This window comes from Natrix helvetica (assembly GCF_964273705.1).
Source record: "Natrix helvetica genome assembly, chromosome: Z".
Taxonomy (NCBI): Eukaryota; Metazoa; Chordata; class Lepidosauria; order Squamata; family Natricidae; genus Natrix; species Natrix helvetica.
Window position 1 is genome coordinate 48,797,623 of NC_138554.1, and position 144,179 is coordinate 48,941,801.

A 144,179-nucleotide genomic window follows, 5' to 3' on the forward strand; every position below is an offset into this window, starting at 1 on the left:
AATTCTAACACAGAACATAGAATAACAGGGTTGGAAGGGACTTTGAAGGTCTTCTAGACCAACCCCCTGCCCGAGCAAATGTTATCCATTCCAGACAAATGGTTGCCAACCTTGTCTCAAAAACAAGGGGTGAAGCACCCACAACTTATGGAGGCAAGCCAGACCATTTTTCCCACCAGGAATTTTTTCCTTAATTCTGGCTCTCTCTTTAATAACCTTCTACCTGTTAAATCTTGCCCTACACTCAGGTGCTTTGAAGAATAGTTGATCCCCTCTGTGACAGTCTCTCAGATACTGGAAGACTGCTATGTCACCTCTAGTCCTTGTCTTCATTAAATGTGCCTAGTTCCCACAACTGTTCATTGTAGAGTTCAGCCTCCAGACCCTTATCGTCTTTGTTGCTCTTCTCTGCATTATTTCTAGCATCTCAGCATCTTTTTTGCAATATGGTGACCAGCTGAGGAATTCCAAATGGTGTCTAAGACAGCTTGATGCAGCCAACTTACCTTGGGACAACTTGCTGTAGGGTAATTCAACCTGGCACAACTCAAGAGATAACTCTGCCCTAGACACATTCCCTTCTTAATATTATTAGGGCAACCGTCCACCTCTTCCTCCTTTCATAGTTTTATTAAAATCATTAGCACCTGACCTTGGTCACTAGGAGAACCCATGCCACTTGGGAAATTGGGGAAAACTGCCTAGGCAGAAACTGGGAGAACTGGAATTGGCTACACTGAAGTTGTCAGCCGTGGTTGCACTGGTGTCTGTGTAACTAAACCAGACCTGGGCCCTTTCGCTCTGGTTTACAAAGCTCCAAAAAGGAGGTGAAAGTTCCTGCCAGCACACACTTCTTTGCCTCACTGTCTAGCACTCCCCCTCTGCGAAAGACAGCTTAAGCGGAAGTCGTTCTGGGCTGGATGCTTCCAATGAGAAGAGCCTTGTGGCAATGACTGTCTGGAGCAAGTTGCCCTGTCACTGTCCCTGCTTGCCCCCCTCCCCACCCAGGAGCTGTCACGGTTCAGCACAGCATGCTAAAGAAGAAGTACTTCTACCCAAGCCTGGGAGTGATTGGAAGCTCAGCTATTGGATTCATCTGGGCTATCGCATCGTCATAGAAGGAGTCAAGAAAATGTGGTGAAATTTTATCTTTCAACTCTGGTGACCCAATATTAAAGCCGAGGGAAGAACTTGAATCAGAAGGTTATGTTTGCCATTGGTTTACCTATCAACAATTGAAAGAAAGATTTATATTGGATAAAAAAATGTTACGGATTTGACTTTGTTAAAAATGAATTTGAAATTTCATCCTGTGGCAATGATGAACGTATTATTGCTAAGATCTATAAAATGTTATTGAAATTGAATTTGGAAAATGAACATGTAAAACATTGTATGATTCAATGGGCAAAGTACTTTGGATATAATGTGATGCTTGAACAATGGGAAAATATGTGGACGAAGGGTTTAAAATTCACATTAAATTATAATCTAAAAGAATTTTTTTAAATAAAATGATGTATCATTGGTATTTAAACCCAGATAAGTTATCTAAGATGTATAAAGATATATCAAATGAATGTTGGAAGTGTAAAAGCAAAGAGTGCTTTTATTATCTATGGTGGACATGTGATAAAGCATATTTTAATACAGAAAAAATTGAAAATGGGGATAAAAATGAAACCATAACTTTTTCCTTTTGGGCTTAATGGAAAAAGAACTAGAGAAAAAAATTGGAAAATTTGGAATATAATACGTTGACAGCAGCAAGACTACAGTATTGTATGCACAAAAATGGAAGAATACTTCAATTCCTATTATGGACAAATGGTTGCAGAAGTTGATGAAGCTGGCTGAAATGGCAAAACTGACCACTTTGATTAAAGAAAAGAACATAGCTACTTTTGTTTCCACATGGAGACCACTTCTGAACTTCGTGCTTGATGTGGAAAAGAATGAAACTCTGACTTTCGGTTTTACCGATTAAACTGATAGATTTTTATAGAAATGACTTATTATGAAAAAGCAAAACGCTGTGATTTGGTTTTAATGCCTTATTTTATTGTAAGAGTGTGGCGGAAGTCAATTCTTTTTCTTTATCTTTCTTCACTTATCTTTCCCATCCCCCTCCCGCCTTTTCTATTTACTTTGTATTTTATAATACTTTATAATTCAATAAAAATGTTAATGACAAAAAGAAGGAATCAAGAATGATTCCCATAACCATTTAGACAATGACTTTAGTTTGCCAGGTTAAATGCAGATAAAAGTTCCCAAGTTTATGTATGTGTATGTGTGTATTGGAGACCCGTTTTTCAAGCCTCAGCCTTAAGATCATTGGTGCTCTATTCTTTACAATACCTCTTTAATACTCACTAAGTTGGTGTTTCCTTGAGCATTATTCAGGAGGACAGCACAGAGTACATCTCTAGACTCTTCTGGATATCTGCCAGCAACATTTTCCTCAATTACTGATAAGATTTCCCCTGCGCTCTCTTTCTACACCTACCAGAATCAAGTTCCTGCCCACCTTGGGAAAGTGGAGGCTGGGGAAACCAAGGTCAGCTCAAATTCAAGTTCAGGGCTGGCCCAGATGAATGGAGCAGTGGAAGGGAGGGACTATGGGACCTTTATTTCTCCCCTCCCCTTCTGGGGTTCCGAAGGGAGGAAAATGCAGCTTCCATAGTGAGAATTGGAAACTAATCAAGGGGAAAACTAATCTAGAAATTTCTTGAGCAGGGGTTGGACTAGAAGACCTCCAAGGTCCCTTCCAACTCTTATATTCTTAGCCAATGAAGAATTCTGTTCTATTCTGCTCTACTCTTCTAGTGGCATCCATCATTCAGTATTCCATAATCTATTGACACTTAGATTTTAATGTATGACATATTCACAAAAATAATAAAATAAATTTAAAAAAATAAAACTGGGATGGATAATTATTGCTATCCTTAGAAGTTAAAATATATTAAATGTGATATTTCAAGCAGACTATTTACTTAATATCATTTAGTATCATTTCAATCTCATAATCAATCTCTCAGCATAGCTGAATGAGAAAACTACTCAGCAATTTGTGTCACTATGTACAGCACCATGAACATGAACAAAAAGTTGCCTCAAGACAAAAGGAAGATGCTAATGATCAAGCATATTAGAGATAAGGATTACATCTCCAAAGAGTTTCATGTCCCTGTGACTATAACTGCTAACAAATAAGAAGTTTAAGAGCCATGGGATTGTAGTTATCCTAAATGTGGTCTCAAAAGGAAAATTGATACCAACTTGAACAAAAAGAGAGTTGAAGGTGGAGAAAGAAAGAACAAAACTTGGGCTGAACTTCAAGATCAAGATGCAACAATATCAATTTACACCATATATTGTTATCCCGCTGAAAAGGATCCAGGAAGAAATACAAAAAAACCAGGAATTTGCTAAAACGAATGACAAACTGGGAGAATGACAAACTGGGAGAATGACAAACTGGGAGAATGTGCTTTGGACAGATGAAACAAAATTAAGAGGTTTTTAGTGAGCCACAGTTCTATATTCACAGAAGAACAACAGTGTTTTTACCATCCCTATTGTGAAACCAGGAGCGATTCTATAATTTTATGAAGTTGCTTTGCTGTCTCTGGCAGCAGTGCCTTGAATATGTTCAGGGCATAATGAAATTATAAGATTATCAAGGTATTCTGGGAGTAAAACATAATGCCCAGTGTTAGAAAGCTCTGTCTCAATTGCAGGTCACAGGTCCTTCACCAAGATAATGAATCAAAACATACATCCAAGAGGATCCAAGAATGGCAGAAAATCCAACTGCTCTGAAGTGGTCTGCTAAGAGTCCTGCTCAGAATCTAATAATACAACTATGGAAAGAACTAAAACTTGCTGTTGGAAGAACCCATCAAACCTAAAACACCTTTGCCCGACAAGAGTAGGACAAATTGCCAGTTGAGAAGTATAGAAGTCTTTTTCAGAGCTACAGAAAGTGGTTGATTGGCTCAAAAGGGCATGCTACAAAATATTAGGTTAGGGTTGCCAATTATTTTGTTCATGCCATTTTAATTTGTTTTGTTACAAGAGTCATACAACAGAGGTCTACTCTATGAATTATGAAATAGTCAATGATGGATTCCAATTAGTTTCAATTTGTTTTATAGCAAATTGCAATTCTTTTGGGAACAGTGCAGGGTGCCAATACTTAGGCCCCATCTGTAGTTACTCGAAATGTACAAATAGAACTAAGGATGGCATTGATGGACAACAGCAAAACACATTAAATTATTTTATTATTATTTTATATTATTTACGATTTTGAGTTTCATGCTTAATACTAAGGTCTTCACTGTATTCTTATATATTATTCATATTAAGGGATAGAAAAAAAAAGAAAAATGAACTGCTTTGAAAAGCAGTTGTTTTCTATCTTTGTTTATGCTGTTGCAAATTTGCAATATTTAGAACCCTTATTGTAAATATTTCTATTTACCTTGCTGTGTGATGCATTGATTACATAGAAATAATTTTTGCTTGAATTTTTAGTTTTGAACAAAACTTCTGTTGTGGATATATACTATTAGTTTTACGATTGTTGCATATTTTTCAAATTAAGATTCTAATCAGATCTTGTTCACTTTTGATACCAGTGTTGGGCAATGTTTATTTTTCTAGCTGTGAGCATGTATCTCAGTAAATTATAATATTTCTTATACATATATTCTGGAATTATACTTAGCTAAAATATGATTTCAAGTTTAATTTCTAAAATTCTCTGGATGGTACTCTCTACATATAAGGTATGTGTATACACACTGCAAAAGGGCTTTTGTGCATGTGTTGCTAAATGTCCAAAATGTGACCATTATGGGGGGTATGTGTGCAGCCATTGGACTCTGGAACTGAATTGTAGGTAGCTGTGAGAAGTTGCTAAGCAATGGGTCATTGAGGACTACTTATATCTACCACATGGTAAAATGTTCCTTCACAGCATTTGCACTATTTGCTATTGAATGATTTATGTATCTTGGAAATTAAGTTGCATACCATTCATAAAATATTACATATAATAAGTTCATGTAGTTTTCCCCATTGTTGTGTAGTTTATCATTTTTTATTTATTGTCATATCGGAATAGGAATTTATATATGCTCTAACGATGCCACTGATTTTGTATAAGCATTTCAAATGCTGTCATTTTTAATCAAGAATTTAATCTATTCATAGTTTGAATAAACCCTATCTGAACATGTAATTGTATTTTCCTTACTATATTATCTTTGATGGAAAGTGTGAGAGAGCTTCAGAGGCTAACAATGGGCTCATTACTTCCTTTCTGAAATTTTCATCCTTTTATCACTTTGTCCTTTTCTGTGAAGCTATACAATAAATATCTATGGAATCCATTGGCTAGATCAACCCTTCCCATAATGTTGTTCCATTATTTGTGATTTTTTTCCTCTGTTAATCATGAGGTAACTGTCTATGATAAAAATTTAAATTTGGAAGATCAAGATCTGTGTTTTGAACCTCGCATTTTAAAAAAATTAATTTGGTCTTTTCCCACTCCAGATAAATGGATTGACAATTTTTTGCTATCCTTGTAATATTTTCTTTGATATTGGAATTGGTACCATAAATAGTCATTTATTTGGTGTAATGTATTTTGAATGAATGAACAAATGAATTTTGATAATTGCAGATGATCCTAACCAAGACTGCTATAAATGTCTCCACCTTTCAAGCTATCTTTTGATTTCTTGCCAGAATTATATTGATATATTTCTTGATTATTATCTGCCACATGCTTATGATGTATTTCACTAAACGGGTAATCTGCCAGTCAGAATCCTCCTGCAAGAGATTAATTTGTCATTGAGTAAAATATATTGTAATAATTTTACAAGCCATGGTAGTCCAGTGGGTAGAATGCAGTACTGCAGGATAACTCACTGCTCACTCTAGTTTGATTCTGAACAGCTCAAGGTTGCCTCAGCCTTTCATCCTTTTGAGGCTGATAAAATGAGGACCCAGATTGTTGGGAGCAAAAAGCTGACTCTATAAACTGCTCAGAGATGGCTGTAAAGAACTATGAAGCATTATGTAAGTCTAAGTGCTATTGCTATTGAACCAATTACTCAAGGTAACAAAAATTAGAGAAAGGCAAGAAAAATTATCTAATTTCTATATTTATTTTTATTTTAAAAACCATGTTTTCTTTCACTAATTGGTGCTCAGACTGTAACACTTACGATTTCTTATCAAATAGGATGATATTTTTAGGCATTCCAATATCAATCAGGGAAAAAAATAGTTTGAATTCCTATATTGCCAGTGACTCCACAGTTAGATCTGAGTAAACATGAGTTCCATTTAAGAAGCATTTTATTTTCCTCAAACTTTTTATTTAAAAGTCCTAAACAAAATTTGACAAAGATCTGTCACTGAAATTACTTTGCCAGCTGGGGTAAAACTCCAGTAAAGACAACACTGGATTAGTCTGGCCCATTATAGGGAACATTTATGACTGAAAACCACAGTGATCTTTAGTTCAGAAGCAAGGACAAACCCTTTAATCTGGGGTCCTGGGTCTTCTTCCTGCAGCAGCTAGAGGATATATATATATATATTGTACCGCCCCCAACATGCAGAATATGGAAAGAAGGCAAGTTCTGGTTTTCAGACAATAAAGTTTTGCATTGGAAAACAAAATAAACAAAAAAGGTTGCAAACAAATATGCCATCCCTACAGAGCATCAAGGAAAACCATCATCATCATCCTCTGCCATTTCCTTGGCAAATTCTAGATCCTGCTGCTCACGCTCCCGGCGCTCCTGGAAAATAAAGGTCACGGTACGATTTAGTGTCATTTATTTGCTACACATCAAAACTGAATTTCAGTGCAAATTCTATCTATAAGCTTTTAACAAGGTCCATTAAAAGATGGTATTATTTCACCCCTTGTAAATTTACTCATATGGCTGACGTACTGCAGAGAGAGAAAACTGCACGAGAACTGCATTTCAAATATTTCTGAGATATTTGATCTGAATTGGTTGATACACACACACACACACACACACACTCCATCTCTCTCTCTCTCTCTCTCTCTCTCTCTCTCTTCTAGATAACTGTTTCTCAATTTTTGCCAACTGAGTCTTCAACTCCCCAAAATTGCCAGCCAGCCATGCAGGCTGGGAAATTCTGGGAGTTGGTCCACACACCTTAAAATGATCAAGGATGAGAAACATTGCTCTAGATGATATCAAAATTAAACATTAATTTAAAAAAACGTTTGAAATCTCACAACTCAAGTTTAAGATATTACAACAAACCATTCTGTATTTAAATTTCACACAATTTCAGCAATTTAATATTCGGTAATCTAATGTCGTTACACAAGATCAATAAGACCTAGTTCATTAAGACTGCCAGTCCTAATCTTATGCAAAACAATGCTCCGACTAAGGAGCTTTCTGTGTGATTAACAGGAAACCTACCTCTGCAGACTCCAAATCCTTGTTATAAGATTTGGGGGGGAATCTCATAGCCTAGAAATGGGAGAAAATGAAAAAGAGCAAACACCGATAAGTTAAAGGTAAATTTCAAAAAGAAAGCTCACAAGAAGATTCCACATATTTGTCTTCAATAGCAGAGGGAAAGGCACAAAAGAACAATTCAAAGGGGAAATGTTCTAGCTCTTCCACTTGAAACCAAATCCTACATGCACTATATTGCCAAAAGTATTTGCTCACCCATCCACATAATCAGAATCAGTTGTGAGCGAATACTTTTGGCAATATAGTGTATATTTTCTTATTTTGTCTTTAGTGACAGGAACTGAATTGTCTGCCATAATGTTTTCCCAGAATTGGAGAGTTCCCTGCCTTCTCCACTTGTGAAAATAATCCCTTAATATTACATAGGCCTTTAGAGATCTTAAACTACTTAAATATTGATGTTTGAGAAACTATTGATGATATTAACTGGAGAATCAAAGCTCCCTTCTTTTCAACTTTGTTCAGACATTATTACACAGTCAGAAGGCCCCTTGTGGAATTCTGATGCACATTTCATCTTTTATCTCATACAGCTTGCAGGAAGTTCCTCGATACTCTAAACTGCTTTTGCAGCAAAATGACCAAATTCTAGGCTTTGAAGTGTTTTTTAAATATCTTTGAGGTGTGAGGGCAATCGGCTTCTGAGAGACCGCCATCCCTGGTGCTCCAAAACCCCACCCACAAAGTATGTGAGAAAAATGTTTGCTTCTCCTTTAAGTGATGTCATCATTGGACGACTAGGAGGCTGAAGTGGTTCCTTAAACATTGACCATCCTTGCCTTACCTTAACAGACATATTGTGAATGTCCAGGCAGAAGGAAATACGTTGGTGGAAGGCAAGCTGAGGCTCCCGGGTGGAATAAATATCAGTCATCTCCTTTGACTGAACATATCCTTTCTCATGGTTGATGCTAGCTTCAATCACACCATCCCGAATAGCCTGGGAATCAAGGCACAACAATGGTTAGGTGGCCCTCCAATGGCAACTTAGAAGAGCAAGGCAAAGAAGTATCAGAGAAAGCTTTTCACAGCTTGTTTGGGAAAATAAGATTTATGTGATCTGCTAATGGAAAGGAAGGAATATTATTCAATTCTATGATATTAATGCCAAAAACATGTGATGCCAGGTATTAAAAACTAAAGCAATCAGCAGTGGATTTTGAACACTGTTTTGGAATTTTCCAAATAACCAAAGTCAATTTCTCTTATCACAAAGTTTGGCACCTAATGGATTTCAAGTGCAACCCAATTGCTTAGGATGTCTGGAAGATTGTAAATTATACAGTCCCTTACCTTGGCAACAATGAATTCAGCATCCTCTGGGCTATCTAATTGCAACTTCTGAGCTATATCAGCTAAGGAGATGCGTGAATATGAAAGGCTGATCATGCGAACACCTGCATTAAGAGGTAAAAGAAAACAGATGTTTCTCTCTATCTATCTCTGTTTCTCAGCACAAAGGTAAAAAAAGAAGAGCAAAGACAAGTAATTTTGATTTTTCTTTCTATTCATATAGGGGGCATTTATAAAAGCAGGAATTAGTTCATTTTTTTTCTCTTCAGAAAGAGAAAAATGAGAACATGTCATTAGGAGATGGTTTTTCTAGATAGCATTTTAAAGTCTATGTTACCACAGAAGGAAAATGACAAGGAATTAATGGTCTCCTACCTGTTTTAATCACATTGTGTCTTAGTCGGATGATGAGGGTGTATGTTCCATCTGTTTGGAACTTATCACTAAACTGATCGAGAACCTGGTTGAACTTAGCTAGATTTCCTGTTCGAACAGCTGTCAAAAGAATACAAAAGAGGATTAAGTTGAAGAGCTGTATGAAATATGTAAAGGATTTAGGCACCTGGATGTGTGTACACTTGTTCTTGAGGTTCCTTTAAAGTTTGCGATTTAGTACTTGACCTTTTATCTCAAGTTCACACACTGCATATAAGCAATGTAATGAAGAGTTATAACTATGAGAAACTTTGAGGGAATCATGAGATACTTTTGATTGTAGCAGACATAATCATGACATTGTTTTAAAAATCGCAGTTTCTTTGGCATACCTGGGCAATTTTTAGTCACTATCAGAGTAAAGCAAAGTATATATGCAACCAACACCTCATATACTTCATCTTTTTTCATATAATGTGTGTAGAATCGTTTACAGCAGCTGGAACAACACTTTCTCTATTTTGGACGCTACTCCAGTCTGCTGGTTTCCCATTGCCAGTAACAATGAAAAACAAGTAATCTTAAACTCCAGAAATCAGTACTATCAATACATTAGTCTAGGCAAATGTACTTCTTAAAACAATTGTGACTACATGAGGACTAGCATGAATTTCCGTGGTTCCCGAGGCATCTGAGCAAGTTTACCTGTACTTGCTGAGAATTCCTCCACAAGGGACTCAAGAGTTTTATATTTTTCTGCTTACACTCCAGTTTTTTAAAATGTACTCAACTAAAAGCCAAGAGCCACATCTTTTCCAAGAATTGTTAGGTATGACCCTCAATAATATTTACCCTGTGTCAAAAGAAAGTAGGGCATGAGAGATCTTTTCAGAGATGGCTGCCGGAACTGCAGTCTGTCTGGAATCTCCCCTAGTAGCAATTCCACCACAATCAACAACTTATGAACCTAAACCAGGGATACAATAATATATCAGTTGTTCAGTTAGTAGCCACAGAATGCATGCATCCCCAGGCCACAGCACCTCTGGAGGAATAAGCTCTCACTGTCTGTTTGAAGCCAACAGCTGTGTGCTGGGGTGCTTTCCGCAGCGCATTTGTCATAGTTCTCCGAGCTTCAGAGTATTCCAATTGGATGGCTTTGATACGGCCTGGAAAGGGAAAAAAAAAAAAGAGTGCTAAGAAAGATCAGGGCAAATGTTCACAATAAAGCTATTCTGAAATGTTAGATTTCCCCCCGCTTCCCTTTGTGATGTGAATTTGTGCTCTATTACTAAACTAGAAATAGAAATCAAGAATATTTCCTCAAGGAAAAATATTTAATCGAATGGGGGCTTTTCTGTAATAACCTAGGGAACATTTTAACACAGTAAATCCTGCTATTATCTATTCCCAGTATAGCTTCAGGCAAATGAGCAGCCACTGTGGTTATTACACATGTCAATAGCTGTACCTCTGAATTTTTGCACAAGATCAGGGTGAAATCATGCTGTCTCAAAGCGTCCCATTGGCTTGCAAACACTTTTCTGCACTGAGACTGGAAGCCATTGGGAGCTGTGATCATCTGCTTTTGCAGAGAATGGGTGCCTGAAGTCGTGTGAGATGATGGTGCCCAGAAGTTTCCAATTTTCCCACGAAAAGTATTTGCAAGCAGACAGGAGGTTTGAAGCAATATAATTTTGCTGCCCCAAAGCTTTCTGTCAGCATGCAAATGCTTTTCCATGCCAAGACTGAAAGTCTTTGGGGGAGATTCACCGAGGTTGCCTACCACTTCTGCAGTGGTGGACAGCCTCTGTGAATTAGAGAAGCCAAGCAGGGTGTGCTCGTCCTACTCTCCCTCTGCTCTCATCACTCTGCTTTGGAGCACTGGGAGCAGTCAATGAAACCATGGCAGAGAGGCTAGAGAGGAGACAGCTTGTTAGATCTTCGCAAGTTGAGTCTCCACAGGCCCCGTGTCTGTGGAGATCTGGTGTGGTAGAATGGGTGGGAGGAAGCAATTGTGGAGAGCATGAGTTATCTCAGTGGGTCGGTAGAGGTCAAGTGTGATCTTAAGCAGGTGACCTGTTCCATCAGTAGGCCCCGATGGCCTTCTCCGCCCTGAGATATCTCATGCGCACTTAATGACCTACGCATTCAATTACTGAATGAATGGGCAAAAACAGGGAATTTTCATGTTCATTTTATATGATTCACTCCAAAGAATCCTTGGGTTACGAATGCAATTGGCAGGTTCCATTACTTCGTAACTCGAGGATTACCTACAATTGCTTTTAATGTTTTAGTGACTGAGACCATGGTAGGTAGGTTGATATTTTATTTTAGGATGTATACTATAATTTATCTGTATTTTACATCACAAAATGGCAAGGAATCATGCCACCAGTTTTCTAGCCACTGTGTTCTGAATGTTTCATTTAAAAAAAGGCTTTAATGGCATCACATAATCCAGGGCTCAAGACCACCTTAACCTGACAACATGTCAAAGGCTTTCTCATGTTTTTGTTTAATACTCATCTGTTCAATCCAACAAATGAGCTGTATTTTCCATGAACAGACAAGCATCTCTGTGTAGTTCTACATAGCATAAATATTTACATTAGAATTTTTAGTTTTTCTCTGTTGCTTATTTTTATTATTACATTCAAGGTAAATTACCTCCTTGGAAAAGTGTTTCTTATAATTGAATGTCTTTAATAAAAATAAATTAATTTATAAGATATCATTATAGTAATTAGTCGAGAAACTACTGAGCAAATATACATATAGGCTTCACAAAACTTAAAAGAATTTGGAAAGTAAACACTCCAAAATAATTGCTCCCTTCCCAGTTATGGTACTCTTAAGCCCAATATTGCTTAAAAGAAATCCAAAAGTAATGTAGGCATCTGACAGTAACAGAAAAGTATGGCACTTATAATCTATTAAACATCATAAGAATTATAGCTTTTTAAATGTTTCTAATTTTTACCGTTAAAAAATAAGAGCGAGCATATATAGACGATTAAGGAGGGTATTCTATTCTTCAAGGGGAAGAGTATAGAAAATCTTAGTTTATATAATTTATTTTGCTTTTACTAATGATAAATTAATACATGTTAAGTCATTCTGTTTTGCTTTCTTGATCAAAAACAATAAATAAGCACATCCTTAATAACTATAATCAAGCAGAATATGGTATTTTTATATCAAAAAGGATCTGCTGTTTCCTCTTACCAGTATAGTAGAGATACCTGGCCCATTCATTATTGTTTGCCTGCTCAGGGAATACTGATTTGGAGACCAGCTTTTCTGCCTGATCATAAAGGTCATAATGAAGGTAGTTCCTGAGCAGCAAATTTAGCAGAGTAGCCTGCCCATCTGCATCATGCCGGAGTGTTGCTGTCCTTAAACGAGCATGAAGGAAACTTTAAAAGGAAAAGAAATGGAGAGAGATTATGTCACCAAGAAAGTGTAAAGGAGTGGTGGTGGGGAGATGATGGTAACATCCAGATGCTTCCAATTTTACCTCCTGACCACATCCAACTTATTCAGGAACTCATAGATACGAGCATGGTAATAATAACACTTGGCCACCACTAGATCAAGGGCACGGCGATTTTGAGGACTTATTTTTTGCATCAAATCATCTGAAACTTTCTGGGCCTGAAGAAAGAAAATAATGTGAAAAGCATGCAAGGCTCCAAAGAAAGTTTTATATAATATCATTAAGTATGGATCAACTCTATCAGATATGCAAAAGATTATTTTTTAAATCTTTCATAAGTCATTTTAGTAAAAATAAATAAATAATAATATATTCATTTGGACCTATGCACATATGCAAGCAAAATTCATTCACATTAGCTTTGGGGGAAAACAGTTTGCATGTTGAATGAAGAAGTGTGGTAAAACCCAACAAATAAGAAGAGGGGATGGGACTAGTATCAAAGACAATTCTGCAAAATTATTACTAGTTATTTGATTACAATCTGATCCAATTTTATGGGTTAAAATCTTCAAAAGATGCAATATCCTTGTAATGGATACATTTGCCTCTTGCAAATACATTCACTCTCTCCTATATATACCGCTAGCTGGGTATGTGTGGAAAGTATTAGATAACTCCTAATTTTCCTGTTTTAATTCCCTGCTCTTTCTTCCACCCTCTAAGTCTAATCTCTGGCAAGTCTTTGCTTTCAATTAGGTAACAACACATATGGAATGTCAGTCCAGTACCTCTTGGTAGCGTTTGCTATTCATCAAATAGATAACCAGGAGTAATTGAAGATATGTTTCTACTTCCGGCAAAAGAGGAGTGGAAGCTGCCTTCCCTGTACGGGGTCGGAACTGTAGGTCCACTTCTGTGTCCATAGGCTTTGGAGTGATAAGAAAAAAGAAAAAGCAAGAGAAGGAAGGGGGAAAAGAAAGAAAGAAAAATAGACATTTCACTTTCTTTCTCATAAAAGCCAATTTACCTATGGCTTAAGATCATCTTTCCAACTTCCATAATTCAACATTTAAATTATTCTTAAATGTTTCAGTGTGGTGGAATGTAATCTGGAGTAGCAGAAAGGAGGGGCTGCTCTTTTCCAAATGATAAAGAGACCGAGGAGTTTGAAATATCTGATGGGCACGATGAGAACAAAATGGGACCCTCCCTTGCATTTCAGAAAGTATTAGTTATTACAGGTAGTTTTTAAAATTCTGACAAGATTTTGTTTGTTGGTGAACAACAGTGAAGGAACTATTCAGAAGTAACTTCACATGTTGTTCTTGGTTCTTTGAGTCTGACAATCAGAGATAATACACTCCAATCCTCCTAAAATTCATTGGGAATACCCAGCCTATCTCCCACCTCAATTTCCTCTGAACTTGCCTCCTCCAGGAAGCTGATGAGGAAGTCCCGCACAGTACTGTTAGATGTAAAAAAGCCACTGATGGCTTTTTGGAGCACATTGGGGTTGAGGCGACGGGAAGTGGAGGGCAAAGCTCTGAGGGCACGCAGGACATAACGGGGTTCCTTCCCTAATACAGCTTTCTCAAGTTGTTTCACATGTTCTTTGATGTCTGCAATGGATAATAAACAAAGTAAGTTCAATAAAGATGACTTAACATTATAGCAGGAAATGCCCAGCACTGATTGCAGCAGGTTACTATTCATACAACAAAAATTTACATAACAATATTCTACTGTTTTATCATGTATTTTTGGGATTCTAAGCAATAATTCTGATGCCATTTTAAACTAATAGCAAACTTACTCAAATTCCTATCAAAACTGTTTATAATATGGAAAAATGTTTGCAGTGACTATGAATTACCGGTAAGTCATGATGGATACTGGTTTCTGGATTATAATACAGATTTCAGTATCTCCTAAACCAGTGTTTCTCAATCTCATTCTGGCAGTCCACACTTTTAAGATGTGTGGACTGCCAGAACTTCCCAACCAGCATGCTCTAAGGCTTTACACTGGCACTTCAGTATTGCTACAGGTTAATTTGAAGACTTTACCTCCATTGCTAGATGAAAAATAATAAAATACAAATGGGCAAAAGTCAACATTATTTTGAAGTGTGGGAGCTCCATGAGTTACCTGTGGATGATGAAAACTGAATGCTGGCACTATTGCTGATTAATTTGATATGGAACAATTTTTCAGGAATTGGACCTTAGCTGCATAATGTTTTTCCAGAAAAAATTACCTAATACCCATATTCTACTATTTTGGTATCAAAATAAAATATTTTCCATTTTTACAAAATTTTAATCATTACTATTTTAAAAAAATACAATTGCTTATGCTTTTTGCATTTTTATCACTTGTGGCTTATTTTGATTTTATTCTATATATATTTTTTAGATTCCACTTTGTGAACAATCTACTAAACTTTACTGTTCCAATAAGACAGTCATCTCCATTAAAATGTAATATGTTACTAAGCTGGTCAGTAACAAAGACTCCACCATCTACCACACCCTTTAAATAAAAATCTACTGAAAATATATCCAAGCTGGGCTCTGCCAGATTATTTTAGACCAGTATTTTTCAACAACCTTAGTACAGAATAAATTACACTGTAACACTAAGCAATTCAAACCTGTTTGTTTGCCAACACAAAACTTATGAGAAGTCAGAATTTTGAGCAAGACATCTTATAATTAGATTGCATTTTTATGTACTTTCTCTGTGAAGTTCATAACGTTTCAGCAGGTTTACACAAATATAAAAGCCACGCAAGAAAACAAATGCAGATTTTTATAGGCCAGATCTGGTAGCCTCAGAAAAACCCAATATCACTAGCTTTCAACTCGAGGAACTAAGTCAAGGTCTAAAAGCAGTAATGCATCCCGTTTCACCCCAAGCAATTATAGTGTATTAAGCAAGACATGAAGAATTATGGCTTATATTATCAGTACCTCACATCCTCCCTAAATTAGGCTCTTCTCCAAACGCTTCTGTAGCTTTAAAACTAAAGTAATTTACTTTTTTTGCCCCCACCCCCAGGAAACAATCCCACTCTATTAACTCCACTTTTCAAACCTCAATTCCACCCCCAAAACCCGATCAACTGCAGCCCCTGCAACTTTGGGCAGCACCCCCACCCCGGCCTACCCGCGATGGGAATAGGGACGGGGAGAGGGATATTCCAGGCGCCGCCCCTTTCCACTTCTCTGGCCTTTGCCGTTCCACCTCAGTCGCGTGCGATGCTACTCTGCCTCCTCCCCCCCCCCCAACCGTCTTCCCCACCTTCGAGCGTGACGGCATCGAGCTCGCGCTGCGATTTCTCCGCCGAAGCAGATTCGGTCGGAGGCGCCTCCTCCGGCATCTCCACATCAGCTGCGGGAGGGGGCGGTTGTGGGGGCTCGGCGGGGGGCAGCTTGGCCTTTTCGGATCCGGCGCGGCGTCTCGACCCGCCTTCCTGCTTCATGGCTCCGACTTCGACGCACCGGCGGCGACCGTGACAGAGCAACAATCGCGGGGCGCGGCGCAGGGCACGTCGGGAAAGCAGAAACAAGTTCGAGCAGCCGATTGCCGAGGGGCGGGCCGACGAAAGAACGCGGATGGATTTGCCTTCCCAGCATCCTCTGGGAAGGAGATCCGTTGTTTCAAAAAAGGAAGGGAGATTGATGTTTCCGCTCATTTCCGCTCTCTTGGCGAAGCGGGTGGGTGTTTGCCCTAAGGCATGAAGTGAGGGAGGGCGGGCAGGGGCGATAGCGCTTTTATTTGTTTTATTTTAATTTTTTTTATTTCTTCAAGGATGTATTAAATAACATATAAATATAAACATGATTTTGAATATATGAAATGGATACGAATAAAAAGGAACATTAGGGCAGGGATGGTTGGTACACTTATGCACGCCCCTTAGAGACCTCTTAGGAATAGGGTGAGGTCAACAGTAGACAGTCTAATGTTAAAGTTTTGGGGGTTTGGGGAAGAAACCACAGAGCCAATAGTGCATTCCAGGCATTGACCACTCTGTTGCTGGAGTCGTATTTTCTGCAATCGAGTTTGGATGGTTTACCTTAAGTTTGTATCTATTGTGTGCTCCTGTATTGTGGTTGAAGCTGAAGTAGTCATTGACAGGTAGGACGTTGTATCAGACAATTTTATGTACTATGCTTAAATCAGACCATAGGTGGTGTAGTTCTAAATTGTCTAAGCCCAAAATTTAAATAAGTAGATCAGTAGATCTATTTTGTTCTTGTGAGATCTCATTAGCAGTGCCTCTCAATCTTGGCAACTTGAAGATTTTTTTATTTTATTCTTATGCCTTATAAGAAGCTCGGCATTTCTACTATTCCTTCCTCTTTCCTCCACAACGACAGCCTTGTGAGGGGAGAAAGATACTGGGGGGGGGGGGTGTGTGGCATAAAGTCACCCAAGCTTGAGGTGCAGTCTCCTGGTTTCTAGCCCAGTGCCTTAGCCTTCTAGAGTCTAGACCTAAGACCTACAGACTTCAACTTGGAGTTGAAATCCACACAACTTAAAAGTTGCCAGAGTCGAGAAACACATTCCCTTATGGAAAATTCTTAAAAGCCCCCAATGCAATCTTGCCATTGCTCAGCCCCTGACATCTCCACTTTCTAATGGGATATAAAACAGAATTGCTGGTAGGGGATTGAAATCCATCATACCTAACAGTTTTAGGCTTATTGCAATCTTTTAAGTGCTTTTGAGGATACTATCATTTTTGTGTCAAAATAAGATGCATTTTATCCGGATTGCAGGGAGGAGCATTTTAAGCTAAGTGATTGAAGCTTTATTCATTGATTCATGAAGAAATGACTACAGTGATTAAAATCTTTCTTGTATAGTTCTTCAGAATAACAGAGTTAGAAGGGATCTTGGAGGTCTTCTAGTCCAACCCCTTGCTCAGGAAACCCCCAGCTCAAGAAACCCTACACCATTTCAGACAAATGGTTATCCAATCTCTTCTTAAAAATTTACAGTGTTGGAGCATTCACAATTTCTGGAGGCAAGTTCTCTACTGATTAATTGTTCTGTCAGGAAATTTCTCCTTAGTTCTAGGTTACTTCTGTCAATTAGTTTCCATCCATTGTTTTGTATCCTGCCTTCAGGTGCTTTGGAGAATAGCTTGACTCTTCTTTGTGGCAGCCCCTGACATATCCAAACATTGCTATCATGTCACCCGTTGTCCTTATTTTCATTAAATGATTATGCTATTCTTCATTTAATCTTGTTTGAGTTTTAGTAATTCTATGGACCGAGTTTCTACACATCTGCTGATCTTGCACTACTTTTTTGAATTGTTATGACTACACTAGCTGGTTTTAAATATATAATTCTAGAATTCTTAAAATAAATTTAGTAAATTAAGGAATTTATAGATTCACTTGTTCCCAAAAAGCAAAGAATTTTATGCCAAAGATTTGTTGTAATGTTTGAGATATAGCCCATTAACAACTTCTTCAATCCTGCATACTGTATTTTTTTTCTTTGTGACCTGTAGTCTCTGCAAAACCAATTTGTCAATATTTTAAAACATTTTTATTGGAAATAAAATAACTCAGAAAAATATCCACGGATTATACTTAAAATTAATCAGATTGATACTTGACCAAAACTATAACTATTATTTATACTAAAAAGTTAATAAAAATGATAATACCATAAATTTTGGGGGTGTGCATATTCCTTAATTCTTATGTATTAGTTTTCCCCTCATCTTGTTGCTATGAAACTGGGTGAAACAATGCAACAGTTTTTGAACCAAGATGTCTCAAATGGGAAAGTGTCAAAAATCTGGGATTTATGATTCTTGGGGGTATGAAAGTTGTAGCTGTTTCAGTGGTACTGGCTGCTGCTGAAGTTGCACAATGTTCATTTCAGCGTTTTCCAGCTAGCCTACAATCCATTGATCTCTATCCCACCCTACAATCGTCACTCACCTACCTGCTGGAAGAGGAAAGAAGGAAGGTACCCCCATGCAGGGTTCCTGGTCTGTGCCATTCACCCAGTTGTTCTCCTGACCTGTGTTGTTACTCCCTCACTTTCTGACCTGAATAACCTGCTGATTGTGCCTTCTTCTTAGGGTTCAGAGAAAGTGACTGCCCTAAAGTCACCAGCTCATTTCATGCCTAAATTGAGACTAAAATTCAGTCTCCTGATTTCTAGCTTGGTCTCTTAACCTCTACATCAAACTGGAACTGAACACATATGCTTGCAGATTATAATTTACATTTTCTAGGCACTGATAATTAATAATTGTAAATAGTATTCTGTAAGCATTTAAACTTTTTTAGAATTTGATATTGGAAATAAAAAATATTAAAATGGAAGAAAAAAATTGAAAATCATTCAAATAGCTTCCTCACTTTCATTCCTCTCCCCCCTTCTTCTCTAGATGTATTCTGAACTTATTTAAATTTTATTATTTAATTTAAAACTGAAATGTTTTATGATGTTAATGGATGTTCTGCTGCTGAAAGCATATCAGATACTAATTGCTGTAAACTTTTGGGGGAGGGGGCAGGAGGAAAATGAATCCAACTTTGATAGCATGAGGAGGGAAGCACTCTTGTGCACATCTTGCTATGTCCCTCACTCAGCCTGTTCTGGAGCTGATCAGCTTGGAAAGGACTGCTTGCTAGCTATCTTAGGGGAAAGGTCTTCCATCAACTGGATGCTGCAGTGAACCTGAAACTGAGCTTGTGCAGGACTCTTTGTGAATTGTGAGCCTGTAGTTTTATGGAGCTTAAATTTATTATTACTATTTTGAGTAACGTATTTTTTTTGTGAAGACTTTTCAATGGGTGAGGTGATGAATAGTAAGCATCTGCATACATATGCGGACATACACCTGAAAAGGAACATAGATTTGGACATTGTTTTCTTTTGTCTGCAAATTAGTGCTGATTGTTAAGCTAATTCTGTAGGAATTTGATAAGATTTATGATTTTATATTTAACTTCTGGCAGGAAGCTGCATGCATAATTCAATTTTATATGCAGATTGTAATATATAAGCTTATTCTTGCATCATAATAAGCCAAAATACAATTCAAGCAATTGAGTTTATTCAGTAATCCTTGGTTAAATAAATTACCCTAAGCTTCATTCAACTTGTGGACCAAACAAGAAACTCAAATCACAGTATAGGTAGTACATGACTGGTCCGTTGTTGCACTGAAAGATTATATAGGAAAGCTGTTTTATTATTATTTTCTTCTTTTTCAAATCCAGACAATGCAGTGTGTTAGGGATGTAACCCTAGGCTTGGCTTGGCAATGCATATAAGCTATGATTGTAACAAATATATCTGTTACTTTAAATGCTAGAGAGATGTAATTGGTTTGTTACCTCAAGCAGCCATAAGAGGGAGCCAGAATGACTGTTAGCTCTCTGTTTTTTAAACGCTGATCTGTGTATTGTGAGGTATTGTGGTTTGCTACTGTTAGCTGTTTTGTGTGCTAGACTGACTATTTGATAACTGAATGACTGAACCGTGTATGACTTGGATTGTTAACTGGACTCTGAATACCTCTATATTTCCACATAGTAAACTACTATATTTTATACTATTCAGTGTCCCTGTATGCTGGTTTGTGCGTGTTCGTTCATACCACTCTTATTACGCTTCTCTGCACACTCCAACTTGTGACTGGCCAGTCTCCCTTTATGTTAGAAGTGCTGTGTCGAGGGAGCAGTAGGATGGTACTACAGAATCTCTGTAGGTTCTGTCTCCTGCTCCCTTTATTTCAGAGCCTGTCTGAAATAATTTGATAGCTTTAAAATGAAATTTTGTTTCTCTTTTACAGTATATTAAATATAACAGGACTATGAAACAAAAGGGGAAAGAAACAGTGAAAGCAGGGTTGAAACTGGAAGGTCTTCAATTTCCTGCTCCAAGCTCTCTGGTTATGCAGCCCCCCATGGAATTGCTTTTTTATAAAAATATAGCTACTTGATAGCTATGCTTCCATGACCTATTGACAAATGTTAGAGTGAAAAATGTTTTTCTTGTGACTATTTAAAGCCACAAAAATTTAACATTATTTTTTTAAAAAAGTAATTTTAGTTAGTGGCTGTGATATTGATCTGGGTCTGAAGGAATATTTAAATATGGGGAGAAATGATTTCTGTAGCCATACTATAGGAGTTTTACAGTTTATTTTATTTTTATTATAGTTCTTTTATATTTGCCAGTAACAGTTGTGCAAGTCCTCTCTTCCAAACATAAGTTGAGGAGAAGGTTCTTGGAAGATAGATTGTGATAGAAGTAACATAAAACAAATTACACCAATGTATAAGAACTAGATTTAAAATGCAATTCTTTATCCATTTCTGAAATGTCTTATATTCTAAAATGAAAAGATGGGACAATATGTTTATGGTTTAGATTTAATAATATATTTAAGGACATTTAATTTTAAATTAGTTTTTCTTTTTAACCTTATATTTAGTGATCATTTTACTCACTGTAATTGTTTCTGACTGGCCCTAATCTAAATTTGAACAATCCACTAAACCAAACTGCAAATCAGTGACGTGTGGTGAGGTTTATGGCTGGTGAGGCACTGACACAGTACTGGGTTTCAATTTTTTTTAGACTTGTGGACTTCAACTCCTAGAATTTCACAGCCAGGCATGCTCAGTTCCGATTTAAAGCGACAGCATTTGTTTTTCTCCTTTGCAAAAGAAGTTTCCTTCTTTCTTTTTCTTCCCCTTCCCCTCCTTTCTCCCTCCCTCCCCCCTCTCTCAAACACACACACACACACACACGTTGGATTAGACCATCTCTCCTACCCCCTTCCCTCTCTCTCACTTACTCTCTCTCAAACACACACACACACAAAGTTGGATTGGAGGTAGAGCACCAGCGAGGAGACCACAGGAGGAGGCAGGAAGCCAGTCAAAGAGCTATACTGGAGCACACACTTTCCCCCAGCCCCGGAAGGATCCAGCCCAGCTTCACTGATTACAGGTTTGAAAAGGCAACGTGGCTCTGCCTGCAATCAAACTACACTTGGGGAGGGAGAGCACAAGCCAGGGTCCTTCCCTCCAGCCTTTGCCCAAAGCCCTGCACCAGGAGGATGAAGTTGGAATTCCTCCCCCTCCCTCTGACCCACACATACCTTTTCCAGCTGTTTCAGAGAGGATTTCAACTCTGCTCTTGCCTCGGGTTCTCTGAAGAAGCCCTGCCCAAATGAGCACCCTCTACTATGAGGCAGGAGAACTGCGTGCCTCATCTACATCGGGAATTTTTAGGCTTTTAACCCTTGCTTAGCTCTGCTTGAGTGATCATAAAACTAAAGTCAGACTAGAGGAGGCATGCAGTTCTCCTGCCTCATACTAGAGGGCACTTTTTTAGAGGCTTTTTTAAACAATTAAGCAGAGTCATCCACGGTGAGGCAGCAACTAGCTCAGCCTGACCTCAGCTCTTGCCTTTTTCCTTTTACATTTTTTTTCTTTTCATGATGACAGTGATGAGGCTGTGCCTCCCCTGACTGCACGTCACTGGTTTTAATATAGTTAGAATTGATTTTGATTGTCTGCCAGTTCTTATTGAGTCAGGGGAAGCCTAATTCTTGAGAGTGCAGTTGGTTGGTTAAAAGAGGGGTGCGTGATACAGGTGGCACCTGGATTTTTTTGCTCAACAATAACTTGCATTATTTTCAAAACTATCTATCATTTTTGGATCCAGTTAAATCCTGAGCACCTTCAAATTGCCTTGTGTGTGTCTTTAAGAACTACTCTTGCTCTTTGTATTTTGATAGTTAAGTGTGTGGAAGATTTTGAAGCAGGTCCCATATCTACCATTTCCATTCATGCCCTACACATCAAGAGTTGCTAGAAAAGACAAAAAGCTGTTAATTTGATTTTTTTTTGTTTTGTATTCCAAAATTCTATCTGCTGTTGACAAAGTTTTCAATCAGCATTTAATCTTTAATTTCCTCTTTCTGCTATGTCATTTTCTACTAAATTTCACATCTAAAATTATCTAGCCAGTTTTAGAATTAGTTTGATAATCCTGATATACTGTATCTGGTTTGATTTTTCTGGTTTATGTAATAGTACATAATAACTTTCTCAAGCACTTCCCCCATAAAAAAATAAGAAAAAAATCAATAGTATCATAACTTTGAATTGCACTAGGCTCAGGAGCACATGGAAACTAGAAAACTCTTCCATAGAGTTAACCCAAGTAAACTCAAATGGGCAAGTTGGGTCATGTTTTCTCAACAGTCCTTCTCCTGACAGGATACAGTGCCCACTTGGATTCCTTCTCCCCCACCTTTTCACTTCTGCCTTAGCTCCAAAATAATTCTGGCCACATGATTAATCATGTAAGAATCATATACAGTATATAAATAGTCCCTCCCTCCCTCTCTTTCTCTCTCTCGTTTACGATCGGTAGACAGATCTTTTACATTTAGAATACAACAGAATAACAGAGTTGGAAGGGACCTTGTCACTGCTACAAATGATTTAGAGTTTTGCATGAATGCAGTTATGGAAAATTGAATGCAAGAACTAAATACCTAGTAAATAATACAAATTGATATTCTCAGGCAAGCTTCCTTTCAAATAAGGCTGTTAGATTACAACTTTCATTTTGAATATATTAGACTGCTGCATTTGTGCATTATTCTTTTCTATCTGCAAACATACTCTGATTTAGAAGAATAGCTTAAAAACTTTTCTTAGATAGAAGATCAATTCCAAATAGAGCCACATATAGTGCAGGGAGGGCTGAAGAAGCATCAGGGTGTACAGATCCAGTAACAGTGCATTCACTTCGTTGAATGGATATTCCACTTATTTCTTCAACTAATGCTCCAGTTATATTCCATTCCTCTTCAGGTAACTCCTGGACTTCTACAACAAAATTCTGTTTTTCATTCCAGAAATATTCATCTAGGATTCCTCCAACCTTTGGAAACAAGAAACAAATAAAATAGAATTTGCAGTACTTGATCAGTAACATATACATGTTGAAAATCAACTGAGGCCAAAATAAAATATAGCGTGTATATGGCATTATATTCGTGGTAAGTTTCAAATTTGCAATGCTATAACCTTGTAATTGCCCCAGTCTTATTGGAAGCAATGCAATTCTGCTTTGAGGATCCTGAAAATATTCTAAGCATGAAACACCAGTATGGTAACAGTAAAAAGATCTATTTCAATCTCAAAATGTTTGGATTTGAAACAGTTTGCATACCAATAAATTAAATCAGTTGTAGCCAAAGTATATACAGGTAGTCTATTTACAACCCTTGGTTTAGCAATCCTTTAAGGTTACAACAGTACTTAGGATTGGTCCTTATACTTACAACATTGCAGCATTGCTCCACATATGATCATAGATCAGGTGCTTGGCACCTGGCATGTATTTAACAATGTTTGCAGTGTCTGGAGTCATGTGATCATTTGCCATTTCCCCTACTGGCTTCCAAGAAGCTAAGTCAATGGGGGAAGCTGGATTCACTTAACTTCTGCAGTGATTTACTGAACATCCATGGCAAAAGTGATGATAAAATTGGTCATAAAATTGAATCACAAAATTGATCATTAAAAGTGGTCATAATATTGAGTGTGACTCACATGGTAACTGCCCTACATACTAACAGAAATTCTGGTACCAATTGCAGCCATAAACTGAGGACAACCTGTTCTGTATGCCTCAATGTTTTATTAGCATAGAAATACAATAGGAACCCAAAGTTCCTTTAGCATTGCTGTTTGTCTACAATAAATAAGCAGAAGACATAGCCTTGTACATATAGCCTCTTAGGTCAGTTAGAGCAGGGATGTCAAACTGGTGGCTCATGGGTTGAATGCATCATGCCCACACTATGCTCACCCAGGTACCGCAAAGACAAATTACATCATGATACATCACATGATGTCATGTGATGCAATTGAGTTTGATACCCGTGAGTTAGAGGAAACTCATGTGTAATATCTTAATGCCTCAGAGAAGAATGAATATTAACTAAAGCAAATTATTTTTGCTTTAGAAGTTCTCTTACCAGGTTCAGTTGCTGGGATACAATCTTTTTTTCCATAGATTCTACCAATAGCATTATCTGGACCTCTGTCAGTTCTGGATTTTATAGAAAACAAATTGAGAAAATAGATCTGTTCTAGGAAATGTTACATCAAAAATAACTGCCCAAAATTTCAGTAGCAGTACCATATTTTTTGCACTGTAAGATGCACCGGACCATAAGCACATTAGGTTAGAGGAGGAAAATAAGAAAAAAAAATCTGCCTCCCAGCATCCTCGCTATTCATCTGGCTAGTGTACTTGCAGCAAACAACAAGGTCAGCATGTTATTGCAGCCCCAGCACGTGGCTTGTCAGGGCTCTGCTCTGTTGCGCCCACTAGCGGTCAACTGAGCTGAGCTGCTACTGCCACCGGGGAACACTGGAGCCTTCACTGCTGAGCTGCTGATTGATGGGTGGATCGGCTGCCTGGAATATCAGCTGTTCTAGATGGTGGGAATTGCTGTTCGCTGCCGCTGATCACTGCTGCCATTTGCTGCCAATCACTGCCATCGCTATTCGGCGGCAGTGAATGGTGCCAGCGATCAGTTGTGACAATCCGTGCTGCCTAGAACAGCTAAGGATTCCAGGAGGCCGATCCAAACTACCAGTCAGCTGCTCAGCAGTAAAGACTCCAGCATTCCCCCACAGCGAACAGCGGCAGCAGTGACTGGTGGCTGTAGTTGCTGTTGCAACAGCCCCCCTTCCTTCCACTGCAATATTCGCTCTATGATGCACAGACATTTCCATCCACTTTTTTGGGGGGGGGGGGGGAATACAGTGCGAAAAATACAGTAATTGTTTATTCTCAATTGGAAGAGATAATTTAGATTAATTTGAAATTAATAACCCTTACATTCTCTACAACAAATTCTAAACTAAAATGCGTAACCAGCATAAATAAATGAAACTTGATTAACTATACTAAATCACACAGCAGTTATGATTCTTTGCAATTTACCTTTCAGTGGTCAGTTACATCAGTTTCATTTTAAGACAGACTCCTATGTTTCTATCTTACTATTGTGTGTGAATTCAGCTATTGTGAATTCACAAAGTGAAAAACCATTTAATAAATTTTGATCAACTTATCAGCGAAGTTTATTGGCTCTTAACCATGGTTTATTTAAATCATGACTTATTAAATAAGCCATAGCTGTGTTCATACAGTATGTAAAGCCATTATGAATTAGCACTATTGGTAGACTCCACCCATGTCTAAAGTTGCATTCCCTGATATCCTCTGAATTTTTTGTTGTTCAATTTAATCCTAGATATAACATTTACAATAACATTTATAATAAATATTACCCATTACCTATGGAAATGTATAGTCAGTCTTTGTTTAACACTTGCCTCATTTAGCAACCATTCTCAATTACAATGGTGATAAAAAAGTAACTTTTTGACTAATCCTCACATTTACAATATGTCTATAAAGCAAAGGGAAGCTGAAGTAAGATTATAAGCATGGTAGAGATTCTCACTGACAACTGCTTCACTTAATTAGTGAATTGAAATTGCAATTAGGATCACTAAACAATGATCCCCTTGTTGCTTCAATAGACTTCAGCAGATTTTGGCATAACTATGCATTTCCAGATGAAGATATTAAATCTGCTTGGAACATAACACCCTATTATGTGTAGGATTTATTTAAAACAAGGTCAATGATATTGGAAATCTCCCACCCCCACCCCCCACTCTTGCATGGTGGCTCTAGCTCTGATTGGGTCATGGTGCAATTGTTTTAAAGATCTTTCTTCTGTTTTGGTTGAAAATAATACTAGTAGCTTCTCAGCCTCAGTGCAAAGTTGACTAATGTATTGGCCAGGGAATTATAGCTAAATAAGTAATTGATTATCTCATTTCTGATCAATTAATAAGTCTTATTTGTAGTCACTTAAACAACAGATAGGTATTTGTACAAAAACACCTTAATTTTTTTTTGTTTAATTATATTTTATATTTCTTAACTTCTTAACATCTTCTTCAGAAAGGGTAAGGAGAAATTTTATAAAGATGTATTTGTCCTCCAATTTTAAGCTCTTAGGCTAAAGTTAGAGAACTATTAATGTCCATTGTAATTTGAAAGAGACTATTTTTACCATCAAGAGCCTGAAGAAAATAGAGGGTAGCCTCAGCAAATTCAGTAACAATTGTTCCTTTGACATCTTGCAAGTTGTCCATTAGATTCTTAAACTCTGGTTTAACCATATTTAGCCATCTGGATTGTTCAGGGTCCTCAAGAACCTGCTCCAGCTAGAAGTTCGAGTTGGAGAAATAGACAGGAAAATAATATTTTACAGATAGATTTGGTGGTACACATGTATATGGATGGGTTAGTGTAATGTGAGAATTGAATCTGAATACTACTGTCCACTAGGAATTTAAACGAATCTTTAAAGTATAAAACAAAGCTTAAGAATCATAGGGAAAAATGCTTTTTTACATTTGTGACAGAGGAAACATAAGCCATTATTTTCAAAATCTTTTCTAGTGTTAGGCCAAAAGGATATTGTGATTTTTGGTAATTGACAACTGGCAGCAGTTACAATAGTGTAACTTCCTCCTTCCTGCCTGCCAGATGCTCTTGAGCTTCCTCCAAATGCTCTTTTGAGAGAAACAGTAATGTGTATAGCTGATATCTGAGAGTTGAAAAACCTGGCAGTTGTTTAGGTCTCAGAACCCAATAATCCAAAAAATGAAGGTAACCAGACTAGGAAAGTCATGCATACTAATGCTACTTATTATAAAGTTATAGTAACAGAAATAATACTATAATCCATGACTTTGATTTTCTAGTCTACCTTGAAGAATTGACATTAATCTTGCAAGTATCAGTGTGCTTCCCCTCCTTTTATCTTCATGAGACCTCATAACTCTTGTCTGAAATGCTTACTCAGGTTACAGTTGTGCGCTAGACTCAGATATCTTTGATCTAATGGTTGTCCTAGTTGTGGCTCTTCTTCCTGTTCCTCACAATTATTTTTTCTGCCCACCATAGGGCCTTTGGAAAAATTCATCTTGTGAGCCAAATCTGGACTGGGAGGCCTTGGTAACTTATGCCTTAAAGGTAAAGGTTTCCCCCCACATGCATGCTAGCCGTTTTCTGACTGTAGGGGCAGTACTCATCTCCATTTCTAAGCTGAAGAGCCAGTGCTTTCCGAAGACATCTCCATGGTCATGTGGCCGGCATGACTCAAAGCCGAAGCACTGTTACCTTCCCACCAAACTGATCTCTATTTTTCTACTTGCATTTTTACTTATGTCTTAATCACCTCCAAATTGCATTACTGCATTGCATTCCACATAGGGGTGCCCTTGAAGGCCATCTAGAAATAGAACTGGTTCAGAATGCAATGCCACACACAGTTCTGGGTATGATTCACCGAACTTACACCACTACTGCATGAGCTTCAGTAACACTTAATTATTCCTGGGAACAATTCAAGGTGCTAGTTGTTACTTTTAAAGGCCAACTTGGCTCAGGACCAGATTACACCAAGGACTTTTTCACCAGGTGTTATTTGTCCATCCCAGAAGGAGATCCAAGTCCCCTTCCCTAAATACTGACATCTCATGGGACCTTGAAAGCATGTCTTCTCTAGTCACTATACTCTTTGGAAGTTCAGCTATTGACTTCTTCAGTGAGAAATCTTTGAAGAGGTCAGCAATTATATAACAATATACTCTTGTATAGATCATATACAGCTGCTACAGTTATGTAGAACTATGAGAAGCAAAGGAAATGAACCACAGTATTAACAACAGAAAATTCTTTACCTGGAGCTCCAGTTCTCTCAAAAGGTCACTTTTCTTCATTAGAACCACAAAACTAGTTAGAAATTTTCCACGCAGGTTTGAAGACATTAAAGAAAATGGCAAATATTCTTCCTCAACTTCCTTTCTAAGGTTTTTCCTATTGTCTTTCCAAACAGAGACAGAAGTATTAAAATCAATGTTTGCTGTTCTTATCCTGCCCAGAAGAAAAAATGTGGGTAAAATAGGAGGGAAAGGGAGAATTGATATATTCATTGTCTTAAATTGTATATGAAAAAGGCAAGATAAAAAAATCTAAAAAATAAAAATTTGGTTATTATTTTAACTGTGCACTGTAATAAATATTGCCAGCATATAATATCATTGCAGGGCCCTTTAAGTTCTATATTTTTTACAATTTGGTCTCTGAATGAGTGTTGTTATTGTTGTTGTTGTTATATCTTTTATTCATTAAACATGAAACTCAGTCAACTGAACATTTAAAAATGGGCAACAAATACCATTGATGTGCTAATGGTTGATATGGCATCCTAGGTATCAGCCAAGTATCTTCTTAAAATACATGATGTTCTGAGCTGCGGAGTTTTTTAAGTTCCACTGGTGTTACTTCAGGAATTTCTTGATGTGTTGTTGTTGTTGTTGTTGTTGTTGTTGTAATATACTTTATTCATTATTCATTCAACTGAACATTCAAAAATGCATCATAAATACCATTGACTGGTACTAATGGTTGATACGAGTTGCTGCCAGCATCCTAGAGAAGTGGGTTCCTACCGGTCCGGTCTGGTACACCAGAAGAGGTAGTAAAAATCTGGCATACCGCTTTCCGAACCAGTAGCAATGGCGGCCTGGCCACACCCCCATACCGGTTCCCTGGTCACTGCTCGCTCACCCCACCCCACCCAATCTCTGTTCTGCAGCTTGCCTGTCTGAAGTGCTGCATCCCTGATCTGTCTGCCAGGTAAACTTACGAGTCGCAGCTTAGCTAGCTGCCTCTTTCCCTGTGGCTCCGCCATGCTTCCTTGCCTTCCACATGGCATTGGCAGTCCCCCATGCCCACTTACCTTCTGAGGTTGGTGTCCAGTCCAGCCTGGCCAGTGGGTGGTCGGCCGGCCCTTGGTGGAAACACAGAAGCTGTTCTGGGGCTGAGAGGGGCTGCGGCGGCAATGGTGCAGGAAGGCAAGCAGACATCCTGGATCCCCTATGCAAGAACTCACCCCATTTCACTCTACCTGCTGCAGTTTGATCCAAAGGGGAGGAAGAAAAGGCAAGTGGTAAGGGAAGCGAATGCTGGCCAGCATCCCTGCCTCCTTTGTTCGACAGCCATGGCAGCGGGGAAACCAAGGCTTCTTTGCCAGCCTCCCAGCTTATCTGTCCCATCTAACCCCCCTTACACATGCACAAACACACACCGTGCTTGCCATGGCGTGAGGAAAGGAGGAGAAATCATGGGGAGAGGCTGAGCTTCTAGAGATGGCCTCCCTCTTTCCCTGATTTTTCTTCCTTTCCTCGTGCCGTGGCAGGTGGTGTGTGTATGTGTGTGTGTGTGTGTGTGTAAGGGTGGCTGGATGGGACTGGGAAGAAGCCTAGGTTTCCCTACTGCCCTGGCTCTCGGAGGAAAGACACAGGGATGCTAGCTGGCACTTGCTTCCCTTACCACTTGCCACCACCACCCTTGCGGGACTGAGCATTACTGTCCCCTCCCTGCCGGCTGCAGCCCAGGTCCCGCCTGCCCTGTGATATCTGGCGTGTTGTGTTCCAAATGACGATCCGTCTATATTCGAAAGTCCCACAAAATTTTTACTTTGTCATTTTCAGTAACTTTTTCAACTTTGTGCTCCCATGACTTTTTGGATACAGGTAAGTCATATTGTTTACATAATGACCAGTGGATTAATTTGGTAACTTGGTTGTGTCTAGCTTTGTAATCAATTTGTGCAATTTTGCTGCATTCACATCCCCCCCCCTCTCTCACACCCCTTCCAGTTATATTCGTAGATATATTCTATGAACTAAAACCGATGCCCAACAAATCCTATGATCACGGCCATCCATGTCCTACAAACCCACTCACAGAGTCCCCAATTCAGCCTCTTCCCGCTCTGGGTGTTAACTGTCCTGTTACCTCCTGGCTGCAGTTCCCAGCTTTTTAAGCAGAGCAGCAGAGAGGGCTAATTTCAAATGGCTTTTTTTCTTTTTGCCGAAGTCTGATTTCTCTGCCGCTCGGCAGGTGAGTGTTGGGCATGCCATGGAAGGCACGCACGTCACACACACACACATCCCGCTTGCCGCAGCATGAGGTCCGTGTGTAAGGGGGGCTGGATCAGCTGGGAGGCTGGCAAAGAAGCCTCTGTTTCCCTGCTGCAGCAGCTTTCATAGGAAGGAGGCAGGGATGCTGGCCGGTGCTCACTCCCCTCACTGCTTTCCCGGCCAGCCACCCAGCTAAGCAGGGCAGGCAGGGCTGCAGCCGGTGGGCAACAGTGGTGGCAGTGACGTGCAGTAAGGGAAGCAAGCGCCAGCCGGCATCCCTGCCTCCTTCCTTCGCGAGTGCAGACAGAGAGAAATTAGGGGGAAAGAGGGAGGAGAAGGCCGTCCCTAGCAGAAGCTTGGCTTTCTCCTCCCTCTCTCTTCCCCTGATTTTTCCTGGCCGCACTCGCAGAGGAAGGAGAGTGGGATACTGGCTGGCGCTCACCCGCTCGTCACTTTCCTGGCCAGCCACCCAGCTAAACAGGGTAGGCGGAGCTGCAGCCAGCAGGCCACAGGGGTGGCGGTGGCAAGTGGTAAGGGAAGCGAGCACCGGCCAGCATCCTTGCCTTCTTCCTCTGCGAGAGAGTGATTTAAAAAATCATGGGGAGAGAGGGAGGAGAAGGCCGTCCCTAGCAGAAGCTCGGCTTTCTCCTCCCTCTCCCCCTGATTTCTGCCCATGGTAAGCAAGGCAGCTGTCCAAGAGAATGAAGCGCGGGCTCTTCTTCCAACAGCCGAAGCCTCCGCTCCTCTTCCTTCCTCGGCTATTTCTTTCTTTCGACGGTACGGGGGCGTGGCCAGGCCGCCATACCTACCGATCCTGTCTGGTACACCAGATTTTCACTACATCTTCTGGCATACCATACCGGGAAGAACCCACCTCTGATTCACATATTAAATGTGAAACAGTTTCAACTTTGTTGTTGCAAAGTCGGCAGTTTGGATTATCAATGGATTTTTGTATCTTTGCATTCATGGCATTAGTTTGTAGTTCTTGAACAGCCAGTATTAATTCAGTTTCTTTCTTGATGGTTCCTGTTAGATATTAGCATATATCGTAGTAAGTCTCCCCTCTGGTCCGCTGCTACAGCGGGAAACAGGTATCGTTCTGATTGGTCGAGGGGCGTACCCGATCCCTATAAAAGGGGAACCCTCCGACCACAGAGCAAGCTGGATCATTACTACTACTAATAAAGAGCTGTTAAGTCACTACGTGTCCGCAGTCTGTCTCTCGTTGCCCAGATCTAACATTGGCGACGAGGATGGGATCGAGGGGCAGATAGGACGAAGAACGCTACCTCCAGAATCTCCGGATTTGATCCAGCCCAGGAATTCGGCAGAAATTCCGGCAGCCATCTCAGATCACCGCAGCGCGGCAAATTCAAACAGAGAAGATGGCGATGCATGCTCCCCCCGCTCCTTTCGACCCAGCAAACGACGAATGGGAAGCCTTCATGATTCGTTTCGAGTGTTTCCTCGAAGCGAACGAATACACGGGGATCACCGACGCGAGGAAGAAAAACATCTTCCTCGGCTACTGTGGAAAGGAAGTCTTCAATACGGCCAGAGACCTCACCGCGCCTACTCCAATACAGGCAGTATCGTGGACGGCGTTGCAACAGGCCCTGCAAACACATTACGCGCCAAAACCTTCCCGCCATGTCTGCCGCAAGGAATTCAACACGAGGAACCAGAAGGCGGGAGAATCCATCAATCAATATGTTGCAGCCCTACGAAAAGCAGCAACTCACTGCGAGTTCAGGGATCTGGACGAGCACATCTTAGCACAGCTCATCTGTGGGTTAAGAGACATTTCTCTACAAAAGAAGCTGTTGGCAAACCCGAATTTAACCCTACAGATAGCGCTGAACGAAGCAAGAGCGTCAGAGTCAGCAGAGAAATCATCGGTGACCATACAACGAGGGGCCAACGTAATCCAGCCAGCACCGAGGCAAACCAGAGTACACTACGAGGACACAAGCCCCGACTACGAGAATCCCGAGTTCGAGGACAGTCACATGATGCGGAGCAGTCACATGAGGCCTGGGGGGAGACCCGGATCCCGCTTGCCGCCCTGCGCAAGTTGCGGAGGGAATCACCCCAGGTCTACTTGTAGGTTCAGGAACGTTGTTTGTTCGCACTGCAACAAACTTGGGCACATCGCACGAGTGTGCCGGAGCGGAGTCCCTGCCTCATGGCAGCCACCCATGTACCGCCAACAGAAGCCCAACCCAGGGGCTTGGCGGAATCAGAAAGGGCGCCCAGAGAGAAATCCACAAGTGTATACCCAGAGAGAAAATTCCCAAAGAGCTGAGCGAGCGTATCCCCAGAGAGATTACACACAAAGAGCTGAAAGAGCGTTCTATCAAGACGCTCAACGAGAGTATTTTCAGGATGAAGACGATGAGATAGAGTTGACCCAGAGAGAGGAGTTGCGAACGTATCTCACCACAATACATCAGGTCCGCCCTAAGCGACCAAAAAGGCTGAGAGTCACAGTCCTCTTGGAGGGCTCACCCTGCGAGCTAGAAGTTGACACAGGATCAACCCTGACAATTATTTCATGGGCATCCATGAAACAGGCTATCCCTAGCCTCAGAAAGAGCCAACTCCGCGCTCCAGACGTCCTACTGCGAGACTACCAGGGGAACCAAGTCCCCATCGTGGGCCAAGGCACATTCCACGTCCGTTTCAAGGACATCGAAGCCCAGCTGCCCGTGACCATCGCCAGCGCGCCATTACAGAACCTTCTGGGGCTTGATTGGTTTGAAGCCTTGGGGTTAGAAGTCACCGGAATCAACGCCGTGAGAAACAGCAGCGCTGATCAGATTTTTAAGGAGTTCGAGGACGTGTTCAGCCCCGGTCTTGGTAAGTATGTGGGTAAACCAATATCATTCAATTTAGACCCCAAAGTGGCGCCAATCCGACTTAAACCGAGGCGAGTGCCTTTTGCACTCCGCCCAAAAATAGATAAGGAAATAGATAAGCTAGTGGAGCAAGGAATCCTTGAGCCGGTGGATCACGCGCGTTGGGAAACACCCATCGTGACCCCAGTCAAACCAGATGGATCAGTCCGCATCTGCGCGGACTATAAATGCACAATTAATGTCGCGCTACAACAGAGCGCATATCCTGTGCCTGTAGTACAGCACTTATTGCACTCGTTGGGGCCAGGAAAGGTATTTGCTAAGTTAGACATGGCACAAGCTTACCAGCAACTGCCAGTTGATAGCGCCACAGCGGAGGCCCAAACTATAGTGACGCATAGAGGAGCATTCAAATGCAACCGGCTACAATTCGGCGTGAGCATTGCCCCAGGATTGTTCCAGAGCGTCATGGAACGACTTTTGCAAGGGATACCGGGAGTCGTCCCCTATTTTGACGACATCTTGGTGTCCGCTGCAAACGAGGAACAATTAAATAAAAGAGTCAGAACTGTTTTGGCCAGAATCAGAGAAAAGGGTCTCCGCCTTAAAAAAGAAAAATGCCAAATTAACGTGCCTAGCGTAGAATTCCTGGGTTATAGAATCGATGGTCAGGGATACACCCCACTTCAAAGAAAATTAAGGCGATCCAGGACGCCCCCACACCACGAAATCAGACCGAGTTGCAGGCCTTCCTCGGATTACTTAATTTCTACAGCGTTTTTCTGAGGCAGAAGGCGACCGTTGCTGAGCCACTACACCGTCTACTCCAGAGGAACGCACCATGGAAATGGGGACGATCCGAAGCTGCAGCTTTCGCCGGGGTAAAGCGCCTGCTCACCACTGACTCACTGCTTGTCCAATACAGCCAGACCCTACCGCTGGTATTGACCTGCGACGCATCACCCTTCGGAGTTGGAGCAGTCCTCAGCCACAGGATGCCCAATGGAAAAGAAGCACCCATCGCCTTCTACTCCAGAACTCTTTCATCGGCCGAAAGGAATTACAGCCAAATGGACCGGGAAGCGCTGGCTGCCGTAGCTGGAGTAAAGCGTTTCCACGAATACCTCTACGGCCGCGATTTTGAACTAATTACAGATCACAAACCGTTGTTGGGACTTTTGGCGGGAAACCGCCCCACCCCGATCTCCCTTTCTCCACGCATGACCAGGTGGACTGTTTTCCTGGCTGCGTATTCATACAAATTGATTCATCGACCGGGCTCCACTCTCGGACACGCAGACGCACTCAGCCGTTGCCCATTACCTGACATTCTGCCAGACCCCACTCCAGAAGTACCGGTATTGCTCATTGACTGTTTGGACTCTGGACCGGTTTCTTCATACGACGTTGCAAGATTCTCCTCTAAAGACAATGTAATAAAGCAAGTTCAAACTTGGGTTTGGAGGGGGTGGCCAAAAGGAAACGTGGGCCCGGAATTCAAAATGTTTTGGTCAAAACGGGACGAACTCTCAGTGTTACAAGGTTGTTTATTGTGGGGGGATCGAGTTGTTATTCCGTATGTTTTACGTAGAAATGTATTAGAGGCTTTACATGTGGGTCATCCGGGGATTGTTAGAATGAAGGCGTTAGCAAGAAGTTACGTTTGGTGGCCAAACATGGACAAAGAAATAGAGGAGTGGGTGGCCACTTGCGACCCATGCCAGGAATCGAGACCAGCACCCCCGGAAGCGCCCGCCACAGAATGGGAGAAACCTAAAGCACCCTGGTCGCGAATACACATCGACTTCGCAGGGCCATTCCAAGGTCAGACTTTCCTTATAGTTGTGGATGCATACTCAAAATGGCTAGATGTAGTCCTAATGACTTCAACCACGGCAGAGGCAGTCATTAAGGTTCTACGGCGACTTTTCGCCACTCATGGCCTGCCCGACCTCCTAGTCTCCGATAACGGGCCCCAATTCACGGCCATGCATTTCAAAACGTTTTTAGCAGGTCAGGGAATTCGGCATGCCCTCGTCGCGCCATTCCATCCGGCATCAAACGGACAGGCGGAGAGAATGGTGCGATTCGCAAAAGAGGCCCTCGCTAGGATGGGTCCAGGTGATTGGCAAACACGCATTGACCATTACCTCCTAATTCAGCATATTACCCCAAGCGCAATGACGGGTAGGAGTCCTGCTGAACTACTCATGGGCCGCCGTCTACGGTCTCACCTGGACCGTCTTCACCCAAATTACTCTGCCACAGCTCCCCCAGACTCCACAAGTAAAATTCGGTCTTTCAGCATAGGGGATTCAGTATACGCCCACAACTATGCAGGGGGAACATTGTGGATGCCGGCAAAGGTCATTGGCATCACGGGTCCACGATCGTATTTGCTGGAACTAGAAGATGGGCGGAACTGGAAAAGGCACATCGATCAACTTCGGGGTCGCCTAGCACACTCAGACCTTCGAAACGAAGACGAGAATTCCCTGCCTACAGAAAGTCAACCACGCGAGAGCCCCATCATAGAAAACTACGACACCTGCGAACCAAGCTTGGAACAAGAAAACACGCACGAAGCAGAGCGAACCCCAGACAACGAAACCGAGCAGACTCCAGAACGCTTTAGCAACGAAGGCACAAAACCTCCCGAACGTGAAACAGGAAAAGCACCCGATCCTGCAACCACTTCTAACCAGCCCGAACTACGACGTTCCTCCCGAGCAAGACAAACACCCACATACCTAAAAGACTATGTTACCTACCGCAACGTTCCATCTAGGAGGGGAGGGGTGTTAGATATTAGCATATATCGTAGTAAGTCTCCCCTCTGGTCCGCTGCTACAGCGGGAAACAGGTATCGTTCTGATTGGTCGAGGGGCGTACCCGATCCCTATAAAAGGGGAACCCTCCGACCACAGAGCAAGCTGGATCATTACTACTACTAATAAAGAGCTGTTAAGTCACTACGTGTCCGCAGTCTGTCTCTTGTTGCCCAGATCTAACAGTTCCCATCTTAAGCCATGTCTATGTCAAATTGTCATGACATTTTTCTTCAATGTTTTTCAAGTGCTGTCCTTGCAAAGCTTTGGTTTTCCTTCTATTCAACCTGTCACCCAGCTGTTTTTCCTTATATTCTGCCTTTGTTTGTGTTGTTTTTATACTGTTCTCCATATTCACAGCCTGCAGCAATTTTTCTGTACTTTGGTTCACGTAATCATTCAAACTTCATTTTTCTTCATAGTCCTCTGCCCCCTATTTTTCTTGGCAGGTACAACCTGTCACTTCGTGGATGTAAAGCGTAGTACATATTCAAGAGTTTCCAGGTTTTCCGGTCCAGGTTTTCCAGTTTAGCCAAAGTCCAGTTGATTATTCCAAAGTCCAGTTGATGAGTATTGTATCACTGGAACTGCCCATGTATTAATGGCATTAATTATGTTTCCAGCATTCAGCTTTGATTTTAATATTTTGTGGACCCTCCTGATGTATTCCTTTCGCGTTGACTCTTTGACTTTTCCATTCAGGATGTTACCTGCTTCCAATATGCCTAGGTGTTTGAAACTGTCATCCTTTGCTAATGCTTTCACTAGGCTTCCATTTCCTAGTTCTATTCCTTCTATTTTTTTCCATTTTTCCTCACTGCATGGATAATATAGCACTTTTTTCAAGTCCAAAGATCATTTTGATGTCACTGCTGAATAGTTGAACTGTGTTGAGAATTGATTTAAGTTCAGTAGGGCTTTTCACATACATCTTAATTTTTTAAAAAAATTTCTTGGCAGGTACAACCTGTCACTTTATGGATGTAAAGCGTGATACCTATTGAAAAGTTTGTACATTTTCCAGTCCACGTTTTCCAGTTCAGCCAAAGTCCAGTTGATGATTCCAGCTGAGTAGTATATCACTGGAACTGCCCATATATTAAAGGCTTTAATTATGTTTTTAGCATTCAGCTTTGATTTTAATATTTTGCGAATCCTGATTCCTTTTGCGTTGACTCTTTGACTTTTCCATTTAAGATGTTATCTGCCTTCAATATGCCTAGGTATTTGTAATCGTCATCCTTTGCAAATGCTTTCACTATACTTCCATTATCCAGTTCTATTCCTTCTATTTTTTCCATTTTTCCTGCTGCATGGATAATATAGCACATTTTTCAAGTCCAAAATTCATTTTGATGTCACTGCTGAACAGTTGAACTGTGCGTATTGATGGTTGATTATTATTATTGATGATTATTATTGATTATTATTGATGATTATTATTATTGATTACTACAGACTTCTTAGAAAATTGCCTGCATCTGTGATGCTTTTTTCCTTTTTCTATGGTATGAAACAGCTGAAGGTATGTCAGAGAGAGAGAAGAGAGAAGGAGGTATATGTTTTTGTGTAGAAATAAAGCAGCCTAAAAAAGAATGTTTTCCTCTATCAGTACTCACAAGGAGTAGTAGTTTGAGTAGCAATAGTAGAGTAGTAGTAACTGTGCAGAAGAGTTAATAATAGTATGTGAGAATGCAAGGGATTGCATTGTGTTTTGTCTAGGGACCTGTGTTGTTCGACCTTTTGTGTTTTGAGCCCACCAAATTGGGTATTGTTAAAAGTACCTATGACAATATTATCCAAAGTATCTGCTAATTCTGGTGAACCCTCATTCAACTTTATACAATTTCAACATTATACAATTCATTGTGACTCTTTTTTGATTTCTGCTCATCCCCCAAACAGATAACATCTCTATTGAGAAACTGAAGATCCATAGCGGAAAATGGATATACATTCTTTTGACTATTTCATTATTCTATACACTGAATGATCCCATGAGGCCCACAGTAAACAAAACAGATAGGCCTAACCTATTATTAGAATACTTTATCTCCCGCTTCAAATGAAGTTATAGACTTTAAATCAAACTCTGCAAAAGACACATATTGGGGAAAAGAATTTTCTTTTCCAGTTCTAATAATGAGAAAAATACAAAATAATTTATTTTAATCACACTGGTATACTATAGAAGCTTCTAAATTTTAGGAGCTACTTATACAAGTTACCCAGGGAAGTACTACGAATATTATCCATTTAAAATATTTCTAGCTAATACAAAATGTTTCTACTGATTACTAGTAAACTTTTTTCCTTTTTAAAAATATTTTTTTAAAGTTGCGGACATTAGGATTGGTGTGAACACAAAAGGTACACTGATTTCTTAATTTATATTGAATTTTGTAGAAAATTGGGATGTTAAAAAATGTATCATTTAAAAATAATTACATTACTAGAAGTTATCAATTTCCTGGAAGTTCAACTTCATAGCAGAAATCATGACACATATTGGCTACAAATTAAGGAAGTTGAATATGCCAGTCAGAAGCTGAACTAATGCTTTGTTAACTTCTAGATTCCCCAAAATTTTATTTTCATTGGCTCTCTGTCTTAATACAAAACATGAAGTCAGAAATATGCTTATGATGTTCACAATGTGTGTGTGTATGGGGGGGGGGGAGTGCATCTATTGCAGGCTTTTCATTTTGAATTTAACAAGATCTTTAGATTTCCTGTGATTGCTTAATTGGGGTTGGGTTGACATTTTAAACATACTTGCATAAGGGTAAAGAACTCTGAAAGGAAGTATGTATATAAGAGAGAGAAATGAAAGAGAACAAAATTATTTTACCTCCACTTTCAAACACAGCCTGTTTACCTGAAATGCAAAATAATTACATCAATAGGATGAAGAAATAGAATGAGATGATAACAATATCAATCTCAGACCTGTCAGTTTAGTTGACCTTCGCATCCAGTACAATAAACATTCTGAAAAAATCTGTACTTTCTTTATTACTTACTTCTGCATATAAACAACTCCTGTTGTCATCCCACATTTTAGATTTAGAGCAACGTGCCAACCCCAGCTTTTCAAAAAGTTCATATACTATCTTACAAATTTATCATATTTCACTCGTCCTAAAGCCAGGGACCTGAAATATGCCTTTCCCAAATTAAGGCAAATATACATGTCCCAGGATAATGTTGCAGGATCCAATCTGAATCAGTCACTGGGACCAGAGTAAAGGTGAAATGTTATCGGTTCGCACCAGTTCGCATGAACAGGTAGCGACGATTGTCGTTGGTTCTGCGAACCGGTAGTTAAAAAAAAGATTTCGAGGATCGCGCGGCTCAGCTGTAAGCCACCTGATCGTTGGAAGCTTTTTTTCCACTTTTTAAAGCATTTTTTTCCTGCCGGTTCAGGCGAATTGGCAAGAAAAAAATGCTTTAAAAAGTGAACAAAAAGGATCCATATGTTGTGCCGTGCAACCGTGAGAAGCTTTATTTTCACTTTTTAATGAATTTTTTTACTACCTATTCACCTGAACCGGTAGTAAAAAATGCTTTAAAAAGTGAAAAAAAAAGTTCTCATGATCACACGGCACAGCTGAACCTTTTTTCACTTCTTAAAGCATTTTTTATTACCACTTTGGGCAAATAGGTAGTAAAAAATGCTTTAAAAATTAAAAATGTTGGCCACGCCCACCCAGTTACATGAAACCTCCCCAAGCCACGCCGACTGAGCCATGCTTATTATTGATTATTGTAATGTGAGGTCACTGAGTTTGGGTCTCCTCATCTGACTGCCTGCTTGTGTTCTTGCAATTTGGTAGTTAGCTTCTTCCCTATCTGTCCTACATAGTCACAGGCAATCCATGCAGGAGATCTGGTAGATTATGTTGGAAGTATCTCCCACTTCCAAGTGATCTTTATAGTGCCTAATTTGTCCTCATACATTTCTCCACATATTTTTGGGAGGTCAATGAGTAGTTAGTCAGGCTATGTAAAGGCAACATTAGACTTAAGTGTTTTTTAAAAAACATATGATGCCTAATTTAGGTTTAATATACCAAGTTTCCTTTTCTCTCCCAATGAGAATTTGTGTTGCAGTTTTGCAGCTGGGCATGGATTTGTTATAGCCTACTTTTTTGTGAAAGTAAATAGGTAGTATTATTTTAAAACTCTGACTTTCTATTTTGATTGTTATTTGATTGTTACCTAGTTGATAAATTCTTGTGCGCGGCTGCAGTCCTGCTACGCGCAGATTCCCCCAGCCACGATAGCCAGAAGGGAACTCGCAGAAGCTCCCAAGGGAAACAATCTAGCCCAGCGTAATAGCTACCCGCCGGATTGAACAGATAACGCGGCTTGTGCCCTGTTGAATCCACAAACATTCATTCAAACATGGAATCCAGAAATCCAAACCTCCAGAAACAAAGGTGTGAAGTTAATTTTGTCTAATATCTAGAGAAAAGGTTTTTAAGTCTCTTTAGGCCGGATTGAGTTAAAAAACTACCCCAGTCAGAGGAGGCGTGGTCAACAATTACATAACTCAGTCTCTAGGCAAATGGACAAAGTTAACCAGTGCTTGAATTCCCCATGTAGCACACAGGAGAATAAGGGTATGAAAATTGTGGCATCATGTTGTCACATGATGTATTGCAACTTCCCGCCCTTCGCTAAAATGGGTGGGTGTGGCCAGTGCGTGACGCATCTGGCCCATGGGACACGAGTTTGACACCCCTGATCTAGATAATGATGTCTACTCTAGAAGCAGTAACTGAATAAAGAATTCAGGTATATCATGTTATATTAATTAAAATAGTAAAATAAAATAGCTGAAGTACACTTACCAAAAGTTCCTATTTTATCAGTTGAATAAGAAGAAATAGCTAAAGTAAAAATTAGGAAAATTCATTTGTTTACATTATGCTAGCTAACAATACTGTATGCAAATTTTTGGAAGAAGAAATCAGTAATTTTTAAGTTTTCAAAGAAACCTAACATTGAGAAAAAGAAACATCTTAATTTACATTCAAATTTCCCTGCCAAACACATTTTTGAAAAAAGGGATGAATTATCCCCAGGAGGCAGCAGCAATATAGCAAAATGATGAAGATGGGATTGACTTTAATTGCAAGGACAATATAATGGAATGTTCTGAGGAGGTGGATCCCCAGGAGGGAGGAGTTGCATTCCAGATGAATAAGAGGCAATACAGCCTACTACAGATGAGAGAAAGAGGGCAAAGACAGCCCTCCCTAGTAGTTCACAGAGTATATTGTAGATGCAGAGATTAGAATGAAGGCAACTGGACCAAATTTTGTAATCTGAGATGTTTCAGTGCTCATCTAAGCAATTCTGTCAGCAAGAGCAAAATTAGTTAGGTGAAGAGTCGTTGGAATGTAAATGTCTCAGATTAACAAAGTTTGATTCAGTTGCCTTGATTCAACCTTTAGACACCTTTGGCCTGGATAGCAATAGCACTTAGACATATACCACTTTACAGTGCTTTACAACCCTCTCTAAGTGGTTTTACAGTGTAAGCATATTGGCCCCAACAATCTAGATCTCCATTTTACTGACCTCGGAAGGATGGAAGGCTGAGTCACCCTTGAGTGGGTGGGACTCAATCTGCCAAACTGCTGGCAGTCGGACATTAGCAAAAGTAGTCTGCAGTACTTCATTCTAACCATTGCACCACCTGAGAAACCCCTGAAGTTGGTGTGGCAAGAGTTGATACATTCTAATGATGCTCTGACTCTAATTTTGTTCTGACTGATTAAGTTGGTTGGATGATCAATGAAATGTCTCAGATTAACAAAGCTTGCCATGATTCAACCTGTAGACCCTTTGGCCTGGATGATTGAGTCTTCATGGACATAAAAGAGTGGATGGTTTAACAGTCGGGAGCAAGAAAGTGAGAAGACATGTACACTATTGGAACTCAAAAAACTTTATAAAATAAATAGCTTCCAAGCAATTTTCTGTGTTAGAAAAAGGAAATCCTTTGGAACATGAAATAGGATTGTGGGAGTGTGGAGTCAGGAAAATATTTTAGAATAATAGTTGATTACACTGCTGACTCATGTTCCTTTTGCAATGTGGCTGGCTGCAAAAAGGCAAATGAAATTTTGGTTTGTATCAATAGAAGTTACTTTTTAACATGGAAAGTAGTGCTTTGATTTTATTTGTTTCGGTCAAACATTATTTTAAGTATTGTGTCCAGTCAAAGTCACTTTCTTTCCAGAGATATCCAGATAGAATAAATAAGTTCAAAGAAAGAAAGTAATGATCAGGGAATCTGGGAATGACTGAAGACCTCACTGCTAAAGAAAACTGGGAAAGGATATGATAGGACTCTTCACTTTTAGTGCTCTATCAAAGTTGTAATGGCACTGAAAAAAGTAACTTATGACTGTTTTCCACATAGCCATTATAGTATCCTCATAGTCCAATGATTAAAAAAAAGGCCTCAAAAGAAGGTTGAAGTGAGCTGGCCAGCACATGAATGACAGGACACGCGCTGGTCAGCTGATAGGGCAAGTCTCGCGTGTCCTGACAAATGACTCTGCGTGCCTGTGGCATGCGTGCCATATGTTCGCCATCAGGGCTATAGAAGCTTCTAAATTTTAGCAGCTACTTATACAAGTTACCCAGGGAAGTACTACGAATATTATCCGTTTAAAATATTTCTAGCTAATACAAAATGTTTCTATTGATTACTAGTAAACTTTTTTCTTTTTTAAAAATATTTTTTCAAAGTTGCGGACATTAGGATTGGTGTGAACATAAAAGGTACACTGATTTCTTCATTTATATTGAATTTTGTGGAAAACTGGGATGTTAAAAAAATGTATCATTTAAAAAAAATTACATTACTAGAAGTTATCAATTTTATAGCAGAGATCATGACACATTTTGGTCAGTGTTCATGTGCAAAAATGAGGAAGTTCAACTTTATAGCAGAGATCATGACACATTTTGGTCAGTGTTCATGTGCAAAAATGAGGACAGTCAATATTAATATTTCAAAAGAACCCAGTCATAAATGCAAGCACCAGAGGAACTGAACCTTGGGATTTTTCTGCTAAACTTTTTATGTTTAACGTGAACAAACCTGCTGCCCACTCATAGCCATATTGGTTACGAATTAAAGAAGCTAAGTATGCCAGTCAGAAGTTGAACTAATGCTTTGTTAACTCTAGTTCTACATTCCCCAAAATTTTATTTTCATTGGCTCTCTGTCTTAATACAAAACATGAAGTCAGAAATATGCTTATGATGTTCACAATGTGTGTGTGGGGGGGGGGGGAGTGCATCTATTGCAGGCTTTTCATTTTGAATTTAGCAAGCTCTTTAGATTTCCTGTGATTGCTTAATTGGGGTTGGGTTGACATTTTAAACATACTTGCATAAGGGCAAAGAACTCTGAAAGGAAGTATGTATATAAGAGAGCGAAATGAAAGAGAACAAAATTATTTTACCTGCACTTCCAAACATAGCCCATTTACCTGAAATGCAAAATAATTACATCAATAGGATGAAGAAATAGAATGAGATGATAACAATATCAATCTCAGACCTGTCAGTTTAGTTGACCTTCGCATTCAGTACAATAAAAATTCTGAAAAAATCTGTACTTTCTTTATTACTTACTTCTGCATATAAACAACTCCTGTTGTCATCCCACATTTTAGATTTAGAGCAACGTGCCAACCCCAGCTTTTCAAAGGGCAAAGAACTCCGAAAGGAAGTATGTATATAAGAGAGCGAAATGAAAGAGAACAAAAATATTTTACCTCCACTTCCAACCACAGCCCGTTTATCTGAAATGCAAAATAATTACATCAATAGGATGAAAAAAAGACTTCGAGGATCGCGCGGCTCAGCTGTGAGCCACCCGATCGTTGGAAGGTTTTCCCCCCTTTTTAAAGCATTTTTTTCCTGCCGGTTCAGGCGAATTGGCAAGAAAAAAATGCTTTAAAAAGTGAACAAAAAGGATCCATATGTTGTGCCGTGCAACCGTGAGAAGCTTTATTTTCACTTTTTAATGAATTTTTTTACTACCTATTCGCCCGAACCGGTAGTAAAAAATGCTTTAAAAAGTGGGGGGAAAAGTTCTCATGATCACACGGCACAGCTGAACTTTTTTTTACTTCTTAAAGCATTTTTTATTACCTCTGGGCAAATAGGAAGTAAAAAATGCTTTAAAAAGTGAAAAAATCACGACCACATGGCACAGCTGAACTTTTTTTTCACTTCTTAAAGCATTTTTTATTACCAGTTTGGGCAAATAGGTAGTAAAAAAATGCTTTAAAAAGTGAAAAACTCACGACCACATGGCACAGCTGAACTTTTTTTCACTTCTTAAAGCATTTTTTATTACCAGTTTGGGCAAATAGGTAGTAAAAAAATGCTTTAAAAAGTGAAAAACTCACGACCACATGGCACAGCTGAACTTTTTTTTCACTTCTTAAAGCATTTTTTATTACCAGTTTGGGCAAATAGGTAATAAAAAATGCTTTAAAAAGTGAAAAAATCACGATCACATGGCACAGCTGAACTTTTTTTCACTTCTTAAAGCATTTTTATTACCACTTTGGGCAAATAGGAAGTAAAAAATGCTTTAAAAAGTGAAAAAATCACGATCACATGGCACAGCTGAACATTTTTTTCACTTCTTAAAGCATTTTTTATTACCACTTTGGGCAAATAGGTAGTAAAAAATGCTTTAAAAAGTGAAAAAATTATGATCACATGGCACAGCTGAACTTTTTTTTACTTCTTAAAGCATTTTTTATTACCTCTGGGCAAATAGGTAGTAAAAAATACTTTAAAAAGTGAAAAAATCACGATCACATGGCACAGCTGAACTTTTTTTCACTTAAAGCATTTTTTATTACCACTTTATAATACAATAATACAATAGTAGAGTTGGAAGGGACCTTGGAGGTCTTCTAGTCCAACCCCCTGCCTAGGCAGGAAACCCTATACCGTTTCAGACAGATGGCTATCCAACATCTTCTTAAAGACTTCCAGTGTTGGGGCATTCACAACTTCTGGAGGCAAGCTGTTCTACTTATTAATTGTTCTAACTGTTAGGAAGTTTCTCCTCAGTTCTAAGTTGCTTCTCTCCTTGATTAGTTTCCACCCATTGCTTCTTGTTCTACCCTCAGGTGCCTTGGAGAATAGTTTGACTCCCTCTTCTTTGTGGCAACCCCTGAGATATTGGAACACTGCTATCATGTCTCCCCTAGTCCTTCTTTCTCTTAAGCTAAACATGCCCAGTTCCTGCAACCGTTCTTCATATGTTTTAGTCTCCAGTCCCCTAATCATCTTTGTTGCTCTTCTCTGCACTTTTTCTAGAGTCTCCACATCTTTTTTACATCGTGGCGACCAGAACTGAATGCAGTATTCCAAGTGTGGCCTTACCAAGGCATTATAAAGTGGTATTAACACTTCATGTGATCTTGATTCTATCCCTCTGTTGATTTTGGGCAAATAGGAAGTAAAAAATGCTTTAAAAAGTGAAAAACTCACGATCACATGGCACAGCTGAACTTTTTTTTCACTTCTTAAAGCATTTTTATTACCACTTTGGGCAAATAGGAAGTAAAAAATGCTTTAAAAATTAAAAAAAAGTTGCCCATGCCCACCCAGTCACATGAACCCCCCCCCCACATGTTTTTTGGAGGTCAATGAATAGTTAGTGAGGCTATGCCTTAGTAAAGGCAAGATTAGACTTATTGAAGTGTTTTTAAAAAAAACATATGATGCCTAATTTATGTTTAATATACCAAGTTTCCTTTTCTCTTCCAATGAGAATTTGTGTTGCAGTTTCACAGCTGGGCATGGATTTATAATATCCTACTTTTTTCTTGTGAAAGTAAATAGGTAGTATTATTTTAAAACTATGACTTCCTATTTTGATTGTTATTTGATTGTTACCTAGTTAATTCTTGTTTTAATGTTTAAAGTCTTCATTTGATGATGTTCAGCCAGCCATTTCTCATTCTTGCCTATTACAGAGGACTGCTGCTATGACAATAATCTTGGAAGAGGAGTGCTGCTTCGGGCTTCTGGATCCTTCTTCTAGATCAGGGGTATCAAACTCATGGCATCATATTGTTGTCACATGATGTATTGAAACTTCCCGCCCTTCACTAAAATGGGTGGGTGTGGCCAGTGCGTGACGCATCTGGCCCATGGGACACGAGTTTGACACCCCTGATCTAGATAATGATGTCTACTCTAGAAGCAGTAACTGAATAAAGAATTCAGGTATATCATGTTATATTCATTAAAATAGTAAAATAAAATGGCTGAAGTACACTTACCAAAAGTTCCTAGTTTATCAGTTGAGTAATAAGAAATACCTAAAGTAAAAATTAGGAAAAATCAGTTGTTTACATTATGCTAGCTAACAATACTGTATGCAAATTTTTGGAAGAAGAAATCAGTAATTTTTAAGTTTTCAAAGAAAATGACTGTTTTCCACATAGCCATTATAGTATCCTCATAGTCCAATGATCAAAATTCAGACACTTGGCAATTGGCATGTATTTATGATTTTCCTGGGATTATATGATCACCTTTTGCAACCTTCTATACCAACATCTGTCTTTATTGAGAAAATGGATGAACATGAGAACTGCAATTTATTCAATCAATCCAGCTCGCTTCTACCTGCCATCAGACCAACTGCTAGATCTTTGAAACTTTCAGCTTGGCTGGAAGAGTAACATTTTCAGAAAATTAATCATTGGCACAAGCCTCAGATGAAAAAAAAAGCCCCTTACCTACAGTTTCTTCTTCTATAAATAATTTCTTAGCCTTGAATGCCAAGATGCATCCCTTTGGGATAGTAATTATTTTCTTACTACCTCTGGCACCCTAAAAGACAAAATAAAATCTTGGATCAGCTGTATAGGATAAAATAATTTGGTGAGAAGAGATGCATTTTCTTTCCTTCAATTTCATAATTCACTATTCAGATTAGACCTTCAGGCTCAGATTGATGTAGGCTTTATGAAAAATGCTGCTTTCCACTTTGTTAGATTCTCCAAACTTTGTCATTTCCACAGATTCTGCTGATGCAGTGATCACATATAAGTTCCTCTGAAGCTTCCTTGATTGTTTAATAAATGGATGTTCATTGTTGATTTTTCTAAAAAAAAGAATAAATGTATGCCTCAATAAAATAGATTGCAATTCAATTTATAATTTGGGGGGAATGAAAACCCCAATCCAATAAATATAAGTTCCGTTGCAGTAAGTAATCCTATACAGTTGATTTCTGTATACATTTCTGAGTCATGTTCTTTAGAAAGAATTAAGTCTTGTTGCAATTGAAGATTTACAGCTGTCTGAAACCTTTAAATTATATTATAATTTGGACTAATGACATAGTTCTGTGAATAAATCTGTAATGCTAGGAAGGAAAGAGAAGAAGAGGACCAGCAACAATAAGGTAGATAGACTCAACTTTAGTGGTGATAGATGCACCACTGGAAGACCTGAAAGATTAAGTTGGGTACATATTCTCTTATAGAAAAGCTATGCAATTGCTAAAACTGAAACTAACAGAGACTTTATGTAAAGTACTGTGTCCCCCCGAAAATGCAACCTGTCCTGAAATTAACGCCTTGCCACATTTTTCGCGTGGGCAAAAATATAAGCCCACTCCTGAAAATAAGCCCCCTGGACAAACCCCCCTCCGGCCAGGCAGAGCACCGCTCACCGACCTAGCAATATCCTGAAGGTGCCAAGCCGCGGGAGCCGGGGGGGAAGGCACTCACGTTGCTTGCTGCCTTGGGGAGTGGCGTTCTACCTGGCCGGAGGTGAGAATTGCCAGGCAGCTGCTCCCTTGCGAGTGGGCTCCTGAAGAGCCGGGCACAGCCTCAGGGGCGAAGCAGCCATGAGGTGACCACACTCATGAGCAGCACCCGGCAAATCCCCTCTCCAGCTGGGCAGAGCACCATTCACTGACCTAGGGGGTATCCCTAAAGTGCCAATGCCAATTAGGGATAATCCCTAGATCAGTGCATGGAGCTCTGCCCAGCTGGAAAGGGTGGTTGCGCGAGCGCCTGTTCCTCCCCCAGCAAGCATGCCTCCCAGCCTCACCATGCCCTCGCCCAGTTCTCCCTGCAGGGCCAGGGTTGGCTGCTGGAAGACTCTCTGTCTGGAAGACTCTCTGTCCGGCAGCCAGCCCACAATCATACAGCTCACTCTTAGAGCGGCTGCTGTTAGAAGACTCGGCAGCTGAGTTTTGGAGTTTGGAAGCTGAAGAAGAAGTTATGCACGGAGCATGGTGCAAACGCCCTGGCCCTGCAGGGAGAGCTGGGCCAGGACATGGTGAGGCTGGGAGGCATGCTTGCTGGGGGCGGAACAGGTGCTCGTGCACCCCTCTTCTCCAGCCGGGCAGAGCTCCATGCACTGACCTAGGGGGTATCCCTAATGTGCCAAGCCGCGGGAGCTGGGGGGTGGGCAGAGCGCCATGTGCCTTGGCACCTTAGGGATACCCCCTAGGTCAGTGAATGGCACTCTGCCCGGCTGGAGAGAGGGTTTACCCAGCGGTTGCTTGTGAGCGTGGTCACCTCATGGCTGCTTCGCCCTGAGGCTGTGCCCGGCTCTACGGGAGCCAGTTCGCAAGGGAACAGCTGCCCGGCAACCCCAAAACAATAAGCCCTCCCCCTATAATAAGCCCAAGGCCATATTTCGTGGGGCAAAAGAAAATAAGACCCTGTCTTATTTTTGGGGAAACACGGTACTGTTATAGAAGAATGGAGAACTTGAGGAATGTTAAATGTGACTGGAGTCTTTTTTCATTTGCTTGTTTATTTTATACTTACTTTTCTTTTATCAAAGAATCAAGATCTTGGATTGGAACATGTATCTTTTTCATCTTGACAGACTTTTCATAAGAAATGCTGACAGCACCAGTTATTTCAGTGTCAGTAATTCCACTAATATCCCCCTTCAGTGTTCCATCTTCAGTGACTTCAAGGGTGAATAACTCTGAATTGTTGCATACTAGAGAACAAATATTGATAAAAATCATAATGTTAGAAGTACTACAGAAACACACAGAAATGGAGCAACAGACAACTAGCTTAATGAAAGAAAGGCAATCCTGGCAGCAAAGGATTCTGTTGATATTGAATCAAATTGTTTTTTAATCTAAATCAGCATTATCTAATTAATTACAGTTCATACTAAGAGTTCCAGAAAGTGGGAAATACTTCTACTTGCAAGTTGGTATATTTTTAGTTTTAACCTTTTGACATCTCTTGAAAAATGTCTTTGAAAGGTGAGGGTGTGTTCTAGACCTTGTTTCATCTTTGTCTGTGAATAATAGATAGTTGTTTCACAACAGCTACTTATACACTTAAGAGAAAAAATATTGCAACTCTACCTTGACAAAGAACTGTTGGGACAAATTGAGTGTTTTGCAACTTCTGATAACAGATATCAAGGGTTATGTTTCATCTTGTGATACTTGTCACCAAGTCAAGACTGTTCCTAGAAAGACTGCCCCTGCCTTTTTAATTGGAACAATGACATTCTATTCTATGGGTGTATTACTTGGAACCCTGACAATAACAGTCTTTTATTCTTTGCAAAGGCCTTTCAGGAGACTGCATTATTTTTCTAGACCATTTTTTTAACATTAGAGATTTAATCAACTATGTGACCTCAGATTGTTACTTTCAATAAACCAAATAAAAATTCGGATATAAACTAGGATTCAGAATGCACCCTTCCTACCGTTATGAGACTGCATCTTTGGTGTTTGGCAACCAACCTACATTTATGACCATTTGTAATGGTCATATAATTTACATTTACATTTATTTTCCTGAAACTAGCATTTACTTCTAGTTTTTAGAAAATATACAACCCATAGTGAATAATGGGTTCATTTAATGACTGTTTAATGATTGTTGGGTTCACTTAAGAACGCTGCAAAAAAAATTCATGTGATGGAACACTTTATGATTATCATGACTTACAACCATAATTATGGGCTCAATTACAGCTGTAGATCAATGACAAAATAGATTGTCACTTATAGAATTTACTTCTACAGTAAAAAAAACACCAGTATATTCCTACATAGACATTTCTTCTTTTGTGCAAAAGGTTTGTGCAAAGCTTTTTGTGGCTACCAATCCTGAATCTTGCACGCCAGAATTTGGTTATATACTCCAATAACTCTTCCATTAGAACAATAAAGAAGGCAATCCAACTGTGACCTTTGTAACTGGAATGTAACATTGATAATACTATGGAATAAGTTTACTATGAGTTTCTAAGCACTATACATTTTTTTCTGCTAATGGGACTCTAATGCACTCAAATATTACACCATGTATTGTAAATAGTGGTATTTCTTATGCTCCTTTAGCTCAAATGTGAGACAACAGGGTGTTGGTCCTTACCTGAAACGCCTCTTCTCATAGGGTGGAGGTAGCATCCAGACTGGGTTGACCTTCATCCACTCATTGCGAGGACTGAGCCTGACAGTTGTTGAAACCATGACCCTGTTGCTAGGCAAAGCCCAGTTCCGACAAAGGATGTCAGACTCGATGCATCATCGCTTCCAGAAATCCAGCATGTCAAGGTATCAAGTATCCAGTGTAGAGAAGTCCTGTAGAGATGTCTAAGGTAAAAGTCAGCCACAAAACCCTTATGCACTAAAATCGCAATGAGAACAATCCCAACAGAAATCTTGAGCAAAGGAACCAGTCCTGTCTTGGGAGGGGCTGGATGCTACCTCCACCCTATGAGAAGAGCATTTCAGGTAAGGACCAATGCTCTTTCCCCATTATGGTGGAGGTAGCATCCAGACTGGGATGTACCAAAGTAACTCCCCCCCCCTCTGGGAGGGCTTATGACTGGATCTGCAGAGTGCTATCTTGTGGACTGACTGTAGCACTCTTTGGCCAAAGGCTTATAATTCTTGATGAAAGGAGATGGGGTAATGCAGGTTGTTGAACTACAAATCTTTGCCAAGGAAGCTTGGGCTGCCCAGGCCTCCGAGGTAGCAGCGCTCCTTGTAGAGTATGCGGTCAATCTACCTGGAACTGTAACAGAGTGAGAATGATAGGCTGCAGCTATACAGGCCTGCAACCATCTGCCTATGGTGGTGGACGAAGCCTTCCTACCCAGGGATGTCGGCTGGAAAGATACAAAAAGAGACTCTGATGTACAAAAAGGCCGTGTCCTTTTCAAATAAATCTTTAGAGCCCTCCTCATGTCCAAGGTGTGCCAATTGTGTTCCAAAGGGTGAGAAGGCTGGGGGCAGAAATTGGGTAACACAAGTTCCTGAGCGCAGTGCAAGCAGGAGCACACCTTGGGAATGAAGGAGGAATCCAGTCATAACACTACACGGTCCTGATGGAACACGCACAGATCTTCTCTTACCGAAAGTGCTTGCAGTTCTGAGATCCTGAGGTGATGGCCACCAGAAAGGATACTTTCAAAGTTAAGAACTTAAGTGAGACCTCCCATAGTGGTTCGAATGTGGCTGTTGTAAGAGCGTCAAGAACTCTGGGTAAATCTCATGAGGGATATCTGTGCACCGCCAGTGGTTTAAGGTTGGATGCTCCCTTAAGGAAACGATGTACCGTGGGCTGCTGGGACAGTGAAGAGGTACCCCCACAAATCAATATGGAAGAAACAGCTGCCAGTTGACGTCGGATGGTGTTTGTGGCCAAACCTTCGTCCAAACTGTCCTGGAGGAACTCCAGGATCACCCTGGAAGAGTAGACGCTCCGCTCAATCGCCAGGCAGTCAATTGGAATCATTGGCGGTCGGGATGTTCGAGCAACCCCTGGCTGAGGGAGATCTGGTACTGAGAGATCCTCCAGGGCTTGTCCACCAAAAGGGTCCGCAAGTCCGCAAACCAATGCCTGCGTGGCCAGTGGGGGGGCGACCAGGATCACCTCCACCTTCTCTCCAAGGATCTTCTGGATGATGCGAGGTAGGAGAGGGAGCGGGGAGAATGCATAAAGGAGACCTGGAGGCCACTTGCATCTCAGTGCATCCACCCTCTCTGACTGCTGCACCAGGTACCGAGAGTAAAACCAGGGGAGCTGAGTGTTGTGGGGGGTGGCTAAGAGATCGATCACCGGCATGCCAAACCTTTCACAATGTCCCAGAAGATCGATGGGTGCAGACGCCATTTGGCAGTGTCCACAACCTCACGGCTGAGCCAGTCTGCCTGTACATTCGCCATCCCCGAAATGTGCTCCGCGGAGAGAGACAACAGATGCCTCTTGGCCCTAAGTCCCAACTGCAGGGCTTCGTCCATCAGGGAACACAATCTGGTCCCTCCTTGACGGTTTATATGTGCCTTGGCCGACATATTGTCCGTCAGTATCAAGACGAGTTTGCCCACCACTATGTCCCTGAAGTGGTGGAGGGCCAGTGTACTGCTCAAAGTTCCAACCAATTTATACTGTGAGTCCGGTCCACCTGGTCCCACTCCCCCTGAACCATCTGCCCCTGGAGGTGGCCCACACAGCCAAACAGGCTGGTGTCCATGGTAAAAGTCAACGAGTCCTAGTCCTTGAACAGACAGCCCCCAGCGATGGTCTGAGATGTCCATCAAAGGAGGGAGCGGGAAACCTCCGCAAGAATGCAAACCTTGGCCCGGAGCAACTCAATAGTCTCTTCTGAAATGGTAAGAGAAACCATTGTAGCTGTCGGGAATGCAAGCAGGCCCAAGGGACTATCCCAATGGTGGACACCTGGTGCCCAGCAATTTGGAGAGAGTGGCTAAGGAGTTCCTGCGTTCCCTGGCGACCTGAGATGCTAGAGACCTAAGGGAATCCTGCCACTCCTGTGATAAGAATACACTACAATCAACGGTATCAATTAAGGCACCGAGGTGCACCAACCTGGAGGTTGGGTGAAGATGACTCTTGGGTATGTTAATCAAAAACTCATGGACCTGAAGGGCTTGCTTAGTAGTCGCAAGGTCCCTTAGTGCCTGACTTGGCAATGAAGATTGTATGAGTATGTCATCTAAACATGCCTGTAATCTGATAGGTACCTCCCGCAGTGCCGCGACCAGGGCCACAAGCACTTTGGTGAACACTCGAGGTGCAGAGGAGAGCCCAAAGGGCAATGCCGTATATTCAAAATGATGACCAAGGTATGAGAAACATAAGTACTGCCTATGCTGGGGCAAGATGGTAATGTGGAAGTATGCCTCTGTTAAATCAATTGATGTTAAAAAATCCCTGTGTCTAACGCTATTCAAAATAGTCTATAAGGAATGCATCTTGAAATGTTTATAATGAATAAACTTGTTTAATTTTTTAAGATCAAGGATGACTCTCCAGCCCCCCCAAGGCCTTGGGCACAACAAAAAGTATAGAATAAAATCCTTGGCTGTGTTGGTGTGCCGGCATCATCTGAACTGCCCATATATCCATGAGATGTTGAATCGCCTCTTGCATGAGACATCGTCAAGTCGGGTTGTTGATAACGGGCAGGCCCTGAAGAGCCTGAGGGGGGGGGGGGTTGGAGATAAACTCAAGGGCAAGCTCTGAACGAAGGGTTGATCTAACCCAAGCACCGGAGATGGTCCTATCCCATTGATCAGCAAAAAAGGCCAATTTACCTCAAATGGGATAACTAGCTGCCAGCAAATTAGGACTGATGGTAAAAATGTCCCCCACCACCAGGAAAGGGACACTTCGTGGATTTGCCCCTCTGGTAATGGTCCGATTGACCCCTCTGCCTAGAGAAATATCCTCCCTGCTGCCTATACCCCTGGGTACCGTAGTCCGCCCCCCGAAAGAATGAACCATAATCCTGGTTCCGAAAGGACAACCTCCTATCATGGCCATGAAAGGAAGACCGCCTGGGGTAAGGAGCAGAGCGGGAAAACCCTTCTTGGGCGCCGTAGGTAGGACCTTTCTCTTGTCCTTGTTCTCGATGAGATAAGGGTCCAAGGCGTCCCCAAATAGAGATTTGTCCTTGAAAGGGGCCGAAGCCAAACGCCATTTGTGGTGCACATCCGCCTGCCATTGGCAGAGCCATAACAGCCTGTGGGAAGCCACAGAAGATGCCATGGCACGGGAGGTATATCTGGCTGATGTAAGGGTAGCATCAGATGTGAACTGTACCGCCGCCACCAGCTTGGCGATATCTTGATGGGTGCGCAGGTCTGCGATGGGGATACGTTGTTGCAGGTCCTGGAGCCAGAGAAGACAGGAACGGGTGAAAAAGGAGGCAGTGGTTGATGCCCGGACTGCCCATGCCGCTGCCTGGTAGCTGCAAAGTGAGGTCCGCTTTCTTGTCCTCTGGTTTTAGGATATCTTCTGGGCCTCCTGGCATATTGGCCAAAGTGTAGAGGGCAGCGACTGGAGCATCAATTGATGGGATTGACAGGACCTGGGCCAAGTCGTTGGCCACGTTAAAAAACTTTTTGTCGGAAGCTAATGGAGTTGGGCCGGAGGTGGGGGCTTCCCACTGATGTTGGACCAGGTCAATGAAAATCTTAGGGGTCAGTATCGTTTCCGTTGGAGGCGCTTGCTCAGAAAAAAGGGTGTCAGCCGAAACAGTTGTAGGTCGAGGAGTAGTTGGTGCCGGTTGAGAACCGAAATTTGAGGCCATCTTGGCCTTATATAGCGATGATGGCAACGGGGTTGGAGGAAAATGTCCAGAAAAGGACTTCTGGTCCGGCTCCCTGCCCTCATCTTCTGACATCTCAGCTTCTTTGATTTCTCCCTCCTTGGAATCAGAAGAGTCATCTGATGCCTCCTCATCCGGTGCCGAGATACCCGCTGTGGGCAAAATGCTGGGGGCACCATAGGTCGGTCAGAAACTGGTGCTTGTGTTGCTTGCTTTTGGGATTGCGTATCCCTCTGCTGCAATCCAACTGCAATGCCCTGGGAAATTGCAGTTGCAATGATGTTCTAGAAATTTACCATGCAGAGGGGGTTTGGTTGATTAATGCCTGATAAGGCAGATGGCATAGTTGAAGTAGATGGCATAGTGTCCATCCTTTGCAAATTGGGAGGCGCGATGTGAGTTGCAGGAAGTGCAGAGGAATTGATCTCCTGCGCTGGCCCCCAAATACCAGAGACATCAATGGGAAAAAGAGGGTTAAGGGAAGCCACCCTGCCCTGTCTGTCCCCAGGAGAGAGCTGCAAAGCCAGCTGCATTTGAGCAAGCTGTGGAGTATCAGTAGAATGCAAGGAAGTAGCCACCTTAGATGCAGCCTTTTTGTGAATACGCTCCAAGCTTTCTCCTTCTGTTTCTCATAACGAGAGGCAGGTTTACCAGACTTTTTAGACTTGCTAGACTTGGCTGAAGGCTTTAAAGTCTTCTTATGCCCCTTTGCAGTGTCAGAAAGGTTAGAAGTTGAAGGTCTGGTGGGCGATTGGGAGCCTCCCTGCCCTTCCACCATTTGGGGGCTCTCACTTTCACCAGGGGTGATATTATTAGTGTCTGATGGTTCAACAGAACTAGTGGCTATCATTTTGAATTGGAAGAAAAAGGCACGGAAATACAAAAATGGCATTTCGTGCCTTTTTCAACTGTTTGGGACCACTGACAGGCAAGGCGACTCACTGAAGGACACGCTGCTCCACACAGTGAAATTTGCCTCTTGAAGGCTTGGGTCGCTCCGTGGTAGCCTAAAGGATCTCAGCAGTAGATTGAACAGTTAAAGCTACCACGGTTCGCCAGTCGACTGCAAGCAAGAGCGGCGGACTGTTTCCTCTAGCCCGGCTGCTGATTGGAGCATGCAGGGCAGACAAAGGGTCCAGGCACAATCAGAAGGATCAGACGGCGAAGCCAGAGAAGTGCTGTGGCGGCGGATCTTAAAACGGCAAACTTCGCAGCCACCAGAGCTATTCAAGCCGCATTTATGTTTCAAGTCAGCAAAAGATCCATTTTAAACAGCCGCCGCCTTCCGAAGCCTTTATGCCCCAAGGGGGCTTACAGGCACAGACCCACAAGGCTCCTGCTCCTAAAAGGGGTTTAAACCATCCAGGGTCGCTCCCAGCACGATGTTATCCCTTCATTCAATGTACTCCATTCAAGGTACTCACAAAGCCAATATCTCAATTTTTCTTTTCAGTCAAGAAAAAAGCAATGAGGCATCTGTCCTCATTGAGGGACTGAGTCAGAACTGGGCTTTGCCTAGTGACAGGGGCGTGGTTTCAACAACTGTCAGGCTCAGTCCTTGCAATGAGTGGATGAAGGTCAACCCAGTCTGGATGCTACCTCCACCACTAAGGAGAAAGTGTGGTTCTAGTTATCTGTCTTCTCTCTAGGGTCAACAACCACCCCAACGAGGCTGTCGCAGTGATGTCCCGGTGTCTGGAAGCCGTCGGGGTCTGGATGGGGGACAACAGACTCAAACTCAATGCGAGGACAAGAGAAGATCACAAGGTCGGTTGGGAGACCGTGGCTGCTGGCTACGCCCGGTCGTTTGTACCAACCCCCGCAACCTAGGTGGTCGGGATCTACAGAGACAGGGCCTGCGGCTGATGCTTTGCAATGCAAGGTCCGTGACCAACAAGGCCCCCCTCATTAATGAGTTGATCTCTGAGGGGGAGCTGGACCTTGCAGGAATAACAGAGACCTGGTTGGGTCACGAGGGTGGTTTGCCCCTCGTGGAAATGTGCCCACCAGGTTTCCATGCATTTCATCAGCCCCGGGCCCTGGGTAAGGGTGGAGGGGTGGCGGTGGTTATACGGGATGGTCTAGAGCCGAGGGAGTTCACTGTTTCTCAGATACCCGGGTGTGAGTCACTTGGTGTGAAATGGGGCCCAGGGAGGCAGTGGGGTCTGCTGATTGTATACTTGGCTCCTCGCTATACGTCAGCAGCCCTGCCCGAGCTCCTCGAGCTGATCTCGGAGATGGCGGTGGAGATCCCCAAACTTTTGGTTATGGGGGATTTCAACCTGCCGTCGACGGGAGCAGCATCCGAGGTGGCTCGGGAGTTCATGGCTTCCATGACAGCCATGGGCCTGACCCAACTAATTCAGGGCCCCACAGATGAAGGTGGCCACACACTGGACCTTGTTTTTGTATCTGAGCAGTGGACGAGTGATCTGGGAATAGGGGACTTAGACATTACTCCCCTGTCATGGTCAGATCACTCCTGTCTCCGGCTAGACTTCCCTGGCGCTACCCCCCACCGCGAGGAGGCGGAACCAGTTTGTCCAAGCTGGTACCGCCCCAAGCATCTGATGGAACCAGTTAGGTTCCAGTCGGAGCTTGGGCCACTACCTGTAGCCCTGACCCGCGCTCGGTCGGAGGACCTAGTGGCCGCCTGGAATAGGGCGACGGCTGGGGCCTTGGACCGGGTTGCGCCTTTGCGACCTCTCCTACGGCAGCGACCCACCCGGGCTCCCTGGTATACCGAGGAGCTGAGGGTGATGAAGCGCCAGAGGAGACGTCTAGAGAGCAGGTGGAGGTCCTCACGCTCCGAGTCTGACTGAACACAGGTAAGAGCCTATTTACGGACTTACCTCGTGGCATTGAGAGCGGCCAAACGTAGACATTGTGCCGCTCTTATTGCGTCTGTGGATAACCGCCCTGCCGCCCTGTTTAGGGTCACCCGCTCCCTCTTGGTGCAAGAGACGCGGGGGGCACCCTTACAGGGTAGAGCAGAGGAGTTTGGAGAATATCTGCAGAACAAAGTCGCTCTGATCCGGAGCAGATGGGCCCCCTCCAGTGGTCTGGACGGGCCGTCAACAGTGAGTCTTGTGAGTCCACTCTGGGAGGAGTTTGACTCTGTTGCCCCCGAGGATTTAGACAGGTTGCGTGGAAGGCTGCGACCCACCAAATGTTCATTGGACCCGTGTCCCTCCTGGCTGGTACTGGCATCCTGGGAGGTGACACGAGGCTGGCTTCTGGGCCTGGTGAATGCCTCGTTGGGTGAGGGATCCTTACCTACCGTCTTGCAAGAGGCGGTGGTGAGGCCCTTACTCAAGAGGCCTTCACTTGACCAAATGGAGCTAGCTAATTATCGTCCAGTCTCCAACCTCCCTTTTTTGGCGAAGGTTGTTGAGAATGTGGTGGCGCAGCAGTTTCCGCGTCACCTCGATGAATCCGATTATCTAGACCCACGCCAGTCCGGCTTCCGACCTGGGCACAGCACTGAGACAGCCTTGGTCGCGTTGGTTGATGATCTCTGGAGGGCCAGAGATAGAGGTTGTTCCTCTATCCTGGTCCTATTAGATCTCTCAGCGGCTTTTGATACCATCGACCATGGTATCCTTCTGCGCCGGCTGGACGGGATGGGAGTCGGAGGCACCGTGTTACGGTGGTTCGACTCTTACCTCTCCGGCCGGATGCAATATGTGTTGACAGGGGGGCAGAGATCGACCCCGAGGCCACTCTCTTGTGGGGTGCTGCAGGGGTCGGTTCTCTCGCCCCTTCTGTTCAATGCATACGTGAAGCCGCTGGGCGAGATCATCCGTGGTTTTGGGGTTGAATACCATCTGTACGCTGATGATACGCAGCTGTATATTTCAACCCCAAACCACCCCAACGAGGCTGTCGCAGTGATGTCCCGGTGTCTGGAAGCCATCAGGGTCTGGATGGGGGACAACAGACTCAAACTCAACCCCTCCAAGACTGAGTGGCTGTGGCTTCCGGCACCTCGGTTCAGCCAGCTGACTCCATCGCTGGCCATAGGGGACGAGCTACTGCCCCCTGTGGAACGGGCATGCAATTTGGGCGTCCTCCTAGATGCCCGGCTGTCAATGGATGACCATGTGGCAGCCGTGGCAAGGGGGGCGTTCCACCAGGTTCGCCTGGTGCGCCAATTGCGCCCCCTACTGGACCGGGATGCCCTACGCACAGTCACTCATGCGCTGGTGACGTCTCGTTTAGATTACTGTAATGCTCTCTACATGGGGCTTCCCTTGGGACGCGCCCGGAGACTGCAGCTAGTCCAGAACGCGGCCGCGCGGGTTATCATGGGGAGGTCTAGATACTCCCATGTAACACCGCTCCTGCGCGAGCTGCACTGGCTACCTGTGGTTTTTCGGGTGCGTTTCAAGGTCCTGATTACTATCTTTAAAGCACTCCATGGCTCAGGACCTAGTTACTTGCGGGATCGCATCCTCCCACATACATCCCTGCGGCCAATCCGCTCTCACAGAGAGGGCCTTCTCCAAGTGCCGTCCACTAGGCAATGCCAGTGGGCGGCGCCGAGGAGTAGAGCCTTCTCTGTGATGGGCCCAACCCTCTGGAATGACCTCCCCCCCGACATTAGAACCACCTCGGACTTCCGCTCCTTCCGTCAAAAATTGAAGACTCACCTGTTCCGACTAGCTGGCCTGGCATGATTATAAATGTTACATCTATGAACTCCTGGTAGTATATTCCCATCTGGTTATTTTAAGGGTAATGTTTTAGTTTTAATTGTTTTTAGGGCTTTTAGCCTCATATTTATTCCTCTGTACAGGACTCTTAATTTTAACCTCCTCCACATACATACATATATTTATAGCCTTATTTATATTTGTATTTTATCTGTGATTTATTGTGGACTGTACACCGCCCCGAGTCCCTTTTTGGGAGAGGGGGCGGTTTAGAAATGTGAATAAATAATAATAATAATAATAAGTGGATTTAATTTGACTATATTTCTGTGACTTTTCTCATGCTTAAGGTATGCACTACTCATAATATGTGACAGCCTTCCACACATGATTGCTGTGGGTAATTTGGTATGGCTTTCCACTATGGTTTTATCCTTTCTCTACCCATCTAAAAAGCTGAACTCCAAGTCTATTTTCTCTTCTTAGGTACCTGGCAAATGACCTCAGTAATTGCCTGTGAAGATTCATCTGATCTTCCATTGGGCCTTGCCCTTTATGTTCTAAATTTATTCCTCCCTTTTCTTTTATATTAAAAAAAAAAGAATATGAGCATTGTAAACTGGATTCTAGATGCAGCAGGAGATGGTTTGGATATCTGATTCATTGGAAGAGCTACCCTGAATTTGGGAAAGCAAAACTCCATGGCTCATATCATATATACAAGTTTCATTTGAAATTTCCTTATCCAAGTCACAGCCCTGTAATCAATCAACACTGTCCATGGACAATGAAGGGCGTATGTCTGTAGTTAGTTCCCATGGCACCTTGCCAATGGTTTCTTTGCACAGAGAATGGGGAATAAGTCTGAGATGGTGTAAAAGAGTATGGAGATAGCCATGAAGAAAATATTAAACAGGTTTTATAACCAGATTACAGACCAAACCTATCTCCTCCCCCCACCTCGATTGCCAATGCATAAGTTTTGTAATGACATCTATATACCATGTCTCATTTGACTCATTTCTAACTTTGAATTACCATTGTTCAAGCTACTAGTGATCACTCTATATTTGCTCTGAATACCATGACATGTTACAGACTACGCAGAAACCATTCTCCTTAAAGAGCAAAGTACCGGTATATAGCCTGGAGATTGTGGTAGAATCTCCAGCTAAATCGAGGGAAGTGTTAAGAGGGGGCTGAGCTTAGAGTCCTTGCACTGCAGAAAGCAGCACAGGCCTGATCTCCCCCAGAATCCCTGAAGCCTTATATGACTGTTCACAAGTGAATATAATTAGCCTGGTGAGATTTTTATAAAATAGATTACTAATAATAAAACTTCTGTTTGAGACTATTCATGCTTGGGTTGGACCATAGAATTATCATGGAGAGGACATGCTTATTGATAGAATGATTCCAATATTGGACAAGCTAATTACAAAACAAACAATCTAACAATAAGTCAGGAAAGGAAAAGAAATGGAGATGTCTGTGGATAATCTGATATTCATGCGCACCATTTAGAACAGTGACAGTGAACATATGACATGTACGTACACCGTGTCATTACGGGTGACACACTGGTATTTACTCCAGCATTCGTCAGCATCAATAATTATTCTCAAAAGCATGGACTTTTCTTATATAATTTTCAGAAGTTCTAGAGATACTCTTATGTAGCCTCCAGATCCCCCACCAATTATGTGAGAAGGCCGTGCTCTTTCATCCAAAACCTCTGGAAATTGTGTGAGAATGGGACATGCTTTCACATAGTCTTCAGAGGTTGTAGAGTCTGTGGAAGAGCGTTCTCCAAAGCCACTTCAAGAACGAAGGCCTCATGTGACCATAGCAGTCTAGGGTAGTTGGCAGGTGGCTGTTAACAGAAAGAGAACACCCTCTGAAGTTTCGCACATGGGGCAGATCTTGTGAACCATTGGATTGCAAGGGCAATCATGCCATTCACTAAGGTTCTTGCACCTTAAGAAACAGTATCAGGCAGCTCTTTTGAATGGCAGAGGTAACACTAGGACTAAAGCCAAGACACAGGCCTCCACTTTAGGCCTAGCCGCAGCACTGCCGCTGTTTGTGTGCCATTGAGTACACACTGGGATAGTCTAGTGTGTGAGTCGGAGGTAGAGATACGAGGAGTTTTTTGGTGTGTGTGTGTGTGTGAGTGTTATGCTACCAGACTCAAATTAGGCATGTTCAGAATTTTTGAAACTTCAAACCCAAAGGCTTTGCTATCAATGATCTAGAGAGACAAGTGCTATATCTAAAGAGTGCCTTTAATCAGCTTTAATTGATATGCTAGTAGTGTTTCTATGTAGAAAAATTAGCCCTTGGCTACTTTCTCCAAGACTGAAAGCATCAGTTTCGTTCCTTAAATGACCCTCAGAGTGGGGGGGGAAAAGTCTAAAACTTGTAGCCTCAACAACACCTGTGATATCATCTCACTAATGTTACAGAGTTTTAGTAGCAAATAAACCCTATAAAAATGGTTGATGAGTCTTGTTTTAGATAGCATAAATGGATTTTGGATAATCTGTTTTTTCAACTTTGCTATTTATTCCAGTTTTTATAAACATGAGATCAAGGATCCTGAAAGCTTACCACCAGTCACTGAATATTCATTTTCTTATCCTTCCACCTTTGGAAATCTCAGAAAACTTGTTCACACATTTTGAGTACATAGGTACAGAGGATACAATAGTTAGCATTTTTTTTGAACTTTTCTCAAAATGCAACAGAGAAATTATCCCATAAGTAAAAATATATGAATGAGATAGACTCTTGAAGATTACCTAGACGTGAAGTGTCATTTCCTGATAACAGCAGATCATTAAATTGGTATTCGGTTTTGTGAAAGGGACAGCTCTGCCACCATGATGTCTTCTTTTTCTTTTGTAGCAAGCAAAAGGGCCTAAAATTGTTATGATCTATCAAGCTGGGTACCGGAAGCCAATCTCCTTGTGAGTCTATCATTTTTGCCAAAGTTTTAGTTGCATTATAAAATGTCATATCTGAAGAATATATTTTTTCTAGGAGAAGGAATGAGGAAAGAAACAAAATCATAACTGAGTCTACATCATGTTAAACTCTAGTTTAAGAATGGACAAATTACAACTGTCTGGGTTCTCATCAACCCAACCTATCCCAAACACATTATGATTTAGTTAATATTGAATCCATTCAATGAGTTGCAATTTGGAGAAATATTTTCTCATGTTATCTTGTTACTTCCTAAGCTTAAAACATATATTTCTATTTGCATATTTTGTAAGCTCTGAAGTAATTCAATACAATATTACAATAGCTTTTCGCAAATGTGGGTAGTGGGCAGGGGTGAGCTTCAAAAGTTTCAGCAATGGGTTCTCTGCCCGGTGGCTGGGTGGGCATGGCCATGGTGGGTGTGTCCTAATCGGCCTCCTGAACCACAGGGGGGAGGCATTTTCACCTTCCCCAGGCTTCGGGGACTTTCCTTGAGCCTATGGGAGGACCAAAAATGCTTCCCCCAGGCTCTGGAGGTCCGAAACAGGCCCATATCCGGCCCTCCAGAACTTCTGGGAGGACCATTTTTCACCCACCCTGAGCTTATGCAAGTGTCCTGCACTTTCCTTGCATCCAAAACAGACTGTGTGGAAACTCCTGGGTGGGCGGGCAGGAGGCTGGGGCAGGGCTAGCCAGAGGTGGGATTTGGAGGTTCTCCGAACTGACCATAATGTTAGCTACAGATTCTCCTGAACCTGTGCAAACCTGTAACAGCCCACCCCTGTTAATGGGTTGTTATTTGGCGAACATATAGGACTTCAGGTGTTGCTGGATAACAACCACCAGTGCAACTCATCACTGTCCATGCTATTTGGAAATGCTGGAAAGTTTTCAATGAATCATAGAATCATAAGGTTAGAACGGACGTTGGAGGTCTTCTAGCCCAACCCACCGCCCAAGGTAAATGGCTGCCCAATATTTTCTTGGAAATCTCCAGCAATGGAGCACACACAGCTGCAGGAGGCAAACTAATTATTTTTACAGTAAATTTCTCCTTAGTTCCAGGTGGGCTCTTTAATTAGCTTGCACCCATTTCTTCTTATCCTGTCCTCAGGTGCTTTCAGGAATAATTTGACCCCTTCTTCTGTGTAGTTGCTCAAGTGCTGAAGACAACTGTTTACCTTTAGTCCTTCTCTTCATTAGGCTAGACTGAGTTCCCTTAATTGTTCATCATGCAGTTTAGCCTCCTTACGATCTTTGTTGCTCTTCTCTAGCATTTCAGCTCGCCCTTCCTTCCTTCCTTCCTTCCTTCCTTCCTTCCTTCCTTCCTTCCTTCCTTCCCTTCTTTCAACAAATCCAGGACTTTTAGTCTGCAGTCTTTATCTCACTGTGACCAACCCAGCATCATAAGTTAATCATAGAGTCAGGTAAAAAGAGAAACTAAGGATATGGAAGTATAGATACTTCTCTATTTAACACCAGTCATTTAGCAACCGTTCAGTGGGAAAGGGACAGCTTCTGATATCAATCCTCCTAATGTGACTGAACATAATGTGTTCAGACATAATGTGACCAAATTTCAGACACTGGCCTGCATTTGCAGCGCCCCACGGTCACGTAACCACAATTCATGATATTTCTGCTAGAAATCAGCATTTACTTCCAGTTTCTGGCAACCCCTTTCCTCTGACCAATGGATTCACTTAACGGCCATGGCATTTGCTTTACAACCACAGTGAAAAAAAATAACACCATGTCTTGACATGTGCTGACCTGCTTTATGACTGTCATAGCAAAATAGCCAGCCTCACTGAGGTCCTGCTTAAAGTCACTCATGCCTTGGCCACTTCCCATCTGGATTGCTCTACATAGGGCTACCCTTGAAGACTACTCAGAAACTTCCAGAGTTCCAGAATGCAACAGTGTACACAATAATGGTAGTGGTTGTTCATGTAACACCTCTATTTTGCAAACTGCATTGGTTTCCTCCCCCCCCTCCCCCCAAGTGCAATTCAAGATGCTGGTGATCATCTTTAAAACCTAATATGACACAAGACTTGGCTATCTCAGGGCCCACCTCTCCATCCTATCAGATCTGGTAGGGTGAGCACACTCCTAGTTCATTCCTCTAAATATCTTTAAATTATAATGGAAGTGTTCCCTGTGGGGGTAAAATAAGCCTTTACTCAAATACGTATGTAGTTAGGCAAGTCTGATTCATTCTTCTCTTTGATTTTCCTTACTGAATCATGCTATAAAGCAGTGCTACTCAATCATGACAACTTTGTGATAGGTGCACTTCAACTCAGAATTCCACAGCCAAGATTGAGCCAGTCCATCCGACCCATCTTAAAAGTTTATATGCTATAAAGTTTAAGCTGTGTTACCAATTATAAAAGTATGTTAAGGTGAAGATAAAGGAAATAAGTGGATGGTTGCTTCAGAATTCATAAATGATTGATTTGACCTGAATTGGAAATATCAAAACTTCCAGTGGCTTTAGGGATTAAATCAAAACAATAGCAACACGTTTAATTTTAGGCTCCCTGGCTATGGAAAGTGGATTTCTGTGTCAAAACACTATCATCCACCACGTTTGCAACATGAAGTCTGAATGTTTTATATCCCTAGTTATAGCTGATACTTTAAAAAAGAAGCATTTTTTAAAAAAAAGAAAAGATGAAGCATCTAATAATGTATACACCAGTGTTTTCCAAACCTTTTCCTTCATTGCTCAAAATCGCTTCACAAAATGTCCCTCTTGTGATTGGGTAATGGGTTTGTGTGTCCTTACCCAAAGGAAAATCATTTTTGCCTGATTTGGAGCAATTTACCCAGATTTGGGAAACAATTTATACACGAAGATAATTTCCGCCTTACAAACATCGGTTACTATCTTTAGTTCTACATTTTATTTCGCGTTATCATTTTCGGGTTGAGTTAGTCTAAAAAGCAGCGATACATAACACTGTATTTACAATTTCTGCAGTAAAAGAACCCCCGCTTCATTCCAGTCCCTGAGAAGTTTGTTTAACTGAAAGAATAATATTCAACAGTGGGTCGCCCAGCAATCTTTAAGTAAAAAAATTGCTTAATTTGCCTTACCTTTGCCTATGCTTTAAACTGCGCCCCGTACAGCTGTAAAAGAGATCTTTAGCGAAACTCAATCTTTGACTTGTAGGGATGAGAAGCTAAATACGTAGGGGAATTAGGGAGTGTCCTCTAAATTTTGCTTGCGTTAAAATGGCTTTATTTTGCTTTCATTTCCCCTTTTTAACGAAGCCGATAATTAAATCTTATATTTTTTCTGTTCTTAGAAAATATTGTGGTGTTCTGTCTTACACTCACGGAAAGTAAGGTCCGCTGAAATTAACAGGTTTATTTTTGAGTAGCTGTTTGTGCACCGTCTGATCAGGATATCGGAACGGCTGGTGATAGGAGTGAACTGCTCGGGAAGGGCGAGAGTTATTAGAGAAGGGGTTGTTCCTCCCATTGGAATTGTTGTTTCTTAAATTGAGAAATTCCATGTGTGGAGAATCTAAAATGTTGCAACGATCGACGGGGTTTTCCTTACCCTGTCATGCTGAGTCAGTTGCAGGCACTATTTTCGGTTTCAATATTGTGGCTGGAAGAACAATAAGGGCAGAAAGCGACTTCCAAATTCCCCATCATGCCCTGGGTTGATACAAAGAGTGTTCAAAAGATCCAAAGGAACACATTTACAGAAATGTTCTAATGCTCGGAAATTTTGGGAGTTGGAAGTCTACACCTCCGTTAAGATTGAAAAAACACGGATTTAAAATAACAGAATGAGAACAATTACTTTGCATAGAAGGTGAATATTTCTTATTTACCACATTTTGCTCTCATCATGGGAACCTTTTTATCTGAAGCCTTAAATTTACTGGGTGGTCTCAGTCTGGGTAGCTCTCATTTTTGTGTATTATCTCAAGCACCAAACTTTAAGCGAGCGCCAGGTTTTTGGCAAGTTTTTTTCCTGATAAAATGATAGGAACTCATGTCTAAATGTTGATATTATGGTAAATCATCGCATTTTCAAGTAAAAGAAACCCCTTTGTCTTTTATTTTATGTATTTATTTATAGTCTTTGCAAGCTTTCCCAGTTGTGAGATTCTGGGCAGTGTACAGCCAAGAAAAAAAACAAAACAACAGCAACAACCCAACAGCAAGGTTGGGATTAGAAAAGATAATTTTATGAATAGACAGCAGAAAAAGATTTGCTGGACATGTTTGTATTGTGATTAAATGCACCTATTGCAAATTTGAGGGAATAGCAGATATAGAGCAGTTGGAAATGAAATGGTGTACTTTTTTTTTTGTACCTCAGATTGGCTTGCTGGGATGTCAGTTATTGATAAGGACCCTGGTTTTTTCTTTATATTATTAATACACCATGATTTTAACAGGCAATCTCCAGGACATGAAACAGTTTCTTACTTAGAACAATCGTAGTTATTTCTAGCACAACTCCAGCAACAGACATACTTATAGCTATGTTCAGTCCAAATTTATATTGTGAAAAAAAATAGCTATACTATAATAAAGATTTTTTTTCTTCATCAGGACATGAATAGCATATTAAGACTTTTTCTGCTTTTAATGCAGATCAGGAGATCATATTTTGGGACTCATTTATGCACCTAAAGCTATTCCAGTAAAGGTAATGGAATTTGTTTGACACTTAGAAGCAACTGTTCCATTTTGGTTCAAGCGAAAAAACACATTATTAGGCATATTATTTACAACAGGAGCAAACATTCTTTTTATAGATGGAGCCAAACTTTTTTTCCTGATAGCGGAAACATTGTGGTGGTTTTTTAGGTGTCCATCTCTCAATTGTGAGAAATATTTGACCAGAACTATCACAAAATTAAAGAAAAAAATATGTTAGAGACAATAATAGCTGTGTCACAGCTGTAAGTCAAAGATTTGTAGAATAGGACTTGAACCAAAAAAATGCACTTAAAAAGAGTATGTAATTAAAATCTATACTCGTGCATTGACTATATACTATATCTTTCTTGACTTCATTACTGAGAAGAGATCAGAGGAGGATTCTTGCATACAAATACTTTAGTGTTGGATTTACACAGAATAAACAATAATTGTGTTGGGGTTTCATAATTCCTTTATTTCCCATTGTCTTATCCAAATTTATGTTAGGGATGCTTCTAGGCATGCTTTGAGATGATGATAAGTCTCTGTCGCCCTCCCTTCCTTTCTCCCTCCCTCTCTCTCTTTCTCTCTCTTTTAAATGAACACTCTTATAGCAGCTGAGTGCAATTTGTCCATTATTAAGTTGAACCATATTTTTCGTGATTTCTTTCTACAACCCTCTAAAATTATATAGGTTAAACTAGTAAATATTTTCATAATAGTGTCATTGACTTAAATCTAATTTAGTCCATCTTTCTGAAGCCCCAGAAATGAAGCCCTAATTGTTGGGATGGACAATATGATCCCTCATTAAGATGTCTTCATAACACTAAATCATACCAATTAAAAAATTTTATTCTACCCTGGTTAGCAAGTTTCAACACTGAAAAGAGGGATGCAGTGTCTAAGTCCATGATGGCGAACCTATGGCACATGTGCCAGAGGTAGCATGCAGCGCCCTCTCTGTGGGAATGTGAGCCATCACCCCCGTTCACCTCCACCTTGTCCATCAGGCAGTTCGATATTGTGAGTAGATAAATAGGTACTACTTTGGTAGGAAAAACATAATTGCCTTCATGTGTGCTAGGAATGGAAGCCAGCTCTAGATCTGGCCAGATGCAAGGCATCACGACACAAGGTGATGTGAGATGAGATTAGTGGAGGAGCCCGGAAGAGCCAGCAACACAAGTGCTGCTAGTTAATGGAGATAAAGCTAGTTTGCCTCTTGCACCGCACCAAGGATAGATGCATAAGCGCCAAACACAATGAATTAGCAATCTAGACTGTCAGGGCTGCGTTGTGTGTCTAGCATGTATAGATTTCCTTGAGATTGTATGCCGTATACTAAAGAAACAATAAGTATTGGAAACCCTGCCTTTATGAGCAGCACTACAGATATATAACCCTGAAAAAATCAATTCACAGGTTGGGAGATATATGACAATTGAGAACCTGAGAAATCTTGAACTAGATGATCCAATCCCACACAACAGCCTAGAGAAAAGCAAAATTTCAGCATGCATCCAGAAGAACTCTAATGTGGCATAATATTTTGAAAAGTTTATTGGTGATGCTGACAGGAGTTGGGGAAAGTTGGAATTTGTCCTGCACAGTGTCTCCTCTTTCAGGTTTCATGTCAGTTAAAAAGGTTCCCCTCGCACATATGTGCTAGTCATTCCCAACACTAGGGGGTAGTGCTCACCTCCATTTCAAAGAGGAAGAGCCAGTGCTGTCCGAAGACGTCTCCATGGTCATGTAGCCGGCATGACAAAATGCCAAAGGCACACAGAACACTGTTACCTTCCCATCAAAGGTGGTTCCTATTTTTCTACTTGCATTTTTTACATGCTTTTGAATTGCTAGGTTGGCAGAAGCTGGAACAAGTAACGGGACCTCACTCCATTATGCAACGCTAGGGATTTGAGCCGTTGAATGCTGACCTTTCTGATCAACAAGCTCAGCATCTTAGCCACTGAACCACCGTGTCCCTTATAGATATTATCATCACTTCTTTCCATTATGTCCTTGATCCTGAAATGTCTAGCAAGTGTTATATGACATCTGATTCCTGTGAATTGTGGCTGGGGATGGAACTTAGCCAAGGCATGAGCGAGCTGTTTGGACACAACTGCTTTTACATAGAGTATCTCTTGTTACTATTTGGTCTCAAGTTCCAGAAATGGAATTGGATGAACACAAGACATGGAGACAGTGCACATTAATGCAAAAAGTAACTTCTGGTTGAACCCAGTTCTTTAAAAAATATGAGGAATGAAGTATAAAACTTGAAACTGTTGATCACTCTTCAAGACATTGAAATCGTGAAAATTAAAATACAACCCAGACTAGAAACATTTTCTGTTAAGGTTTATGGATAAAGGCTGAAAAATATGTTACTTTTATATGTAACAGGAGCATGATTTTTATATGCTCAGCCCTGAAATGGTGAGTAAAGATGATGGAACTTAGCAGTAATGGCTAAGTTAGTGATCCTTGTAAAACAAAACAAAAAAAGTCACTGGAAAAAAAATGAAATTGGAAGTCTTTTATGGACTTTTTGCAGGAGGTGGGGGAAAAATCAAATTTTGACATGGATTTGATGATTGTAAAATTTAAAAAATGTAAGAGAGAAAAAAAATCTTTTTCTTTTGGGGGAAGGAATGGGCATTATGTTATAATATTAAACTAAGAGTTGAATGCCTCTTTTACAACTGTGGAAGATGAAGTTGAAAGTCATTTTTTTTGTATTTATTTTCGTTTCCTCTCTTTTTATATATAGCTTTCTGAACCTCTATTTCTAGCTCGCTACTTCCTCTTTATCTGTATTCCTGATTGTTAGTTTATGTTAGGTTTTGGGTGTGTTTGTTTTACAAAATGTAATAATGTTATTACGAAAAGAAAAAAGGAAGTGTTGGTTAACCCTTTGCCTGGAGATCTTGCTTAAATGCACTTTTCCATCACTAAGACTTTTTCAAAGAGAGCCTCATACTCTGGTTTCTCTTCAGATCCTATAAATCTTTTGCCTTTTACAAAAGATAATTATTGTTTCACATGAATTCCAAAATTTGAATAGCAGTCCAGAAGATGCTGAACGTCAAAGTTCTCTTCTTTGGTTATGATGGCTCACTAGATCAACAGCTCAGCAATATTTAGGCATCCACTCAATGCTTACCCCTAATTTATGGAAAGAGTCATGCTGCAATCTCATTTAAAATCCAAAACAGGATTAGTTATAGGTTATCTTGAAAATACACAGATGATCAGCGTAATACTCCCAATCCTAATTTTGCTTTATTAAAATACCAAACTACACATTGGGATGTACTATTTTTGTCAGTGTTTTTATTTTGTGATTCAGAGCATTATATGAACCCAGAATTAACCAATTAATTAACCTAATTGAACTAATTAAGTAAGGCAAGGGCAAATGTGTTTTGTAAACATAGTCTATGCAAAAATGCCTTTAAACAGTTTGGGAATTTTTTTGTTATAAAAAGGAACTGACAGGACATCATGGTAAACCAGAATTTTGAACAGCTTGCTTACTGAGAATCAATCAATAATATCTGTACAAAGTACAGTTAAATTGCTTTCACTTGTCTTCTTCTGCCAGCAAATGTGCTTTACCACAGACTAAGATCTATTGCCCCCCCCCCACCTGGCAGACTAAGATCTACTGTCTTTTTGCAAACTACCTGCCATGGCTTGTGCCCAGGTGCCCCTGATGACTATAATCTGCCCGTTTAACATCTGGTATCCTGCTGACTTCCTGCTATTTATGACTTATGGCATTTCACCTGCCGGGCTACTCCTACTACCTCTCCCCCTCCCACCCTCGCCATCTGCTATTTTATAACAACTAGCTACTACAAACTATCTGCCCTCTTTCGCCCATAATGGACCGCACCCAGGCCTCCATCTATTTATTTACCATCCATCTTCCAACCGATCACCTGGCCAACATAAGATCTTCCCACCTAGTTGTGATCGTGGACATTTCTTTCCTCCCATTAGATCCTGGCTTATTGATTTTAACATCAACAGCACCCTGACTTTGTCATAGCTTTTTACCATTACGTATTCGAGGTCGGATTTGCTCCAGCTGCGGGAATCCCCCCTCTCGCAGGCATGGCCCTTTGCCCCCTCCGGGGCCCACCTTGATGACGGGTTTGTGAACCCCGAGAGGTGGAGGAAGCGCAAACTTAGGGGTTTTTTAATGAAATGTTTTTTATCCTTTTTAGGGGGCTCCAGGGTGGGGGGGCGGGGGCGGGTGGGTCAGATCAGGAGCGATGTGAGAGCTGGGCCTCCAGGTGTGGTTGTGAGCAGAAGGAGCGGAAGGGAGGAGGAGGGGGAGGATATCATTCCTATACAGGGCTCTTTAATTCCAACGGTCGCAGGGAGGGGCAGATACGAGGACAGATTAAGAACTTATAGTCGGTTGGGAGACCGTGGTTGTTGGTTACACCCGGTCGCTTGTACCAATCCCCGCGGTCTAGGTGGTCAAGAGTTACAGACCCAGGGCCTGAGGCTGTTGTTATGCAATGCGAGGTCCGTTGTTAACAAGGCCCCCCTCATTCACGATCTAATTTTAGAGGGGGAGCCGGACCTCGCGGGAATAACGGAGACCTGGTTGGGCCACGAGGGAGGTCTTCCCCTCGTGGAAATGTGCCCACCAGGCTACCGAGCATTTCACCAGCCCCGGGCCCAGGGAAGGGGCGGTGGGGTGGCAGTAATTATTCGGGAGGACTTAGAGCCGAGAGAGTCTACTGCGCCACAGACGTCCGGATGTGAATCCCTTGTTGTGAAATGGGGCCCTGGGAGACAGTTGGGCCTGCTGATAGTATACCTGGCTCCTCGCTATACATCAGCGGCCCTGCCTGAACTCCTCGAGCTGATCGCATCGGTGGCGGTTGAGACCCCCAAACTTTTAGTGATGGGGGATTTTAACCTGCCATCGATGGGAGAAGCATCAGAGGGGGTTCGGGAGTTCATGGCTTCCATGACAGCCATGGACCTGACTCAAATGATTCAGGGCCCGACACACGAGGGAGGACACACTCTGGACCTCGTTTTTGTCTCTGGCCAGTGGTTGAGTGATCTGGGAGGAGGGGACTTAACCATCACTCCCCTGTCATGGTCAGATCACTCACTCCTTCGTCTTGACTTCCCTGGTGCTACCTCCCGCTGCGGGGAGGCGGAACCGGAAAGCACTAGATGGTTCCGCCCCAGGTGCCTGATGGAACCAGATAGGTTCCAGACGGAGCTTGGGCCACCTCCTGTAACCTTGACCCGCCCCCGGGTAGAGGACCTGGTGGTCGCGTGGAATAATGCGACTCCCGGGGCCTTGAACCGGGTGGCGCCTTTGCGGCCTCTCCGGCGGCAACGATCCACCCTGGCCCCTTGGTTTACCAAGGAGCTGGGGGTGATGAAATGCCGCAAGAGACGTCTAGAGAGTCGTTGGAGATCCTCTCGTTCCGAACTTGATCGAACACAGGCACGAGCCCATTTAAGGACGTACCTTGTGGCATTGAGAGTGGCCAAACGCCAATATTGTGCCACTCTCATTGCATCCGCAGAGAACCGCCCTGCCGCCCTGTTTCGGGTGTCCCGCTCCCTCTTGTTTCAGAGGCCGCGGGAGGCCCCTCTACAGGGCAGAGCAGAGGAATTTGGGAAATATCTGCAGGATAAAATCGCTCAAATCCGGAAGGATTGGGTCCCTGTTAGTGGTCCAATGGAGACGTCCGTGGCGAGTCTTGAGGAATCGACCTGGGAGGAGTTTGACTTGGTTGCCATCGAGGATTTGGACAGAATGCGTGGACGACTGCGACCCACCACATGTTTATTGGACCCGTGCCCCTCCTGGCTTGTATTGGCATCCTGGGAGGTTACACGAGACTGGCTCCTGGACCTAGTGAACGCTTCGCTGAGCGAGGGGTCTCTCCCGGCCGCCTTGAAAGAGGTGGTGGTGAGACCCTTGCTCAAGAAGCCTTCCCTGGATCCTTTGGAGCTGGCCAATTATCGTCCTGTCTCCAACCTTCCCTTTTTGGCGAAGGTTGTAGAGAGTGTGGTGGCCTACCAGTTTCCACGGCATCTGGAGGAAAATGATTATCTAGACCCGCGCCAGTCCGGCTTCCGCCCCGGTCACAGCACGGAGATGGCCTTGGTCGCGTTGGTGGATGATCTCTGGAGGGCCAGAGATAGAGGTTGTTCCTCTATCCTGGTCCTATTAGACCTCTCGGCGGCTTTTGATACCATCGACCATGGTATCCTGCTGCGCCGGCTGGAGGGGTTGGGGGTCCGGGGCACCGTTTTGCGGTGGTTCGGCTCCTACCTTTCTGGCCGGACGCAGCGTGTGTTGGCAGGGGAGGAGAGGTCGACCCTACGCCCCCTTACTTGGGTGCCACAGGGGTCGGTCCTCTTGCCACTCCTGTTCAACACATATATGAAGCCGCTGGGTGAGATCATCCGTGGTTTCGGGGTGGGATACCATCTGTACGCTGATGATACTCAGCTGTACTTTTCCACCCCAAACCACCCCAACGAGGCCATCGAAGTGATGTCCCGGTGTGTGGAAGCCGTACGGATCTGGATGGATGACAACCGACTCAAACTCAACCCCTCCCAGACGGAGTGGCTGTGGGTACCGGCTCCCCGGTTCAGCCAATTAATTCCATCATTGGCCATCGGGGGCATTCAACTTGCCCCCGTGGAGCGGGCGCGCAATTTGGGCGTCCTCCTGGATGCCCGGCTGTCCATGGATGACCATGTGACAGCCGTGGCAAGGGGGGCGTTCCACCAGGTTCGCCTGGTGCGCCAATTGCGCCCCCTACTGGACCGGGACGCCTTACGCACAGTCACTCATGCGCTGGTGACGTCTCGCTTGGACTACTGTAACGCTCTCTACATGGGGCTTCCCTTGAAATGCACCCGGAGGCTACAGTTGGTCCAGAACGCAGCCGTGCGGGTAATTATGGGGACTACTAGGTACTCCCATGTGACACCGTTCCTGCGCGAGCTGCACTGGCTTCCTGTGGTCTATAGGGTGCATTTCAAGGTTTTGATAACAATCTTTAAAGCGCTCCATGGCTCAGGACCTAGTTACTTGCGGGATCGTATTCTGCCCCATACATCCCTGCGACCAATCCGCTCGCACAGAGAGGGCCTCCTCCAGGTGCCGTCCACCAGACAGTGTCGAGGGGCGGAGCCTAAGAGTAGAGCCTTCTCTGTGGTGGGCCCAGCCCTGTGGAATGACCTCCCCCCGGATATTAGGAATACCTCTGACCTCCGCTCCTTTCGTGTAAAGCTCAAGACCCACCTTTTTCAAGTTGCTGGCCTGGCTCAACTTTGATCCAACTATATCGCTCCTGACGGGTCTTTTATTTGGGGTATTTTAATTGCATTCAATTTATTTAGGGGTTTTTAAACATTGTGTTTTTACTTGTTTTTATCTATCAGTTCACCTCCTCCTTGTATATGTCGTATATATGTCTTGGTATATGTTTTGTTATATGTATGTTGATATATTTATTTCCTATGTTTTGTTGTACGCCGCCCCGAGTCCTTCGGGAGAGGGTGCGGCTAAGAAATAAATATTTATTTATTTATTTATTTATTTACATTTATTTAAAGCCCACGCTGCTTTATATACTCTTGCTTATTACACAAATTGCACTGCATTGATCAAAACCCAGTATTTTGTAATAAAAAGCTCTTCTCTATTGTTCTTTGGAAACCAGCACCTCTCTTTTTTTTGAAGGAAGTCCCCATTTCAGCATTTTTCCTGAGCTAATGGGTATTTTTCTATCGGCGTGCCCTAATTCACATCTCATTGTCAGCCTAGGAAAAAGCCCTAAATGTATTAGACTGCTATTCAGAATTTCAACAATACCTCAGTGTACTGATATGTCACCAAGGTTAAAGAAAGAGTTTTGAGGCGCCTTTACATGTGGGAACAGTTTCAAAGTCAACTGTCCCTCACAACTCATATCATAGCAGTCTAACAGGAGAAATGCTTCTGCATACCTCCAGATGAACATAGGTAATCCTTGATTAACAGCCACTTATTCAGTGACCATTTGTAATTACGACAGTTTGAACAACTGGTACTTAAAACCTTGAAGTTCTGGAAGTCCCAGCATCCCTGAAATTACATGATTGTGATCCAAGTGCTTGGCGATTGGCTAGCACTTAAGATGGTTGGAGTATCTCTTGTCACATGATCATTATTTGCAACCTTTCCCCTGACTTCTCACAAACAAAGTCAATGAGGAAGCCGGCAGGAAACATTGCAAGTCATTCTGGTAGGTCACTGGCAGGCCAGTAGCTTTTTCTCCTGTGCGGCCTAGTTATACCCCCTACCCATAGCAGTTATCCCTGCATCATTGCACATATTCCCCACTTCTGCCCACCAGCCTGTTTGTGAGCTGCCTAAGACTTGCAATTTCCCCACTGACTTTCCTTGTTGGAAGCTGACAGGAAGTTGTGGGTTGTTACTTAACAATGGCAATGGGGAGTGCTGGGATGCCATTGCTAAGCTATGCAGTCTTGTCGCATCACACTTTATAATTGATCAGTTAGTGAAAGAAATTCTGGACCCAATTGCCATGGTGATCTGAGAAAGACCACCTGCGAATTCATGGCGAATTCAGTACTGTAATTGACAAGCCTAAAGCAGAGAGAATGAGTACCGATTGGCTGCTCAGTGCTCAGTTATTGGCTGCTGTAAATTGAACAATGGGTGAAAGTGCAATGACAGCTCCGGGATCTCCATGTTGAATGTGCCTTACAGAATGTGAGGATACAATGTGCAAGGAAAATGGGGCAATGGGCATGAATTGCAGATGTAAAGGAATTTCAGAGTTCACTGTAAGCCTCAAGCTTTTAGAAATTGGCTGGTAGTCTGCAAATACTTTTTTGCTTGCTATGCACTTTTTCAAATATTCCCAGCTAATATTGAGGAAGGGAAACAAAAAAGCTTCTACAATGTTACAATCGGCTTGTTATTAGTAGCTGACACAACTAAAAAACACAATACTGCAGCACCAAGAAAAATTATTTTGCAATTGCATTTTCATAAATATACTCGTTATGCAACAGGTAGCAAATAGTTCCATATTTTTGTTTTCAGAAAGCAGTACTTTAGTTATAAATGTATAGACTCAAAGAATGTACATTCAAAATATTAAACAATGAGTTTTATACCATGTGTGAAAATATCTTATTGAAACAATGATCACACTTCATTTATGGGTATTTTCAGATTAGGCCTCTGCCTTTGGATGCCCAGAAAAACAAAGTGTAATTTAAAAAGAAGGAAGAGTGGAGAGAAACCCATACCATATCGTATTGGATATAAAAATGTGAATGTAAGACTATGAAAATGCTGAATATACAAATGCCTGCAAACATAATGATGCCATGTATTTTCTTTCCTACAGAAAGTTATTTGGAATAGGATTCCACTAATGAAAACTTAGGAAAATGAACGGTTTTCATTAGATTACTTTTCAACTTCCATCCAACAATGTTTTTTTCTTCTTCTTCTGCAAGCTTAGTCACATGTTCCTTAGGTTTTGGGGCACTATTCACCACCACTTTGGAGTGACTGAAAAATTACAGTTCACAAAAAAATGGTAAGGATAATCGTTTATTTTTCTAACCAATTCATGGCATGCAAAATGTGACTTCTGATTACTCTTTTTTTATTTTAGTAATGTCGTAATTTTTACTAAATTGCTTACTTAAAAGAGATTGTTGTCATCTTTAAGAAAACAATAAAATATTTTCACTGCTAGGCAGTAGCCCTTGGTAAATAAATACCAGCGTTATTGTCATACTCTTTCTTTGCTAATATAATACTAAGTACTATTTGCAAGTCCATGGCATAAAGTGATAATTAATATGATAAAAGAAAATTCAGCCAAGCAGGTCGCTATAGATGATGTGCTTCAGTGCAATATGACAGTGTTTGCATTTCTATTTAACATTTATTGACTGTTTAAGTGTCATTCTTAGAAGGCGCTCATACTATGAACCAAATATCATTTAGTATCTGCAGAAGACTGGTTTACAAAAATAACAAAAATAAGAAAATGCAATATAAATAATAGGATTGTGGTAAAAGAATTCTAAGTTAATGGCAAGGAAGTGAATTTGTAGGTTTAATTATGGATGACAGGGCTAAAATGAATGTCAAAAGCATAAAATTGGTATAGTTGTGAATTTGCCTGAAATTACAAATTCATACCATTAGAATGTTATGCTTTGGTATTAATTAAAAAAAAACTTAGGATGTATTTTGGGGAAAAACATTTTAAATGAAAGTGATCCAGGAGAAAATTATTCTGAATGGCTGGATGAGTATGAGATGAGGGTACACAAAAGTGATTGGGCAGATCAATCAGAAATTCAAGAATGAAGGATTATCTGTTTAGAAGTAGTTTGTATAATTTACAGTATTTAAACTTAAGGTTGCTTGTAAGGCTGCTTATCATATTATTGTTTATTGTAAGTCTGCTTACATATGGCAAAGGAATTAATGTAAAACCATGATTAACTTGTTTATTATGAAGCATAAGGAAAATTTGTTCATTTTGGAATATTAGCAATGCTAAGGGGAAATGTAAAAACACGTACAAAAATAATTGCTGCAAAAAAATAGAATGTGAGAAAGTGTATTTAATATTGTGGTCAGTGATCAATCACATGAGACAAAAAAGACATAAAATGTAAGCATTTTTACATAGTGGTAAAACCTAAAATTAAGAAAATATTTTTTGATATAAAGCAATAGAGCTCTAAGAAATATTGTGCCTCGTCGGTTAAATATCAAGTGTGATAACACAATGTAAAGCAATTTGAGCCAGATTGGTATAATGGTTAAGGCTCAGGTTAGAGATTGTGAGTTCTAGTCCTGCTTTAGGCATGAAGCCAGCTGGATAATCTTAGGCCACTCCCAGTGACTCTCTGACCTACAAGAAGATGTTGAAAATGTTGCCCAATGTGGTGATGATAAAAGGTACTCCTCCATGCACCCATTCATTACCAAGTCTATGATATGCCTCCCTACACATGTGAACAAATTGAGTCAAAGGCATACCTAATGAAACAGTCACCCAGATGGGTTTGGGTATAACATTTCAGCCAGTCATGCTGTAATTTACACTGTCATTTTCTTTATCTTATTGTCGATATGCACAGGCCAAAGTTACGTAAACTGTGGTTCTGTTTTTTCTTAGGGCTAATTAATGGCATGGGAGTGAATTTGTAGATTTATATTATGAATGATAAAATGTATGTCAAAATAATAAATATCTAGACAGTTGTGGCCTTGCATGCAATTAGAAATTCATAATATGATGATGCTACACTTTGGTAATAATGAAAGAGGATGTAAAAATGAAGGTCATTTTTAATAAAAGTGATCTAGGACAATGTTATTCTGAATGGATGTGCTGAGAGATGTGCTGAAAAAATGATTCAGAGACCCAAGATCAGCAATCTGCCAATGTTTTCCCAGGGGTCCGGTGTATAATGTTTCACTGTATGCCAAATAAAATTATGTTATATCTTCAAAGAGATGTGATTGCTGTCGGCAAGACAGGTTTGGGCCACAATTTAAGAAACTTCCAGAGACTAGCTTAAATCTCCACAATCCATTTCACAATCCAAATCTCATTCATATTGGGCTCCACTAACAGCCTGATCCCGGTTTTTGAGGAAAAAGCCAGGTCTTCAAGCTTTCTGGGATCTCTGTAGATTCCATTCTAGCTTTCTGCAAGATGTTGATCTTGTGTAGTTGTGTAACCAGATTTGTTAAACTAGAGCCTTCCATTTCCTCCAGTCTTCCTAGACAAATTGACAGGAAATAAAAAGAGAAATCCACAGTGTAGCCTGACCAAGATGGATCTACACATCTGCAGGCAAAGCCTGATGGGACCAGATTGTAGGCTATGTTTGGACAAAAATGTAGGTGGGGAAGATCCTAGGGAAAGAAATACCTACATTAGCGTAACAGTGGTCAGTGGGTGCTGCCCTATCCCAATCCCTCAGGGATCACTTCTGTCTTAACAGTTGATGAAGCACACTGCATTTTACACTGACATTGCCAGAGGATTCCGCTGTCTTAAAGTGGAAAACACTACCTTAAAGCTGAAATAGCTCAAGCTGATCTAAATCTGATTCACTCATGGCCTGAAAATGAGATGGTTATATCATGGGGACAGGGAAGAAAAAAAGAGCGCAGGAAAACCACTATATCTAACATTCCTAGCTTCAAACTTCAATGTCTTAACAAACTAGGTTTTAGTCTGGTTTTCACTGAATGCAATAATTGAATCATGGTTTATGGATTAGTGTTCGATGAGAACTAGATCATATGTTCCTTCAGTAAAGTTTGTTTGAAACAAACTGGATTACAGCAGTATAGAAATTCAGCCTAAGTGCCATAGTCTAACACACAGAGAGTATGGAACTGTGATGGCGAACCTGTGGCATGCGGAGCCATTTGTCAGGGCACGCAAGTCATTTCCGGTTTGCTTGTAGGGCTAGTTTAAGCCCCCCGGAGCCTTCAGAGAAGCCTTCCGAAGGCTCCTGCAGGCTCTAGAGGGATAAAATCGGCCCCACAAGCAAACCGGAAGTCTGTTCCTGAACTTCCAGTTTGCCCATAGGGCTGTTTTTTTGCGCTCTGAGGGCTTCAGAAAAGCTCCTGAAGCCTCTGGAGAGCCTCTGGGGGTCAGGGAGGTTGTTTTCACCCTCCCTAGGCTCCTATAAACCCTCTGGAGCCTGGGAAGGGCGAAAAAAAACACGCCAAAAATGGGGTGCTGGAATTATGCGCATAGCATTATGGGTATGGCACACCTGTGCACAACCCCCCTGCGCTCCCCCCACTTTTGGCACGCAAACCAAAAAAGGTTCGCCATCACTGGTATAGAAGGTTACAGAAAACTGATTTACATTTTCTCTCCGCATCTTCAAGAGAAGGCTCAGGCCCTCAAACACCTTTTGCTATTTCAGCACATAAAAATATTAATTTATTTCACGTACAGAATTATCAACACAGCTTGTAAGAGAGAACCTATATATAGAAATTAGTTATCCAAACTGTAGAGTGGAGGAAATATCAGTCTTTTATGCTGGCTGGAAATTCTAGGAGTTGATGTGTTCGCATCTTACAGTGGCTTGGATTGAGAAACAATGATCTACATCCCTAGTCCACATTTATTGTGGGGCTGAAGTTGTAAGGCTAACCTGATCAGTTTACAATTTCAGATCACTGCCAAAAATATGCAATTATATATCTCCACCCCAAGCCAGATAAGTGATATGGCAGCAGTGATAGCTGTGTACCTGGATGCTGTAAGGATCTGGATAGGAAGGAACTGGCTTCAGACTGAACTCTAGCAAGATGGAGTGGCTATGGGATTTTGGCCCTCCAAGCCCATATGATTTTTCATCTTTGACTCTGGACATGGTGACACTTCCCAGATTGAGCTGGTATACAACGTTGAGGTCCTACTTGACTCATGTCCCATTACTCTTCTGCAGCTTTTACAATTCTAATAAGGTACCAACATTTCATAGTACCATTTTAATTAACTTGTATTTGAGCTGCATTTTAGAAAAATATTAAGTCAGAAGCATTGTTGATATATAGATGTTATTGTGATTTACAATACTCACTTCTTGTGATTTCTCTCTTGGCTGCTTGAAAATCCACAAAAAGCTGTAATTTCCATAGAAGATAAGGAGTTGCTTTTTAAATATGACTCCTTATAAATATATCCATGGATTTTTTTTCATTATTTTATGATTTAGTTTAGTGTTGATCAATTAGTCTAAAGATCATATGACATAAAATAATGAAGCATATTGCAATATTAAAAAATTAACAAAATACTCAAGATACCTCATTTTTCGGACTATAAGATGCACCAGTGTATAAGACGCACGAAGATTTCAAAGAGGTAAGTCAGGAAAAAAAGTTTTATTCTTCCCCGGCCCCCAGGAGTACTCTGCAGGCGTTAGCAGGGCTGGGGAAGGCAAAACCGCTCCCAGTTTTTCACCAAAATGAGAGCATTTTTCCCTTCTCCCAGCCCTGCTGAAGCCTGCAGTGCTTCTAGGGGTTGGGAGAAGGCAAAAACGCTCCTCGTTTTTGCGAAAAATGACCCGACCAATCTTTCCACTCTTTTAGGGGGGGAAAAGGTGCGTCTTATACTCCAAAAAATATGGTAATTCCCTTTGGCAACTGAGTCCAATCTGATCTAGACAGGAAACTCTAAGAGGAATGGTTTTAGATATAAACTTGTTAGTCTCTCTTTCTGTCCATGTGTCCACCTTGGAGGAAGTAAAATAGTTTAATAATGAGGTCCCAATGAGCTATCCTATCAATTAGTGACTTTAAAAAGCCATGCTCTGGTTAAGGCATATGGTTGACAGTTATGCAGGAGATGAGTGATGTTCTGTTTGTCACATGCTGTTTATAATACATCCTCTCTGGATAAAGTACTTGATGAAATTGCTACAGAATTGAAGCTTGTTTTAATTCTTGCTTAAATCCTGCTCTGGTCAGAGTTATTCTTTGGCCTGTGTCAGGCCCGAAGTTACAATATTTTGCTCTTGAAAGGTTTTCTTAGTCTTTGGCTGAGATCAAGTGTAGTATCACTGCTTTGAAGAACCAAGTTTTTCTTTCTTCTAGGTATACATCCGAACTAGACTATGTTGTATATGCATAATTTTGTATTTATTTATTTTATCATGTTTATGTAGTGTATATTGAAGATAGTGATCCTATAAGTGCTGTATGCAATAAAATTTCATTTTAACATATGCCAATTAGTGTACATTCGAAGTGACATTAAAGTTTCTGAGTTAGGACTTTTAAGAAAAAATACAATCTATTTTACAATCCTCATATTTAATTAATGTCTCCTATACAACTATCTACTAACCAAGTCTGACCTTGCTTAACTTTTTAAAGTCAGCCAAGGTTGGCTAGGAAGTGCTAAATTCTGATCTGACAAATTCATTAATATGAATTAACATGAATTTGGCCAACATATTTGCTATTTTAAGTTTCCATTTTCAGATTATTATTTTTCTATTTGGATTTGAATTTCTGAAATTTCTCATATTCTTGGAAATTTGCAAAGAATTTCAATTTGTGATAGCCTCAGCTACTTTTTCCTTCCTAAAATGCTTATTATCATTATATATATATAATATATATATATAAAATACTCTTGTGAAGTACATAGTCTAAATATAAAAGAAAGCCTATATTTCATCACATCGAGTAGATATCAAACTGTTAGCTCCTAGAGAACATACTACTGTACTACTGCAAGTGTATTAAGTGAGCTGGAGAAAGCATCCAGCTGGGTCCCCCTTCCCCTTCCACTTCTAGGTCTCTAGAAATAGTGCTACGTGGTTCTTTGAACTTTTCTGTATGCAGTAATGCAAAGTAGGACTGCCCAAATCAATCTGTCAAGCTTCGTTTGGTATCAGTGGAAATTCTTCTAAACTCTATCCCTTCTATTTTCCTTATGCAGTTGGAAAACATGTGTGTCCTGAACTGCCACTAAGTACCATAATTTGCCAGAACAACCTCATTGCCACATAGGATTCAAATGTCAATTCTGTTGCTACATGGAATCTGGATGGAGGCTGTCTTCTCATTTACCTTAGGTGGCAAAATATTTTTGGCCCACCTCAACAAACAATAGTTTTAGGTGGGCAATCTAAAGCAGGGAAGCAGTGTAAACATAGTATGGCAATGGAGGCTTGCCTATCTTCATTCCTAAGGTAATGGTCACTGGGAAATCTTTGGCACTCAGTCAACAGCCAATGAGCTTGAATGCACTGGTTGAAATTTCTTTAAACAGGATGGGAACTCTATAATCTCATCCAGAGCCTTCGCCAATTTCTCCCTATTGTGGGTCAAAGTATATGCCACAATATTCTTAGAACCTTCCACATTTTTTGTCCAGTTTTCTTTTATGTATCCCAGATTCTTTTGGGTCATATAATATGTAAAAGCTCAAAGGGACTGAAACCAGAGGAGACCCGGGGAATTTCCCTATACGCAGATAATAGATAAAGCACTCATATGTCCCAATATTTAGAAACTCTTGCTGTATATGTCTTTAATGTATTCCTTATGGTCTGGTTCAATTATTCTATAACTCTATCTGTCTGAGGGTATTAAGTACAAATTATACAGAGTAATTCTTCATACAGACATGTGAGTAAAATTGATGAGCAATTGATCCTTAATCTCTCAGAGAGAGCCAATACAATTCTGTTCTGCACCCAATTTGCTCCTTCAGTTATGCCTATCTACTTTCTTTAATGACCAAGGAGACTTTTATGTACTCACATGGTGTGTGTGTGTGTCTAGGATAACTCACTGTGGTCACCTCCTTCTGGCCAACTCACCACATGACAAATCAACCTGGCCAACTCATCACAGGGCCAATTCACTACTGGACAATTCAATGCAGGGTAACTCAAGACAGGGACAAGTGAATTGCAGCAGGCCTTGTCTTGATTTAACTTTGAACCTTCTCAAGCCAGAAGTCCTTGAGGCTGGGGTTATCTGCAATTCTTCTTGTCCCTCTCTTGAATTCCCACATTGAATTGTCCCACAGCGAGTTAGCAATGTCAAATTGTCTGGTGAGGAGTCAGATGGAGCTAGTTGTCCCTTTCTGCACTGGGGAAACATTACTAAATAGCAAGAGGAATCCTACATTATTCCAGTGATAAAACAGCATTCACAATATATTATATGCCTAATAATAGCAAAACTCTGAGGTATTAGCATAACCTGAAGCTTTTAATTTTAACAGTGTGGTACAGGACTGAGAATATAGTCCTATCTTATTTCATTAGGTTCACAAGACCAGCATTCCTGAATCAGTCATTCAGTCTTTAAGAGATAGAGATAAAATAGAAAAAAAAATTAAAACTGCATTAAAAGTAAAAAGATAAGAACTGTGACCACCTAATGACTACACTAAATTACACTGAGCAACTATTAACTCTTTGGAGATAACTACTATAGCACGAAAGATAGAAACTGTATGGCTCTGTGGGTGATGGGCCTCTTTTTCTGCTAACATGGATAAAGAGTCATTGGTGTATTCTGAGAATTCAGCTACTACCCTTGCAAGTGGTGTTGGCTCCTTATCAGTTCCATCAGTACTCTCAATAGCTGGGGGAATTTGCTTAAAGTTCTACTGTAGTAATTATAGAATAATAGCTCTATTTCTGAAGGGCCAAAAACCTGGTATAGAAAAAGCTGCCTTTTCTCCAGGGAACATCCAACACTGGTGAAGAAATTCTTCTTACTGGTGTAAGAAGTGAAAGGACATTTTATGAACTGAACGACACAATGAGATCAAAGTAGCTACTTTACCTGGGAATATACAGAAAGGTGGGTTGGATGCCATCTTGAACCAATTGTCAATTTTGTACAAAATTAGATTTGAGCAGATCTTCCAGAAAGTGACACGGAGGATGCCATATGCTCCTGTATTTTCTAGCACATTATAATTTTTTTTTGCAAGCATTATCTTGTGCATCCCTTAGCAACTTTTAACAACACCTCATGAACTTCATCTGGTTAGCATAAAAAACATGTAGCACATAATCATTGAACTAACACTTTGCTTTTAAAAAGTTTGCCACAAGAACAAACTGGCAATTTCACATTTTAAAACAAATAGGAATGCTGGGAGCATTTTGCAGAAAGAGGGATGTTGGCTATTACAGCTTTTTTCTACTTGATATCTCCCATTGTGTTTTAGATGAGCTCTCGAAATAAAAGATTACAAAAAGGGACAATCACCTAGAGGAACTGTATCAGGAAAAAAAATGGCCTAAATATTTGAATAGTGCAGATAAATGTACAATATAAAAGCTCTAAGGTAATTCAATCTTTGAACCAAAGGTAGCATTCATCAATTTATTATTTTCAGAACTGCACGTGGAAACACATTTTCCTCCAGTTAATTTGATTTCTCCTTAAGCCTAACCTCTTTTTAAAGATGCTACTGAAACTTAGCTTTTGCTTGCATACAATTAACTACTCTGCACATACAAGACTCAGATGCATTAACACCCACTCACCCCTGATTTGCAAGAGCAAAAAATCAGCTGTCCAGTACAATTTTGAATTCTCAATAACTTTCCCTCCAGAGAGAGAAGGGGAAAGAAAACTAGCACAGAGAAACGAAAGCAAACCTGAGTTCATTTGAAGAGCCCCCACATAAGCAACATAAAGAACCCAACCACACAGAAAAAAGTTAAATAAACAATTTTTAAGGAAAATAAGTGGAGCGAACATTTAGAAATTCATCTTTCTGCTTTTTTTCAAATGCTTCTAAATTCTTATATTCTCTTTTTACGGAAACTTAAAAGTACTTTGCTTTGAAGATATGTTTGTCAAGCTTTCAGCAATGCGAGTTCCTCCAGATGTTTTCAGACTTACAATCCAAAGGGCACACTGGCAGGAGGATCATGGAAATTAGAGATGATCAATCCATTTGGAGGCACCAGAATATGAAGGAAGTCTTATACAGGCATAAAAAACGGGACACACTGAAATGAATAGCAGTGAAGAATCTCAACTATGCTAGGATTTGGGTGAATAGCTATCTGAGTTATTTGCTACAGGTAGTTCTCAGCTTATAACCACAATTGAGTCCAAAATGTATGTTGTCAAATAAGAATTTGTTAAGTGAGTTAACATTATATGACATTTCTTGCCACAGTTGTTAAATTAATTACTGATGTAGTAACCTGGTTAAGTCAATCTGGCTTCCCCATTGACCTTGCTTATCAGAAGGTTGCAAACAATAATCACATGACCCTGGGATGCTGCAACCATCGTAAGTATGAACCAATTGCCAAGCATCTGAATTTTGACCACATGATCATGGGGATGCTGCAAATGTTGCAGTTGTGAGAAACAGTCATGTGTCACTTTTTTCAGTGCCATTGTTAATTTAAATGGTCACTAAATGAACTGTTGAAAGTCGAGGACTTCCTGTATTTTGGTAGATGTACTGAATTGGGAATACCACATATTTCAGAGAAAAATTACACCAGGAAAAGTCATTCTTCCTCTCTGGGCTTCAGTAAGCCTTCCCTAGTGAAATAACCTCACCAGTGCATTTGGATAGTCTTCAGCTCATTTAGCCAAAACGATGGTTCAAAAAAGGCTCATTTGGATAATAAATCCTGAGCTGGACATGCCGCAACTGAAACATTCCATCTAACTCTAAAGCTGATTCCATAATGTATAACACTAGGTGCTTGCACTTTATAATTGTCAGTATTGGTGGTAATACTATTGCACTTTATTAACAATCAGCAATAAAGCACCTGTCAAATTTTAAGAGAGTCCCTCCTCTCTTCCCAAAAACCTTACAAGATCTTGAAATCCTGCTATTGTTCATGTGACTTGGGAAGCGCATTTGAGCCATCATGTCATCTTGCATTATGGCCCCAAGGGTTGGAGAAAGTTGCCAAACCCTGTTCTAATAACTAAATAAGTGACTGCCAGTGGTTGGCTTTGAGCAGCTTTATCCAGGGCCAGATCACTGTGATCAGGTTTGAGAATTACGAGTTTTCCATGTAACGTATATACTTTTTTTTTTACATTTAATCAAACAAGAAGAAATCATCTTCCTTTTAGTATTTGATGATTGGTCTAATATCTGGAGAGGAAGCTTGAAGGACATACAGTTAGATTGGGCTATGGCTCAATTTTAGATTAGCTTATTGGTTCAAGCACTAAGTGCTTCAACTTTAATATAAATATTGTCATTATAAATAGGAAGATGAAACCCCCAAAGTGATCACTGTCTTTTCACATTCTTAACTTATGGTTTTCTCCCTTTTAGATCTATGTAGAATAATTTTTAAAGCTTCATACATTATGATACATATAATTCCCACTTTATCATTTAGGTGGCCTTTTATGCTCTGGAATATGTTTAATTACAAAATATGTTAACATTAATATTTGTTAACAAGAAATACCTACTTTACTTAGGTTCTCTGGAAGCAGAATAATTGCTTTAGATATGTTGCAATTTCCTGAGAAATGTTAAGAGAGTTTAATTACCCAGTTGAAAAAAGTAATTTTATGTTTATTTTTATATTTTGCTCCCTAGCATCTATGTATATGCTAGTTAGCAAAACAATAGAAGCTGTTGTCAGGCTCCAATCTTCAGGAATTTGAACAAATAATGCCACCCCCCCCCCTCCATTCCAGCCATGTTAATTTTCACTGCACTCTCATCTCCTAACTAACTATATGCACATCTGCAGGGAAGTGGGGGGGGGGGTGTCATTAAATTATACTTCTCTTACAGGATGCATGCTTAATAAGAAGAAGCAACTTCATATATCCAAGATATTGATCATCAAAATTCATCCTTCCCATAATATTTTCAATGCCCAAGTGCAGCCTGAGGTGTTTTTTTTTATAAAGTTGATGCCTCATATCTTAATATATTAAGCTTCTAGTGTTGTTTGTGTTTTCTTTCTTCTCCTTACGCCCTAATAAAAAGCTGCAGAAGGAAAACACCCAGGTAGCAGTGTCTTTTCCCAAAATTATGCCCTCTAGAAGTGTGAAGATTCAACTCACGTAGCTCTCCAACTAGCATAACCGACGCGAAACATATCTGGAAAGTAGGAAGTTTGAGGAAACTTGTGTTATTAAATGGACCTTTTCCTTCTGCAGCTTTTTGAAGAAATGATAGGTTAACAATGATGTTAACCAAATAAAAACCCATTTTCCTTTCTTACAGTAACGGGTACTGTTGATGAGAAACAGGCTAACAGCAAGCAGTCCTTAAAAGTAAAAACTATATCATGCTAGATGCGCCATTGCTGCTAGACACAAAATCATTTTTATTTTAACATAATGATATATTTATGCAAAATCTGTTCCACCACATGGATGGTAGGTACAAAGAAAACAAACCCATCACCTTTGCTAGACATCACAATGAGTAATGAGAGACACTAGCTTTTGAGTTTCAGCACTGTCATAAATAAGTAGTAATCAACAACAGATCTTAATAATCTAACTACTACTGTTGGATTTCTGACAAAGAGAAAGATATTGGAAATGAGGCCTTGATGTATTTTTTTAAGCCACATTCCTTGTCTTCTTCACATCTGCTCTCATGTAACTTCACAGTAAGCCATTTGTAGTCCAAGAGGCTGGTCATTCACCCAATCATTCTCTGGCCAGGAGTGCCAGTGGGGAAGCTGGGATTCAAACCTCAGCGCCCACTGCAAAACCAGTGGCAAGCATTTCCTCTGCTTCTTTCTTCTCTTCTTCTACTCTAATCCTGCCTCTACTTCATTAAAGGTATTTATAAACAATTGAGAGAAATCTGACTATTATTTTCATAGGCTGTAGCTTAATATTTCTGACATAGCCCTTTCAATGAGCAAGTCAAACTCCCACAATGGGACAGTTTGATGTTAAAGTGCATTTGCTATCATCTTAAATCAATTTCACCTCAAATAATGCTTTCATTATTCTTCTGAACCAGAATCCTTTCCTACCGGAGCAAGTGGTGAGTACCTTTTATATAGTAGTGTGTGCCTGCATCTATTTTCAGATTCTTGAGAAGAAATAATAACAAGATGAATTATCACACGTTTCAGCCTCCCCTTGTCTCTTTGCAAGCCCAGAGCTGGTTATATTTTGCTGGTTTTTGCAATCCTGTGCAATGTACCCATTGAGAAAAAAGAGCTCTCCTGCAATCCTAACCTGAAGATGCAGCCAGAACAAAAAAAAAAGAAAAAGTGGGATTCTCACTCTGGTATATCACAGCTCACCAGAAAAAGGGGGAAGGGAGAAAAAAGACACACCCCCAAACTCAGTACTTGTTGATTCCAAAGATACGGACACCATGCAGCTGAGGCAACTTGGGGATCAAGACGCTCATCAAAGAGATGGTGTTGATGATGAAATGTACCCGGTCATATTTTGTGTAGAAACTGGTAAGAAAATAACTGGAAAGGAAAGGAAAGGAGTTTCAGTTTTGCAGCAGTGTTTAAAATACTTTAAAATATTTGTCCCTTGTCTTACACAACTGGATGATATCAAAAGGGCGGGGGGGGGGGGTGCTACCTGCAATCTGATAGATGACAACAAAAAGTTTAGGATTATGGGGACCATCTTTTCCAACTAACATGTTTTTATTAAATTGTATAAGATTTGGTGAGCTTTTATCCAATGAAATGAGTTGCAGCTCACCAAACTTTTTGGCTCTATTTATTAATGAAAGGTAATTCTTGTTTAGAGACCGCCTTCTACAATGATCATTTACAGTTACGATGGCGGTGAAAAAATAATTTTGGAACCGATCCTCACATTTACGATATCTGCAGGTATATAAAAGAAAGCTGAAGTTAAGACTTTAGTGACCAAATTGCCATTTCCAATTGTGGTAACTAAATGAAGATTACCAGTATTTCAATTCTATCCAATGGTTTTTGTAAATCCCAAATTGACTGAATTGCAGTTTTTTTTAGGACTTTGTTTCAACCTTTGGAAGAGCTGAGATTGGAGGGGGGGGGGAATTTCCACCCCTCTCGGAAAAGTAGCACTTGCAAAATCTCTCTCTCTCATAGGAGAGAGAGAGAGTTAAAAAACTTACTTTCACTTCCCTTAAACAATGGGAAAAATTTTCTTTGACCACAATTGCGAGAGAAAGGATGGTTGAACTGACTCTTCTTTAAACTATGTATGGAAACTTTGAACTTGTTGTTTCCTGACCACCTGTAAAGGCTGAGCCAAGATGGCCAACTTCCTCTTTTTTCATTGTCTTTATGAATGAGACTCCTCCCTGGGAAGATTTTATGGCTCTGAACTAGTTTCCACCCCAGAGATCTCCAGGAACCTCTCTAAACGCGTTTTTCCCTTGGATTTGGAATATTTTGATTTACTTATTTGATTTATCTCTGTATTAGAAGATTTTTTTCCCTCTTGGATTTGCCTGCCTTGTGATCTCTACTGGCTGTGCTTCTCTACAGATGCCATTTCTTTGTATAGATTAATAACTATTTCTGAACTTTATGATGGGTCCAAAAAACCTACCACCTGGCAAGGCTTCGTCGGCCCCGACATCTTCCACGTCAAGTCCAATTGCGCAGCAGTCACAACTGGGATCATTTCTACAACCTAAAGCCCCTGAGGAGAGTGCAAGGGATTTGTCTACTCACCAGATGCTTCAATCTATTTTAAAGGGATAGGACGAAATAAAAAAACTACAAGATTTAAATGATCAGCTCAGAGAAATGAAACAAGAAGCTACACGGAATGAACAGAGAATAGGTGTACTGGAAGAGGGTGTGGTTGGGATTAGGGATGAGGTGAAGACAATTCAAAGGGGGAATGTAGAATTTGAAAACCACATGATAAAAATGGAATTTGAAAGGATGTCTTTTTTCCTTAGGTTCCAAAGCCTGCCAGAAGTTGAAAGTGAAGATCTTAAGGAGATTATGACCACAATATTAGCAGAATACATTAATAGAGATAAACAACAGCTGTGGTGGGACATTGACCTGATCTATAGGATTAACTCAGCCTATGCAAGAACACACAATGTTCCAAGGGAAGTTCATGTTAAATTTCTTAGAAAGACCACAAGAGATGAGATCCTAGGAGCTCAAAGGGGAGGGCCATTAAAATATAAAGATAAAGAAATAACCATTCTCAAGCAGATCCCAAAGAAAGTAAGAGATAAGAGGAAGAAATATTCTTCTTTAGCAAAAAAATTATATAACAAAGGGGTCTGGTTCAGGTGGCTTTTACTAGAGGGCATGTTGATTTTTTGGGAGGGCAGTAGAATAAGAATTAACACAGTTGGGGAGGCGGAGGCTTTCACTAGAAAACATATTGCTCTCCTAGATGAAATGGGGGATGGTACACAAGAGATGAGGGAGGGAGGGGCTGAGGCTCTGCCAGCAGGCGGGGGGGGGGGAGAGGATGCAACAATTAGAAAGCTCAGGTCACAAAAAGTGATTTGAAACATTATTGCAATTGTTACAATGTTCCTTTACGGAAGTGATACAAAACAAAATGATTGAAACATACTGATGATTTAGTGTTAAACTCAAAACTGCTAATATACATTCAAATGTTGAGGTTTTTCTTTTAACTCGTTTGTAAAAGTTGTGAGACTTGGGGGGACTGCTCTCCCCTGCACGATGTAGCTGTCAAAATGTTATTACACCCCATTGAACCCTTTTTCCTTGGAAAATTTGTAAAATCAATAAAAGTTGTTAAAAACATTTAAAAGAGTTGGTAGAAAAAAGAGCAATCCTACATGGTTACTGATTCTGTGTGGCCCCTGGCTAATCCTTTCCACTACAAGGACTGAAGGAAGGCAGTAAAGCAAAGTGTGCCGGAAAAAAAATATGGCACTTGTTTTGTAGTGTCTTCACTGATCACATCTATTTTGCAAACCAATTTTATATTGTCATCTGATGATAGAAATTGGGGCAAGAAGAAAAGAGGGATTCTGAACATTTGGAAAGAACTAATATACAAAACTGGCTACCACAAGATGGGATGAAGATGCCAACTTGAGACAGGGGTTAAAAAGAGCTAAACCTGAGGAAGAGAAATTGATGAATGCTGTCGATGAACTCAGGGGAGAGACAATGTCCTCATGACTTGCCACTGGTTTTCAAGTTGTCCTCAGATTTGGCAGTACACAAAGCGAGAATTGGTTTTCCACATCCCACACTTTCAGCTGGGGTGGGTGGGTATTGCCATTATTGTCTTGTGCAAACCAGAAAACTATGATTCATTCAATTAACTATATTTAAGCAATAAACTATATTTAGGCACATATTGTCCCAAAGCAACATCTATTGTTTCAACGTAGGAAACAGAAGGCTGGATAGATAAGCATTGATCTAATCCAGCAGGACTCTTATGTTCTTAGGTTATGTGATTTAAACTAAGGCTGTGAGCCTTAGGAATGTGTACTATCCCCCTCCCCCATCTGCTGACCTACAACTCTTACCAAAAGTTTCATCAGAAAGGCCAACAGAGAGGGAGACTGAAAAAAATGTAATTCCAGACTGCTTTACAGCTGACATAACTATGAGGTATCTATGACGCTAAGTCATAGATACCTCATAGTTATGTCAGCTGTAAAGCAGTCTTGAATTACATTTTTTTCTTGTTCTCGATGGTCTTCCATGTAACAGTGCTTGGATTCACCTTTTTCAGGGCAAACTGGAGCACTCCCTGTATGCTGAAATTGGAAAATAACAATAGAAGAGAATTTCCAACCACGGTCTCTTTGGTACTCACAGTACAATTGGAGTGATAGTCAAGAACTTGCGAGAAGCTGTGAACTGCACTCCATAGTCCATCTGTTCCCAGTGAGTGAGCAGCCGGGCCTTCCCCTGATCAGGAGTCTCAAATGGCGTTCCTTTCACAGTGTGTAAGAAGATGTACATACTCTGTAAGAAAACGTAAAGGTTTGGTAGTTTAGCAGGACTTTTTACCTTACGTGGCTGCATACTTTCTTTCAGATTGCAGTTTAAGCGATGAGAAATGTGAAAATGACCTACAGTGCAGTACAGTACAATATTTTTGCAATGAAAGTGATGCGATAAGGGAAAGTGCTGGGATAAAGTCCAAAACCACTATTTTAAGAAAAATTAGTGCTTTTTTTTTAGTGGTGGTTTCACTGCTAAACATTACGGCTATTTCTTAGAGTGAAACTATCAGTATAGGTGATCCTAGAGTCCATTCATTTAACAACCATTTGAATTTACAACTGCACTTTAAAAGTAAGTAACTTCTTGCATTTATGACCGTGGCAACGTCTCCACTCTCATATGAACAAAATTTGGGCACTTGGTAACTGGCATATATGTATTTACAAGAGTTGCAGCATCTCAGCATGAAATTTCTTCACATCCATGGAAATAATTACTGGTTGGCAAGCTTGATACTATAACCCCCACCCCCCACCCCCAGGTTCTTTTTGACCTATTTCACTGGGCTGCAGCCATAAGATAAGAGCTGTGCCAAAGAGCTCTTCAGCATCATCATACATCAGAGCCAGCTGGGGAGCTGAACTGCAGAGGATAGAACGTAAATGGACAGTCAGATCTGGGGTATACAAATGGATGGACACAGATCAAGGAGAGAAGCAAGAATTAGTCTCCAAGAGGCTTGAGGGGATAAACTGACAGAGATACTTAATAGGCTGGAAAATGATACAGTGAATGCTGGCCACTGGGATGATTAACATCTCACATCTCCATGGCTAGTGTTGATGTGCGGAATATGGACACCAGGCAAAGATGGCGATATGATTTTCTCTCTATGCGAAGCAGTCATATATGCCTCAGGAGGTGCAAATGTTCTGACAATAAAGTTGCTGCGCAGGAGATTTTGGTACAATCTTTGGGTTGCAGGATAGTAGATGGTTCACCCTCTCATTTCAAGAGTAAAAACACTGAATAAAACTACTGCAGATTATGTTAAATCTCAGTGGGGAAAAGAGAGCTTAAGTTAAATTTTCCACCTTTAACAACAACCAACTGGAGTGCAGAGCCCCAATTGGCAAGTAGATTCTTATATAACAAAATGGGTTTTTACGCCATCTTTCTGGCCTGCAATTGGGCTGCAGCTTTTGGTGTTCCACTCAAAGGCCACCACTTATACAGCTCTGAAAACCATTTCAGCAACTAATGATAGACTAGTAGGAATGGCCAGGCAGAACAACACACATGGCAGTGTCAATTCCACAAAAGTGAAGTAATTCAAACCATAACCAGAGGCTCTTTCAATATTCCTGCCCCCAATACACTGGGGAATGGAAGAATATATATTCTAAAAGGATGCAAATGATCAGTTGTCTGCAAGGAATATAAATCCTTCTACTCCCTCACCATCCAGTCAGAGCAGAAGAAGCTTCTTGGATGAGAAGCGAAAAGTCTTCAAAGAGAAAACAAGAAAGTCCAGTTGCCTCTTGAAAAAAGCACCTTTGAGACAAACATGACCTGGATGACTGAGAATCTCCATAGGGACGAGCCTATGTTATTAAAAACTAAGTTTTTGAGTTTAGTGTCATTTGTGCAATCGAATATGAAATCTGTTCAGAGAGAAGGAATCCTAGTGGACTTGTGGTCATGCTCAGTCATCATATTACTATAATGAAGTAATAATTCTAGGCAAGTAGCTGAGGCCCCTAGCTGGAAAACTGGTAACTCTCCAGGGTCAGGGTCATAATATGTATCTCATGGGCACTCGGTTTGCAGCTGAAGTAGCTACTTGGCACTGCAGGAAAGATGAACCGAGGGGAGATTACTCTGAGATACAAATCAGCTTAAATGACTGGCTGATTGTATCATTGAAATGAGAAAAAAACCAATTTCCTGAAACTGGTCACCATTGTTATAGCTTTTAAGGTATTACTTTCTATTACATTTTGCCTCATGTTCTCCATGCAGTTCACTTTCATACCATTTTTAAAATTTACTTATGCAATTTTCCCTATTCTTATAACCAGGTTTTTTGGGGGGAGGTTGATTCTCCCTTATATACACAGGTAATCCTTGCTTAATGATTGGCCCATTTAGAGACCATTCAAAGTTACAATACAACTGAAAAAACAATTTTATGACTGGTTCTCACACAACCATCGCAATGTCTCCATGGCCATGTGATCATTCCAGTCACTTCACAACTCATCGGGAGTTTACAACTCTCATAATGTCCTGTGATTTGCACGCTTACCAGCTGGTTTCTGATAAGCAGAGTCAACAGAGAAAAGAGCAGTAAAATGACAAATTGTGGTCACGTAATGTTCGTTCAATGATACAGACTGATTCACTTAACAACTGGGTTAGACGTAAGGTCATAAGTATGTCACAATTATATGATGTCTTGCTTAACAGTTGCATCATTTAGTGATGGGCTTGCCAATCTCAACTATAGTTGTGAAGCAAGGACTACCTGTAACATAAAATGTACATAAATCCAGGAAGAGTAGTGTGTACACGTGTATATCAATCAGATCTGACACACACCCATGGCTTAAAATTTCACTGTAGGACAAATTAGCATTGTACCAATCTAACTCTATTCACCCCATATACATTGGGCTTAATGAATCTATCATCATGATTATAGTTCTCAAAACAGGGATGGGCAACCATTAATTAATTCTTCTGAACCAACTCAACCAAAGGCAACTCTCAACTCTCCTTTAAATAATTTCCTACTGTAATGTGACTTAATCTTGATTATTCACCAACAGATCAAACTTGATCTAATAAAAACTAAGCCAGGCTTTTTTTCTCTGTAAAGGGAAATGATAGTTTAAACCAGTGTTTCTCAACCCTGGCGACTTTAAGTCCTATGGACTTCAACTCCCAGAATTCCCCAGCCAGCTGCTGGGGAATTCTGGGAGTTGAAGTCCACAGGACCTAAAAGTCGCCAAGGTTGAGAAACACTGGTTTAAGCTAGGCATGATAGGAAGCAGTAGGAAGCAGTGTGAATGTCACTTTGACACTTTTACTGGGCTTTGATTTAATAAACTAAGATCTTTATATGTGAATATTCTGCTCCAAATACCTTACTCAGCTTATACTACTGTTGTCCTTGTCCCAGGTGATGTGATGGACATTTTCACCAGATAATATTAATACCTGTCATCACATTATCCTAAATTGCAATATAGAGAACACCGAAAGAAAATAGCTGATACATCAAATGGGGCCCCAAATCAACAATTGTTTAGCTGAGATGTATGGCTAGTTTCCAAGTTGAGCCAGGAATCTATGTAGGATGATGAGATCCTCAAGAAAGCACTCAGGTCCAGGAAATGGATTCCAGGTAGAAAAGATTATACCCACTGGCTGTAGGGCTGTGCAACAATTGCACCTGAATGTATTACAGCGACCACTGATGTGACTATTCCCCCTCCCCCTTCCCATTTGTTTAGAGAGCCCAGAGTGGGACCATCACTTTGGTTCCTTCCACTGCCTGTTACAGAAGCACCTGTTCGTGAAGCCAAAGAGCACCTTCATACCATGTTGTGAATGAGGTTAGTTAGAGTCCAGACAACGGGGACACTGAAGAAAGGAATGCTGAGCAAAATCACATGCAAGAGGCCAATTCCCAAGACGTAGGAAAGCCATATGCCGCGGCTGTTCATAACACGGGTATTTGGGTTCACTTCGCTGTGAGCTGTGCCCACATTCATCTTTCTGGCACAGCAGCCCTGGAATGGAGCAGAGAGTAACAAAGGTGCGTCAAAGACAATTTGCCATGCCAAAGAATATTATCATTTTTTTTTCTTCCATATCAGTTAAGCAATAGTTCTACCATCAGATTCAAGATGCAGACTCACAGGTATCATTGATGTCCGATATTTTTCAAGACAGACTTTGACAGCTGTGATGAGCATGTGAGCACTGCTCTATGCATTTGCACACCGAAGGGGGGGGGGGAGAAAGGAAACAGGCATGGAACTGAATATTTTCCCAGCCCTGTGTGGTTTAATTGCACTGGGTCTACAACTCTCATCACTTTCAGTTAGACTTACTCTTGTTCAGTTAGACTTACCCGTGATGGCGAACCTATGGCACGTGTGCCACAGGTGACATGCAGAGCCTTCTCTGTGTGCACGTAAGCCGTCACCCCAGCTCAGCTCCATCGCACATGCGTGCATGGCGGCCAGCTGGTTTTTGGATTTCTGCCATGCATGCGCGGGGGTGGGGAACATGTGGGAGACACGCTTGCATGTGCAGGGGTGGGATACACATGTGCAGCACACATGGGGTGGGATACGTGCATGCGTGGAGTGGCAGGGCTGGTGGGGATGGCGCACGCCTTGCATTTTGGGTGCATATGGGTGCTTTCAGCACGCAATGACAAAAAGGTTAGCCTATATTGGCCTATAGGCTAATCAATAAAGATATCATATCAGTTAGACATGGAATTGTGGTTTCACACTGAGAGGATACCATGCTTAGCGATACCTATTATTTTCATTAAAACAACAACAACAACCCTCAGGAACTTGACCCAAAGTAGAAACGTAAAACAATTGAAATCTGTATGTACTTCCACTTTGGCTGTAGCATCAATTCTGGATCAGCTGTAAACATCAGCATTGCTTTCTTTTCCCCATTCCAATCAATGATTTATTTGAAACAGATGTCAAGCTGTTAGTTCTTTGAAAAGATTTTGGGTAGTTAATTTCCTTGCCTCAGCCTGGCTCCAAGCTTCAGGATCCAGTTCCTGGTGCCTGTCTGGAAACATTAGTTACAATGCCTCTCCCACTTCACCAACTGTATGGGCATCAGCCAAAATTAGAGGTAAGGACTCAATTGCAAATGCTAACATTACCATTTAATTATTATAGTTTGCAGAGGTCTTTTAAATGTAGGAGGAAACATGGCAATGCAGTTGAAAAGCATTTTTACAGAGGAAAAACTCATTTTTCCCCAAACAGCGAAACAAATACATACAATGTGAACTAAGGAGGAGAATGAGGTGGCTAATAATTTATTTCCTTTTTTTTTGTATGTGGTGGGAGTGAGAGATTTTCATGGCTCCAGGATGTGTAAATTGGTTTAGTGGTTGAGAAAATGATGAAAAACGTTTTTGTTCTCCTGTTACTCACCTTGAGGAGAGCACTGATTACTTTATGGCTTTTTTTTTTTTTTTTGCAGAGGAAAAACTTATTTCCCAAGTTTGGACACCCCTGCTTTATGGTATTCCTTGCAAGTTTACAGTGATTCATGGGGCATCATGTGTGATGTATCCTGTTGTAGGGCTGCCGCCTCACTAAACAATTTTTGGGTTGCTTTATGAATATAGGATGGCTTTAAACTGCTTTGTTGGCATCTAGGGAATGGAACTCCATGTGGCAAGGAAGTGCCCTGAGAAATCTGAGGGGATTCTATGTATGATTTCCAGTAATTAGAAGGTAAAGGAGTTGAGTGATCCTGGGTGGCTTTGATACACAGAAAAACAAAACTGTAACATCATGAAGGCTGTTTTCTTGATGTGCAATGAGACCACTGCAAAAATTAAGATTAAGCAAAGCTGTATTCAGTTCAACAAGAATAGAAGTAAAATGGTTTAAATATGTCTGTGGCAGGGAAGAAGGTCTTCATTAACCAGATGTGATGCAATCACTGTGTATTTGGAACTCCTGTGCTTCTACCAGTTAAAAGAAATTGCTTTAGCAAGTTCACATGTGCATTCCATGTTACTTCACCTGTTCCTCTGTATTAATTAGTTTAACACTAGCATACTATGCTTTGCGTTGGCTTCTGAATCTTGGAGGCTCAAATAAATGCTGAATTATTAACATCTCACACCAGGCAGGACCAATAGTGACTCTGACATGAGATGGGAAGGGAAACTTTAACACTTTGCTCTAATGCTCCATTGCATCTGTTGTGATCCAAACTGTTACTCCTTGGCATTGTAATTTGCTTCAACACTCTAATTGAATGAACATGAAAAATACAGAACCTGTTAAAAGCAAGGACTTTCATGTCCCATATTAGAGTTTTGTTTCAACTTGGGCCATATTGTGCCAGCTATTTGGAGAAGACAAAGCAAACACATAAGGACTAAAAAAAAAGAGACAAGATACTTGCAAACATATCAAGTTTGTCTTTCATTAAGCTAAACACTCCCCCACCCCGAAGTATTTTAAAAAGTATAATCTTACAGTGAGATTTATATTAACCAGCAAATAGTTACAAAAGATTATGGAGAAAAATATGTATTTGCTAGGAATCAAAAATGATTTGATAGCACATACTTGGTGTAAAAAAGCTATTTGGATAGATTGAAAGGAACTTAACCTGATACACTGGCAATTTTGGAGTCAGAGCACATCTATCACCCCATTGAGATTTAACTGTTAAAAGGCAGAGATAGAGGCTGATGTGCTATGCGTCACATACTTAACAAGTAAAATAGCCTACAATCATATCTGTCCATCACTAAAGTAAGAGGCAGATGTTTAGGATATCAGGAATTTAACCGAATATCTTCTGCATAGAAAACACATGCACTGGGGCAGGGCTATTTTGTACTATTCAAATCTTTATCCTTGAAATCCCTACAATAGCCCTATAAATTGAGATTAGCACTTATCTCAATATACATTAAAACTGCAGGTTACTTTTTTTTTCTTGGCGTGTGGATTGCATGCATTCTTCTCCTGTTCTCCCTGGGAGATTATCCTAGTTCCCCCCCCCCCCCAAAAAAAAACAGTTTCTATTTGCTTCTGTGACTAATGGGTTGCAATCAGATCTTATGCATCACATGGTCTATGGCTCTTAAATGCTTAACTTTAAATATAGGCTTGGTCCTGGTATGTTCCAGGCATCTTCAGCTTTGCTTTCTCCTTTTTATCTAGTAGTTTACTAAAAGGGGAGGGGTGGTGGTGTTACAAGTGAAAATGCTTCCTTCTACGCTGGCTCTGAATCTTTTATGTTTGATTATTTAACAACAGTGAGATTTCAAATCTAGAGGTTCATCTAGATGGTAACTTCATTTTAAAAATCAATCTAATTCTTCAGGTCTATCACTAGTTCAGGCTGGCCTGGTGATTTTTTCCTCCATTTTTATCCAACTGAAAAATTAGCAGTTGATAACAATATATATGTTTTTTTGACCGTGAATAGAATTTTTGTTGATTTTTTTTAACTGTGAAAAGACAGGAACAGGATTTCAGAATTTTTCCAAAGAACAAAAGTTCCTGAGGCACATCCCGAAAAACAATTGGATTTGATGTTTTTTGGATGCTCAGAAGGCATTTGACAACGTGAATTGGCGTTTCATGCTGTTACAACTGGAACAGATGGGCTTTGGTGAGAAATTTACTCAAGCCATACAAACTATATATTACAAACAAACAGCTAAGATAATGATAAATGGAGATTTGACAGAGCCTATTGAAATAAAGAAAGGGACGAGACAAGGCTGTCCATTATCACCATTACTTTTTGTCTTAACACTAGAAGTTTTAAATAGAAATGTCAGAGAAGGAAAAGAAATAAAAGGAATGAAAATCAAAAAGGAAGAATATAAGCTACAAGCATTTGCAAATGACTTGGTCTTCATTCTAAAGGATCCATTAGAAACAGCACCTAAATTGATAGAACAAATAGAGGAATATGGAAAAGTAGCAGGATTGAAAATAAATAAAGACAAAATGAAGATTTTGACAAGCAAGTCAAAAGGAAGAATTGGGGGAAATCTTGGAGATGCAAATTACGAATAAGGTCAAATATTTGGGAATAAACTTAACAGCAAGATGTAGTGCTTTCAAAGACAACTACTACTATAAACTTAAACCACAGATTGCGATGGATCTGAAGAAATGGGAAAATCTACAACTATTGATGATAGGGAGAACATCTACAATTAAAATGAACATTTTACCTAGAATCTTATATCTGTTCCAGACGATTCCAATTAGACTAGGGAGGGAATATTTTGATGACTTAAATAAAATAGTGTTGAAGTACATATGGCAGGGGGAAAAAGCAAGAATAAAATTAAAACTGTTACAAGATGCAAGAACAAGAGGAGGACTGGGCCTGCCCAACTGGGAACTATATTATTAGGCAGCAAGTTTGATGTGGGTTAAAGAATGGATAACACCAAGGAATACCAGATTATTGATTCTTGAAGGACATGATTTATTGTTGGGATGGCATGTCTTTTTATGGTACAAAGGAACTAAAACACAGGGGCGTTTTAGAAGATATTACCTATGGGAGGCTTTTCTACTAAATTGGGAGAAGATTAAAAGGCAATATTATTTAAAAATCCCCTTATGGCTATCAACTATTGAAGCCTTTTCATACGCAATAATATACAAAAAAGAACAAGCAGTTAGATATGGTGAAATATTGAATGCAGAGGGTGAACTTAAATCTATGCAAGAACTGGAAAAGGAAAGCATAAAGATGAACTGGATTTCATATGTATAAATACAATCTAGATGTGAAGAGGAACGTTTTTATGATAAAATGACTGAGTTAGATAAAATTTTGATGGGTCATGATGAAAAAGTAATTAAAAGTTCCAGAAATATGCAGAGTCAATTTTCTCTTTCTCGAATTTGAATTATGACTAAATAAGCATATATTTATCGGCGGGTGAGGGGTGAGAACTAGCGGTTGGGTGGGGCTTCGGCTTATACAACATTCGCTGTATAAGATGCACAGACATTTCCACCCACTTTTTTGGGGGAGAGGATGAGTGATTTTTATACACCAAAAAATTTGGTAAGTTTCTTTATTTCTCTTAGCAGAGTTTCCATTTGCCTCAGGGTGCAAAATCCAGTTTACTGATTTGTTAGTTAGGTCCTTGACTTACCACCATAGTTGGAACAAGAATACTGTTACTAAGCAAGGTTAAGTGATCATTTTATGACTTTTTAAAATGATTGTTAAACAAATTAGGTAAAAGTAAAGTTTCCCCTCGCTCATATGTGCTAGTCCTTCCCGACTCTAGGGGGCAGTGCTCATCTCCATTTCAAAGCCAAAGAGCCAGCGCTGTCTGAAGACATCTCCATGGTCATGTGGCTGGCATGATTAAACGCCAAAGGCGCATGGAACGCTGTTACCTTCCCATCAAAGATGGTTCCTATTTTTCTACTTGCATTTTTTACGTGCTTTTGAACTGCTAGGTTGGCAGAAGCTGGGACAAGTAACGGGACCTCACCCCATTATATGGCACTAAGGATTCGAACTGCCGACCTTTTGATTGACAAGCTCAGCATCTTAGCCACTGAGCCACTGCGTCCCTGTTAAGCAAATTACCAATTGTTAAATGAAACATGGTTTTTAAGAAATCCTTCCCCCATTGATTTTGCTTGTTGGAAGTTGATAGGGAGGTCACAAATGGCAATCACATGACTATGAGGATGTTACTATGGTTGTAAGTTACAAATTAATTTTTTCAGCGCCACTGTAACTTTGAACAGTCATTAAACGAATGATTGTAAGTTGAGGCCTAGCTTTATAAACGAGCATGTTTGGATTGAATTCTTGTTAAGATTTTATGACTTGGTTCCACAATCCCAATTCACCCAGGTTTTCTGCAAATTTTTACCTAATCCATAAATTCATAAACTTTCATTTTTGCTTACCTCTCTGGCAGGGCAGGACTGATATATTTGAAAAGAACTAGATGTGACGGCAACAATTCTGTTTAAAAAGAAAAAGAGAGTAAGGGAGGGAGCAAAATTATTTCTCAGAGAAACAATATACTGTGAATTTTTTTAAAGATATTTTCTCCTTGCATAATTTCTCTCCTCAGATATGCTTCGATAACAAAAAAATAACATCTGTAAACAAAATATGTCAAGTAGTAATATTCAGCATTCCTTATCCACAAGTCTATTTTGCTACTTAAATTGGGCTTCTCTCTCTCTTTATATTTAATGAGGTAATTATTTGAAATCCATTTCATCCAAGTGACACAACGCTCCATCTGAAGATTGTATAAACAACTCATTGGCTAACCCAAAAGGGCAATCATTTATTAGTTACATAATTCATTAGTGTAAAGAAAGAAGAAGAGGTGCTTGCGACATTGCTTTAGGTAGTCAAAATAAAGTATGCACCAAGGGTACCATGCACTTAAGGTCAGACCTGGAAGCCATCTTTTACATTGGGCTTTCAGGCCTGCCATATTTCTTACTGTGGGAAAATGGGAGGGGAGATTATATGGAGTATGGGTGAGATATAGTCAACATAAAATTCTTTTCTCAGAGAGTCAAGGACACCTTGCCCTGCAGCTGCAATGAGATGATCTCGCCCTGCAGCTGAAATGAGATGACCTCGCCCTGCAACTGCAATGAGATGACTGGGAGGCGTCTCCAGTTTTCGATGGTGCCTTATTGGATCATGTGGGTGCTGGGCAGGGACTTGAACTTTCATTTGGGTGGGGAAAACCTGGAAATTTCCAGATGTGCCAATATGACATCGCTAATAAAATGGAACTTTGAGGAAACTCAAGCCTCGGAGTCTTCTTTCATCGGGGGTGTTACTTGGAACCCTTACATAAACCCAAATCTGAAAGTTTCCAGGTTCTGCCCACCCAAATGAAAGTTCAAGTCCCTGCCCAGCACCCACATGTCCATCACATGATCCAACCGGGCACCGTCCAAAACTGGGGATACCTCAGCGTCACCTCATTGCAGCTACAGGGCAAGATGTCGTTGACTCTCTGAGAAAAGAATTTTATTTTGACTATATCTCACCCATATTCCATATAATCCCCGGTCCCATTTTCCCACAGTAGGAAATATGGCAGGCCCAATGTAAAAGATGACTTCCAGGTCTGACACTTAAACTTTTTTCTTTAAAGGGAAGAACATTTACTTCTTTATCTCACAGATGAAAACACCTTACCATTACCTTGATTCGGAGCATTCCCTTCCTCAACTTAGTGTCCTTGATAAATTCTGGATGTCAACTCTCAATTAGCAATGCTGGTAAGGAATGATGGGATCTGACATCAATCACATATGGGATATCTAACTCAGCATGATCAGACAAGTGATTAAACTGGTTTTGGACCCTTTCCTTCTTCCTATTCTGGAATGTTTACATAAGGCCAACTATGGATACATGGATGAAATATATGGCCTTGTAGCAATTGAGCTACAACTCCATGCTCTCACCATGAATCAAAATAATCAGAACTGACAAGGAGTTGGAGTCCAACAACATCTAGTGCGCCACAAGTGTTCCCCATTGTAAGATTGCCTGCAATATAATGTTCATAAGTTATACGGTTCTGCCTGATCTCACATTATTTCTAATTAAAATAAGCAACTGGAGAGAAAGTAAAACGATATAAGACAATGGTCTTATAAATATTTTTACAAATATGATATATATGGTTGCCACATAGATGACTCTGGGTGGTGTGCAAATATTAATAGTATGAAAACCACAGTGTACAACTCCCACTGTACACCCCCCAATATAAAACAATGACTCCCCTCAAATGTATCAACAACAGCAGAGCTTACCTAGCATCTTGACCCAAATACCTGGGGAAACAGGCAGGTCTTCAGTGCCTCATGAAAAGCTAATAGGATCGGGGCCACCCAAATCTCCAGGAGGATGTTATTCCAAAGGGCAGCTACTGCCATTGAGAAGACACAACTCTGAGTTCTAACAAAATTATATTATTTGATAGAAGAGATCCAGAGCATGCTCTCTCTCCTGGTTCTGGAGGACTGAATAGAAACAATGGGACAAAGGCACTCCCACAATTACTTTGGTCCTATGCCACTGAGGGCTACAGAGGATAGCCAGCACCTTGAATTACACCTGGAAATCTATGGCAGCCAGTAGAGTTTGCAGAGCAATGGTGTTACCTGGGCATAATGAGAAACATCAAAAATTATCTGAGCTACTCAATTCTTGGAAGTTATCAAAAATTTTGGCCAACTCACTTTGACCTTCAGCGGATTTTGGGGTGGGGGGCAAAGAGTCATTTAGGAGAACACAATTAGTTTTATATAAAAAAGGAGGGTTTATAAATATTCTAATATGAGATTGTGGAATATAATTGCCAGTCAGTGAATGCTAAGTGCCTCAGTCTTTTGGGGGGGGAGCGGGTGGCAAGTCAACCCATCTGGAATTTTGAAAGCATGCAATGAACTGTTATGGAGGATTTTTGATCAGCTGTCCCTGCACAGGAGGGATGCGGTGGTTCACTGGCTAAGATGCTGAGCTTGTTGATCAGAAGGTCGGCAGTTCAGCGGTTTGAATCCCTAGCGCTGCGTAAAGGAGCGAGCTCCCATTACTTGTCCCAGCTTCTGCCAACCTAGCAATTCCAAAGCATGTAAAAATGCAAGTAGAAAAATAGGGACCACCTTTGGTAACAGCATTCCATACGCCTTCGGCGTTTAGTCATGCTGGCCACATGACCACTGAGACGTCTTTGGACAGCGCTGGCTCTTTGGCTTTGAAATGGAGATGAGCACCGTCTCTTACAGTCGGGAACGATTAGCACATATGTGCGAGAGGAAACTTTACCTTTACCTTACCCTACACAGGACACACAACAATCAAACATGACATGACCCAAAAACATATTCACCTCTTGCAGCTTGTCCAGGTAGGTACTATGCTTAAACAAGGGTCAAGGAGTCCCCTTTATTATTCCTAAATTCTAACAAACATATTTTAAAAGACACTTACTGAGTCAATAGGCACACGTACGCATAACTATTGATTCATGTGACCTTTTCCATCTGGAGCACCTTGAGGAAATATAAGAAGTTTGAAAAGATGATGAGTTAATTGGGCAACATAATATAAGTATATATCTACATTGATTCAGTTTCCAGAATTGCAACAATGGAAACAGCTGGGCCAAATAACTTAGACAGAAGGCATTAAAGGTAATTTCATTCAAATCTTTGCAAATGCCTTCCCACTTAGGAGGCCTACTGATATTCTATTAGCTAAATGTAAAAGGCTATTGGAAAGAATTCAGTGCACATCACGTTTGCAATGCCAAAATGCTGCTCTTTTACAACTTTTCCCTTTTGCTTCACTTGGAATGGATGTTGACAGGTGAGAAGATGTGTCCATCTTTTTAAATGTTTTTCTTTTTTTTAAAAAAAGATGGTAGTTAGTCCCAGGCAGCCACATCTAATGTCAGAAAAGAACATTTGAGATTATTGCTATCATTAGGATTTTGCTGTGGTAAAAGTATTCATTAACTGCCTCCCTTTAATACAAATAATTGAAATTGAAAATTACTTTTCAAAACATATGGGGAAATAATGAGAAGATACTGTGACATCATTGTGAAAATATTTATTGTTACCAAGGTTTTCAAAGCAGGTGGGGAAATAATGTGAGGGTACCTTAGCATCATTGACTGTGTATTATCAGGGATCGCTGAGAAAAGAAGGAGTTTGAGATTGACTCCTAATGACTTCCTGTGCAGATGTTTATGCTAAGTTGTTTATCACTTCTTTCTTTTGGGATTTCAACTAACCTTTTAATCTAGCCCTCAAGCGGAGGTGTTCCTTCTATTAAGACTTTAGTGTAGCTAATTAGAAATGACAGTGGGAGGGTAAAGGTGTGTTCAACAACATATCATGTCATTGTCACTTTCTTTAAGGCGATTGTACCTTTAAACCACTTTCCCCATGCCTTTGGGGTTTTTTTTTTTTTTTTTTTTTTTTTTTTGCTTCTGGTATGCTGGCTTCTGTAGGCAGATTTGAGAAGGGGAAATTTGCTGGATTAATAGGTCTTCTGAGGGGTCCTTGGTACTGTCTTGCAGACATTTCATTACTCATACTAGGTATCATCGGTGCTAGTAATTAATAGTTCTTTTAGGAAAGAAGAATGACAGATGATTTGGCAATGTATGTGCAATATATATTCCCCAATAATGTAATGTATTGAAGAACTGACACGTTCTCTTTCCCCTCCCGTCCCTCCCATCAATCTGGGGAAAGTCCGGCAATTTTTCAGAAATTAATCTTCTGGACTGGAAGCAAACTATCCCTGGAGTTGCCAAATCAATGTATTCTTTTTGCTCTTTCAATTCTGCATACATTATAATTGCATGGCTTACAAGGAGAATGTTACACAACACTTATAGACTTTTAAGTACTTTAATGTTAGTTTATGATTCTTTAAAAAAAAAAGCTTTGCCAGTTCTACATTATTTCAAAATCAGTTTTGTTAAAGAAATGCTGTATTTGCAACTACATAAAAGGATGGGATGATAACTACACCAATTGCAGTATTTAACTTTCAAGTTACTTTGTTAATTTTCAGCGAATAGCAGCCAAAGGAGGCTGGAAACAAACTAAATGATGAAAAATAGTTCTTTCTGCTCTTAAGTAGTGCATTCATACACTCTTATTTTCCTCATGTAAGGACAATGTTAGAGATCCAATAAAATACGCAAGACTGTGGAATCTGGTACATTCTGTGCCTGTTCATAGTTTTAAAAATGTTGGCCCAAGCTTTCACCAAGAATTTACCCCTTTTTAGCATTGCAAGAAAAGCTGGAGGAGTGAAGGAACATCTATTTCAGATTTCATGATGCAGGGAGTTAGAAGCAGACCATTTTCCGAGGGAAGCAATATCCTCTGGCAGATTGTATAGTATAATGCTGGATATGCTCATGTTTAACTTGCAAACAAAACTAACTAACATCCCAGGACATTTTAATAGCTTATGCCAATTGTTAAAATCTAGCAAGGGATAAATGAAGGATAGCATTAAAAAGTTGTTGAATTTTAAGACATACTATAAATCTGTATTGTGGAGTAGTTTTGCCAAAAAAAAGTCCTGATTCTAGCTATTTAAATTTTGTTTGGAAATTTTCCACTAAGAGATTATTGACAATGCAAAGCTTGTTTCATTGTGTTCACAAATAATAAAACTATGTATAGCCATTGAAAACAAACAAACATTTTAAAGGAGCAAGAGGTAATCCTAAAAAATCTTGTATTTCATCCTCTTATATAACTTTATTTTATTCTGATGTAAGCAAACAAACTACATTCCCTTTTCTCACTCCTGATCTATCCTAAAAGGAGAGCCTCCCCCTCCATAAAGTGATTGGAAAGTGGGGTTATATACAGAGTGATCCTTATATCAGTTTGTTTCCGAAGTTATCAGGTCATTTTGCTAATAGAGCAAAGCAGGTGAGCTTTATACTATAAATGCAAATCACAGGTTAAAAGTGTTTTTAACATTCTGTTTACCAGGCCTCTTGCATCCGTCTGAAATATTTTGGCCAAATATTTTGGCCCTGCATTTGTTAAGTTGCACAACTTGAGTTTCAACCAAGTGCCACAAAAGTCAAGAATATCCAGATTGAATATTCAAGAGCTTACTTTACTTTAGCCAGAAACTGAAACTTTTGATTCTTGACATTCTTCTTTATTTGTTGAGCAAATGCTTTTAAGAAAGGCCTCTCCTCTCTGCCTGCCCACCCCCTGCACTCTTTGATTTTTGATTGTTTGAAGGACCAGTTCAACTGCCTTAACTGGAGTGGAATATTTTGTCATGATTTAATGCAGCTGTTTTAAGTACAATTTAAATTAGAAAGAGCGGCTTTCCTCAATATAAGTTCAGCCAAAGCCAAAAGGTCATTCTTTAGTTGGCACCTCAAGCTAACAAAGCTTGGCAGCAATGACAAATTTTCAGAAAGGAAATTCCATAATTGGGCACCTGAACGGGGAATATCCTTTCCTTGGATTGTCATGGAGCAAATGTCTGGTAAATTGGCTACAGGGCTTTCAAGAGAGTATCCTCCAGCAAGTTGAATTTTTGAATAGATATGTAAGGGATATATCCAATATCCAGGACACATATTGGCAGGGCTGTCTATATCACTTGTAAGGAGAGAACATTTGAAGAATTGCCAAATGCTGGGAATAAAACCAGGCTATGTTTCTGGGCAGCTTAATTTGTGCCCTAAAAGCAAAATGAATGTATTAATCATGAAGTGGAACTAAGTTAGTCAAAAGACAAGCATTCAAATGATTACCTAGCCCATTAACCAGTAACAATCATAATTAGGTAATGACAAAACAAACCAACATGACGGTGCAAAAATGGCTGATGCTATTTTAGTCATTTCAGGGCTAATGGGCCAATTTATACATTCTGGCCAAACCACAAAAGGTGGTTTGTAGGGCATATTTCAGGCAATAAATAATCACTTTTAGCTGCACATGGGGATTTTAGAATGGTTTCCCACGCTGAAAAACACCCCCCTTTGCAAGGAAGTATCTAGCATAGCACACTGTAAGGAAGGGTCTAACTGGTTAATCTAAAAGGTTTTCTTTTCTACTCTTTCTCAGCAGAGACCATTGTGCGGGTAATCTCACACCTGCAAGGTGATGCAATAATTCTCTACCATTTCTAAACTCTTATCACTTTGTTCCTTTGGGATGAAATCCAATAAAGAATACTTCAGAGTAATGATAATGTGTGTGTGTGTGTGTGTGTGTGAGTATCCACTCATCATCTCAACTTGCAGGATGTTTTGAAAACTCTCTGAGAGGTTCCCGATTAGGCATTCATTCTTACACCAGGGTGACAACTATTTTGACCACTTTTTTCTTTTTTTTAAACTTCTGCATATAGTTTCCAAAATAATCTTTCTACCCTATTTAGCCAATTTTTATTTTGCTTGGCTTTGAATAAAAATCCAAATAAGCAGATATTAGCTTTCAATGAAGCTTCCTTGTAGTTTCATTAATGTAATTCTTTAGCTTTTTAAAAAAAGTATTAACTGATTTGAATTAAAAACCAGGCATATAAATTGCTAGGCCAGCATTCATTGTTACCTCCCATATTATGTTGTAGATTGATACTATCTTGTTTTGGATACTGTTTTTACTCCTCCCAAACCTTACCTTGATTTCTTCAGTGTCAAATTCAAAATCAATAAAAGAACATACGTAGCTCAGAGTTGAATTGGGGAGTCCTTAGTGCTCACTGAGCCTGTTGGTTTGCTTGCAGATGTTTCATTACCCAACTAAGTAACATCATCAGTGCACTGATCAGAGCACTAATGATGTTACCTAGCCGGGTAATGAAACAGCTGCAAAAGGCTTAGTGTGCATTTGAGGACTCCACAGATTAAGATTCATTTATTTGAATCTTTCCCTTCATGGATTACTACCTTGTAATGGTGAAGGGGCTTGTGTAGCTCAATGAAGCTATGAGCTATGCCGTGTAGGGTCACCCAAGACAGACAGGTCATAGCAGAGAGCTCTAATAAAACGTGATCCACTGCAGAAGGAAATGGCAACCCACTCCAGTATCTTTGCCATGAAAACCCCATGGATAGTACCAAAAGGCAAAAAGACCTGAAGAAATGTTGTCCAAGGAGTCGTGATGGGTCGGACATGACTTCGCAACTAACAACAAAATTTGAATCTTAATCTATATTTATTTGAATCTTAAATCTATTGCTCTATATTATTGGAGACAGAAGTCTATTACCTGTTAGGTGGGGAGGAAGGGAGGGAGAACACCAACTGTCTGCTTTGGAACATTTTATCTAATGGTCATGAGAAGGCACAACAAATCATGAATTAAGGGAGGTTAGTCTGGTTTTGGTCTTTTCAGATCCTTTAGTTCAATAAATGTGAAACCAAATGTTAAAAGCAGTCTCCTGTGAATGAAGATCAACTTCTGGTGACTTCATTGACACATTAATATAGTTTACTCAGCAAAAGTATGGTTGACTTTAGGTTTACTATTCCCTTTTGGTGGGAAGTTTTCTGACTTCCCAGTGTAAACCACAAATGTGGTATTTCTTGTTGGCCTCTCATCCAAGTCTAATCAAGTTTGCTGTTATCTAGTATTTTGGGGAATAACTGAAATTAACTAGATTCAAGGGCAAGTTAGGCAAATATAATAGAGTGGCGTTGTTGGAGCTAGAAACCTTAGCAAACTATTAGTATTAGGCAATCAAACGGCATGAGCATTTATGATGGTTGATGGGGGTGGGGTCTCAGAGTTCACTAAAACTATTTTTCAAACCATTACAAGCCAATGTGCTGCATAGGGAAATGTCTTGCTCATTCTTTTGAGATTTTTTTTGCTTGAAAATCTTTACCCTGCTTATTCTGGTGCCAGAAATTTGGGGTAGCAAAGAAGTGTGTATTATACTCAGTTCTATAATCCAGATGATGCATTGATCAATTGATTGATCCTCTAATCATCTTTTAAGCAAAAGACCTCTCTAGAATACATTTGGTGATGTCTGTTAACAGTTGTAACTAAATGACAAAACTTTCAGTTCCATCACTTGTAGAGATTCTTTTTCTATCCTAACAACCCCGCCCCCCCCCAATGTGTTTTTGAGACTATCAGTTCAGTCTTAAAACTACAATCTTCATCAGTCCATATTTCTCCAGGCATGCAGAGACGAAAATTCAGGGCCAAAATGTAATACTGGAATTTTAAACAAAATGTCTCATAATTCCCAGATCTAAATTTAGTTCTGGGGTCTAACACAGAAAAAGATGTGTGCATGTAACTCGTGTATTGTTTCACGTTGCCTTTATTGCAAACTTTACTCTCGTAATAAAGCCTTTGAAAACCGGCAGGCACTTTTATTGCTAACCCTCAAATTCTACTGTCCCCCTTCCCTATCCACCCACCAGTTTTCCTAAACAAGATATTTTTCTGGTAATTGGAACATTATTCACACGTTACTTCGTCCTTCAAGCACGTTCACCCACGCCCCCCTCCCACTCGAAAAACTCATACAGTTGTTCTTAATCTATGCACCTCTTTCCCAGTGGAAATAGGAATGGTTTTTGTCCTATTTGCCTTTGCACACTCTCTTTCACCATTATGTGTCTACCTCTCTACTCCCGGGGCACAATTTTTAAATTTTGCTTTCTGGTCCGCCTCCCCGTTCCTAATTTTGTTTACTATCAAACACTCAAGCGCCCCCCCCCCCCGCCCCGCGTTGTGCCTTTGCCTACTTTTCGCTGGAAGCAGGCTGGCAGGTCAAGTTCTCCGCTCCCTTCCCTTCCCCTCCTTACTTTCCAATGCACTCAGCAGGCAGGCCTCCTCGCTTCCCTCTGATGTAGGTCGCCTGGAAGAGCTGTGGGGTCCTTCCGAGTCAGAGAGAGACCCCCGCACCTCAATCTCCGCTTTTTAAGAGCTGACAACAGAGCAGGAGCTTTCGCAGTGCCTCCTCTTCAGTGCATCATCAACAGTAGACGACGAAGCATGTTGGGAAATGTAGTTTGCAAGCGAGCACGTGGAAGTCGCTCTCCTCGAGCGTGTTCAGCTTTGTCAAGACGGATTGCAGAAATCGGATGGCTTCTGGCTAGGTATTTTCCCTTACAACACCGTGGTAGTTCAGTGCTGCAGCTGAACTAATAACAAACTTTGTTCCCGATTTGCTAGTTTTTGTTGATACAGAGGGATTATGAAATCACAACTCAAATATTCTAATTTATCAAGCAAATAAAAACCCTGACTATATTGGGGAAGAGAGTAATCTCTGTTCTGTTAAGGCAGACAGAGTTGCTATTGGAAGAATGCAAGATTCCAGTGGCCAGCATATATAAATTATATAAAGAAAATAATACTAAAATTATAAGAGGGGCATTCTGTATTAACGGGCAATGTAGCCAGGTAAAAAGCATCTCATCAATATTGTTCCAACTTCTTATAAAGGAGGTGACATTCCTCTAGAGAAAATAGATGACTACCAGTATATAACAGAAATAAAATTACTGAGATTTACAGAGGAACACATGCAGTTTATAGTTATGCAGACCTATAACAATTCTGCATAACTTATTCATGAGAATCTGTGTGGGATTTTACTTAAAAGACAGTTAGAAATGTGTTGGCTATTTTGGAATATTTGGCGCAACACAATGACAAACAAGCCACATTGATTTTCTCAAACAAAGAAAACGTCCTTGACAATTTGAACTAGGCTTTGTTGTTCAAGATTTTGGAAGAAATGAACTAGGGAAAGAATTTTACAAAGTGAGTAAGATCAATTTACACTTCATAAAAAGCACTAATAATTGTTAACGGAGATCTAAGAAGATATAAAAAGGAACAAGATGAAGATGCTTTCTCAAGATGCTTTCTCTTATTATTTATTTTGGACTTGAAATATTGAATAAAGATATGAAAACAAGACAATATGATTATGGTTGTAAAGATTTTTTTAAATTTAAAAATTAAGATCTTTTGCAGGTGATTTAGAGTTGGTTCTGGAAGATCGCTAGAAATTGAAATAATCATGGACAAATTAAAAGATTTTGGTGCATTAGTAGATTTTAAGATTAATAAACAAGATATTAACAAAAATATGAAAATAGGAGATTAAACATAATTCATTAATGAAATGTGTCTTACGATTGAGAATAAGGTAAAATATCTGGGAATTACGACAAAAATGAACTATATGTTATTTCAAATTACTATGTTATGGAATGGAATTAAATTAAATTTTAAAAGACATGTTAAGATGGAAGAAATTACAACTATCATTGCTGGTGAAAATTTCTGAGATAAAAATTAAAGTCTTATCTAGATTGTTTTTATTTCAGATGCTATTTGTTTTGACAATGTATGCATTATTTAAACCAAGGTGCCAACCTATGGCCCAAGGACTATATGTGGCCCTGGACAGTTGATAATGCAGCCTCTCAAGATCATAATAAAAATAAATGAAGTTTTTAATTTATATAAATGTTAGTTAGTTATATTGTGTATACAGCCCAAGACAATTCTTCATTCAGTATAGTGCAGGTAAGTCAAAAAATCAGACACATTTGATTTAAACATTGGCAGAAAGAGACAGCTAAATCTTTCTGCGGGGGGGGGGAGGCATGATTTAGATCGGGGTGTCAAGCTCGATTTCATTGAGGGCTACATCAGGGTTGCATTTTACCTCAGGGAACCAGGGTGGGTGTGGCCAACTCGACATCACTCATGTTGGGGGTGCCTGTGGTGGCCCGAGTGCTCTGAAAACAGGCTCCTGCAACCCTCTGCCAGTGAAAACGGAGCTCAGGAGGGCTACATGTGGCCTTCCCGGGCTTCATTTTTGCTGACAGAGGCACAGCAGGCCAGTCCTTGGCTGTTTCCAGGGCCAGATCTGTCCCTTAAATCTGGGCCAGATCTAAGCACCCTGCAGGCTGAATTTGGTCCCTGGGCCTAGAGTTTGACACCCCTGATTTAGATATAAAGTATTATAAGATGAAAAGGAAAAAGGAGAATTGAGTCTTCCTGATTAGAAATTGTATTTTGCAGCGTGCTATTTGGTTTGGATGAAAGAATGGGTGTTGCTGAGAAATAGAAGGCCTTTTAAGATTGGGTGGCATGGATATTTGTAATACAGGTAGTCCTCAACTTATGACCACAATTGAGCACAATATTTCGATTGTGAGACATGTGTTAGTGAGTTTTATTGAAATTGGGACAGAATGAAGAGACGTGGAACGACTGAGGGAAGTAGAACAGTTTTATTCCAACAGAACAGTTAACGGAATAACTATGTACCGAGTTCAGCACCTCGCCCTGCCTGACAGCTATTTATACACGAGTGTCAAGCAGGGAGACCAATGGAAAAGGTGCTAACAGCCCGCGCTCAGCCAGCCGCACCTTAGCCAATTAGGCGCAGCTGAGCAGTTGCCGGCTTTCAATCGTAAGTCGAGGACTTGCGGCCGGTCACAAGTCAAGGACTTAACACTCCTTCCCCCCAGCGGGCATCCATGCGCGGTAAGAGCTCATGCATACTTGCTTAGATAGACGGGGTGGCGCTGAACCCGCCCAGAACAACGCAGTTGCAGAAGAGCGGTCGGCAAGGTAGGTCGACCCTGTAGTAGCTCCTCCCCAATGGGAGTGAAGCTCCAGGTGACATCATCTGGGCCTACCAATGGAGACGGCAAACTTGGAATAGTTAGGTGAACTAGCGGTGATGGAACGGCTTGAGGAGGTGTCTGGGCAGGCTGCCAGGAGGTGCCTGGGCAGGCTGCCAGGAGGTGGTGGCCGGGCAGGAGAGGCCTGATTAGGAGAAGGCCTCGGGGGGTGTTGATGTGGAAGTGATGTTGTGACGGATTAAGGAGGTGCTTGGGTAGGCTGCCAGGAGGTGGTGGCCAGGCAGGAGAGGCCTGATTGGGAGAAGGCCTCAGTGGATAGGCAGCGCCTTAGTTGATCCACGTGGCGCTGCCACTCTCTGCCATCAGGAAGTCCGACCCTGTAAGAACAGGGACTGGTTACTTTGGTGATGGTGGCGGCACCCACCTTGGATCCCCTGTGAAACTTCTGGCAAAGACCAGGTCCCCCTCCCCAAACAGGCGTGGAGGCACCCCCAGGTCGCAAGGCTACAGGGCGTTATAGTGGGTGCAGCCTGTCTAATGTGATTCACAGATGGCAGCCCATCAGCAGCTCTGCGGGGCTTTTGTTGGACAGGGCACATGGGGTGAAGTGTTGGCCGAGGAGATAAGCCGCCACCTTGTCTGGCCAATTTCCCCGGTCTATGCGCCCCAATGCTTCTTTGGCCGAATGAACAGCCCGTTCTGCTTGGCCATTGCAAGCAGGATGGTAGGGGGCCGTTGGGGCATGGCAGATCCCTTGCCTGGTCAGGAAATCCTGGAAGGCCGCAGCTGCGAATTGAGGTCCGTTGTCGGTCACGGTAGTGTCCGGCAACACATGCATGGCGAATACCCGCTGCAATGCCCGTACAGTGGTGGAAGCCATGAGCAAGAATTCCACCCAACGGGAGTAGGCGTCCACGACCACCAGGAAATTCTGACCGTGAAAGGCGCCCCGCGAAATCCAAATGACCCTTGACCAGGGTCCCCTAGGAACCTTCCAGTCCCTAATGGGAACAGCTGGAGGGGCAGGGTGGGAGAGTTGACAGGGTGTGCAACGGCCGACCCAAGTTGCTATTTCCTCGTCCATCTTGGCCCACCAGACATAGCTGCAAGCGAGAACCTTCATGTGAGCTATGCCTGGGTAGCCCTGATGGAGACGGTCTAGCACCTGGTGGTGCAAGGAGGAAGGAATAATCACCCTGACGCCCCAAAGCAAGCACCCACCGTGGAGGGAGAGTTCCAGCTGGTGGGTCTTGAAAGGGCGGAAAGGCTCCCCAATGCTGCCCAAAGGCCACCCCCTCTGTACCTAAGTGAACACCTGGGACAGCATGGGGTCAGCAAGGGAATGGGCAGCTACGTCGGAGGAAGACAGGGGTAAGTTCATTTCAGCAATGGATAGGACAGAGGAAGATGGTACAGGGGTATGGTCGGTGACAGGAAGCAGGCAGCAGCTAAGGGCATTGGCATGCCCCATATACTTGCCCGGACAGTACTGCAGCGTATACTTATATGCTGCAAGGAACTCCATCCAGTGAGACATGTGGGGAGAGAGAATGGGCGGGGTAGAACGGTCACGGCCGGAAGCCCAAGGAGAGGCTTGTGGTCAGTGAATAAAGTAAAATGCCATCCGTAAATGTAGTCATGGAACTTTTTAATCCCGGACACAGCAGCCAGAACCTCCTTGTCGATCTGGCTGTAATTCCTCTCGGCAGAGGAGAGTGTCCGGGAATAAAAAGCTGTCGGGGCTTCTGAGCCATTTGGGAGGACATGGCTCAGAACAGCCCCTACACCGAAAGGGGAGGCATCAGTTGCTAACATCAGCGGTAGCTTGTCACTATATTGTACTAAGACAGCCACTGATGTAAGCATGGCTTTGACAGCCGTGAACGCATGCGCTTCGCAGTTGCCCCAGCGCCAGGCCGTTGATTGGTCAAGCAACCGATGAAGCAGCTCGGCAAATGATGCCTTGTGAGGCAAAAATGGCGCATAAAAATTCAAGACACCGAGGAACGCCTGCAGCTCCGCCTTGGAGGTAGGAGTGGGGGCATTCCTGAGGGCTTCAGGTTTGGAGGGTGTGGGATGGATGCTCTGGGTGTCCACAAGGAAGCCCAGGAATTCCACCCTTGGCACAGCAAAGGAGCATTTGCTGCGCTTCAATTTTAAGCCTACGCCCCTAAAACGGTCGAGGACTTTCCTAAGAAATTCGATGAGCCCTGATCAACTGCGATCAGCGAACAGGATGTCATTGAAGTAAGGAACCATACCAGGGAACCCAGGGAGCAAATGCTCCACGAGGCTCTGGAAGATGCCTGGGGCAATGGCGACACCAAATTGTAAATGGCAGCAGTGGAAAGCCCCCCGGTGGGTGACGATGGTTTGGACAGCGGCGGCCTTGTCATCCACTGGGAGCTGCTGGTGGGCCTGGGCCGTATCCAGTTTCGCGAATATGCAGCCCTGCCCCAAAGAGTGGAGCAAGTGCTGCACAACCAGGACTGGATATGGATTTGCCTGGAGGGCAAGGTTGATGGTTGACTTATATTTGGCACAGATCCTGATAGAGCCGTCGGTCTTAACGGGACCACTATGGGGGTCTCCCATTTGGAGTGGTCGACCGGCACAAGGATGCCCTGCAACAACAATTTGTCGAGCTCCGCGTCAACCTTGGCCCTCAAGGCAAATGGCACCCTGCGAGCCTTAAGCCTGATAGGGGCGACCTGGTGGTCTAAGTTTAGGGATACTGGGGAACTCCTATATTCACCTAATGCTCCGCCGAAAACGTCAGCATACTTGAAGATGACGTCCTCGACAGTAGGTGCCATGGCAGAAGTTTGATGAACCCCCAGGAGTGACAGGCCTAGCGAGGGAAACCAGTCCAGGCCCAACAGGCCTGGCAGGGGCTTCCCAACTACCAGAATGGGGAGCTTCCCATGGAAATCCCCATAGTCCACCCAAACCGCATAACTGCCCAGGGTTGGAATTTGAGTCCCCTGGTAGTCCTTTAGGGTGGTATCAGCAGGCGTCAGCTGGTTGCGGGAGAGAGATGGGCACATCATAGAGAGAGCACTCCAGGAGAGGAGGGAGCGGGAGGATACCGAGTCTACCTCCATGACGCAAGGGGCCCCTTCGATTGTTAAGGAGACTGTAATTTTCTTTGCGTCAGCCGAAGCCTTGCTGACCAATGTGGCAGCGCCCTGCAGCAGCTTCTTGCTGATGGCATAGCACTCATCTTCCTGGGTCGGTTGCCGGCGTTGCTGGCATGGAGGCAGCGGGTGGTACTCAGGTTGAGGGGCTGGTGGCAAAACAGCAAGGCAGACATGAGCTAAGTGGCCTTTTTTATTACAGTGGAGGCAGGTGGCCACTTTAAAAGGGCAAGCTGTGCGGTGGTGATTGCCACCGCAACCCATGCAGGCGGCCGCTGGGTAACGGGCTACAGCAGGAGGTTGTGGTCTTCTCGGTTCAGCCCGGAGGCAGTCAACCTGGTCCTCGTCGAGTTGGTCCAATGGAGCCAACTTGTCGATGAGACAGGTTATTTGGGGGGGGGGGTGCAATCAGCTGGTGGCACCGTTGAATTTCGTCCGTAGATCTATCTGACAGCTTGGCGGCTCTGGTTTCATCCACCACCTGCTGTAAGGTAATATCGGCACGGGCTAACAACCTCCACTTGAGGCGGACATCGCGGACCACACACACGAATTGTTCGACCAGGGAGTCATCCACATCAATGAACTCACACTGGATGGCCGCTGTTCAGAGAGACTGTAAGAATTGGCTTACAGTCTTGGAGTCTTTTTGGATGCATTGCCGAATGCATAGTGGCGAGCTATGCAAGAGGGCGTCAGAGCATAGTGGTTCTTGAGCTTGGCAATGAGAGTGTCCCAATTCAATTCGTGGACCGGCAGAGGTGAGGTTAGAGCCCTAGCAGTATTAAACATGTGAGGTCCACAGGAACTAAGGAAAAAACTGCATTTTCGATAATCTGGTAGCAGATGATTATTATTCGCAATCAGGATACACTGGAATCGCTCGAGGAACCTGGCCCACGATTCGTTTGGTGAGCCGAAAGGCGCGAATTGAAGCAACGAAGCCATAGCAACCAGCAACGCTGAGGTAAAAAACATATTTTTTTCCGTGAAGAGGAATTAATTGTTTTCCTTCTCCTTTAACTGTTCTAGCAGAGAACCTTCAGCATCCCACCTTCATCGCCAGTATTGAAATCTGGACAGAATGAAGAGACGTGGAACGACTGAGGGAAGTAGAACAGCTTTATTCCAACAGAACAGTTAACGGAATAACTACGTAATGGGTTCAGCACCTTGCCCTGCCTAACAGCTATTTATACACGAGTGTCAAGCAGGGAGACCAATGGAAAAGGTGCAAACAGCCCGCGCTCAGCCAGCCGCACCTTAGCCAATCAGGTGTGGCTGAGCAGTTGCTGGCTGTCAATCGTAAGTCGAGGACTTGCAGCCGGTCGCAAGTTGAGGACTTAGGACCGGTCACAAGTCGAGGACTTAACAAGTTTTGCTCCATTTTATGACCTTTCTTACAGTTGATAAATGCAGTTGTTAAGTAAGTGACAGTGTTGTTAAGTGAATCTGGCTTCCCCACTGATTTTGCTTGTCGGAAGGCCACAAAAGCCGATCACAAGAACCCGGAATACTGCAACTGCCATAAATATGAGTCAGTTGCCAAGAGTCTGAATTTTGTCTCCATGATCACAGAGATGCTGCATTGAGAAAAATGGCTGTGTCACTTTTTTCACTGCTATTGTAACTTGGAATAGTCACTAAATGAACTGTTGTAAATTGAGGATGACAATGTCAGAGTTAATGTAGATCTCAAAAAATATATTAGACATGCCATATTAAGAATAGGGAATAGATACATGTAGTGCCTGAAAACCTTTGAGGCTATTAGCATAGGAAGCTCACCTGGAATAGCCAAGTCTTTAGACTGTCTTGGAAGGCTAAAAGGGAGGCGTAATATTCCAAAGGTAGGAAAAAAAACAATATTTTAACTCTGATAGATACAAAAAAATTATTTCTTCTAGGTATAGTATCGTATGCCATTTTGGTGGCAATTGCATTGTTTTGTTTCATTGTGAAGTTTCAGGGTCCAAAAGGGTGGCCCGTGTGACTGGTTTCCTGAGAATTGTCCGATGAGTTACTCACCTTGGACAATTTCCAATAAAGATGAATCATGTGGTGTGTCCTGTATAAAAGTAGAGATTTTGGGGATGAGTAGGGCAGGGAGGGCCAGCCTTTTTGGCACCGAGTGCCCAAACCGGAACGTGCATGCATGCACATTCATGTGCACATGCTGGAGCACCGGAAACCCGAAAACCAGCTGGCCGTCGTGCGCATGCCTGTTTTTTTGCCATTTTCGGGCCATTTTCTGGCACCTGCAAAGACCAGCTGGCCAGTGCACATATGTATGCTGGAAATCAGAATAACAACTGGCAACGGTGTGCATGCCCACAGAGAGGGCTCTGTATGCCACCTCTGGCTCGCATGCCATAGATTCGCCATCATGGAGGGAGGGTAATGGTCATGTAAAACATTATATATAGGAGCATGGCACAATGTAATACAGAGTAACACAATAGTAGAGTTGGAAGGGACCTTGGAGGTCTTCTAGTCCAACCCCCTGCCTAGGCAGGAAACCCTATACCGTTTCAGACAAATGGCTATCCAACATCTTCTTAAAGACTTCCAGTGTTGGGGCATTCACAACTTCTGGAGGCAAGCTGTTCCACTGATTAATTGTTCTGTCAGGAAAATTTTCTTTAGTTCTAGGTCAGTGATGGCTAACCTTTTTCTAAAGTTGTGCCAAAAATGCGCACGCGTGAAGCCTGGGGAGGGCAAAAACAGCCTCCCACAGCCCTCCAGAAAGCCGAAAATCAGTTAGCCGGCAGGTGCATGCATGCCGGAGCTGAGGGCTGCAGTGCCAACAAATATGGTTCCACATGCCACCTGTGGCACGCGTGCCATAGGTTCGCCATCACAGTTCTAGGTTACTGTAGATAATAATAATAATAATAATAATAATAATAATAATAATAATAATAATAATAATAATAATCTTTAATTTATAAACCGCACCCTTTCCTAAACAGGACTCGGGGCGGTGTACAGTCATATTAAAACAGTATAAATGCAAAATATGGGTATACTTAAATATACAAATAGGTAAAAGGAGGAGGTAGGATGTGGACTGTACAATATTTAAATTAAAATACAAATAAACATTAAAATACATTAAAATACCCTTAAAAACTACCCAATAAGATGTTTGCCAGGAGGTTAAAATGGGACTATAAATCAGTTAAGCCAGCTAATTGGAACAGGTGGGTCTTAAGCTTCTGTCGGAAGGAGCGGAGGTCGGTGGTAGTTCTAATATCGGGGGGGAGGTCATTCCAGAGGGTTGGGCCCATCACAGAGAAGGCTCTACTCCTGGGCGCCGCCCGTTGACACTGCTTAGTGGACGGCACCTGGAGGAGTCCCTCCTTGTGAGAGCGGATTGGTCGCAGGGATGTATGAGGTGAGATGCGATCCCGCAGGTAACTAGGTCCCGTGCCATGGAGCGCTTTGAAGATAGTAACCAACACCTTGAAACGCACCCGAAAAATCACAGGCAGCCAGTGCAGCTCGCGCAGGAGTGGTGTTATATGGGAGTATCTTGTCCCTCCCATGATGGCCCGCGCGGCCGCATTCTGAACTAGCTGTAGTCTTCGGGTGCATCTCAAGGGGAGCCCCATGTAGAGAGTATTGCAGTAGTCCAGGCGAGACGTCACCAGCGCATGAGTGACCGTGCGTAAGGCATCCCGATCCAATAGGGGGCGCAATTGGCGCACCAGGCGAACCTGGTGGAACGTCCCCCTTGCCACGGCTGCCACATGGTCATCCATCGACAGCCGGGCATCAAGGAGGACGCCCAAATTGCGCGCCCGTTCCACGGGGGGCAGTTGTTCGCCCCCTATGGCCAGCGATGGGGTCCACTGGTTGAACCGGGGCGCCGGTAGCCACAGCCACTCAGTCTTGGAGGGGTTGAGTCTGAGTCTGTTGTCCCCCATCCAGACCCGAAGAACTTCCAAGCACCGGGACATCATTTCGACGGCCTCGTTGGGGTGGTTTGGGGTGGAAATGTACAGCTGTGTGTCATCAGCGTACAGATGGTATCCAACCCCAAAACCACGGATGATCTCACCCAGCGGCTTCATGTATGTGTTGAACAGGAGGGGCGAGAGGACCGACCCCTGCGGCACCCCACAAGTGAGTGGCCTCAGGGTCGATCTCTGCTCCCCTGCCAACACACATTGCGTCCGGTCGGAGAGGTAGGAGCAGAACCACCGCAAAACGGTGCCCCCTACTCCCATCCCCTCCAGCCGGCGCAATAGGATACCATAGATAACATGCTGGCTGGGGAATTCTGGGAGTTGAAATCCTGAGAAACACTGATCTATGCTTTTCTGATAATTTCATTGTGTGTGAAGCCATCTCTGCTATTTTGCCATGCCCATCCACTAGGATGGCCCAAAGTGAAACTAATCTCAGGATCTTTATAATGTTTCTCCCAGACAGCTCCTCCCTAAAGCATTTAAAATACCTTTAAATAGATAGGAAATTATTAATGATAGCCTTGTAGCACCAGATTGTACTTTGGGACAATTACTGCTCCTCGCTTTTGAACTGCAAGCTCCACTTCTATCCTCCAGGCTATTTAAAATCTCTGTGAAGCTATTGGGAACCATTGTTGGTGGGTGTGGAGCTGGGGACCAGGTACATGTAGATAGCACTGAGCTTTATTTTCTATCCTAGCATTAGGCTTGTTAGGCTCATTCCTTGTGCCTGGTTCAGTTGTGGAGCTGTAACAATTTATCATGACTTGAGATTGGACAGAATATTTCGTAGTAGAGGGAGATCTTCATGGAAGGGTGAGATTTATCTACTTTTAAAAAGGGGCTGAATTTTTCCTTTGAAAGAGTAGGTCTACAGTTTGTGATCTAGGACTGTCTTTGCACGCTCAGTAATGTGGTAAGAAGGATTTCTTAACAACTGTGACTGATTTACCATCAAGGCTTTTCCCTGGTCACAATTATCTATGCCATCTAAACCAGATTAGATTACTGTAATATGTTCTACGAGGGGGATGTCTTTTCAAGAAACTTAGAAATTGCACTGAGTTCACTGTTTGATGGCCAGATTTCTGCTGGGCGTTTTCCAATAAAAGCATATGATACCTATTCTGGTCAACTTGCACAGATTGCTAACAGATTTCCCAATTAAATTCACTGTGCTAATATTTTTATTTTATTATTTATAACATGTACCTACATGTCGCCTCACTCACTGCAACTGGGTAGCTTTGACTTTGTGCTGTTTGTATTTGAATCAACATGTTCTGCACAGATTGGGTACTCAAATCATCTTCAAGAGGTTTATTATTAATGTCTTCCAGGATCTTCCCAGCAGTGCTTTCAGAAGAGACCAAATTGATAAGCTTTCTCATCTCTCTAATATTTTTTTAAAAAAGCCTTTCTTTGCACAGGGTTCACTACCTGATGTATGGGTTTGTTTGTTGACTAAAGTTACATGTCATTGGCTCATTTGTGGTTCAGGGTTTGTCAAGCAAGCACATTTAAAGCCTTTTATAAGAAAGTGGTGCGTAGGCAAATAATTGAGGACCATTTTCAAGGGTTATTAGTTAAGACCCCTTCCTTTCTGAAGTTTTTGCCTATTTAATGAACCTCCTTCAACACTCTCTACTCCTCCAATCCTGAATGTAATACAGTCGTAGCTGCTTGCAACCCACCCCCATCCCCTGGTCAGCCTCTGGCTTTCATTTCTTGGTATTAATGCCATGAGAGGAATACCTCCCCACACACTGAGTTTCTGAAAGGAGCAGCTGAGGATTCCCTGGGAGGTCTCAGGAAGAAGAAGAGCCCCCTTTCCCTGCTCTCATTCCAGCTGCTTTTTGACATTTCATTTCTCTTTGCATACTAATCAGTGTTGTTGGTATACCCTGCATCCTTCAATATGATTCCTGGGTCACTGAATGCAGGAGGGGGGGTGGCGGCATTGGAAATGGTTCCACTGGCAACTTGCAAAACTTGTGGCAACCCTTCTTTAAGGGAACCTCTATGCTTTATGGTTGAGAAGATGTGAGGGTGGCATATATCAGGGCTGTCAAACTCCTAGCTGGATGTGTCATGTGCTGGCCACACCCATGCCTGGTTTAGCGAAGGGGGAAAAGATCCTGCTACATCATGTGATGTCACCACGATGACTGTTGTGGCCCGGCAGTGGCCAGGAGAACTGGCAGCAGATTCGGACAGTGAGGAAGTTGGGGAGGAACATGGGCCAGTTCTGGAGTCTGGGGAAGGCTCTGATGAGGCCTGTGTTGGAAGCAGAGGGGGCCAGAGCCATATGCCAGTTATCAGCTGCCTTCAGAATCAGACATCAATGAGGCAGACGAACAGCTGAGCCTGTTCCCAGTGTGCGCATGTGGAGAGTTGCCAGATGAAGGGAACAGCTAAAGAACAGGGGTCAACTTGGGAGTAAGGCCACAGGTGGACAATGAATGGCACCTCCCAGAGGAAATAAAAGAGGAGCGAAAGGAGAGTGAAGTTTGCAGGAGACAATTAGTTTGCTTCATTGGTTCATAATTCTCCGAGACTCCTTGCCAAGTTTTGCAGATATTGGCCTGTCAGCTTTCCAAGCCAGATAAGGTCTGTGACTGTAAATCCTCCCTTGAAAGACTTTGCTGGATGTGAATGAGCAGAATTCACAGTAAATTAATAAAAGGGTTTTTTGTTGGAACAAGGAGTTTGATTCATGCTCTCGGGAAGCCTTGGTCAGAACAATGTTGTGAATTTGACACCTCTGGCATATATTATGTCCCAAAGGCCAAGTGATACTACTTTTTAAAAAGCCAGTAGTGTTAGATTGGGTAATGGATAGGCACACACAGGCTTAATGGTAACAACAGCTCTTTATTAAGTGCAACAAGTGAGAACAATCCAGCGAAGGTTGAGTCTGACAGCAGCCCTTTTATAGGGAGCTGTCAGACCCTTCGACCAATAGGATTAAACTTCTGGTGGGAACAGAGGACCTTGGTGGAAACCACTGTAGTTAGAGCAAGTATCTAACACCCCTCCCTTCTTGGATGGAACAATCCTACTTGTTACCAAGTAACGCAGGTAGGCGGGCTTTGGGGTACCTCTGCCTGACCTGCGCAGTTCAGTAGGAGGGGTTTCCTTGGACAGGTCGGACAGACCTGTTTGCTCCGCAGCTCCGCTTGATGGAAGCTCTTGGAACCTTTCACAGGCCGCGGCTGGAGCTTCTAGAACCGGTTCGCTCGGAGCTCACTGCGGGCCTGCAACAAAACCAGATAAGTTTCCTGCTACCCTCGGGCTTGAGCTGGCCGTGGAAGAAGTGAGTGTTTGCTCCATTTGGGTAGGGCTTTGGTTAACTCGTGCAGGAGTTACCTCTGGTTGGCTAAGAGTGAAGTTGGAGAGGCGGCCACGGAGTTGGTCAGTATTCCTTCTCCAATTCCTACCGTCCTCGAGCTCTAGGAGGTAAGAGCGAGGGCCGGTGATGCCTATCACTGTGGCAGGAATCCACAGAGTTCCCCTGGCGTAGTTGTGGGCATATACCGAATCCCCCACGCTAAAAGCCCGAATCTTGCTTGTGGAGTCTGGGGGCGATGAAGCAGAATAATTGGGATGTAGCCGGTCTAAGTGGGACCTTAGCTGGCGACCCATGAGAAGCTCAGAGGGGCTTCTCCCTGTAGTGGCACTGGGTGTGATGTGCTGAATTAGCAAATAGTGGTCAACCCGTGTTTTCCAATCTCCCGGGCCCATCCTAGAGAGGGCCTCTTTTGCAGATCTCACCATTCTCTCCACCTGACCATTGGAGGCTGGATGGAATGGCGCGACCAGGGCATGCCTGATTCCCTGAGCTGCTAGGAAGGTCTCAAATTGCATGGCCGTGAATTGGGGCCCGTTGTCAGAGACCAAGACGTCATTCAGGCTGTGCATGGATAAAAGTCTCCATAGCACCTTGATGATTGCTTCTGCCATAGTGAGGGTCATCAGGACTACCTCTAACCATTTCGAGTAGGCGTCCACAACTACAAGAAAAGTCTGGCTGTGAACTGGGCCAGCAAAGTCAATGTGCACGCTAGACCATGGTGCTTGAGGTTGCTCCCACTCCTTAGCGGGTGCCTCTGGGGGAGCTGGTCTGGACTCCTGGCACGGTGTGCAGGTCGCCACCCATTCTTCGATCTCCCTATCCACCACACGTAACTCCTAGCCAAAGACTTCATCCTGACAGTGTAAAGTCTCTAATACTGCAATGCGCAGTTTGGTAGAACAACAACCCAGTCCCCCCACAGTAGACAGCCATTTACAACTGATAACTCATCGCGCTTGGCAAAATACATTTTGAAATCAACCCCAACAGGCCCCTTGGGCCACCCCCTCAACACCCAGTTCAAAATTTGCTTGATGGTGGAGTCCTTTGCAGACTGACGGGCAACGTCACCGGATGAGACAGGCCCAGTCTCCAGGCAGTCAATGAGGAGGACTGGCATCTCGGGGATAGGGTCAGCAAGAAGTTCAGGCAGTGGGCTGTGGCTGAGAGTGTCAGCGTGCCCCAAAGTGAATACTTGTCAGTGAATGAGACGGTAGGAGTAGGCAGCTAGGAAGATGGCCCATCTGGTCATGCGGGGTGATAATGACACTGGGGTAGGTCGGTCCCCAGCCAGTAAGCCCAACAACGGCTTGTGGTCCATAACCAGTTCGAAGTCCCGGCCATATAGATACTCACGGAACCTCTTTACTCTGGCCACTGCAGCCAAAGCCTCATGGTCCAGCTGGCTGTAGTTCCGCTTTGCAGCGAACAAGGTCCTGGAGTAAAATGCAATAAGGACTTTGGCGATGTGCCCCTTTCGCTCGCAGCGCTGGCAGGTTGCGTCACGGAAATGGCAGGCCGATCTGGCATGGTCTCCTCAGCTAGCGTAAGGTGGGAGACACGGTTTGAATTTGCGCGCCGGCTGGGCACGGCTACTGCGCATGCGGCAGCTGTCATCTTCTTCACCTTCTGAGCTCTCGGGCTCGGCAGCCTCACGATGTACATGTGTACTCTTTCGTGCGTCTTGTGGAGCGCTTTGGCGCTGCAGAGTCTCAGTAGATTTGACGGCTGATTCGGACGCCCTGGCTTCGTCCAAGGCGATCTGCAGAGTGAGGTTAGATTTAGTGAGTAACCTCCTCTCTAGGTTAATGCCCCGTACGCCACAAATTATGCGGTCCAGAATCAACTCGTCCAGGTCTCAGAATTCGCAGTACTCTGCGGCCTTGTGGAGTGCCGCAACGTACTCATTAATTGACTCGCCCTCCTTCTGGTTTCTGATGTTAAATTCATGCCGGCGAACATGCTTGGACGGCTTGGGCGCATAGTGGGTCCTTAGCATCTACTGAAGCACGGACCAGGCGACTGATTGTAGCGGTGTCAGCTCAGAGAGGTCTTTTGCCATCTCGAACACTTCCCGGCCACAGTACCCGAGGAACATGTTCTTCAGACAGGCCCATGAGGTCATTTGCCTCGAGGAAGCAGTCAAATCGTAACATGTATGAGTCCCAGTGCTCGGTGACTGGGTCATACGGAGTCGGTGGGGTGTGCATGGCCATTTTGTGTTCAGAGGGTGTTTTGAGTTTGCCGCTCAAAAATGGCTGCTCGAAACTGTGCTTAGTTCTGGGCTGGATGTACGTGCTGGATTGCTATGCTCTTTTCGGTTCGCCTAGTTGCTTTCCAATCCCACCTTCGTCGCCAGTGTTAGATTGGGTAATGGATAGGCACACACAGGCTTAATAGTAACAACAGCTCTTCATTAAATACAACAAGTGAGAACAATCCGGTGATGGTTGAGTCTGACAGCAACCCTTTTATAGGGAGCTGTCAGAACCTTCGACCAATAGGATTAAACCTCTGTTCCTGTGGGAACAAAGGACCTTGGTGGAAACCACTGTAGATAGAGCAAGTATTTAACAAGTAGAGTATAGACTAGTGGTTATGGTACCTGTCTAGAAAGCAGAAGATGGTGAGTTTTAGTTACACTTTAGCCATGAAACCTGGTTGGATGAATTACTCTCTTTCAGCCTACAATGACCTCAGGCTCAGGTAGCAAAGTGGTTAGTCAATTCCACTTGCAACCAAAGGATCAACACTCAGTTAAATAAAAAAAGAGCAGACCCTGTGTTTGCAGGAAAACACTAGGGAGTAAAAAATTAGTATAGAGACTAAGGCAGTGATGGCGAACCTATGGCACGCGTGCCACAAGTGGCACGTGGAGCCATTTGTCAGGGCACGTGAGGCGCTGCCCTGTTAGCTGGCCAGCGTGCATGCGCGCGCTGGCCAGCTGAGTTCACCTTTTTAAAAGCTATTTTTCGCCTTCCCCAGGCTCCAGAGGCTTTATAGGAGCCTGGGGAGGGCGAAAAGAGCCTCCCCGCCCCCCGGAGGCTTAAGGGACCGTCCCTGAAGCCTTCGGAGGGCTTAAAACCACCCTCCGAGCAAACCGGAAGTGACTTCCGGGTTGCTCGGAGGGTCGTTTTAAGCGTTCCGAAGGCTTCAGAGACCGTCCGAGGCTTTCCTGATGCCTTCGGAGCGCTTAAAACCACCCTCCGAGCAACCCGGAAGTCACTTTGATTTTTATTTTGGAAGTTTTGTGTATTTACACTTTTTAAAGAAAAGAAATGTGATTTTAAATGTAATATTTGAATCCAGCATACTTTCTAGTCATGTTTTGGTGGCATTTTCTTGGCTATGGATAATCTATAGTTTCAAAGAATGAAAAAAAAGTATGACACTTTGAATATCTACATTTTAGGGTGATGTCATTCAGATGCTTGGAAAGTATGTTTTAGAATATTTCAGAGACTTACTGATAAATCTGGTTCCTTTTTTTACTTCTCTCCGAACCCTCCCAGCCACACCAACAAATTGTAGGGTAAGTCTTAAAATAGATTTAGCAAGAAGAGAAAAAGGGTTAAAATTGGAAAATATCAATTAACTTGATCCATCTCTGGCATCTCTGATCTAAACATTTAGAGTGGCCCTCTTCTTCTCAGCCATTGAGCATTGAGGTCTGTAGAAGTCTTTTGGCTTCTTGGCTAGGCTTAGAGTTCCTAATAAATTGCAAGACACATTGCTTTGTGTGGAAAGTCTGAGTGGAAAGGGAACAGAACAAAAATTAAATAAAAGAATATTTCAATGAAGGTTTGATTCACACCGAAAACCGGCAGTCATGTTTCCTTGCATTTTTCCATCAGTGGTTATGAAACTGTGAAAAGATGATGTATGCTCTTGTTGCATATCCAATGCAATTCTCCTTTTCAGATTTGGCAATACATGTTTAATGCTAACAAGATTGATATAAATTTGCAGCTAATTCTGATGCAGTTGTAAATGTAGTTAATCTGTCCAGCAAAATAATCTATCAGATCATTCCCGCTCTTAGTCAATAGGTGGCACTGCATCCTACATTTTTGTTTTGCAGGGAATTGTGAATTTGCTATGAAATATTGCTTGGTTCACAGTCTAGGTTTACGTCATTTTGTTCCAGTGCAGAGAAAGAGGGTCCCTCTTGGAGAGGTTTCCTCACAGCTACAGTTGGCAACATCAGAACCAGGGAACTGCCAGGTTGGGTAATTTCTATTTCAAGATCCTGTAAAGTTCCAACCGGGAATCGTCTATCAAACACCCAACGTTCTTTGGACGTGTGGTTTTTGTCTACGCACAGAAGGCTTAGGGAAAAAATTTAATCTCTCTAGCTTTCTACATTTGACCCTGCCTGGGGGGTAGGGAGGGGCAGAGGATTTAAAACCCAATTTTTGAGTTCCTAGCAGAGATCCTCAATGTTCTGCTAAGGAGGGTGGAAACAAAACTAGAGAGAATTTCAAGCGAATCTGAGGAGATTCCTCTATTGCCTCTCTATGGAAAGATCCTAGCCTGTGTACAGATGTGGGTTATAACCAAAACAGGAATGCAATACAGCAAATCAAGAGTAAGAAAACAAGCAATCGCATTCCGTTGCCAGTGACTTTGGGGAAAAGCTAGGTTTTTAGAAGTCTCCAGAACGCCAGGAGAGTGGGACCCCTCCTCGCTGGGGGAGGGAGGTTGTTTCAGGAGAGACGGCCTTTGTATGCATAGGAAGGTCCTTTGCAGAATCATTTGTCACTTCATTCCCCCCAACCTTTAAACATAGCAATGGCGGAAGATCACACCAAAGGTAAGGGACAGGCTGTCCGCTGGCATCTCCTGGGCTGTCCCTACCATCAGACGGGAGTGAGAGGGGAGGCGGCCACATGAAAGACCAGATGCTGAGAAAGCAAGCCCCCTCCCTTTCCCCTCTCCCCCGGAGAATTGATGCTGCTTCTGCACTGCAGAAATTCTTCCTATTTTTTTTTCCAAAGGACGACAGAACCCTGAGCGGAGGAACTCCAGGGGCTGCTAAAGAAGAGGGCAGGAAAAGCGCCAGGAGGACACCCCATTTCTCAACTCTGGGCGCAGATCTTGCCCTCCTGAATGCTGCGGGGCTTCTCAAGGAGTGTTTTTTTTTTCCCGCTCAGGAGACAGACCCACAACCCTCACAAACCGTCTATTTTTATCCGCTCTCCTGCGCGAACGAGCAGAATCCCTTAGCTGTGCTGACATCCAATTTAGTAAGGATCCCTGCTGGCTCAGCACGTGAGAGGGAAGCCGAAAGCCGGAGCTCTTTCCAGTCGCCATAAATATTCATCTCCTTCAGGCAGCCAACAGGGTTGCTCTTTTTTTCCCCCTTTTGCTTTATTGAGAAACAAGCGGCGTGCCAGGGAGCCGGCAAGGCTGGGGAACCGCAAGGTTTCTGCGAGCGTTTTCCGTAGGGAGAGGAGGACTGCAAATTCTCCTTGTTCTAATAGTTCCCCAGTTCTTTCGAGGAAGGCGAAGGTTTTAAAAACCCGGGGTTCAGTTCCTCCATTCTTCCAAAACCTGACAGTTATTTGCCTCCACCGAGGATTTCATGTCTATTAGATAGAAGTTGTGGTTGGTGGGGTTTTTCTTTTTGGCAACACTCCAAGTGCTGTGGACGACACTTGTACAATGTAAACATTTTAACTGAATTATTTTATTCTGAGAAGTACATTGCTGAGCTGAATGAGCGTTCTGCCTAGTAAGCACGCAAAATGTTTCAGCCCTAGTAACTGACACTATGCATATTTTAATTCAAAGCAAGCTCCGTAGTGAAACTTAACACCTGATTAAAATGCAAATAACCTTGCAAAGGGGGGGGGGGCGCCTCACAAAATCTTAATTGCAACCTCTGAATCTTTTGAAAGTGGCCAGTGAATTCCTAAATTTTAACGTGACAAATGGCTTGATATATAATCCCCTTAATTTTATTCCACTTGATATGAATTAAGGTAGACAGAAGGTCTCCCCTTCTGTTGATCTTTGTTCTGGTTGTGCCCATCTACTTGATAAATTTGAAAGAAATGCTCAGAATCTGCCAACATTTTAATAAAAGCATAATAAAATTGAATAATAAAATAAAATAACATAATAAAATAGAATAAATGCAATATATTCCGAATCCAAATTCTCTTAGAAGAATACTGGGTTTCTTCTGATAGATAGAGATGCTGCCTAAAATGATCTGTCACATGTATAGAGAAAAGCTTAAAAAGGACAAGCAGGATTCTTATTTTCTTCAGAATTTTTTAAAATAATAAATTGTCCCAGACATTTTCACCACACAATTCAACTAGGAAAATACTTTAATTAGTTTACATGTAGAAGCATTTTAGGGCATGCATTTATATGATGAACCTGTGAGTTGTTCAATTTTCATTTACATCAGCTATATTTGTTGCCAATAATAGGATACATGATCCCAACATCTGGCAGCCTTGCTCTTCCCAACAAACCATCTTAAGCCAAAGAATGTTCACATAATTCTAACAAATTGTATTGAATCGAATCAATATGCACAATTAAAGCAGCCTCGCTGTACATGAAATCAAAGTACAGTAAATGCAGAGCAATTTCCAGGTGACTCTGTACAAGTTTATTTTACAGAACACACCAGGGCGGACAAGGGGGAAGGATAAACAGACTTGCCCTCCAGGGGCTATGTCAAAATGGCTGGCAAAATATGCAATGTAAAGAAACACCTTGGAATTGCCTTGGCCGCCCTGTCCCATTCCTTGCTGTGATACTGCAATTTCTTCCCACTTTGGGCCATTTCTCCACTCTTCTTCACCTTTCCAAGGCCTAAAGGGGTTTCCCCTCAGTATAAGCTATGCAACCCACCCCAGCCCTCCCATCCTGTAGGTCAGTGCTGTCTCAGCTTCTGCCATTTCATAGTCTGGGTCAATCGCTGTTTCTATATTTAGCAGGAGCTGCTTCAGCAACATTGGCTATTTATAAACCTCTCTGCCAACCTCCCCTGAGCTCCCACCCTGTCTGAATGCAAAATGAGGGGGCTCCTGACTGCCGAGGAAGGAGGTGTGCGGCACAGCCGTACTGCACTGCAGCCTTGGTTGGTGGGGTTTGGAGGGGGGAGTGAGAGACAGATTTATCTGCAGGCAACAGCTAACAGGCTTTCTAGATGCAGTAATGAAGGTGGCTGTTGAGGAAAATGGACCGTGTGGAATGAACTAATTAATGGAGAGCAGAAAGGCAACTCAACATAAAGCCGTGTGGTGTGAAAAGGCAGTCAGGGGGAGAGGCAGATTATGTTGGCAGGAAAATCTAGGGTTGTCAGAAGAAAGAGTGAGAAAGAAATGGGAGCTATTGCTTGGTGCATGCAAACACAAATGGACAATCTCCTGAATAACTTTATGGCTGGGTTGCATGATGCACCCTCATCTAGGTGAATGCCAGATGTGAGCAAGTAGAAAATAATTTTAGATCAATAGAACAATTTTTCCCACTCTAGTGTCTACCACTCTTATTGACCTGGCTGACTAAAGATTCCTTACGACTGTGGTTCCAATCTATTTCCAAGGTGGCGAAGCTGTGATGAAAAAAGATAGCACTAGGGAACCTGGTTAACTGCTTAGTCTAACCTCATCTGGAACTGTACTTTTAGCCTGCAGTCACACTTTAAAAAATTGCTCCTATCAAGGTAAGATAAAGCCAAAGAGAAGTCATGGGAAGACTAGCTTTGCAATGGCAAGTTCTAAGAAAGACAAGGCAGCCACAGTATTCTCTGCTACAGCAATGACAGAAATGCAAAATGCTTTGGATACTCTCTACATAGCGCTGTCCGAAATCGGTGCTGCCTGGGAATTCTGGAAGCTAAAAATCAATACATGCAGAGAATATCAGCTTAAAGAAAACTGCTTGGCCCTGGCTAAAATGCAGGGAAAATTGAGGCTTTTTCATCAAGAGCATGTTCTCCCTATGCCAGGCTGGAGAGTGTAATTAACACACACACAAAAATGGGGGAGGGAACAAAAATTCAATTTCAATAATGCTCATTGTTATATATTTTGTAAATTTGTTATCACCTACTGATGTTTTACGTAACTGTTATATGCCATCAATGTGACAACTACCTCCCTTTGGGAATATACAATATATGCTGATACCCATTTTCTTATTGCTATTTTTTTTTTTAAAAATCATTCTTTCCCAGGTTATTTTTATGAAGTGCCTTTAGGGCAACTGTGGCTTCCATGTGTTACTGGAAGAAAGAAAAAGCCAAAGATGGAAGAATAAACCTAGGACTTTTCTGACGTGAAACTAAGGGATTATGAAATTGATTCTAGTGTGTTTCCAAATAAGATCCAGAGGTAACCACAGAAAGAAAATCCCCATCCGGAGAAATCAATGATCTTTTCCCTTTAAATTCTGCTTCAGGCACACAGCAAAAGAGGAATGGTTATTCAAACCTGCACATTTGTAGGTAGAAAAGTAGACCTAAAAGTCTGTAAAGACAATCAGAACTGAGCTTGGTATTTCCTCCTGGGGGCCGGGGTAGGCTGTTTTTAGTTCCAGAGGCTTTCCTGAAGCCTGGGGAGGGCAGAAATGGTCTCCCTCACCCCTCGGAGACCCTCCAGAATCCAGAAACAGATTGTTTCTGAATTTCCTGTTGGCCCATTGGGCCTGTTTTCCACCCTCCCCAGGATCTGGGGGCTTTCCTGAAGCCTGGGGAGGGCAAAAACGGACTACCCCGGCCAACTGGAAGGCCAAAGATCAGCTGGCCAGCACACACATGTGCACTAGAGCTGACAGCTCATATGCCAGCAGATGTGGCTCTGTGTGCCACCTGTGGCAACCATGCCTATACCCACCATCATGGGTATAGATTATCAGGATCCATTATTCAGGTCATCAAACAATTCTTACTTGGAAACTTTTACAAAATGTAAAGGGACTATAAGGCAGTGATCCCCAACCTTTTTGCCCCTGGGAACTGGTTTCATGGAAGACAATTTTTCCACGGATGGTCCCATGGAAAAATCAAAAATGGTTTTGCTTTTGGTGCCTTGCCTGCTGCTTTCCTCCAGCTGTGTAGCCAGGTTCCTAACAGACCACGGATCAGTTCCCAAGAGTTGGGGACCCCTGGTCTAAGGTATTGTGTTTGATACCCCTATTTCCCTGAAAATAAGGCCTATCATAAAATAAGCCCTAGCATGTTTTCATGTTTGAGCCTAATATAAGCCCTACCTTCAAAATAAGCCTTACTTAAGAGCCTGTGCAGCCTGCCGGCTGTCCATTCCATCTGATTGGTCGCAGTGCTGAGGCCACAAGGCGATGCAGAATAAGGGTGGAGCCGCCCAACACGCCCTGTGCAGCCTCCTCAGTTTCAGTTTCAGTTTATTAAATTTATAAACCGCCCCCTCTCCCCGAGGGGACTCCTGCCCTGCCGCAAGCAAACGGAAGATGTAGGCCTCCCATACACGGAAAAAACAAGACACCCCTCAAAGATAAGTCCTAGGACTTATTTTGGGGCTCAAAAGAAAATCAGACCCAGTCTTATTTTTGGTGAAACAAGGGGTAAAACAAATACAGGTAGTCCTTGACTTACAACCACAATTAAGCCCAACATTTCTTGTTGCTAAGTGAAACATTTATCAGGGGAATTTTGCCCCATTTTATGGCAGTTAAGTGACTCACTGTAGTTGTTAATGCCATGGTTGTTAAGTGAATCTGGCTTCCCCATTGACTTTGCTTGTCAGGTGATCACATGACCCCAGGACACTCCAACTGAGTCAGTGGCCAAGCATCTGAATTTTGATCACATGACCATGGGGATGCTGCAATGGTTGCAAGTGTGCAAAACGGTCGTAAGACCCATTTTTTCAGTGCCATTGTGATTTCGAACGGTCACTAAATAAACTATCATGACCTGAATTAGGAAACGTCTTCTCATAAGCGTGATTGATCACCATGCTGTACATCCTTTCTTTGAAGGCTTTTTAAAAATATCTGTTACCGACTTCCGGTTCCGGCGGCTACGGCGACGGGCAAGTTGCTTGCCCGCTCCTGCTCCCCGGTGGGCTTCCCCCGCTTCTGGGGGGGCACAGGACGCCCCGGAGAGGCGTCCTGCCGAAGGAGCGGCTCGCGGAGGACCCTGGCATCGGCGGCGGCTGGTGGGGGCTTCTCCGCTTTGCTCCAGGCATCGAGGAGCAGTCTCGGAGGGCGCGCGTGCGTCTCGCTCCAGGCTGATCGGACGATGCAAAATTGAACGAAGCAGCGGCGGTGTGGTGAGATGCTTCCTCTCTTCATTCCCTTTCTTTTGAACTGATGGACTTTTCAGCAATCCTAAAGTTAAACTCTCGGATTTTCTTGGAGGTGCGGCTGGAGGGAGGGGGATTTCCCCCCCACTTGGACAAGCGGCTTGAGAAAATTTTGCGTTCGCCCCCAGGGGAAGGAGGAGGGGGGAGAGCCAACCAATGATGCCTCACCCCTGTAAAAGTGTTTTTCACTGGATTTAGCTCCAGGACTTATTGATGACCTGAGAACTTTGTGAACTTTTTAAAACTTTACTATGCCTCTGAGCCCAAAGCTGGCAGGGCAAGATGGCACACTTCCGTTGTCTTCATGAACTGTGAAACCTGACTCCACCTTTAAAATTCAGGCTTCCGGTCTTTGTCTCCGTGTCACCCAGAAGACTCTCTTGTGGATTGTTATTTCTTGAACTTCCTGGGGGGAAAATTCTTCTTTATTGCTAGACTGACTAAAGGAACTCCCATCTGCTTGGATCTTCTGCCTCCTGAACTCATCTGTCTGCTCTACTTCTCCAGCTGTCCATTCTCTATACTGATTGATTTCTCTACTTTATAAACTATGTCTCCAAAAAGACCACCCCCTGGAAAACCTGGCTTTGCTACTTCTGCACCGACATCTGCAACATCCAGCCCTGCCACACAGTCAAAGATTACAGAACTGATGCAACCTAAGAGTACAGAGATGGATTTGCAACAAATGCTCCAGCAACTTATACAGGGCCAGGAAGAAATTAAGAAACAGTTAAAGGAAATGAAGGAAGAAATTAAAGAGAATCAAGTCCAAATTTATAAGAATTCACAGAGACTGGACCTTGTGGAGGGTGGGGTGGCGGAGGCGAGGGGAGGGGTAGAAGCATTGCAGAAGGGAAACAAAGAGCTTGATATCCAACAAATGAAAACAGAGTTTGAGAGAATGTCCTTTTATCTTAGATTTCAAAATGTTATAGAAGCGGATGGGGAAAATATAAGGGACATTATGACTAATATTTTAGCTGAATACATACATAAAGATAAACAACAGATGGAATGGGAGATAGATCTGGTCTATAGAGTGAATTCAGCATATGCCAGAACACACAATGTACCCAGGGAGGTCCATATTAAATTCCTTAGGAAAAGCACAAGAGACGAAATTCTGGGTGTACAAAGGGGGCAAGCATTGACATATCACGACAGGGAGATAACCATCTTGAAGCAGATCCCCCAAAAAGTTAGGGAGAAAAGGAAAAATTATTCGCAACTGGCGAATAAATTATACCAGAAGGGGGGTGGTTTAGATGGTTGATGCCTGAAGGTATGCTCATATTCTGGGAGGAGACAAGAATTAGAATCAATACACCCATAGAGGCACAGGCCTTTATGGAAAAAAACCAAAGCGAACCTAGAAAAAACAGAAGACTCTACAACGGTTATACAGGACACGGGAGGGGCTGGAGCTCTGCCAGCGGGGGGAGAAGGGGCAACACCAAGAAAGCTCAGATCACAAAAATGAATAAGAAAAACACATTGTTATAAACAGATCGAAAGTAATAATGAAATTATATGTAGACTTTATATTATAATATATAAATTGATTGAAAATTTTTCTAGAATTAATATGCTGATTTTATATGATCATGTATTAATGTTTTATATTTAGATGTACTTAATGAGTTTGGAGGGAGGGGGCGTCTGCCACACTTGCAACTGCCAAAATTTGTACACCATTCCACCTACCCTTTTCCCTATAAATGTTTAAAAAAACCAATAAAATTCTTTGAAAAAAAAAATCTGTTACCATTAAGTTCTCCAATATAAAACCAATTATAGAAGCTTGATAAACTGTCAATATTGTTAAATAGAAAGTCATGGGAATTATAATTTGGAAGTGTATGAATGGTTTCTCAGACTGGACAGTCATTCATGGGATTGCTAAACAAACATTCACCTTCTCATTACTAGTAGAATCTGGGAAGAGAGTGGTGTTCTTGTTATTCATCAGAAAGCTACTGGAAAGAGAAAGCCACTGTTATAATGGACATATATTGTTGCTAAAATAAAAATAATTCAGCTGCTTGCAACAGGTGTTTTTGGACTTATTTGGAAAATAACCTTTGATTGGGGCCAGAAAACCTAGGCCAGGACCTGAAGTATACATCCTTGGAGTAGCCAGTTCCTAGGCATCGGTTAGTGAAAACTGTTATGTTCTTACCTATTGCACAAGAGCCAGGGAAGGCCTCCCTAAAACAAATTCATAGCAAAGAAGAGTTTATCCAAAGAAGCAAGGCAGGGCTACCCAAACACAGAAATGGACAGCTGAAGTGCAGCAAGCTCTGGCTTCATCCACTGGCGAATCACCAAAATCCATCAATAATAATTCAGATAACAGAGATTAACTAACATGCTTATCAATCCCCATTAGGACTGGATGTACCATTATGTAGCTTGATGGAATTGAATTAGATGGCAAATCCAATCCTTCCTAACCTTAGCATATTCTTCTCTGTTGGAAGACCCCTAAATATATGATAATGTCTGATCAGTACTGCCCAAAGCAGTATATTGTTCTGTGTTTTCTTTGTCCCCAAGATTTAAAGAAATTTGCTTGGGAAGTTGAATGGGAGAATTCCATCTTCTATTGTCTTCTCAGCCTGTTGACTGAGGCAGACCACCATAATAGTTCTGCCTGTGCATGGTTATTTTGCTTATCACCTTTCTAGTTCAACGAGTCAACAAAAATGGTGAAAAAACAGTTTTGAACCCTCTCTGCATGATGCCTTCTTTAAAAGCCCCTTAAGACCTGGGTATAACATTGCTATGCACTTTTGTTTTTGTGGTCCCCATTAATCTTTTTGCATTCCAGAAGTTGCTTAAAGGATTTTTTTTAAATTTTTGGATAAGTATTGAGGAAATATCAGGAGGAAATGTAAATTTGTATCAGCTTAGAAGAATAATGAGATTTTCTCCTCCTCTTTCCTGGCACTCTACTTTGGATTAAAAGTATTTAGAAGAGACCTTTTCTTGTGATTTCCGGATCCAGCATGCCCTTTTCATAACTGTACCCTGCATGGAAAAATAATTGTATTTTCATGAGAAGAACATACATATTCATAATCCTCTTGGAGAAGCATTTCATGAGAACAGGCTGACTCCCTATGAAAGGAAAACACCAACAACATTCCAAGAAAGTGTCAAGGGAGAAGTTGCTTTTTCCTAATCTTCATGAGAAAAGGAAGTTTTCAGATCTGACCTATGACTCACCAAGTGAAGTGAAGTCCATTAGCCACATATAACTACAATGCCCACCAGATCTTGCCATTGGCCTTATTTTCTAAGGTTGATTAGAGCTGAAGTCCAGACACCTGAGTTAATTCTTTACCTGGCATAGCAGAAACTATGGCTGTATTTCAATACCACACTTAGACATAATTGGATGAGGGAGGCATAGAGCATGTTTTCACAACAAGCTAAAGTTAGTTTAGTGTTAAACATCGGTAAGCTTCCTACTGTTCTGTTGCATAGTAGATGAAATAGCAAATATGGCCATTTTTAGGTTGGCTACCATTCTGTCATTCATTGTAATGACTGCCCATTATAAAAGGAATCCCTTAATAATTAAAAACAAACAAACATGACAGCCTCATCAGGAGTCAAGTGACTTGTTTTTAGACCTTTATACCACCTTTATTTTATACAGCTTGCGTTATCGCTTATCTTTCCACAACTACTCTATGACGTAGGTTGGACTTAGTGGCCCAAAGTCACCCCAGCCAGTTTTCATGCCTAAGGGAAGATTAGAAACAATGGTCTCTTGATTTCTAATCAAGCATCTGAATACCAGACCAAACTAAATGGTGGAAATGAAAGATGCAACATGAAGCAATAACCCAAATAAATAACAATAGAACGTATCATGAGGGCACATTGTATTGAAAGTTCTTTGCCTTGACCTCAGTTTAAGCTAAACATGGCCTGCATAGGAATATTACAATAGACCTAACCACATTATGGAGTAATCAGATCACATCAGTTGAACAGATCAGATCACAGTGGGACAAAGACATAAGAAATGGTCCACAAACACAATTCTCTGAATTCATATATCACATTATGACAAAACCAAACATATCACATTATAATTCGAATAGTGTATAGCCAGGATCTGTGTGGGGCAACTTCAGCTTGCTTTTTTTTTTTTTTTTGTAAGGAAGAGCTCCCACCTAGAAATTTACATTTTAAGTTAAAAATAATACTGCTGAAAATCAGAACGTGGAGTATCTAGGAGGGCTTCATGGCCTTAGGGCCATGATGGTGAACCTATGGCACATGTGCCGGAAGTGGCATGCAGAGCCATCTTTCTGGGCACACCAGTCATCACCTGTTGCTGTTCTGTGGTCCAGCGCGCATGTGCACACCGGCCAGCTGGCCTTCGTATGTACATACACGGCAGAAACTGGAAGACCAGGTGACCAGTGTGTATGTGGATGCTGGAAACCAGAAGCTCAGCTTCCCGACATGAGCATACGTGCCAGGGAACAGTTCTTCCGGTTTCCGGCACTCTTGCGCATGTGCGCTGGGGAGCTGCTCTTCTGGTTTTCGGTGGGTCCTCCCCCGTGCCAAAAAAGTTCACCAACACTGCCTTAGGGGTTGATTCCAAACCTTGGTTCAATTATTGCTTGCCACTGGTGTAACACTTCAAAGGCCATAGAGCAAAAGACAAATAAGTAAGCAGCAAACCAGCCCTGGCCACAAAACCAGTTGGATAACCTGCTGCAGAAGGAACTGTTCAGTCAATGTCACTGTATATTGTTCTAAACCTTTACTTTCATTGCTGTCAGAAGTTACTTCAACAAATCCCTCTTAATAGTTAGGGATGTCCTGAAGAATGGCGATGTCCGGATTTTCATTAATGGGGTCTGAACTTTCTGGACTGAAGTTTACAACTAGCATTACAATGTAGATCCTGCCATCATGGCAAGTGCAATCATCAACTCAAATCAATATTATTCTGCTTGCTCCATCATTAGATAAGTTTGTTTAATTGGTGTTAACATGTTAAGTTACAGAAATTTAGTAGCTGGAGCAGTGCAGTTCTGCAGTTGGCCAGAACACATAGTTGTGGTGGATTGGTTGTAGAATCTATTGGCCTGTAAAGACAGCATGATGCTATCAGTTACAGGAATGGAAGGAAGTTTTCCCATGGCTCATTCTTAATGAGACAAATTATCTTTCATGGAGCCTAAAGATGGAGATGTTTCTGCAAAGGGAGGATTTGTGGAAAGTTGTTAGCAACTTTCAGCAACTACCAGAAAATCTCAATAAGGAGGGGCAAAGGCAAAATAAAAAAACCACTAGCCAGCATAATTTTGTGCTTGGAAGATAGTCAGGTAATATATGTGCATTGACGTACATCTGCTAGAGAATGCTGGTTGGCCTTACTTGGAATTTATGTAAGAGAGACTGCAAGGAGCAAAGTAACTCTCACCAGATAACTTTATAGGGCAAAGCAACAGTCTGGAAAAAGAGTGTCAGATCACCTACAGTTCATGAGGAAATCCTTCATTGAATTAAAAGAGCAAGGTGTGATGTTTTCAGAAGGACACAAAGTGTATGTTGTTCTTAGTTCCCTTGATGATGTTTGGGACATGTTAGTAACAAGCCTTGAGTCCATGGGCGACTGTGATTTAACTATGAGCTATATAACTGGGCGACTTTAGAAGAAGAAGAAAAGACTAGAGAGAGGTGGTAGTAATTTGCAACTCAGTCAGAAAGGAACCCCATTCCAGAAAGAAAAAAATGGGAAAGAAAGTCTATATAGTAAAACACTGCTTTGCACACGGATCTATTCAGGATATCCAGAGAAATTGCCAAGTAAGAAAATTAAAAGATACAAGCAGGAGAGAGAAAACACAATGACAGAAAAAGGAAGACACACAGATTTCTGTGATGACAACAACCAGGAAAGATACTAAAGATATTTGGTTGTTAAGACAGTGGACCAAGTGGGCACATTGTAAATAACTCAAAACTTTTTTCCAGTCTGGGACCACCTACCAAGGAATATATAAGTCTGGCAGATGGTAATCATTCAGATGGTACATATATTGGTAAATTGTTTGATTGGGGTTTATGTGTGCCAGATTTAGATCACAATTTGCTGAATGTGTCTTGTTTAGACAATGAAGGGTGTGAGGTAATTTTTGCAAAGGGTACATATAAGGTCAAAAAGAATAACAGGTTGTGTGCACAAGATTGAAACTGAACAATTTATATGTTTTGAACCACAATGAAACTGGTGGTAGCGTGCAGATAATCTTTTCTAAAGAACCAAAACATAACAGGTGTGAATATTTATTACAAAGAAGGCTGGGTCATACATACTAAAGTATTGCAGAAAATGGACCTGGTTTTAGATTTAAATGTAAATGATTGTGACAACTATTTGGATTGTGCTATTTGCAAAGAAGCAAAATTGAAAGTATATCCAGTCAGCAAAAGAAATGAAAGGATACTTGCCACAATTATTCAGTTACTACATGCTGAAATTTGCTTTGATAATTGTTGATGATTTCTCAAGATATGGGTTTTGTTATTTACTAAAAAGCAGAATAGAAATGTTTCAACAATTTGAGTAATGTTCGTAAAGAGAAGGCATAATAATCAATGTGTATGTCAGCCACAAACAGACAGAAGTACAGAGTCAGGTCTAATATTTTTCAGCAATGGCTGAGAAAGAAAGGAATAACATATAAAAAGATAAACCCTTACATTCCAGCAGAGAATGGAGTTGCTGAACACAGAAATGGTGTGTTACAAACTATGAAAGATGCATTACTAGCAGATGCAGAAATGAGAAAGTTGTATTGCGATGAAGCAATTTTAACTGCCAATTATTTGGTCAATAGTCTATGGAGTTCAGTAATTAATCAAACTCCATATTACATGCTGTATAAAATACAACCATCTTTGGCACATTTAAGAATCTTTGGCAGCAGTGCATGGGTGTACATTCCCAAAACAATTAGGAGGAAAGGACAGCGAAAGGCAAGAAAATTGTAATTTATAGGTTATCAATCAGGCTCAAAGACGTATAGATTTATAGATGGACACAAAAATGTTATTATCTTCATGTTCTGCAAATTTTTCTGAACATGAGAAAATGTACATGCCAAAACTGAAATCTTAATGCCTGGTATAGTCAGAAGTCTCCAATGAATGAACATTCACATTGGCACTTTAAACTGGCATGTTAAATAGGAATCTGAGAGTAGCTGAGGATCTGTGTGTAGATCAGAGAAATGTTTACAAAGTGAGATTCCAGTGAAACAGGATCAGTTTATTCCAAGGAGGTCTGAGAGAGTAAACAAAGTTGTTCCTTATAGAAAGATTCACAATTGGGAGAGGAGAAGCTGAAGCTCCAAGATTGCCATCAATATCTCTGTCACTGGATGGTCCTTTTGGACCTAAACCGTCCCGTAGAGATGGTGATAAAGAAAGGCATATCCTGCTGATCCCAGGGACATCGCAGAGTCCCTGGTAGATCCAGGAGAAGCCCCTTTTTCTGGCAACAGAGAAGCAGCCATTAAAGCTGCTGAAGGTTGAGACAGCTCCAGAAATGGAAGGCAAGATGGAGAGAAAGTGTGTCGAATTGGTGAGATAATTTTTATTATTAGATGAGAGAACACCCCAAAAGATTAAAAGTAAAGTTAAAATTGAAGACAGAAGAGGTCAAGTGGCGAGATTAAGTCTGAGTCAAACTTAGTGTGTTATTTTTCTTTAACCTTTTTATTGCTGGAATTTCTACAAACGCTTCTTATATTTTAAACTGGATTGATTTTCTTTTTCTTTTTTATAAGACTTTTTAAGACTTTCTTTTTCTTTTTTCAATGCCCTATAGTATTTTCCTTTTAAAAAAAGGTTTTCTTTCCTGGAATATAAAGAGGGAAGTGGAAGTAGATGAAAAGAAGTAACACTGCCACTTAGAGGCTTGGAAATATTGTTTTTTTCTTTTCTTTGTTTGAGCATTAGATAATCTTGTGCAAAGTAAGACATTTCAAGGACTCTGAGCTTGTTTATTGAAAATGATGGTGGGATGAGCACAGATTGTTTATACAGGTGCTCTTCTGGGTACTATCAGTAGTTGGACTGGAGTGAAAAGCTTGGAGTTGAAAGATTGCAATGAACTTGGAAAGAGAACTGTTAACTTTGTTTGGAAAAGAGCCTTGGATTCTATATAGTGGCAGTGTTTACTATTTGAAGGAAAAGATAAATACAGATGATATTGCAGCAGGAAAAATAAAAGGAAATGACATTGCAGATGATTATGCAAGAAATTCAAAAAAATACAAGTATGAACAAAGAACATTGAAAAGAGAATAGCGAATATTGTACAAAGAACAGAAAAAACAGATGGAAAAATTGAGAATATCCACAAAACGATGATGAAATATGAGGACGGATTTCAAAAAATTGAAGAAAAAGATGAACAGAGAGATAAGAAAATTGGACAGCAGATTGAACGTGGTTGAAAAAGACAAGAGTGGAATATTGGAATGGGAGATCGACGGATTA

General features: G+C 41.7%; 3 protein-coding genes across 6 annotated transcripts; all 3 read right to left on the reverse strand.

The window, feature by feature from the left end:
- Window positions 1-6,172: 6,172 nt before the first annotated feature.
- PSMD3 (proteasome 26S subunit, non-ATPase 3) lies at window positions 6,173-16,284 on the reverse strand. The gene is made up of 12 exons (XM_081931860.1): window positions 15,976-16,284; window positions 14,101-14,291; window positions 13,461-13,598; window positions 12,751-12,887; window positions 12,459-12,649; window positions 10,293-10,396; window positions 10,080-10,194; window positions 9,228-9,347; window positions 8,853-8,956; window positions 8,344-8,499; window positions 7,500-7,550; window positions 6,173-6,833 (listed from the first exon to the last, which is right to left on the reverse strand). Exons 1-12 carry the CDS (start codon window positions 16,154-16,156, stop codon window positions 6,756-6,758), a joined length of 1,566 nt encoding a protein of 521 aa, XP_081787986.1. The 5' UTR covers window positions 16,157-16,284; the 3' UTR covers window positions 6,173-6,755.
- Window positions 16,285-22,061: 5,777 nt separating this feature from the next.
- On the reverse strand, window positions 22,062-66,250 carry GSDMA (gasdermin A). 4 transcript variants are annotated; one of them, XM_081971183.1, is made up of 12 exons: window positions 65,868-66,250; window positions 62,576-62,812; window positions 49,323-49,503; window positions 47,473-47,638; window positions 47,271-47,364; window positions 46,809-46,847; window positions 44,271-44,297; window positions 29,591-29,761; window positions 28,530-28,672; window positions 26,852-27,005; window positions 24,728-24,801; window positions 22,062-23,625 (listed from the first exon to the last, which is right to left on the reverse strand). In XM_081971183.1, the coding sequence occupies exons 2-12, from the start codon at window positions 62,790-62,792 to the stop codon at window positions 23,383-23,385; spliced, it is 1,509 nt and encodes a 502-aa protein (XP_081827309.1). In that variant the 5' UTR covers window positions 62,793-62,812; window positions 65,868-66,250; the 3' UTR covers window positions 22,062-23,382. The 4 variants fall into 4 exon arrangements, with proteins under 4 accessions (XP_081827309.1, XP_081827310.1, XP_081827311.1 ...); XM_081971184.1 differs by lacking the exon at window positions 29,591-29,761 and adding an exon at window positions 39,317-39,343 and having other exon boundaries at window positions 65,868-66,247; XM_081971185.1 differs by lacking the exon at window positions 29,591-29,761 and having other exon boundaries at window positions 65,868-66,247.
- A 22,088-nt stretch (window positions 66,251-88,338) lies between these two features.
- On the reverse strand, window positions 88,339-112,243 carry ORMDL3 (ORMDL sphingolipid biosynthesis regulator 3). Its single transcript, XM_081932548.1, has 6 exons — window positions 112,055-112,243; window positions 105,708-105,769; window positions 102,635-102,692; window positions 96,533-96,724; window positions 92,794-92,945; window positions 88,339-89,477 (listed from the first exon to the last, which is right to left on the reverse strand). The coding sequence occupies exons 4-6, from the start codon at window positions 96,704-96,706 to the stop codon at window positions 89,342-89,344; spliced, it is 462 nt and encodes a 153-aa protein (XP_081788674.1). The 5' UTR covers window positions 96,707-96,724; window positions 102,635-102,692; window positions 105,708-105,769; window positions 112,055-112,243; the 3' UTR covers window positions 88,339-89,341.
- Between the last annotated feature and the right edge of the window lie 31,936 nt (window positions 112,244-144,179).

What these genes read in the sequence shown, in the direction of transcription:
- PSMD3 (XM_081931860.1), bottom strand. Translation starts at nt 16,156, where the DNA reads ATGAAGCAGGAAGGCGGGTCGAGACGCCGCGCCGGATCCGAAAAGGCC. An exon ending in TCATCAGCTTCCTGGAGGAG is followed by an intron (nt 13,599 to 14,100) that starts GCAAGTTCAGAG and finishes ATCACTCCAAAG; the next exon opens with CCTATGGACACAGAAGTGGA. An exon ending in TTCACAATATGTCTGTTAAG is followed by an intron (nt 7,551 to 8,343) that starts GTAAGGCAAGGA and finishes TCCCATTTCTAG; the next exon opens with GCTATGAGATTCCCCCCCAA.
- GSDMA (XM_081971183.1), bottom strand. Translation starts at nt 62,792, where the DNA reads ATGACATTTTATAATGCAACTAAAACTTTGGCAAAAATGATAGACTCA. An exon ending in AAATGACACTTCACGTCTAG is followed by an intron (nt 49,504 to 62,575) that starts GTAATCTTCAAG and finishes TTTGTTCTCTAG; the next exon opens with TATGCAACAATTCAGAGTTA. An exon ending in TATCCCAGCAACTGAACCTG is followed by an intron (nt 23,626 to 24,727) that starts GTAAGAGAACTT and finishes TTGTTTCCAAAG; the next exon opens with GTTGGAGGAATCCTAGATGA.
- ORMDL3 (XM_081932548.1), bottom strand. Translation starts at nt 96,706, where the DNA reads ATGAATGTGGGCACAGCTCACAGCGAAGTGAACCCAAATACCCGTGTT. An exon ending in CTAACCTCATTCACAACATG is followed by an intron (nt 92,946 to 96,532) that starts GTATGAAGGTGC and finishes GTTTTCTTACAG; the next exon opens with AGTATGTACATCTTCTTACA. An exon ending in ACTATCACTCCAATTGTACT is followed by an intron (nt 89,478 to 92,793) that starts GTGAGTACCAAA and finishes TTTCCTTTCCAG; the next exon opens with TTATTTTCTTACCAGTTTCT.